We start from the raw sequence: 127,677 nt of genomic DNA, 5'->3' as shown, positions 1-127,677 counted from the left end.
CAAACAGCGCTCAACGAGCGCGCGCGCTCCTTCGGTGTTTACCGCTCGCCGAAACGGAGAGGAAGATACGTCAGAATGACATAGACTTGCTATAGGTAGAGGAGAGGGAAACTACCACTCAGTTATCTAGTGGAGTGCAGTGTGTAGGCCTATTCTCAGTAACTGTTTCACGTTGCTTACCTACTGCTACAGTACAGTATGGAGGAATCTAAAAGACGGAACATAACATTTAACATTTAACGATTTAAAACTCGAACTTATTGATCTCCAATGGAAGATCGTTTGAATAATACTACTAGCCTGGTTGAGTTTTACAAGACTAAACATTAGCAATAATATCCACGACTACACAGGCTGGCTGTGAAAATGATTGCTGTGTTTGGCTCAACATTTATATTTGTGAGCAACTGTTTTCTATAATCAACTTTAATAAAGGCAGACATCGAACATCTGTAACTGATGTTTCATTATGATCAGTAGGCTACTGTTCCTTTCATCTGCCAACAGTATAAAACCTCGTTTTAATGTACTGTTAAAAGTATAACAAAATGATATTGTACTTTTAAGTACCGGTAGCTATAGAATTTCTATTACTTCTGTAAAATAAATATTTATTTATTAATTAATAATAGTCCAAGATAGTTTTCCAAACACTGAACGGGAATTCATTTCATAAACACTCGTAATAGTACTACTTCCTTTTGTGTACATTTTGTACGACATCACCCCTTCTTCCAGTCCACCCTTATACAGAGCGCAGCTAATATCTGCATTCCGCTCATGAGCTGTGAGCCGGCTCAGAGAGCGCAAACCTTGTGCAGGCCTGGTTTAGGCCCACTGTACGGTCTATATGCTATGACTAAGTCCGACAGATGGTCCGAGTAACATTTGTGAGTCCGACGCTGAAGACCACCTCTCCTCGGCCCTGCAGGTAAGTTCTCATCAGACTCTGACAAGCTGGAAGCATCAGGCCCTTAGAACCTACATTTATCATCAGCATCGGAAACCCAGACTTAAACTCAGCCTATTTTTACGATTACAGATAATACATGAAATGAGGGGAATAAAGTAATATGCGGTGGAAAAATACAAGTAAGATTCATCCAATGTTGTATGAGGGTTTACGGACTTTCGTCACAGTTAACTTCGTCACTGGTATGACTTCGGAAGACTGAACTAGTTCTTTTTCAAGCTTTGTTCTTGCGAACCTTTCTTCGCCACTCACGATTTAGCAGATTTCCATAACTATGACTACGTACTACTACAATGAAATCATGAGTTATCGTCACAATTGTAGAGTGGAAATTCTAAATCGGCTAAGTGTCTTAATGGAAGAAAAATTGTTATGGCCATCAAAATGATGTATGTGCTTACTGTTCCTCAAAAAGCTCTTTTATGCCAAGGCGATTTGAAGTAGGGATTATGTGTAATATTTCGTTCGCTGGACCATTATAGCTCTTGCTGTTTTGCTTGTAGTTTATGTTTTATGTGCTAATTAGTACATTTTTTCGTAATCAGCAATGTTGATACAGTTGATAACACCAAGACCACAAAAGCAGACAATCAAAATGTTCTGATTTAAAACTTCACAGACTCTGTAGAGAACTTCTTGGAAAATATATACCTACAAATAATCAGGTTAAATACTTTTTCCCCGCCAAGTTTTTCTATCGTGATTTCCCTGAGCTATCGTTAGAAATCTTCGTGTAGACTGTAGACATAAACAAAGGTAAGCATAAACATGAAACAGCTTCAAAAGTCAACTGGAGCTACATCTTACGGCTTGAATCTTTCAGAATATGAAAAATGAAATGTTTCGTGCAAAATTCTTTTAATGTCCGTGACATAGCAGCTGTTGAGTTGTAATTGCTCTCTGATGATGATGATGATGATGATGATGATGATTAACTCATTCAAAGCTAAAAAAGAAAGACTGTTTTCTGTGATTATTACATTTTTACTATTTTTGATCAATAAAACGGTATGGAACGACGTGTTTCAACCAATCATGGCTCTTATCCTATAATTTTTATCACCTTACTAGCATTTGTTTCTTTGTTTGCCGACATTGTACTTTCAATAATTGCACCTTTTAAAATGATCCATGTTTATTTCATTATCCTTAATAAAAACGTTTCTATCATTTGTCTTGTTAATATTATTTAGGTTATGTTACAGCTTCTACTGTATGAGATTATGGATAGAGATTGTTTAATATAAATACTGAAAATTGAAGTGGAATGCAACTGTTTTAATAAAAATGAAACTGAATCAACAAAGCTTTCTTGACTGGTAATCGTCCATAGAGTTCAATGAGGATTGTATAGTTGGCACAACTGCTGACAAGAGAACAGCTCATCATAACACACTACTGCCATCTAGTGGGACATTTGTAACGATAAGATGGTACAATAATACATTTTCAAGACAGTTTAGTATTTTAGTAAGTCAATTAATGTTTTATTGTATTAGAGGACTTTATTTCTTCTAATCTTTATATACTTTCTTCTAATCGTGTAATAGTCAATTAAATCCCACTCGAGTTTTGATTTTCTCTAGATAAATGAAAATCTCTAGTGAAATTACTGTAGATAAATTTCATTAATGAGAAGAATAGAGATTCTACTCAGTTTCTGTAAATAGGAATGTGTCTATGGCACTTAGCCCATTTCTGTTTTTTCCTAACAAATTATTTTTTACATATATTTTGAATATGTTCATACAAATAATTTTCATACATTATACTGACAACTTGAACGTGTATCCAGAAGTTTTAGTGTAATACATTATGCCACAAATTACGGAAGGTATGCAATTTTACTTGATAATCTTAAAATAACAATTTTGGCACTTACTCCATTTAGAATTTCCACTTTACAATTATCCCATTTCCTTGTCTTATGGTTTCCTACTTTCTATCTGTGTGACGATTTGTTTAGTTGTGAACAGTCATTAATACAATATGTGACGGGTGAGGGTGATGACCTGTCGGTAATGTGTGACGCATTAGGGTGGTGACGAGTATTCCATGTGACCAATATTTCGGATCCTCACACCGTTATCTGAGATTCAGAACTGTGACCATCTGCTTGATCTCCAATGAACTCCCAAACAACTATGCCACAGTGATTCATTCAATAGAAGTATGACGTCGGAAAGAAATAATGAACCTAGTGACAAAAACATATTTCACGAGATGACGCCCACAATTTAGGGTTAAAATAGAGCTCCGCATCAATTTTCTAAATAATTGTATCTCTAACAAAGACGTGCGCACGTTAAAATAAATGTTGGTAAAGTCCGCGTCACTGTTTTTGGCGTGTGAAATAAGTAATGGGAACGTTAAATACGAGTGTTTTACATTTTCCGCAGTCAGTCTGACAACCGTGTTTGACAAATGGCTGGTGTGACGTGTATAGGAAGTGGTATTATTCTCAACTACACTAGAACATGCTCAAAAACTGGGCACTGTATATCTAGGACACACGCCAAAAACGCTGGCGCCAGCTGTAAGAATATAGGCCTATCTCTTGGGTTTTTTTTAACGAAATAAACAATACTGTATGTGCATAAGAATGTTCATAAAATATACAGCGCTAACACAAATGATTTAAGTGATTTCATTGTCATATATTATGAAAAGTATGAAGCCTGCAGTATTGAAACATATACTAATGAAAAGAGACACTCTTCAAGTTTCGTTTAAAGTTTCGTGGAAGTATCTCAATACACTGTGTGACCGCTAGGCAGCTAGGTATGACAAATGGCGGTGACTCTGATACTGTCCTATCTTATCTGGACATGCTGACGCAGTTGTTGATGCCTCAGTTACTTGAAGCCTTTTGAGGTTAACAACTTTTGTCAGGTTTACTACGCTGCCATCTAGTTGTTACATAAGGAGTCACGTCATAATAGAGATATCTTATCCGAAGTTTTACCGTCAGATGGCAGGAGCGTTCCATGCGGCGCAACATGTTGTAGGGCTATGTTTTGTCATATGCTACATTTGATTACGTTTTCCCGCTTGTTGGTTTTCTGTGCGTGTCAAAATTATATTTACAGTTATTTTGTATAACCTAGTATAATTTAATATAATTCAATATTTTCTTACCTAATAATTTAATTTAATTTACAATAAATAATAACGTAAACCTGTATACTATTGAGCGATTCCCCGAGATGAGTGGGGAAATCTGCAGTATGCAGAATATAAATACGAGTAAATTGAATGTTCATGAACTTAAACGAGAACTTTGAGAACAATATGCACGAATACAAAATAGGAAATATGTCGAAAGTGAATATTGCCCTCTTTAATAATAATTAGTATTTAAGAACCGTACGCTAAAACAGGATATGCAGCCACCAATGTGTTTTTTTATAGGGAAGAGACTATCGAGATTGAATTCCTTGCATTTTTTCTGTAGTTGCAGAAAGATCAAATGCAATTTTTAATATGATGATATAATAATTATGATCGAAATAATATAACGATTAGTAGTGTGTTTTTAAGGACACGCAGTTTTGAATACTGTGTGGGATGATTTTGAAACTTTGAACTTAAAACATGGCTTTAATAATTAGGATACAGTACATTAAAAACATTATTCACGAAATGGATTTCACTAGGGATCGTCCTGGATAATAAACATTCCAGTTTATCGAGAGTTTACTACAGGCGTAAACTTCGGAGACTCCTACAACTACTGCATATAATCTAAGCTAACATAGCTCGCTGTCGAGGTTGCATATGTTTTTATTAATTTTTCATTTTCCTCTTCCAAAATGAAACTGTAGTCAACAATTCCTTACTTGAAGTAGTTACTTTTATTTAATAGCTAGCACTTTCGAGGCCCAATTTTATTACTTATATTTTTTAAGATTTAAAGCATATTCAGAATATTTCGGGACCTGATTGAAGACAAAAAGCTTTCCCTGGTTTTTACATATAGGAACATAACAAAAATTGGCAATTTTTAGTTGTTTTTAAGAGTATTTTATATACTTATACACTACGTATATCCTCAATGTTTATATACCGAAAAACAAATACACACGCAAAGCGCATCCCTCATAGTACATGTGCGCTATCTATTGGTGCTAGTTCAGGATATCCCTATTGCATTACGAACTGTACTGTCATATCGTGTTCGTTTACGGTGGACGGGTGGCGATCCTGCGGTTGTTCTCTTCAAAGTGCTGCCGATTTTAACACAGCGATGAGTTATCTGCTACATAATATTTATATGATCTAGGTTTGAAGATAAACAAGGGTTTTAATTCCAACAACACGGGACTTCACCACATTTCCACCTTCAAGTGACACCGTTACTGGCCTATCTTATCTGGACATGCTGAAGCAGTTGTTGATGTCTCAGATGCTTGAAGATAAACAAGAGTTTTATTTCAACAAGACGGGACTTCACCATGTTTCCATCTTCAAGTGCGCCATTATCTTAATCAGCGACTCCCTCAAAGTTAGGTCGGACGGGCCTCTACTAACGATCGGTGTTTTATTCTCTGGCCTCTCCGGTCGCCTGATCTCACCCCATGTGATTTCTTTCTATGGGGTTTTGTCAAAGATCAAGTTTATGTACCACCCTTGCCAGTTAATCTAGATGACCTGAAGAATCTGATCCTTGCGGCTGTGGCTGGTATTGACCGCGATATGTTCCGGCGTGTGTGGATGAAGTTGGAACACCGTGTCGATGTTTGTCGCGTGACGCGAGGAGTACACATCGAGCACTTGTAGCAGTTGTAGCTTCAAAACTTGTTGAGTATCTCTTGTCATTGGTATATGTTCCAATACTATAGGCTTCATACTTTTCATAATACATGGCAATGAAATCGTTTAAATTATTTGTGCTAGCCCTGTATAATAATAGTAAATTATGCAACGAGCCTATAATGATAGTAATTAAGAAGCGAGTATGTTTGTTTATGAAACGAGCGCAAGCGAGTTTCATAATTTTCATAAGAGCGTCTTAATTACCATTATAGGCAGTTTCATACGACTTTTTATGCTCGACCATATTTCTAACTTGAAATTATTCAGAAGTATTCATTTTATTCGCATCTGACTGAAGAGGGGTAGTGACCTTGTGCATAGCTCGTAAATTGTGAGATATGTGCAGACGCGAAAGTATTGATTTTTTTCCGAGGAACAATAATGTCATTGACCTTGATGTAATGCAGAGAACGTATAACCTGGAAATTGATTTAGAATTGAAAAACGAGATGACAAATTGAATTTATTTGAATATTATTTAAAATTAACGCTAATTATTATAGTAACAGAACATAACCTTCTGCGACAGTATTGGATTTCCAGCCTCCGTGACGTTTCCCTCTTTGTCTTTCGATTGCATATCCGAGAATAATCGAAAACCTGAACTTTAATGACATGCATGGTCGAGCATAAAATATATTTTTCTTATTATTTCTTATTATTAGGGGGCGGATGTTGATGACCTAAAAATCTACTTAAAATGATCATTAAAATGCCCTTAAACTAATGGAAAAACGACATGAAATTAAAAGCAAATGACATTTAAATATTATTCACCGCACTCGCACCACAACTTCTTGAAAATTAGTCACCTTGTTTCAATGACTGCCCTGCAAATCTCGGAAAAAAGGAGGCAACTTCCTGGAATTTAGCTAAAATAAAGGAAAAGAACATGAAACAAAATGAAGGTTTTAAGGGAAAACTACAGATTTTAATGAGAGTTTACAATGTGTTTCAATCAGGGCTGGTCCATGTTAGTGCCTTCATTCTCCATCTCCTCCTCCTTCCGCGCTTCACTTTTGTTACCAGATCTTCCAGATGAGGGAGTGTGAATGACAAAACAAATTGTGGGCGCAGCGTGCATTCTTGCAATCTTTATGTTGAAAATACTGTCTACTACAGTAGACATCCCTTCCTAACCATGTTGAGGACACAACGCCCTGTCCAGGACATGGTGAAAGTTTCCCCCCTTCCAAACATAAGTTCTAAAGATACCTTCGTACCGACAAAAGAACAGTAGCGGTCAAAGTCCTCGCTTAAACTAAGCTGCTGTCAAGCGTTTTAAACTACTTTCTTTTGTGAAGGATGGAATTTAGAGTCTGTTTCAAACTATAAAACTCAAACTTCAACGTTATTCACTTATTCAGCAGGTAATTACTACCGACCTATTTAGTTAGAAAATGATTTAACACACCTATCGGTAAAGAAGAAAGTAAAATGCATTCCAAATGATCTAAAATTTTTCAAAGTATTAAAAATGAGCAAAAAATGCCAAAAAATTTAAAATGAACTATTAGTTCAAAAACGTCAAAAAATGCAAAAAATGCGATATAAGAAATTACTGTTTTACGTTGATATAAACATAGAAAGGATTTCTATATTAATAGGCATCGTCATAATGTGAAAAATAAGAAGATGACTTTTCATCAACATTCGACCCCTACTTATTATACATATTACTTCTTAAGATGACTTTTTTGGTGTATACGTATTATTTTATAAGGGGGGGGTGATGGGTGAAATTTCTATTTTCTATATTTTTCAAGCTACGGCCTTGACTTTTGTACCCATAATCACAGTGTGATAAATAATGATATGATGATGTTTAATTTCTGTGAGTCAATTAGTTTCTGAGTTATTAAAAAAAGTTTTGAAAAAAATTCATATTTTAAAATCGAATAGGTCGCTCAATTTTTCAGTATTTTTTTGCAAGACCAGTAGCATATTCAGTAAAACATCACGTATTAGTTTTCCTTTATCTTTACTACAAAAGGAGGAAAACGTTTCTACTACCACGGAATACTTAAAAATAGAATTTTTCCATTGCCACTATTTTTTATTTCAAAAAGTATTCATTTAATCATATAACCCATGCGCTATTTTGTTAACCACAGTATATGGAACATGCAGTAAAAATGTCATGTTCATAGTATCGAAATTGTAAGAGCCTTTACAATTCGAACCTGACGAAATGTACTGAAAAATAAAGTATGAGAAAACAGCTTGTAAAATTTGAATGGAATTGAAGTTCAAGGGTGCAGCTAATTATATACTGCGTAATTTTTATGCTTTCGAGCGCCACAGAGCATTCAAACTTGCTCAACATATAAATAAGAGATTGCTGATTCATTTTTCACAAGAAAACGAAAATGCTACTTTTCATTGAAAATTACCAAAATTTCATCCGTCTCCCCTCTTACTTTTAAACAATGTATCGCTTACTGCTCTGGTCGAAACGATGCGGAGCATTGTCAACAAACGTAAGTATAGTCCAGGTCTTCTTACTTTATACCCTATGGGTGAAACCTATAGTCCTGTCGCTCTAATTTCCGGCAGCCAATCGCGTTGCAGGTCGGTTAAACGTGTGCGTCTTGTGATTCGCTGATTTATTTCTTAAGGCTCGATAAATACTTAATATAATCTCAGCCATTTTAGCTCTTTTTTTTTGCGTTCGCAGAAAGCACACGAAGACGTTATTTGCCGCTCAATTATTTGCTGAATTACATTGCGTTTGATTTATTATCATAGGAGCTACGACATGATAATGTTTAACGGTGTGGCAAATAGATTCCTCGTATGGTAGCTCGGCAATGTGAGAACAAAAATGGCGAACGATACTACCTACCTACTACTACTAGTAGACTTTATAGAGCCTTTACTTTCTAAGACGTAAGCAAAGGGGCGGAGTCACGCCGGAAATAACAGCGTCGGGACTATAACCATTTCCCCCCTATTACTACGTATGCTAGTGAATTGTAGTTATTTTCTAGTTGCCAGGTTGAATTTCATTTTACCAACTTTGTTCCGAATTTCGGTACTGATACTAAAGCTCACTAGATAAATACTGTACTACAACTGGCAGCTAGTTTCCAACTGTTATGTTGATAACATCGTTTCTCTATGAATAAGCTGCCAACATTCATGAATGAATGTTACTAGTGAGTGCTACTTGAAATTTGCAACCAATTAATTTGTAATTAATAATAGTAATGTTAACAAGTAATGCAGTAACACTTAATGCATGAACAGTATAATACATTTTAAAGTACTATTCGGTTCACTGAGTTCGTAGTCTACTAATAACTTCATGTGGTCAAACAATATTTTTCAGGTTTGTCTCATAAATAATGAAAAGTTCTATGCATAGACATTTCGTTAGCCCACGTTACGAGCGTGCTAAACTAGCCCCGGCCATCGACTGGTTATTTGTGCAGGATCCATATCATATCATACCGCTAACATTGGTTTATGAATACGAAAAACTTTAGTTCGCTGAAAATCCACCGGAAGCCCGCGCTAAGAATGTCTATGAATACGGCCCGAAATATTTAATCACAGACAAAATGCAATTTTATTAATATATCATAAATAAATTATTAATATACTATTATCATTACCACGAGTCTTCAAGCTTCATCTTTGTAAAAAGGAAGTAACGCTTTGGTCTTATTTATTTGATTTATTTAGTAGATTTATTTCTACTGACAGAGTTAAGGCCATAAAGCCTTCTCTTCAACTCAGCCAGTATAGGAACAATTGCAAATATAAAAATGGCAGAAATACAACAACAACATACAATTAATAATTATAATAATAATAATAATAATAATAATATTAATAATAACAATGATAATAATAATAACAATAATAATAATAATAATAATAATAATAATAATAATAAGAGCAACATGAAAACAAGTATACTTATTGTACATGTAATTCTAAGAATCAAACAGTTACAGTAATGTGAATCGAAGTAATTGTTAAAATACTTACAAATGGCTTTTAAGGAACCCGAAAGTTCATTCCTGCCCTCACATAAGCCCGCCATCGGTCCCTATCCTGTGCAAGATTAATCCACTCTCTATCATCATATCCCATCTCCCTCAAATCCATTTTAATATTATCCTCCCATCTACGTCTCGGCCTCCCTAAAGGTCTTTTCGCCTCCGGCCTCCCAACTAACACTCTATATGCATTTCTGGCTTCGCCCATATGTGCTACATGCCCTGCCCATCTCAAAGGTCTCGATTTAATGTTCCTATTTATGTCAGGTGAAGAATACAATGCGTGAAGTTCTGCGTTGTGTAACTTTCTCCATTCTCCTGTAACTTCATCTCTCTTAGACCCAAATATTTTCCTAAGAAACTTATTCTCAAACACCCTTAATCTCTGTTCCTCTCTCAAAGCAAGAGTCCAAGTTTCACAACCATACAGAACAATCTGTAATGTAACTGTTTTATAAATTCTAACTTTCAAATTTTTGGACAGCAGACCGGATGACAAAAGCTTCTCAACCGAATAATAGGCTAACACGCATTTCCCATATTTATTCTGCGTTTAATTTCCTCCCTAGTGTCATTTATATTTGTTACTGTTGCTCCAAGATATTTGAATTTTTCCACCTTTTCGAAGGATAAATCTCCAATTTTTATATTTCCATTTCGTACAATATTCTGGTCACGAAACATAATCATATACGTTGTCTTTTCGGGATTTACTTCCAAACCTATCGCTTTACTTGCTTCAAGTAAAATTTCCGTGTTTTCTCTAATCGTTTGTGGATTTTTCTCCTAACATATTCACGTCATCCGCATAGACAAGACAAACCCGTTCAATTCCAAGCCCTGTCTGTTATCCTAAACTTTCCTAATGGCATATTCTAGAGCGAAGTTGAAAAGTAAAGGTGATAGTGCATCTCCTTGCTTTAGCCCATAGTGAATTGGAAAAGCATCCGATAGAAACTGGCCTATACTAACTGTGCTGTACGTCTCACTGAGACACATTTTAATTATTCGAACTAATTTCTTGGGGATACCAAATTCAACGAGAGTATCATATAATACTTCTCTCTTAACCGAGTCATATGCCTTTTTGAAATCTGTGAATAACTAATGTACTGTACCCTTATACTACCATTTTTTCTCCAATATCTGTCGAATACAAAAAATCTTATCAATAGTCGATATATTACGCCTAAAACCACACTGATGATCCCCAATAGGCCTAATTTCATCTACCTACGGAGTTAATCTTCTCAAAAGAATATTGGACAATATTTTGTACGATGTCAAGAAAAGTGATATTCCTGGAAAGTTACCACAGTTAGTCTTGTCCCCGTTTTTAATTATGGACTCTTTCCATTGTTCTGGTACAATTTCCTTTTCTCTAATAGCAAGTACACGTTTATAAATTTCGCTAGATAATGCCCTTCCATCCTCTTGTATTAATTCTGTTGGAATTTTATCGATACCTGGAGACTTGTACTTTTTTCAGATTTTCTATCGCAATTTCGACTTCTGAAAGTGTGGGTTCTGGTATAAATGGCTCAGCAGTTTGTATTTGAATTTCGTCCCGATCATTTCTATTTTGTTTATGTACATTTAGTAGGCCTAGTTGCCCAAAATAGTAATTGTTAAAATAACAAAGAAAAATTACGTATTAAAAATAAAAATCATATATTATAAAAAAATTATATTTTAGGAAAGCTCACAGTCTAAGCAGTCTAGCTAAAAACAGGGTTTTGAATTTTAGTACATGTCTGATAGCCCTTAAGGTATGAGCTAGGGAGTTCCAATATTCATTCATTCATTCTTGGTCATATTTAACCCCGCGCGCCCTTGAACCAGTGACAAGTGTCGCGAACACGAAGAAGACATTAAGCACTCATAAAAATTATAGATCTCCGTCTGCTTTTTGGGAACGGAATACAGATTCTTTACATTTAATAACCGTGTACGGAACAAAGGACTTCAATTTACTATATTTAAAATAAGCAGTTATATAATTACATGACGTTGGAGGGTCCCCTAGATGACGTCAAAATTATGATGCATACACAACTGATATGACAGTTTCCTGGAATATGCGATAGGAAGGAAGAACATGATCGCATATGATAACTTTTATCATTAGATTGGCAAAATTGATCCGTTCATAAATACGTACAGTGTAACTACAGTTCTTCCCAGAGACCGGCTGTGAATACGGGAGTTCGAATCTTTCTCGCTGCGATGTCGATGAAGAGTGTTATAGGCCTGTACGTGCTGTTTGTGGTAGGCAGTCACTGCGTCATGTCAGCGAAAGGTAAGACAAAACTCTGCGCTCCTAAAAGGGGATATTTGAATTCTCTCAGATATTTTAAATTCGTATTTGAGGTCTTATATCCAGAGCTGGGTATCTGTGGAGATATCGATAATCATGAAATGTTAGATATACATTTGGTTTTATTAATATTAAGAAATTAAGAGGTTGTAATTAATAAAATCTGTACATACAAATAATAAATACTAATAAAACTACCTATATTACATTTTCTTTAACAAAGAAAAGTTTACCTCCACCTATGAATAATTATCACTAAATACATAATACAGTATTTAAAGTAATGAATTATTATGTTTCCCATATTATTTTCAATTGTCACATGACTATATAGAAGATATAACACTATTGCTTATTTATAAATCAATTATATTTTATATTTTTAACTTTTCTAGTCAAAGAAAGACGTTTACAAAGTATCACAATTTAAGATATCTTCCATTTTTCCATTTGTCACTTTTTAATTTTTGAAATATAACTAAACAAGATACTGATTACAATTGTCTTCATTTTGCAGTCGTTGTAATTAGTCACTGAAGATGGAGAAGCATCTCCGAGAACGTGTCTGACTAACATCTTCAACAATTTTATTGTACTTATTAGTGTTAATACAACTGAAACATATCACCTTTAATGTATTTTATCAAATCAATGAACACTGTATTATTGACCTAACATGTGTGTTTTATCTTTAAATATGAAAACTACCTGTATTACATTTTCTTTAACAACGAAAAGTTTACCTCCACCTATGAATAATTAACACATAATACATAATACTTCATGTAATGAATTAACAAATAATCATTGTAATTGCCCACATCTAACACTTTTCACACAAGTTAAATATTTTGGAATTATTATAGATCAGTATTTACGTTGGGATAAACAAATTGACTACATGTGTACAAATATAAGAAACACAATTTATAAATTCATAATATTTCGAAATTTTATCACTAAGGAGGCATTGGGAATAATATTTTTAGCTTTAGCACAATCATTAATACAGTACGGCATAATAAATTGGGGTGGAGTAGCATCATCTGTATTTAATCTATTAAGTTTATTACAACACAGAAGATTAATAAAAATTTGTCCGACCAAAAATATGGATTGCCCAACAAATTTAATTTATGCAGATTTTAAAGTATTAATTATTGAAGTATAAATATAGTTTACTAACTTACTACCCCAGAAATCAAATAAAACATAAATCTAATCGACATGAATATCGTACTCGAAGACAAAAGTCTACTTTCCCATTAATTGAGCCTAAATGTCATACAAGTGCAGCTCTTGAACATGGTGCTAGTTTCGACTCAAGACTTTATAATAAAATTACAAATAATTTTCCAAATTTGAAACATTTTAAAATTGAACCTTTTCAAAAAAAATTATAAAATTATCCATGATATATGATAATAACAAATTCTGTATTTTTGCCTTTTTTATTTCTGTTGACTATATTCATGTTTTTATAGAATGTCACTGGCTTCTGTCAGTTTGTCAATTTATATTAAATATGTTGTTTCTTTTTTCTCTTGTGTGTTAGTTTCGGTCTGAATTAAGTTAATTAGTGTATTTAGTAAACTTTCTTTGTAAATTTCATATTATATTATAGTCTAAGACCACACCATACACGAGCCTGGTTCTTACGGTAGTGGCTAGAAACATTTTTTGTTGAATACTTTCGAATTTGTACTCACTCTGCTTACTAGCTAAATAAAATAGAGTAAATATAACAATCGCGATAAATTGCGAAATGGGATCGTAGTAGCGAAATATAAACATAAACGCCAATTATCACCAATGTATCGTTTTGTAACGATTTTCAAATTTTGATTTTTTTATTATTCCGGCTATTGATTAACTGTTGCTTATGTGAATTTATTACATCCAGAAACATTCGTTGGATGAAGCAAGCATTGCAGTATTTAATGCAGATTCTGAAAAGTTTTCTTTTTTTCTAAGGTACAATTTGATTGTAACAGACAGGAGCTTTGAAATGATTTCATAATTATAACTGTACGTAAATTATTATCATTAATCCGGCCCAAAAATTTGGATTTGCTTTGAGACACAGAACAGCTAACAATGAAATTTGAAATGAAAAATTATATGAACAGGTTTCAAACAAAAGAGATCAACCCATTTCAAAAATGATGCCTAGTTTCTTGTACCAGAACAATGGAAGGAGTCCATAATCGTACCTATCTTTAAGAAGGGGGACAACACTAACTGTAATAACTTTCGAGGAATATCACTTTTGTTGACGTCGTACAACATTTTGTCCAATATTCTTTTGAGAAGATTAACTCCGTACGTAGATGAAATTATTGGGGATCATCAGTGTGGTTTTAGGCGTAATAGATCAACTGTTGACCAGATATTTTGTATTCGACAGATGATGGAGAAAAAATGGGAGTATAAGGGTACAGTGCATCAGTTATTCATAGATTTCAAAAAGGCATATGACTCGGTTAAGAGAGAAGTTTTATATGATATTCTTATTGAATTTGGTATTCACAAGAAACTAGTTCGATTAATTAAAATGTGTCTCAGTGAAACGTGCAGCAGAGTTCGTATAGGTCAGTTTCTGTTAGATGCGTTTCCAATTCACTGTAGGCTAAAGCTAGGAGATGCACTATCACCTTTACTTTTTAACCTTGCTCTAGAGTATGCCATTAGGAAAGTCCAGGATAACAGAGAGGGTTTGGAATTGAACGGGTTACATCAGCTTCTTGTCTATGCGAATGACGTGAATATGTTAGGAGAAAATCCACAAACGATTAGGGAAAACACGGGAATTTTACTGGAAGCAAGTAAAGAGATAGGTTTGGAAGTAAATCCCGAAAAGACAAATTTATATGATTATGTCTCGTGACGAGAATATTGTACGAAATGGAAATATAAAAATTGGAAATTTAGCTTTTAAAGAGGTGGAGAAGTTCAAATATCGTGGAGCAACAGCAACAAATATAAATGATATTCGGGAGGAAATTAAACACGGGGTAAATATGGGAAATGCGTGTTATTATTCGGTTGAGAAGCTTTTATCATCCAATCTGCTGTCCAAAAATCTGAAAGTTAGAATTTATAAAACAGTTATATTACCGGTTGTTCGTTATGGTTGTGAAACTTCGACTCTCACTTTGAGAGAGGATCATGAGTTAAGGGTGTTTGAGAATAAGGTTCTTAGGAAAATATCTGGGGCTAAGAGGGATGAAGTTACAGGAGAATGGAGAAAGTTACACAACACAGAACTGCACGCAATGTATTCTTCACCTAACATAATTAGGAACATTAAATCCAGACATCTGAGATGGGCAGGGCATGTAGCACGTATGGGCGAATCCAGAAATGCATATAGAATGTTAGTTGGGAGGCCAGAGGGAAAAAGACCTTTAGGGAGGCCGAGACATAGATGGGAAGATAATATTAAAATGGATTTGAGGAAGGTGGGATATGGTGATAGAGAATGGATTAATCTTGCTCAGGATAGGGACCAATGGCGGGCTTATGTGAGGGCGGCAATGAACCTCCAGTTCTTTAAAAGCCAATAAGTAAGTAAGTAAGTAAGTAAGTAAGTAAGTAAGTAAGTAAGTAAGTAAGTAAGTAAGTAAGTAAGTAAGTAAGTACAATTTAAATTGAGTGTATTCCATAAAGATGCCGAGAAATATCGCTACAGAAACTATCATTATGGTGGTGACGATGGCATCTTGAATTTCTCTCTTCAGCTTGTATTGATTACACTCTAATATATAATTTTAAGTAACGGTTATTTGTCAACGCTGTTATCGAAATGTAAAAGTGTGCTTCACCTTAAAACCGCAGATCGTAGAGCGTATCATCACAGTCTAGTATATACAGTCGCGAAGCTCAATACGTAGTAAATATGCAAACATTAAATAGTTGCTCACCACTAGGATCGCTAATATCGCCTCATTACAGGCAATGCAAAATAGTACCGTCACAGTCTATTGTTTCTAGTACTCTCAAAACTCAAGCTTCGTGACTGTATATAGTAGACTGTGGTATCATGAAGCAGACAGTGTTTTTTTTTTTTGCATTTTTTCCCCTCACTGTCGATGAAACGGGAATGTTCTTATACGCTAGCAAGTGCTACTGAATTTACTACGATGTTACAATTATTTACAGAAGCAAAGTCGATTTATCACTACATAACAAAACAATAAATGAATAAAAATAACGCCACACTGTACACAAATGTGCATGAATAGTTTGCATTGATAAGTTTTTCACAGTCTTTTGTTTCAGAGACAGTTCTTCCTATGAGTTACCACTTCAGTATCATGGGAGAAAAAATTCTATTGTTAAAGATCGATGGGACAGAACTTTTGTTGCTAATGATCGATTGAGTGTAAATTACAGAATTTTTTAATAACATCAAGGGGTTATTGTATAATTTATTGTTCATGAGGAGGGCTAGGACTTTGATGACCTATTAAACCATGAAAAAATGTCCTAAAAGCAATGCATTTATGACCTAAAATCTTTCAAAAATGCCCTTAAAATGCCCTAAAAATTGATCTTACATAATTGGCTTGGTAGAAAAAGAGTTTTTATACTAAGTTACTTAATATTTAGACTAGTAATTAAATTAAATTTTACATAATTTTTTCTAAGTAGTACACTTTAATTATTTTAACTGATGTAGTTTCCATGTATGATCGTTCACCTCTGTTTCGGCATGTGGACGTGAGGTCAGCAGTCAGCTGGTCGGTCTTGGCCCTTCATGAGCTGTAGCGCCATGGATTTACTTTACTTTTAGTTTCCATGTAGTCTACCACAAGGCCACTCTTATCCGGAATTAGCAGGTATAGAGGAGTCTATATTGAAGGGGTGGTTGCACCGATCCATTACATGGGGTGTACTACGTAAAAATGGCAATATTTGTGTAGAAAAACGATTAAAATATTATACAAAATAATGGACAAAATCTGTAAAGAAAATATCAAAGGAAATAAACATTATGGTTTACATTAATAATGGGGATTTATGGCCAAAATTAAATGAAAATACCTAAAAAATGACTGAATAAAACAAAAGATGCTCTTATGAGTTGAAACAGGCAACAAATGCAAAAAAAAAATGCCCTAACAAATATGTCTTAAAACACTCAGTTTATCACGTAACATATAAATACTAAAGCAGCTATGTTTCTGGCTTACTAGAAAAAAAGATGCAATTTCATTAAAATCCTAGCCGTACTCATGAGAGTGAATTTGCGAACATACTAAGTTTTAAAGATTGATTTAAAAACATCCAATGCACTGAACCGTAGAAAAATTATTCACAAAGAGCGAAAAACTGCAGCCACAAAACGTGTAATAAGAATCGACAATTTCTCAGGAAAAGGCGGAAATAGTAATATACGTTACAAGAGCGGTATATTGAAGTTTTCATGTTCGAGGAGAAGTTTGAAAAAGCGAAACGTAGTTGAGCTTTTTTAATTTCCGAGAATTGAAAGAAAACATACCGCTCGTGTATCGTACATTATTTTGTGCGAAGATCGTTTATTACATACCTGAAAGAGGAATTTCTCATTTAGTTGCAATGAAATCTCCATCTTGGTTTCTGTTCAATGACGGCAAATTTGCAAAACAAAAAGACCTATCTTCAACATCGTTCCTTTAAAATGTTTTCTGTGTTTACTATACTTCAGCAGGCCGTGATATACGTCTGTCTTTTTTTCCCCCCAGTGTATGATGAGTCTGGAATCTTGTTGATTTTTTTACGGCTTCCTTAATGTTACTTGCATCACGATTGCAGTAACTTTAGTGGAGTTGTAGAGTTTACTTAATTTTTGCAAATACTTAAAAACAACAATTAACAGTGCAATTTAGGTGAAATTGCAGTAGTAAGTTTCCAATTTATAATTATTACTATATTGAAAGTCTCTAAAAATAATATGTTAAAAGCCTAAAGCAGTAAAATCAATATGTCACTTAAGCGGTAAGAAGAAGGAAATTGTTATATGTGTTAGGTTGGGAATACTGAATGTGGAATTTTAGACTTTCCGCGGATTGATTTTGTGCGGAAACCAAGCAAATACGCACGATCTCGCACAAAATAATATGTAGATCTGTCAACAACTACTTTGAGAAAATAGATCTTAAAAGAAACTATAATAAGTCGTCAAAGCGAATCAGAATATAAAAGTGACTCATAAAATCATAAAATTCATAAAATCTCTTGGACGTCTTTATTTTTGAGAGCTTACTCAATGTTTAGATTAGATAAGGATGGACTGAAGGATTAAATAAATAATCTCTCAGGGAAGATGAGTACACTTCACCAGATAATTAGATAATGGAGGGAAATGGACCATGTGGGATGACGCACTACAATGGAAGGGAAATAAGAGTAGAAATTATTAAAAGGCACGCTATCACGCTTATGAAGTTCTGGTCTATACTGAAGTCGTGCAGTGTTTGGCCATGAGAAGGGATATCAAGATATTACAAACTTCGGCCTGCTCTAAAAGGCATCCAACAATACCTAGAAGTGAAGCATTTAAACTAAACCGAACTCGTTAAAAACCGGTAAGAGGCTTATGTTCGGTTCATATTTGCCAAGTCTCTGTATAGCCGAAGCTCGCTTTGCCTTTGTTCAATCTTTCCCAAGACGGTGTCCTGCTCTCCTTAGTGTAGAAACATGTTGGAGTTGTTCATTTCGCCTCTCCGAGTAGCGCACCTCGCCATTCACTCGCCGTGCATCTCTCATCTCGCCTCAGCAGAACATAGTGAAGCAATTCACCTCGCCATGATTCTCGCCGTTACGCGGACAATGAGTACAGATGTGAGGTTCTCCATGAACACAACGTGGTAAATACTAATACATTTATTGGTCGTACCTATTAGTACTTAAAAAATGTTTACAAATTCCGACAGTGATAGCGATTTATCTACGAGTACTGCAATGAAGTGGTGGTTACTTTCCAACAGAAGAAGAAACTACAGCGTGCATCCAATGAATAAGGAACGCACTAAACTTGGTGAATTCTATAAATTATATCAGCAGCTTAAGGCATTTCCAGATAGATTTTACGAATATTTAAGAATGTCTTAGTCAACGTTCAATTACATCTTGATCCTAATAGAACCTAAAATCCAAAAAGTGTACACTAACATACATAAACAACCAATCAGTGCTGAAGAGGGGTTGGTAGTGACTCTCAGGAAATTAATAATTAGACAGTATATAATAATGTACTATTATCAAAATTTATTACTTATTATTAGCAAAAATCTTTCACTGTCAATCACAATAAGAAACACATATTCTTTCAAAATATTGTACAAAAGTTTGACGTCGGTATAAACACTTTTTGTTCTGAAAACGAAATGAATAATAATAATAACAATAATAATAATAATAATAATAATAATAATAATAATAATAATGATAATGGCTTTGAAAATGAACATACTGTAATAAAATAAGCAATTAAGAACTGCAAGATTTAAAAAAAAAATAAGAAAAGAAACTGCCCAACAAATTAACAGAAAATGAACTAATTACTGCCACTGAAAGTCTTTATTTATCTCATTTACATTAACAGTTGTCAAGTTTTGGTACGACTTATTTCCTTCCAATATTATGCCTTGTGAGGACAGATGGAGAGAATCATGACGTTCCGTTGCGACAACCGACCAATCAGAACGCTAGTTTCAGGCAGCTGCATTTTGAAAATCAAACCAGTTTGATTCCCGCTGAACGGCGAGATGTGCTGCGAGATGCGTAGCGAGATGAACTACTCCAACATGTTTTTACCCTTAGTTCCTCGCGCCTGTATGCTTTAGTTGCATAAGGATGTCAGGCATCTCTTAACCCATTCAGAAACTTCCTCCCGCCAGAATTAAAACAGACTTTAGTGCAAACCCTCGTATTACCACTGTTTGACTATTGAAACGTATAATACTTACAGACTTGACCTTTCGAACAAGCTGCAGCGTGTGCACAATATGTGTGTCAGATTCATCAGCAATGCTCACAAATTTGACCACATTACACCCTCATTCAGATCTTTATCCTGGCTGCAACTAATAACCGTAGAACACTTCATTCGCTCTCTCTTCTGTTTCGAGTTCTCCACACTTCTACTCCAAATTATCTTCGTTCCCGGTTTAACTACTTATCCTCCAATCACAATCTAAACACCAGGTCACAGGAGGGCCAAATCCTAGCCCATAGAACATCCCACTATTCATCCTCTTTTACTGTCTCAGTCCCCCGTGAATGGAATTCTCTACCTCAGAAGATTAGGGGCTGCCAGACAATAACCACTTTCAAGAAAAGGCTGAACGATTTCTTACGGGCGCAGTCAAATTGAAGTTATAATTGTGATCGAGTTTAATAATTTAATTTAATTTAGGTATGACTATCATTACTATTATTATTATTATTATTATTATTATTATTATTATTATTATTACATAATTATTTTATTGGTGTTGTGAAGATGAAAAGAATTGTCATTGTATTATATTAATTATGTATTATATTGTCTTGTATTGTAGTTTTGTATTGCTTTGAACTGTATTGTATTTTATTGTATTAATTATGTTATATTCATAGCATTGTAGTAATTTTCTATCATACTGGTTGAGTGGAAGAGAAGGCCGAATGGCCTTTAACTCTGCCAATTAAAATAAACCATTATTATTATTATTATTATTATTATTATTATTATTATTATTATTATTATTATATTTAGAAGTTACGCAATAGTAATAAGTACAGGTAACTTTTGTTGTTATTAATGTGTTGCACTTTTCCATGGACATTAATCTCGTATAATTAATTGTAACAATGAAAATTATTGCATTTCTTCGATTGTTGCCGTCTTTTGTTTCCTGCAGGGCCTCAAACTTACAGACGAAAAATTTTGAGAGTTTTATTTTCATTTGGCACCAATACTGCATTTCTACCTCTATTCTTAAAGAATATATATATTCCTCTGAAATTCCACCATGACTTTAGGGACACAGTGTATTATAACTGAATGTCTTGTAATTTTTAAATTCCGAATACGTTACACGAAATGTACATTAAAAGGCAATCATAACTACGTAAACTTAGATTATATTAACATATTAACACAAAACTGTACAGTTATACAGAAAAACTCGCCAAGTTTTTTGACATGTTACAGGTGCTCGATATGTTACCCTCTAGTAGTAACTTGTACACATCATCTCTTTAATGAAGTTCGTCCCACACACTACTGTATATAGCATGATTCTGTCACTGCAAAGGCTTTAATGATGCAAGCCCAGAATTCTGGCAGATTACCCGATAATAGTGCTACAAACACTGAATCCTTCACATACCTCCACACAAAAAAGTAACAAGGGACTAAGTCGGGAGAGCGTGGAGGCCACGATAGTTCGCGATTACTATTCCCGATAGATCAGTCCATTGGTTTCGAGCCTGGTGTTCAAGAAGACACGAACGTGAACTCGAAACTGACTCCTATGCGCTCAACTATTTCTTTAGGCACAGGAGGACCAGCTGATTTCCCTTTACCGATGCATATAGTATACATTTTTGTCAAGAAAGTTTTTGTCACCATAGTTACGAATTACGATAATGCGCCTACGTTGTATACGTTGGCTAAGAAAAAGGTCCCAGATGACTAAAAGATAACACAGGATAAATAATAATAATAATAATAATAATAATAATAATAATAATAATAATAATAATAATAATAATGATTTATTTAACCTGGCAGAGTTAAGGTCATACGGCCTTCTCTAACACTCAACCAGGAGTAAAGACTGCATTACAAAAACACTACAAATTTACAGAGTACACTACAATTTTACACACAAAACTGAATAAGATAATAATAATAAAATGTAAACAACAAGTAAGAAGAAATCAGACATAATATATAACACACAGAAAGAAAGAAAAAGCATAATAAAATGTGAACAGCAGGTCAAAATAAATGAGGCATACAAAATATAAAAAATAAGACAATTATTCATAATAATAATAATAATAATAATAATAATAGTAATAATAATAATAATGATAAAAATAAGAATAGTATTAACGATAATAATAATAATAATAATAATAATAATAATAGTAATAATACTAATAGTAGTAATAAAATAGTGCAGTACAAAGCATACAGTGAATACAATATTATTAAGTACACACAGTAAGGAAAATTATGATTATATATAGCTCAACTTATCACATTAGAGATATACCATTATCGGAAAATATGAAAACAAAAATATAAAATAAGTTGAATATCACTAGAACGTAAAAAAAAATGTGAATACGTGGAAACATGCAATACAACACTTGTCATAATAGTAAGTTAGTTTGGCAACCCGTCATAAGATAATTTTCTAACTTAAGTGGATTCACCAAGTCTCTATCGAAGAGATTGAGAGATCAGATATTTTAGATTGAAAAGATAATACAATCCACGTGTTTCATTTCCTCTCCGCTAATCAGCACTTAAGGCTTAAGCAGTTGTGTTATGGATTAAGCCTACGTCAATGCGCCTACGCTGTATACGTTGGCGAAGAACAGGGTTCGAAATAACAAAGGACAACACAGGACAAATTCAAGACGAGGACTCACCAAATTTCTACAGAAGAAAGTTAAGTTTCCTCCTAAGTGTGACAGTCCGTGACAATTTCTTTGTGATGTTCGTGCGAATGAATGTTTCTTGGTTTACTATACAACAGTGAGAGTTTGTGTTTTCCATCTATTCACTAACTCTGACAGAAGTGCAAGCACAGATATATAGATAATAGATCGGCAGTGCTCTATGTAACATCATTGCCTCTCGTGAAGGCGAGTGAGTGCCGTGTTGTTGCGCGGTCAGCCATATTGCTTCACTATGCTAGTTCATGTGAATAGATACTATTTACTGATTTCCTTTTTTATACATAGGTTGGATAAAAAGTAATAGCAACACTGCTGTCACGTGACGATAGTGCGTTCGAGAGTTGCCAGCTGTATGGACATGAACAAGGACTGTTAGATGAGTTAGTGTAGCCAGCGGCGATAGTACTCTGTCAATCTACTGCAGTGTGTAGAACGTTGACTTTCATAGGGATAGTGCGAGCGCCCTAAGACCACGTTTAAAAAACTAGAGCAACGTTCCTGGATCAAAATTGAAGTGACACAAGGTCGTAGTGCACAAGAATGTTTTCAGGGACTGCATGAAGCATATGTCAATGCAGCGTTGCCATATCGCACAGTGGCACGATGGGTTAAAGCGTTCCGGGAAGGCAGGGATGTGGAAGTGATGTTCATTGTGGCGTATGACATTGATGGGGTAATACTGCACCACGCTGTACCTCCAAGGCAGTCGGTAAACGCGGACTACTACTGCAGGTTCCTGCAGCACCACCTTCGTCCAGCCCTCAGGAGAAAACGACGACACTTGGGGGTACAGAACCCCATCATTCTTCATGATAATGCAAGGAGTCACACCGCTACTGCTGTCAAGGACCTCTTGCGCCGCTGGCAATGAGAGATTCTGGAACATCCTTCGTACTCACCCGATATGATCCATGCGATTACGATCTTTTCACCAAAGTGAAAGAACCACTGCGAGGGACCCGGTACAATACCAGAGATGAACTTATCCGTGCTTTAGGGCGGTCAATACGGAACATCAACAAAGATGGACGCGCTGATGGTGTACGACGCCTTCCAAACATTTGGCAAAAGTAATAAGAAAGGGGGGCGACTATATTTAAGATACGTAAATGTTGTACCCTTGTGAATAAAGCCATGCCAGAAATATCGAACTGTTGCCATTACTTTTTATCCAACCCATGTATATAAGGTGTAAATCTAATTGGAGTCTGGATTATTAATAATACAACCTAATTTTTGACATGTAATAGACGTCACACTTGAGCATAAATAGTAAGTTTCCTTAAATAATAATTCTGGTTTCCGTATATTTTATCAATGGATAGGAAATTTACAACAAGAAATTGTGACATTTGTCCTTTTTCGAAGTCTCGTAAGATTTTCTCATTGATTTACATGCAGTTCACGAGTGTGGCATAGTGAAGCAAGACGGCGGCTGGGCGCAAGGTTAAACTTCAATAGCAAGAGCAGCATCGCCGGCCTGTGAGTGCAAGCAAGATTTCCTGGGAATTTTCCAGCTATCAAAGTTCTTAGTCTCCCTACAGGGGGATAACCTTGTTAGGAAAATTGAATACAGTATACTGGACGTGTACAATACAAAAAACTATAGAAATGATTACATTTTCGTGAAAATAAATAGGCCTACACTTGCGTCACTATACTTTGTTTTCATGCATCTTAAGGATTGTATTTAATTATGGACCAACATGGACTATAGCGCGAAGCGGCAAGTCTTGGGCGATGGCAAATTTTTGGGACTAGCATTTTTGTACCATACTCTAGCTGTGGAAATTTGAGAAATATTATACACGTGCGCATTATGGCATAAGCATTATACATTAATTTTTTAATATACGAACAATATATAACTAACTGCTACGTACAGGTTTTCTTCTGTGCGTAAAAACAATCTTATGCAAATAAATAGTACATTATGCAACGAGCCTGTAATGATAATAATTAAGACGCGAGTATGTTTGTTTATGAAACGAGCGTAAGAGAGTTTCATAATTTTCATACGAGCGTCTTAATTACCATTATAGGCAAGTTTCATACGACTTTTTATGCTCTACCATATTTCTAACTTGAAATTATTCATAAGTATTCATTTTATTCTAATGTGACTGGAGAGCGAACTGATCTTGTGCAATCTCATAAATTGTGAGATGTGCGTAGACGCGAAAGTATTAGATTTTTTCCGGGAAACGAATGTCGACGACCTCGATATAACCTAGAGAGTAAACTTGATATAACCTTGAAATTGAATTCGACATTGAAAAACGAGATGACAAATTGAATTTATTTGAATATTATTTACAATTAACGCTAATTATTATAGTAACAGAACATAACCTTCTGCGACAGTATTGGATTTCCAGCCTGCGTGACGTTTTGCTAGTTGTCTTTCGATTGCATATCCGAGAATAATCGAAAACCTGAACTTGAATGAATAGGTGTACTTTAATGGCATGCATTAAAGGACTGCTACCAGGTGTATAATTACTATATTTCGGCATGGTCGAGCATAAATGTTATTTCTACATCACATGAAATAAGGGGACAAAACTTATAATCCAGTAACACGATAGAATTAACATCCACATCACTATCGCATCCTTGAAGCACTTTGCTGATTTCCCTCATCTTCTTCGGACTACCATTCTTTATTTCAGCTGACGGTGCGCTTTCTTGACAAAAAGTAATCAGAACTCTTAGGTTTGACTTGACGAATACGTACAAACTACTGTACTGAAACTGACCGGAAAACACTGTTATTTTTTTAAAAAAAGAACCACTCACCTGCTACTGCATATGAAGCAGAAAATAAAAATTTCGAACACCATAGAAGAAATAATGCAGTTGAATTCTATGATCAGAAAAGGCCGTCTTCAACATAAACTCAATATTTGTTTACTTCAAAGGTACCCTCATCGAACCCACTCTAACCTTGACAAAATCCTCGGCCACATCTGACTCACTGTCACATTCCTCGATCTCACGTCATTTAGGTATTCACTCATCTAACCTAACCTAACCTAACCTAACCTAACCTAAACTAACATAACCTAACCTTTAACTAGCAATATTTGCGGAAATAATACGTCGGTGAAGGGTAAAACAGTGAAACGCGATTTCTATGATCAGCTACTACCACTAATATGCGTCAAATAGTTAAACATGTTTTTACCAAAGTCCAAAAAACTATAAAAGTGTTCTTGGTAAAAAAGAAATTAAAAGATCCATGAAATATGATGTGTATATGTTATATTTAGAAACTAAATTCTAAGAAGTATGTACCAAGAGTTTCATATAGGTTTATATCTTTGTTCTTACAAAGTTTAACTAATGATCTTCCAATCCTCAGCATAATACATAATTCTTATTTTTTTTTTTTTTCCAGTTGTTGGAGGAGCTTGTTCAACTGATACAGATTGCTCGGATGTTCAAAATTCACTCTGTGACTCATCATCTAAGACTTGTAAATGCCTAAGCGATTACATAGCTGTTGAAGAAAACGCAAAATGTTTTCCAGGTAAGTTTTCACCATTAAAATACCTGTTTTATATAAAACAATATTCTGACAATCTAAAACTAGATACAGCTATAAGAATCGTGAAAAATTAAACAAGGCAATTAACAGTCATAGTACATAAATTTACATTTGGGCATAAATACAGTTTTATGGTAACATAATTTGTTCTAAATTTTAAATGTAAGAAATATATACGGGGAGTTATGACTGAAATTTGACAGGTATTGCAAAAAAATCGATTTTTTTTTTCCCACGAGAAAAAAGTTCAATTCTCCTTCTTTCAGATAATGTTATCACCTTATCTGTTTCACCATTTTAAGCCATCAACAGACATTTTTCAAAGGGACGCGCACTGTATTTGAAGTTCCGTACCACGCCAATTACTCGCTTGTGTTTAAAATGTTCCTTGCAGAACACTATTTGTCAGAATGGGTTGAACTTGGTCAGCATTTTATGATATGTAGCCTACAAAAAACGAAATTCTTATTGGGATTTGATATGTAGTGATATTTATGACTTTAGACCTTCTAATTAGGTAAATAACATTTATTTTTTAAATCATAAAAATTAAAGATTCAAACAATTTTATTTGCCAAAATATTAACTACACATAAAAGTCAAATATTACTCTAGTTTCTACAGATTGTAGTGCACTTAAAAAATTTCAGATTTATCAGGTAAAGATTAATATGCACGGGTCTTAAAGAGACTTATTCATTTAACAATATAATCTGCAAAATCTTGAACATTAAGGGCCGTATTCATAGACATTCTTAGCGCTGGCTTCCGGTGGATGATCAGCGAACTAAAGTTTTTCGTATTCATAAACCAGTAATTTGATATGATATGATATATGATATGATATGATATGGTATGATATGATATGATATGATATGATATGATATGATATGATATGATATGATATGATATGATATGATATGATATGATATGATATGATTAATGATATGATATGATATGATATGATATGATATGATATGATATGATATATGATACGATATATGATACGATACGATACGATACGATATGATATGATATGATGTGATGTGATATGATATATGAATCCTGTACAAGTAACCAGTCGATATCCGGGGCTAGTTAAGCACGCTCGTAGCGTAGGGTCTATGAATAGCACCGTTTGTGATCTAGACAACTGAAACTTAGTACGTCATACTATGAGTACGGTATAAGTGTGTTCCCAAAATATAATAAAAATCAGCTGAAAAATGTAGTTGATAAGTTCAGTCATAACTCCTCTTAAAAAAGAGGAAATATGACGGCGGCAGGGAGTGTTTCTCAATTACTTTTAGACATAATAAACACTCATCTATAACTACTAAAATCGGTTAAGTGTATAAGTTCTTTTTCGACGTTCGAATATATGTAACAGCTTTATAACATATCATTTTCTTTTATTAAAGATGGGAGGGAACAGAAAATATTAAAGATTATGTTCAAAAGTAGATGGTGTTTTGTGAGACCCTAATAAACAAGTTCCTAATTTAACATGGAATGGACTTGGAATGGAATGAAATTTACGAGAGGGGGCACTATGGCCCAGAACTGCGACCTATTACGATCTACTACGCTAACCCTCAGACTAGGCGCATTCCCAAACCCACACCGGCTGACTAAACTAAGGTTCGCTGCCTACCCAGATTTTGAGCAGGTAACCCCCCCCCTCGTCCCTAGGCCAGCCCCCTCCGTGGGCGTCAGCCGGCGATCGGGGAATGCTATGGAATGATGACGAAATGATGTAGATGCCTAATATAGAAGAAAACGGGAGAACCGCCGCCTGCGTGACCACTCAGCCACCGCAGGGCTCTTGTTTTAACATTGTAGCATAGTTAAGAATTTTCTCAAGAACTGTTTTCGTTTTCTGCTGCACTTTTTCTGTGAAAGGTCCAGGAGCTGCTCTATCAGTTTCTGAGAAAGTTCTTCTGTAAGTATCAGACATCTGAATATATTATGTTGTTTCTAAGGTTTGGCCACATCTGTAAATTTGTTTTTAATGAAATAATAAATGTATATACATATAGTTTGCTTCAAACAAGCGATTGTGTAGATCTTGTGGTAGAGCTGTCTTCTGTATTACAGCGATATTTTCACAATCCCTAATTTGCAATGACATTTTGTTTTTAAAATTTCTCCAATGACGTATTTAATGTGGTAGTACGTATGCTTATAATATTACTGAAGATCACGCAGCCGAAGGAAAGATATAAACACGGAGCGACCACAACACAACGTTAACCCAGCGAATAGGGATTATAAAGAATGGACACTGAGCGAATTTTCCTGTGTTTTATTTCTCTGTGCGCCAGCGGCTAGTTCCACTTTCAAGCGCTAGAGGTAGTGTAATCGAGCATACGCTAAGATAATAACTGAGAATAGAATTATGGCACAGGAGCCAAACATCGTCTACCTTATTGCATAATCCAGTAACGCTTTGCTTCAAATAAATTCAAGTTAACAGCTTTTCCTTATTTCTCAGTGACAAACTAGTTGCAATAATAATATTTTATATTTCAGATACCATAAATTATATTATAAAATAATATAATACACATTAAAATTAAGTATCGAATTCGTTTAATATTTGTATATAATATAATATATGTATATGGTTTTACTTCTCGTAAGAGTTTTGTTTTTCCATTTTCAGCGCTATCAAATCATTCCATATTTTAATTGTTGTTGGGATCAACGTCTGAACTCTCATTATAAAGGAACTCTAGAGTCTAGACATTACAGTTAATGAAGGATTTATTATTTTATGGATCCAATTTATTTTATTTGAGTACATAATGTACCTAGATGTATTAATTGTATGTGTTATATTTCCGCTGTGTCGACTGCTAGCTGGTGTGATGTCAGCGCCAACTCTAGGGAGAAAGCAGAATCTGACGCTCTAGCTGGCTTGAAGGTCATTGAAATCGGTCCGGCTACATCAAAGGTACCGACTCGAAGTGTCCATTCTTTATAATCCCTATTCGCTGGTTAACCTGTCCGTACTGCTATCGTACTCTACAGTCTACCCTACAGCCTCGACACAGTTTATGACGTACGAATGATTTCACGCATGAACGCCGCACAGTGATTCTTTTTCGCTATCTAGCCGCGCAAAATAAAAAAAATTGAGTATCACATATTTTCATGTTTTATGGAGATATAATTACTATAATATCCAAGGATACGAGATTTGTTATAGTTACGCTTATATGTGCAGCTCGTGTAGTAAACGAAGTCAGAAATATGGTGTTTCTTATCGCATCCCCGGCCTGAAGAAGAGGTCATAATTTATGTTCGATAACTGTGCTTGAAACGACATACTTTTTCGATGATATTCATCGGTTACTTGTGGATACGTAGACTGAGAGTTAATATAACCGACACAGTATCGGAACTTAATAATTTATGTAAAGCAACATCTAACAAGCAAACATTCTGATTGGGGCAGATAAAAAAGTTATTTTTTTTTTCTTTCACCGTGTTAATAATTTCAAAAGAAGTGCTTATACAAATTTTGGCCATTCGACCGCAATTACGAGGGCCGTAAAAAATTAATTCGCCAGGTGCCGTTAACAGGAAGAAAACACAATTTCATTTGGAAAATTTATTGGAACAGATACAGCAATTGTTGAACTATTTTTCAAAATATTTCCCACCGGAATTGAGGCATTTGTCATATCATGCGATCGACAGAGATGTGCAGACAGCTTTCAAACGCTGATTCCGAACACAGGCGTCTCACTTCTACGACACAAGGATACAAAAATTGATCCCACGGTATGACAAATGTCTCAGTTCCAGTGGGGATATGTTGACAAATAGCATAATTCCTGTATCTGTTTCAATAAATATTTGCATGCTATTATGCTTTTCTCTACGACCTCGTAACTGTGGTCGAGTGGCCAAAATTTGTATAAGCACTTGTTTTGACATTATTAACACGGTGAAAGAAAAAATTTAACTTTTTCATCTACTCCCATCAGAATGTTTGTTAGTAAGACATCGGGATGTAATCTGCCGTTCTATGGATTTTGTACTGGGTGTTCATTTCAAAGTGTGTCATGACGTCACTGTTGTCGATTTGAAGCGAGTTTCAGCTTATATGTTAGAGAAGTTGCCTATTATTTAAGGCGTTCTTCAATCTGAACTTGAGAACGTGTACGGTATAACTTGAACCCTAGATCATATATGTAACAGATATGTCGGGCTTATAGGCTTTGAGGTTAACAACTTTTGTCAGGTTTACTACACTACCATCTAGTTGTTACATAAGGAGTCACGTCATCATTCCCATTTTAATTGCATTGGCGAATGCGCTGCCATCTCGTGTTCGTTTACGGCGGACGGGTTGTTATCTTCAAAGTGCTGCCAATTTTAACGTAGCGAGGAGTTATCTGTTACATATATGATCTAGGCTTGAACGTCGTAGCAACAGATGGCGGTCTGTGCGGTCTGTGTGCTACCATAACCTCTTTCGAACTGTGTTTTGCGCCGGGAAGTCGTACGCAGGGTATTTGTTATCATCGGTTGCGTACGGTAACATTCCACAACACAAATCAAATGCTCCGTGTCCATGTTGACCGTCGAAGTTAATGTCAACAAATACGTAAGTAATCGTCTCCCCATATCCCGACAGTACGTACAGTATTTCCAAACAGTCCACATTCCTGCCACTACCGGCGTTACCGTACGTATCGGTACGTACTCTTCAGAATGAACGCCGTACTTGCTAGGCAACTTCTCTGCCTCTTAGGTTATACACCTCTGCGGAAGTGTAGGAAGATTGAATTCTCTAGGCTCATCGGCTAGCCACATGACGGCATACAGCGAGCCATGACACATTTTGAACTGAACACCCAGTATAAGTTACCAGGAAAGTAAAATCTGTATACTCCTGCCATCTGTTGACATGTTGGAAAGCTATCTATTGCATTGCTCATAGAATTGCAATCTAAATAATGACTTTAATGCAAGAGTGCATAAAATTTCTCTTATTCATTGCTGATATTTTACTCACTCCAAGAAATGCATTTAAAATGTAAAAAAAAAAAAATACTACACTAAACATACAATAAAACCAAAACACTAGGAACATAGTAATGCTGAAATTAAAATAACATTTACTATCCTGGTCGGGGCAAGTTACCCGGTTGAGGTTTTTTTCCGGGGTTTTCCCTCAATCCAATATGAGTAAATGCTGGGTAACTTTCGGTACTGGACCCCGGATTCATTTCACCGGCATTATCACCTTCATTTCATTCAGACGCTAAATAACCTTAGATGTTGATACAGCGTCGTAAAATAATCCAATAAAATAAAAAAATAAAATTTACTATAACAACTATAACTAACATAAAGAGTCCATAAATAATTGGAGATTTTTGCGAAACTCACGTGGACACAGACGCTTTGGCGACATTAGGGACTTCATCGGAAGAAAACGTCTTCTTTACACATTTTGCTTCCGAAGAACAAAAATTTTAAATATATGTATCCTGTATCCAACGTGATTGACAATGTTCCTTTCACTGCAATTTGTTCAATCCTAGCGAACTGCACATAATATTTAGTTGAACTAACCGCGGACAACAGTTGACTTACGTCTCTTGTCACATAAATTACTATTTTGCCCAGACATCTGTTACTCAATACGATAAAGACAAGGGAAATGGAAGAAACTCATACACTTAACAATTTGTATTTTATTTTGCATTTTATCGGGCATTAAAAACTTCACTAATTTACTTAACATGCATCTAAACATGAAATTACAACTTATTTCAACAGCATTCGGGCGCATTTCACATTTATCGTGGTTGCGAAAATCTACCATCTATACTAATAATAAATCTGTAGCCGAAATTTTTCTGGTAATTTTCGATTTTCCAAAAATAATTGGTCCTAACATATATAATTAACCACCCTGAAACCGAAAATCGCTTTTTTGAAATTTTTGTTTGTATGTTTGTTACCTTTTCACGCGATAATGGATGAACGGATTTCGATGAAAATTGGAATATAAATTATTTTCGTTGTAACTTAGATTTTAGGCTATATTGCATTCAAACTACATTATTTAAAAGGGAGGTTATAAGAGGGCCTGAATTAAATAAATCGAAATATCTCGCTTATTATTGATTTTTGTGAAAAATGTTACATTACAAAGGTTTCTTTAAAAATGATTTCTGATAAGGTTTATTCTTAACAAAATTTTGATAGGACTGATATTTAATGAGATAAATGAGTTTTAAAATTAAAATAACTGCCATATAGGGCCGTATAATGAAATAAAAAACAAATGACTTCGTCTATAAGGGGCCTTGGACAGCAACAATCGAAAGCTATGAAAGATAGCCTACAGAGAATGTTTCTGTATTTGTATGAAGTAATATCGGAAGCTAAATTAACCGATTTGTATAATTAATTATTATTTCACCATTGGGAAGTGTAGTTTCTCTAGATGTACATAATGCTATAATGTTATTACAGTAACTTCTGATATATAATATAATATAATATAATATAATATAATATAATATAATATAATATAATATAATATAATATAATATAATATAATATAATATAATATAATATAATATAATATAATATAATACCCGTATAATATAATATAATATAATATAATATAATATAATATAATATAATATAATATAATATAATATAATATAATATGTAATATTATATAATATAATTTAAGTTATTTGAAAGGTTCAGAACCATAGTGGGCCAAGCGCCATTTACTGAATACGTAGAAAACAAGGGTTAAAATTAAGTTATTACCATAATTCAATGGAAACCTATAACAAGTAAAATAAAGTATACACATTAAATCTAAGTGATGTCAATGTTAAGTAAACTATGGTTGCATGTAATTAAAATTAGAAACATGTTAAAAGGATTGTCATTGCACCAATGAGTGGTCTCTGGACCAAAATGATCGCATTTTAATTATTTGGATGCAATTTAAATTGAGTAACATATTAAACGATTTATCCTTCTATCAAACACGAATGTTCCCTGGATAAAATGTCCTATTTTAATTATGTAATTACTTTATATTTATTTCTAACGGGTGCAGCGGAGCGCACGAGTACGGCTAGTCACTAATAAAAGTAATGCAAGTTTATTCTTGTCATATATTAAACCAAACACACATAATGTGATAAGTCAAGACAATTGATGAATTTTGAAGCTGTTTCGTTTCTTGCTTTATACATTAATTTTACCCCTATGAAGGAAATATTTTGACTTTATATTTTACATTTTTATAATTACTTTCGTAAATTGGCAGTGTCAGATTTCCGCCTTAATTTGATAGAATGATCCATATGCTCCTCTATGGTTCGCTTTGAGAAAATTTTCCAGTTGCAGTCACTGTTTTATCATGAATATCCCTCCACAGATACATGTTTCCATAGGGATTGGTTGCAATTACTTCTTGTATTACTATTAAGTCATCATTGTTGCTGAAACGTAGCTTTTCTTGCGCCATTCTGTTCACGATAAAGTTTCGAGATAAACGAATGGAATTATCTTGTCATCGTATCAGGATTTCTGGTAACGATTATGTGACGCATGCGTAGAACATCGATCATGTGATTACCTAAATCGAAACCCAGTGTGGCAAAATTTTCTATTAAAGTTTACGGTAACAAAAAAACACATGATGGAAGAAAAACTCTCTACTGTCAAACCCCATGGTAACGACCCCTAAGTATGCAATCACCTAATTAATGTATTCACTGCGAGCTTGAAAGGAAATTGTAGAGAGCGAGAAAATCATATAATTTATTTATTTATTTATTTAAATTCAAATATACAGAATAAAGAAATATAATTACAAAACAAACAAAGAGAAATACAAATAAAATAATACAAGCAATATAAAAGGAAGATACAGTAGTATTAACAAAATTTGAGACCGAATGAGCAGCGCTCGTGCTCGGTCGCAGTTCAGATATAATATTTAAATAAATATATATATATATAATAATAATAATATAAATAAATAAGTAAAATAAAATAGGAGCTAAAATATAATTACAGCGGCAATGGAATTATATAATATAATATTAACACTAGAGAAGAATAATATCGCACGTGAAAAGTAGGACTAATATATGTCAAAATTATAGAATACAAATATAATATAGGTTGATTAATTCATACACATAGACTATAAATTTATTTAATCAAATTGAAGATATTAACACGTTTCTAATTTTCTTGTTATATGTTAGTGGGTTACATGTTAGAAGTTCTGGGTGTAATTTAGTTAAAGCATTGTACAACCGAGGGCCAAAATTTATGCTATGCTTTAGACCAGCAGATGTGAGACATTTAGGTTCTATTAATGTTGAATTAATATTTCGTCTTGTGTCATAATTATGTGTCTGTAATACAAACTTATTACGATTTTTATGATAAAATTTTAACAGCGTATACTTATAAATTTGTTCAATATTAAATACATTAAATTCAGAATAAATTAATTTAGTTGGATAATCGAAACGTTTCTTCAAACAAATTTTAATTATTCGTTTTTGTAGTAAATTTAACGGACTAAGATTAATTTTTGTACTTCCACTACTACTACTACTTAATTTAAAAAAATACAAACTATGAAGTGGTACTCCTTGGCGCTACATGAAAGTACGATAATTTTGTCTCAAATATTCTTCTAGCACTCGAATTACAATTTTATATTGCTTAAAAAAATTATACACACCAGGCTTGCAAAAATCTTGTAGTTCTGGGGGGGGGGGATAATTTCTGTTTTAATTGTCTTACCACACAAAGAATTGTTTACTTTTTCAAAAGTAAATATAGTGTCGTCTATCTGACCACTCCAGGAATCCAGAAGTAGTAGTGTCTTTTTCTTAATATCCGCGAGAAATATATCTCTTAACCATCTTCTCGCGTGATCTTTTTCAGTTTACCGGAACAATTTGCATCGATCACGACACTCAATATCTTATAATTGTCTACACATTGTTTTACTTCATAGCATGTACAGTCATGTTTCTAGTCTTCCAGCCTCATAAAGTAGCCACGTTCAATTAGTAGGCTAGCGGTGTCAAAGAGGACGGAAGCTTTGTAGTTTCAATAATTTTAATTATGTTGCTGTCCATTGTCGTCAAGTCTTTTGAAGGCCGCTTCAATACTCCACGCGGAGTGTAAGAAACCAGAGTTGCAAATTTTAGCATTGTGTCTTGTTCTAGTTCACAGTGAAAATTAATTATATTACAGTTCAGTGTATAATAAAATGTGGAGGCCGTGGGAAGCGAGTGAAGTGTCGGAACCGATACCCATGAACGTCAATAACGACGATGGTAATAATAATAATAATAATAATAATAATAATAATAATAATAATAATAATAATAATAATAATATATCAGAGTTAAATAACAATTCAAATTCAAAACCTAGACCAAAATTATGTAAGCAGTGTCAAACGTTTCTGTGCAATGCTCACACGTACGTTCTAAAAAACAATTTAGGTCAAGGAAAAATTTCGGAGACATCTAAAATTCTCAAATTTAATAATAATACTGTAAGTAAAATTGTAAAAAAGGGACCTAAGACACCTAAAAAGCGTGGACACAAAGTCACAAAATTTAATAAAGTAGATGGTTTTACGTGTGATTAGATTCGCCGTGAAATATATAGTTCTTACAATAAGGGCCAATCCTTAACAATAAAAGAATTATTACAAAAAGTCAAACTTTCCGGTTTTCCTCATGGAGTAACATTGAATTATTTCTTTAAATAATTAATGTAAAATAAATAATCTAAATAATATAAATAATCTTCAAATTAACTCATGCTTTGAGCAATTAAGCCTAGCCCATATCCATGTTATATTAATATATAGCAGCAACAAACAAGACGTGACAACGTCGCATTTTCATTTTATTATCGGTGCATGCACTAAAGACCTACAAGTCTTAAAAGGAATGCCGCTGCCTAATAATTCAACGAGGCAACTTTACCTATGGATTTCGACGGTGTAGAATGATTTCAAGATGCCATGGATTGCACTACTACTGCATTAATGTGACCTAAGAGAAAACAAATTGACTAGAGCATTAATGCCAGAGCTGTGATACGGTGTCGCGGAGCTATGAGGATCCGAGTGCGCGCAAGAAGCGGTATAAGTAACAGCGATTTGCAAGTCAGTATATTTCGAAAACGAGGAAAAAGAGAAACGAACGACTATCACCACGTTTCTTAAAGAACGAAAATTACCTTAAATATACATTTTCATTAAACTCAAGCTACATGACCTGGGACGGTTCCCTTGTTAGTGTTGTGTACGAACAGAGAGTGGAGTGAGATTGCATGGCGTTCCCCTTCATTATGAACTCCTGACCACTGCTTTAGAGTATGATTTGCCGGATGACATCTTTTCCCAGTGAGAACATGACAAAGTTTCCATAGTTAAAAAGAATCTGATTGATTAAATTCTACTTTTTCTTCAAACGAATCTTGTCTAATGCTAATTAATATTTTTTTTTATTTCCTTCAGAATACGAATTAGATTTGTTTTGTCTTCTTAAAATTTATATTTCTGCCATATGCGTTTTTTTAGTTGGTTATTTAACGACGCTGTATCAACTACGAGGTTATTTAGCGTCGATGAGATTGGTGATAGCGAGATGGTATTTGGCGAGATGGGGCCGAGGATTCGCCATAGATTACCTAGCATTCACCTTACGGTTGGGGAAAACCTCGGAAAAACCCAACCAGGTAATCAGCCCAAGCGGATATCGAACTCGCGCCCGAGCGCAACTTCAGACCGGCAGGCAAGCGCCTTAACCGACTGAGCCACGCCGGTGGCGCCATCTGGGTCTCAGAGCTCTTTTACGTTGAAAGAATTGTTCTAGTTCTTGCATTTTGTACTTTATGTGTACTGGATACTAGTAGTGGGTACCTGTTCTGAAAGCGCCTTGTAAAGTATCATTGAAAGATAGTTATTGCAATTTCTATTATCATTTTATCGGGATTCAATCCGCCGTTCTATGGATTATGTTACCGCGAAACTAAAATCTGTATACTCCTGCCATCTGTTGAGATGTTGGAAAGATAACTACTGCATTGCTCTAGATCTGTTGTATTCAGAATTTAAATCATTTGAATTCCATCAAATTTATAACAATGTGTTATTGAATTTCGTACATAAAAACCGAAATATATTTAATTTATATTCACATAAATATAAAACCAAAAGATCAGATAGCATTGACAGAACCTAAATGTACCTCAACTGCAGCATATAATCACAGTAGCAACATCGATGCAAGGCTTCAAAACAAGATAACAGTTAAATTCCCAAACATACAATTTGCTAATCATTGTTATTTTAAAAAATCAATTAAAAATTCGCAGTTTAGAGAGGAAATTTAAGATCAATTGTTTCATAATTTTGTCAATCAGTAATGTGCTGTCTCTTAAATGTTTGTGTGTATGCTTCGCTTGGACTGAGGATTAAAATAACTGGCGTATGATCGTAATTTAAATAATTCATATAAAACAACATGTAAAACATCGGGATGTATCTGCCGCTGTATGGATACTAATGTAAATTACCAGGAAAGTAAAATCTGTATACTCCTGCCATCTGTTGAGTTGTTGAAAAATAACTACTACATTGGTCTTAGAACTGCTGTATTCAGAATTTAAAGTATTTGCCTTCCATCAAATTTATAACAATGTTTTATTCAATTTCGTACATAAAAACCGAAATTTATTTTATTTATATTCACATAAAACCAAAACATCAGACAACATTGACAGAAACTAAATATACAGCAACTCTAGCATATAATTACAATAGCAACTTCGATCCAAGGCTTTATAACAAGGTAATAGTTGAATTCCGAAACATACAATTTGCTAATGCATCTTATTTAAAAAAGATCAATTAAAAATTCGCTGTTCAGAGAGAAAATTTAAGTTTAATTGCTTCATGATTTTGTCAATTAGTGATGTGCTGTTTATTAAATGTTTGTGTGTGTGTGCTTCCCTTGGACTGAGAATTAATACATCTGGCGTATGATCGCAATTCAAATAATTCATATAAAACAACATGTAAAACATTGGGATGTAATCTTCCGTTGTATGCATACTATGTAAATTAGCCTACCAGTAAAGTAAAATCAGTATACTTCTGCCATCTGTTGAGTTGTTGAAAACTAACTACTACATTGCTCTTAGAACTGTTAACAAAACCTATTTATATTTCAATTTATAAAATCATATTTTTGTAAAAGGCAGGGGTCGAAGAGACCTGGTACTTTTAATAAAAACATCTTTAAAAAAATAGAACTGTTGTATTCAGAATCTAAAGTATTTGCCTTCCATCAAAATTATAACAATGTTTTATTGAATTTCGAACATAAACACCGAACTTTATTTAATTTATATTCACATAAATATAAAACCAAAAGCTCAGATAACATTGACAGAAACTAAATGTACCTCAACTATAGCATATAGGCCTAATCACAGGAGCAACTTCGGTGCAAGGCTTTAAAACAAGATAACAGTTAAATTCCCAAACATACAATTTGCTAATCATTCTTATTTCTAAAAAAATCAATTAAAATTCGCAGTTTAGAGAGGAAATTTAAGTTCAATTGTTTCATAATTTTGTCAATCAGTAATGTGCTGTCTCTCAAATGTTTGTGTATGCTTCGCTTGGACTGAGGATTAATACATCTGGCGTATGATCGTAATGAATTGATATAAAAGAACATGTAAAACATTAGGATGTAATTTGCCGCTGTATGGATACTATGTAAATTAGCCTACCAGGAAAGTAAAATCTGTATACTCCTGCCATCTGTTGAGCTGTTGAAAACTAACTACTACATTGCTCTTAGAACTGTTGTATTCAGAATTTAAAGTATTTGCCTTCCATCAAATTTATAACGTTTTATTGAATTTCGTATATAAAAACCGAAATTTATTTAATTTATATTCACATAAATATAAAACCAAACCTTCAGACAACACTGACTAATGTACAACAACTGTGGCATATAATCACAATAGCAACTTTGATCTAAGGCTTTATAACAACGTAATACTTAAATTCCGAAACATACAATTTGCTAATGCATCTCATTTAAAAAAAAAATCAATTAAAAATTCGCTGTTTAGAGAGAAAATTTGAGTTCAATTGTTTCATAATTTTGTCAATTAGTAATGTGCTGTCTCTTAAATGTTGTGTGTATGCTTCCCTTGGACTGAGGATTAATACATCAGGGGTATGATCGTAATTTAAATAATTCATATAAAACAACATGTAAAACATCGGGATGTAATCTGCCGCTGTATGGATACCATGATGGATACTATGTAAATGAACAGGAAACTAAAATCTGTATGCTCCTGCCATCTGTTGAGTTGTTGAAAACTAACTACTATATTGCTCTCAGAACTGTTGTATTCAGAATTTAAAGTATTTGCCTTCCATCAAATTTATAACAATATTTTATTGAATTTCGAACATAAAAACCGAAATTTATTTAATGTATATTCACATAAATATAAAACCAAAACATCAGACAACATTGACAGAAACTAAATATACAACAACTGTAGTATATAATCACAATAGCAACTTTGATCTAAGGCTTTATAATAACGTAATACTTAAATGCCGAAACATACAATTTGCTAATGCATCTCATTAAAAAAAATCAATTAAAAATTCGCTGTTTAGAAAGAAAATTTAAGTTCAATTGTTTCATAATTTTGTCAATCAGTAATGTGCTGTGTTTTAAATGTTTGTGTGTATGCTTCGCTTGCATTGAGGATTAATACATCTGGCGTATGATCGTAATTTAAATAATTCATATAAAACAACATGTAAAACATTAGGATGTTATTTGCCGAGTTATGGATACTATGTAAATTAGCCTGCCGGGAAAGTAAAATCTGTATACTCCTGCCATCTGTTGAGCTGGTGAAAACTAACTACTACATTGCTCTTAGAACTTGTATTCAGAATTTAAAGTATTTGCCTTCCATCCAATTTATAACAATGTTTTATTGCATTTCGTACATAAAAACCGAAATTTATTTAATTTATATTCACATAAATATAAAACCAAAACATCAGATAACATTCACAGAAACTAAATATACAACAATTTTAGCATATAATTGTATTCAGAATTTAAAATATTTGCCTTCCATCAAATTTATAACAATGTTTTATTGAATTTCGTACATAAAAACCGAAATTTATTTTATTTATATTCACATAAATATAAAACCAAAACATCACACAACATTGACAGAAACTAAATATACAACAATTTTAGCATAAATCACAATAGCAACTTCGATCCAAGGCTTTATGACAAGGTAATAGTTAAATTCGCAAACATACAATTTGCTAATGCATTTTATTTAAAAAAAAAATCAATTAAAAATTCGCTGTACAGAGAGAAAATTTAAGTTTAATTGCTTCATAATTTTGTCAATTAGTAATGTGCTGTCTCTTAAACGTTTGTGTGTATGCTTCCTTTGGACTGAAGAATTAATACCTCTGGCATATGATCGTAATTTAAATAATTCATATAAAACAACATGTAAAACATTGGGATGTAATCTGCCGTTGTATAGATACTATGTAAATTACCAGGAAACTAAAATCTGTATGCTCCTGCCATCTATTGAGTTGTTGAAAACTAACTACTACATTGCTCTTAGAACTGTTGTTTTCAGAATTTAAAATATTTGCCTTCCATCAAAATTATAACAATGTTTTATTGAATTTCGAACATAAACACCGAACTTTATTTAATTTATATTCATATAAATATAAAACCAAAACATCAGACAACACTGACAGAAACTAATGTACAACAATTGCAGCATATAATCACAATAGCAACTTCGATCCAAGGCTTTATAACACGTTAACAGTTAAATTCCAAAACATACAATTTGCTAATGCATCTTATTGAAAAAAAAAAATCAATTAAAAATTCGCTGTTTAGAGAGAAAATTTAAGTTCAATTGTTTCATAATTTTGTCAATTAGTAATGTGCTGTTTCTTAAATGTTTGTGTGTATGCTTCCCTTGGACTGAGGGCTAATACATCTGGCGTATGATCGCAATTCAAATAATTCATATAAAACAACATGTAAAACATTCAGATGTAATCTGCCGCTATATGGATACTATGTAAATTACCAGGAAACTAAAATCTGTATGCTCCTGCCATCTATTGAGTTGTTGAAAACTAACTACTACAATGCTCTTAGAACTGTTGTATTCAGAATTTAAAGTATTTGTCTTCCATAATATTTATAACAATGTTTTATTGAATTTCGTATGTAAAAGCCGAAATTTAATTTATTTATACTTGCATAGATACAAAACCAAAAGATCAGACAACATTGACAGAACCTAAATGTACCACAACTGTAGCATATAATCACAGTACCTACTTCGGGGCAAGGCTTTATAACATGGTAATAGCTAAATTCCGAAACATACAATTTGCTAATGCTCCTTATTTTAAAAATCAATTAAAATTTCCTGTTTTAAGAGAAAATTTATGTTCAATTATTATGATACATCTGTTTCTCTCCCTCTTTTTTTTAAATTTTATCTGTTATTTAATAAAATGTCTTAACAGTAAGTGGAATGCCCCCTGAACACAAGTATGTAACTTAACTCTTTTTAGGGATGCAAGAGTGTTTTATATAAAAAAACAATATGTATATTTGTTCTGGGAAGAATGTATTATTATTATTATTATTATTATTATTATTATTATTATTATTATTATTATTACACGCAGGATGTAAGATACAGGTATACACTACAGATCTCATTGTTGAATAATAAATCACCGAGTCTCTCAAATATCAACTCACAATTTTAAAAACACTGCCGCAAGGAGCCTGTTTAGTGACGTCAATATAAAATACATTTTTAAATATATCATTTCAAAACTATTAGCCCCTCTTGGCACCAAATTTTCTAAAGATGATAGAATTATTATTGTATACGTATTTACGTAGTTTAAAATTAATAAATTTTGATTGAAAATTTTCGATTTTGTACCTTACATTGCAACAAATTGCCTACTACATTGTAAATGCATTGATTTCAAACGGTGTTAATGAAGAGAACTTTGCAAAATGTGGAAATCATATGACGTTGTTGAAGTTACTCTCAAAAAGAATCTTATATAGTGAAGCTAACTTGGTAAATAAGCGTCAAGATGCCAAAATAAATAATCTTGATTATTGTTTTTTTTTTCCTTTCCAAGTAATCAATACAAAGTAAGCAATGTAACTTTGAGGTTACCTTGAAAGAGGCATAAGCTGATATCTTCAGAAGGCTGGGTGTATCAGCTTTAAAGCTAAAACTATCAGGGTCTTGGATATCTCTAAAAAAAAAAAAAAAGGAGCCATCTGTAGGGTACAGTACGATTATTTAGTCCTGACAGTCGCCGGAGATGTGCGCCTGAGTCAGGCGAGTCCATTTAGCTACGCCAAGGGGTGCTTAGTTTAGTCACTCGCTTGTCTTTGAAGCGATCGGATGTCATGCGTTCGGCAGAGCGGTATGTTTCCTGTAAAATTAAGCTGTACTGCATTCCTTTACCTACTACTCGCCCTTATCTCTACTCCGGTAGCTCTCCTCACTACTCCTATTACTTCCCCTATTTCGCGTGGGTGAGCTGTCAGGACTAAATAATCCTTTTTTTTTTTGTACATCTACCATTTCGTTTTTTCTACGTCTATTATGTTAGGTCTAATAATCAAAAATATTATAGATATTACAAATATAAGAACTGGTAAAATAAATCGATTAATATTTATATCCCCTTCTATATAATCACCACTATATAAGATAACCAAAGAAGAAATAAAAAAAAAAACAAAACCCTATAAATATTAAAGATATTCAATCAAATAAAAACGTTATAACAACACATCCAGAATTAAATCTAATAATTTCCCATTCAATAAAATAAATTATATCATTAATAATAAAATAAAACCCTATAAAAACTAAAATAATTCTAAATATAAATAAAAAAATAAATCTAATAAAACAAATTGATATATATATATATATATCACAACCTAAGATAAATAAATTATATCACTGACACCACAAATCAATATTTTATATTAAACTACCCAAGTAAATAATTATATTCAAAATGCGGCAACATCACTACTTAAAATTAATAAATTCAAAGGAAATCAATGCAAAAATAACAATAAATATTCACGTGAATAACCTAAAGAACAGGAATAAATACCGGAATAATATATTCCATGCTGGCTATAAGAATAAAGGTATAATGTATAAGCAGCTCTAAAAAAAGACAAAATAATTAAAGTAAGTATAGTTAATCATGATCAACCAATTAAACTATTCAATAATCTGATATGACCTAATAAATTTAATGAAGGTGGGGCAGCTATATTACAAGATCTTAATAAAAATCATCATATAGCTATTCTAGGTATAAATCCTAAACTTAAAAAGAAAAACTCAGTATAAATTGTAAATACTCTTTAATACCCGACAGCAAGACTTAAATCGCATACACCACGTTGTAGGTAACTTGACTTCTTCGGTGGATATAATATGTCCTAGCCCTAATCATTACTTTCAGCCGGTTATTTAGCGTAGATGGTTTGGTGATAGGGATATGATACATGACAAGATAAGGCCGGAAATTCACCATGAATTACCTTACTTTCCTCTTAAATTCGGAGAAAACCTCGGAAACATTCCAACAGGTAACCAGAGTCCAGGTTGAAATCAACCCCACGAGCGAGTGCAGTTCCGGATCCGCAGGCAAACGCGATACCGTATTAGCTACGGCAGTGGCATACTAAATCTCGTTTTCTTTTATCATGAATATAAGATGATATTGATGTGTTTTCTTAAAATACAAAATAAACACAGTAAAATTAGATGGTTCTTTTTCAATTTAGCAAAATATGGTTACGTGGAAAGAAATACAAGTTCAAGATAATTTCATTATCCGTAACAAAATGTAAATTACACTCATCATCATCATCATCATCATCATCATCATCATCGTCATTATGTGATTCATGTAGCTGTTAAGTAATGATTATATTCCGAGTAAAATGAATCGCTTTGCAGAATGATTTCTTCATATTAACATAAGCCTTAAATAATGTTGGATCTTCAACCTTTGTACTCAAACTGTTATGTATTAATGTGTCTTTTTTTAGTTCCTGAAGCTCTCACAAACATACATTCTGATGGGGGCAAATAAAAAAGTTAAATTTTTTCTTCCATCATTGCTCTTTCGAATTCTGCACACTTCAACACCAAATTACCTTTCGTCTCGTTTCTCTTATCTATACTCTAACCACGACGTAAATACCAGATCACTTATCTGTGGTGCGTTAAGTATACCTCTTCATAGAACATCTCGTTATTCATCATCTTTTACAGTATCCACCTCGCGACAATGGAATTCCCTGTCACAAAGTATTAGGGGCTGCAAGACAATAAACACTTTTAAAAACAGCTTAAAAGATAACCTTCCTAGCATTTCACTCCAATCATACTGACTTAAACTATCACTGTCTGCATTGTTACTCCTTCCTTTAGACATGCATCCTGATAGTGCTGTATTTTCAAAATTGTCTCATAATAATCTCTTTCTATTATCTAACATTATTTGAAATATATTAACATTCTATGTATTTTAACTTAATTCTGCTACATAGTTTGTATTTCAGTGTTTAATTAATAGTTCATAGTATTTTGTTGTTTAATTCGTAAGTAACTCTTGTATACATGCAGCTCTTATCTAAATCAAATTGTTTAATTCTTTGTAAGTTGATACATACCTATGTATGTATACTTTTTGCTGGTTGAGTGGAAGAGAAGGCCTTACGGCCTTAACTCTGCCAGCTAAAACAAATTATTATTATTATTATTATTATTATTATTATTATTATTATCTCAAAAGAAGTGCTTATACAAATTTTGGTCACTCGACCGCAATTAAGGGCCGTAAAAAATAAGTTCTCCAGGAGCCGTTAATAGAAAGAAAACAATTTCATTGGAAAAAATTACTGGAACAGACACAACAAATGTTGAGCTAATTTTTAACACATTCCCCATCGGAATTGAGACATTTGTCGTATCATGTGATCGACAGAGAGGTGCAGTACTTCTAAGCCACAAGGATAAAAAAATTGATTTCATAGTATGACAAATGTCTCAATTTTATAGTGGGGGATATGTTGATAAATAGCACAACAATTGTGCTTTTTTCTGTAAACGGCCCCAGGAAACATCACTTTCTGCACGCCTCGTAATTGCGGTCGAGTGGCCAAAATTTGTATAAGCACTTCTTTTAACATTATTAAACATGGTGGAAGAAAAAATTTAACTTTTTTTTATCTGCCGCCATTACAATTTTGCTTGTCAGTGTTAACTGAACTCTTCTCCCTGCACGGACTTTTTATGTTACAGTTGCCAATACTCTAAGTGCTGGCTGTGAATACAACGAACAGTGTACACAGAAACTGGGAACGGCAGAGTGCAAGGACTACCAATGCCACTGTGCACCTGAAGCAGTTTTAAACGCGGATGGAAAAGGCTGCTGTAAGTATAGGATATGAAATAAAATAAACGAATACCGGTATATAAATAAAGTCATATGATTGAGGTTCTGGCTGATATGTACAGTTTCCCTGGAAAAAGAATGAGACGACTGAATATTCCTAAGTCTCAGATGTAAAACACTGCACATGATCAGACACCAGAGCACTGATACACAAGATAACGAATATTGAGTTACTTAGATTCAGGCTATTTGGTTTGTTACTAGCATCGATCCAAAATTCACTTCAAAAACTACAAAAAATATGATAATATTACGTAAATAAAAGATAAATATATACATAAATCGTGTAGTTAAAGCGACAATGGACCTTCATGACTAGATAGACACTCCGCACAGAAAAAAAAAAGCTTTCGTGTCGCTGCAATAGCTCAGATACTAAGATCTCTGCGTGTTGTGTAGAAGAGAGCGAGTTCGATTCTTAGTTTACATCAACGATTTTTTTGTCTAAATAACATTGAAATAGAGTTTTACAAAGTCCTCAGATTAAGTGTTAATGATCACAGACAATACAAAATTACAAGTTATAATATTATAAACGTTAATCTAATGAATGCAGTGGAGAGTCCTTAGGCTATGACATTTGTAGAGTAATTATTACAATATTTTATTAGTGGCTTTCCCATATGTGTAATAAATGCACTCGCACAAAACAATTTTTGTTAAAAGTGTGGCTTTGGATTATTTCATTCTCACCCCTTCAGTTAATTTTAACTATTTTATCTACGTGTTTGCAATAGTGTTTAATTTAATGTGCATTCAATTTCATTCATGTTATGATTGAATGAAAAAGCACTGTTGCAGTTATTGACTAATTACATATATTAATACTAATTATTAAATGCATCTGTTAAGTAACTAATTGCAGTATCTTTTGCAAAATCTTGAATGTTTAAGTTGTCAATAACATTTCTGTACTATATACTATAAGCCGTTAAAAGAATATGCAATAAATTTGGGATCCTCTACTTTATAATCACTGGCCTATGCCCACCGACGCCCTCGAAATCGAGACGAATAAAATTGTGGGATCAAGTTGTTGACACCTGGGAAGATCTCGCTCGGGATTAGAATTTATTCCACAATCTCGTGACATCCATGCCGGACCGACTTAGAGCTGTAATAGAAGCTGATGGCATGTGGACAAGATTTTAAGTTAACAGGTCTCTTTTTGTTTCCTATGATTTTTGTTTGAGGAAGAATACTTTTAACTTCCAAGTGAGATTTATTTTTTTGACGAGGTTCAGCCTACTTGTAAGACCCAGAAATTGGGCGTAAATTATTCATATTTTTTCGACAAATTAGACAGTCGAGGAACTCATGAAGAAATTAATTACATCTCAATAAAAAAAAGTTTTACTTGGGATCGAACACGAGACGTTTCGGCTAAGCACTGGAACCGACAAGCTACTATATGAGCTACCGAGACAAGACAGTGACAGCAGCAGTCCAGAATGTAGATCCCATAGCAGGCATTTGCCATTCGGTAACGAGAAGCAATGATATTTTGTGACCCGAGCTATGTTGTGAAATCGTGGCCTTAAATGACAGTCTTCTTCGTGATCCTTATTCTGGTCCTTGTTCTTGTTGTGGTCCTTCCAACAATTCTTGTTGTATTTGTCATGTTACGTATCGTTACGTCGATATCGAGTGAACCGCGCTGTAGAACTTTAACTTCCGACGACCAAGAGTCGTCTCATTACTTTTAAGGGTAACTGTACATCTATTATCAGGCAGTACATCTCACTTGGCGATATGTGTCAGAGGAAGAAGAATTGAGGAGCTCTCCTGTCCACCTATTAACGACAATGAGCTTCCTGTGTTCATGCATTCTTCAGTTATAACTTCACTTATAACTGTCATAATTTGGCTTCAGAACGCCCTCTAAACCATTAAAATTTTGCATTAAAAAGTGACTATTGGAATCAAACTTACTCTTGTAAACAGCAAAAATTGCAGCAAAATACACTATCTATCAAAAAGTAATTGGGCACTGTTTTTGTCCCTTTAGAAGCTCGTGGTAACACCTCTTGCTGCTGTAACAGCAGCCACCCTGTCAGGCATGCTCTCCACTAGTTTGTGTAGGATATCCACTGGAATGCGTCGCCATTCCTCTTGCAATATGACACTCAGTTGGACAATGGAAGTTGGGCGCATCTCCCGAGACCTCAATCTTCGGTCCAATTCTTCCCAAAAGTGCTCAATGGGATTGAGGTCTGGACTCTGTGCAGGCCAGTCCAACCAGCATTATTTTCTGCATACCACTGCATAGTAGCCGCGGAAACATGGGGCCAACTTCCATTGTCCAACTGAGTGCCACGTTGCAAGAGGAATGGCGACGCATTCCAGCGGATATCCTACACAAACTAGTGGAGAGCATGCCTGACAGGGTGGCTGCTGTTATAGCAACAAGAGGTGGTACCACGAGGTTCTAAAGGGGCAAAAACAGTGCCCAATTACTTTTTGGTAGATAGTGTATTAGTTCCAGCTTTGGAATCAAAGAGTCTCATGTTCCCATTTGATTCTAAATGCATACAACCTCTTTGGTTTCATGTTTCTTGCCTAGCTGGTAAGAAATATTAGGCCTAAACACATTTTTCGTGATTTCACACAAAGTTATGGGAATGGACAAGGATAGTTTTTAAAATAAGTTCTTCAATTGTTTGTATAGGCCTACACCTGAAGTTTGATTAGTGTTAATGTAGCTATTTGGCGATGTATGCAATGGAGAGGGGAAAGGAACTGGCCTATTCCATTATCTCCTGGCTTAGTTACCTCATAAGTGGTGCTCTGTTGGTATCACTTATGAGGTTCAGACCTGTTTTCGGACAGTTGACTAAACAATAACAACAAATAAACAAAAATAATAAAATAAATATAATTAACAATAATTAATAAATAATTTATTAATATTATTAAAATAAAACAACATAAAAATATAATATCAATATTAATAACTGCTAAATAGGCCTAATTATTTAATAACTAATTCATGCTGTGGGTAGCACAAATGAATCAGTTATTTAAATTTATTTCACATTTGACAACAGTGAAATCAAGACAAAAGTAAACATTGAAACAAAAGGTATAATTTACATATTATTTTGTGCACCAGCATTGTAAACAGTCTTTATTATTAATATTTATTATTATTATATTATTATTATTATTATTATCATCATCATCATCATTATTGTTCGAATCCCGGTCGAGGCAAGTTACCTGCTTGAGGGTTTTTCCGGGGTTTTCCCTCAACCCAATACGAGCAAATGCTGGGTAACTTTCGGTGCTGGACCTCGGACTCATTTCACCGGCATTATCACCTTCATTTCATTCAGACGCTAAATAACCTAGATGTTGATACAGCGTCGTAAAATAACCCAATAAAATAAATAAAAATTATTATTATTATTATTATTACTATTATTATTATTTTACTGTATAACTGCACATATACCACGATATGATTTGTGTTATAAAATGCACATTGTGTAAAATCATTGTGTTAATATTGTAATCTCTCATTGTTTCAGCCTCCTCAGCGGTCCAGAATGTAGTATCGGTGGCCAGCTTAGTTGTGTTATATTTGCTCAAGTTCCTATAACACTTCAGTGCTTCCGTCAAGTTTGGATGACAAGGAAGTTAACATTCAAGACTAAGTTCTTCCACAGTCTAGTATATACAGTCGCGAAGCTTAATACGTAGTAAATATGCAAACATTAGATAGTTGCTCACCACTAGGATCGCTAATATTGCCTCATTACAGGCAATGCAAAATAGTACCGTCACAGTCTATTGTTTCTAGCACCCTCAGAACTCAGGCTTCGTGACTGTATATAGTAGACTGTGGTTCTTCGAAGTTCCACGTGTAAATTTTATACTTTTGTAAAACTTTGTCCTAACAATTTAGAATAAATACAACAAAAAATAGATTATATAGATTATTCTATTATTGTTATAAAATTAAGACAATTAGAAGCATAAAACTTATGCATCACCATCATAATCATCATTATCTTGAAGCGTAGAGTTGCCAACTATGAATACTAAAATTACCGGCTAATACCTACTCTAAATAATTTGCCTGGCCTCAATGTCAAATCCAAATTAAACGTATGTAATGAATATGTGTGTTTGAGCGTGTGTTGCGAATTGATAGGCCTACTAACCTAAGTTTAGACTCTGCTACGTGTTTGTTTGCAAAACAAAAACAAAAAGGTGGAACTAAATTTTTATAATTATTTTGTTATAGACCTAATATAAATCTATTGTACAGTAATCATAACGTAAAAAATATGTTACATATTTCAACTTTGAAAAATTACATTTTATGCCATCTTAGCATTATACACAGGTTATTACTACATCGAAAATCGTGCGTAATTACCTTATTATAGCACGCGTGCCGATAAAACCAATGACAATTTTCTATGACGTAATACCGGAACGCTTGCTATCATGGTATTGCATCTAAGCGCGACGTAACAAGAAATTAAATGCAGGGCAGAAGGTAACGTATAATTTATTTGCAATCTTTAACAATTTTGTTTCACTTTTGTAATATCACATAAAACAGTTCTGTAGTTCAGAGAAAGTATATTAACAAAATAAAGGAACATTTGTAACATAACCTCAAGGTCATCCATTACTCTTTACTCAATGCCAAGGCAGGTGCAACTAATCGATACGAACATATGAAGACAATTTGTCAACTATGGATCCCGAATTGAATTTCTTTCATATTTCTTTTCTACAATTTATAATGCTAAGATGCCATAAAGTGTTGTACGCAACTAGTGGATAATCTTATTATGATACTCGTGAAATTTGTCGCACGAACGTTCTCATGCCATGATCATCAAGATTATCCACTTGTTGCATAAATAACTATTACCTCAATTTGTTGACACTGTTTTAATTTTCTTTTCAATAAAGCTGTAAATTTCTTCATATTTAATTTCAAAGTTTTTCCTTGTGCTAAATTGAGCTTTAATTAAATTATAAATCAACTCAAAAGATTCTTTCTTTACATATAGAATAGGTTATTCATTAAACTGAACATATGTTTCACAGGTCTACTAGAAGAAGCGACGGAAACCTAACATTATTACTTTGTATTGGGATTATTTCTCTAATATAGCATTCGCCTGCAACAGTTACACCATTTCTCAACAGTTATTAAATTTTAATCTTCCATGTGTCGTAAGAGCAGGCTCTGTTTCTTTTAGCCTAATAGGGTTCGTTAAAGAAGGTACATTCAATCAGACTGATTCCTAGCTTCAAGAATGAAAACTGTTGAAATGAAAATCGAACAATGTTTCAAGGTATTTTATAAATTTAACCCCTGCAATGGCTGAGTGATCAGACGTTCAGACGGTGTGGGTTAGAGTCCCGGTTAGACCTGGGATTTTTCATTTGAAAAATTCGTATTGGCAGTTGGATTTTTCTCGGGATTCTCCTCTTTCTCCACGTTAGGCATCAAAATCATATCGTCAATATTTCTCCATTCGGTCATCATTCCAGTATTCCTCGAACATCGGAGGCAACGCACGGAGTGGCTGGCCTAGGGACGAGTGGGGTTGCCTGCTCGATATCTGAGTATGCAGCGAACCTTAGTGTAGTCAGCCGGTGTGGATTTAGGAATATGTCTAGCTTGAGGATAAGCGCAACAAATCTTCTGGGTCGCAGTGCTGGGTCGTAGTGACTCCCTCCCAAATACAATACAAATCCTATATCCTTATACAGGGACATCATTTTATTTTTACTAACATTTTTAATATTAACCTGTCTATAACTTTAGAGAACCGGAAACACCGCTTGCTCCCCCCTCCAAGACTGGAGTTCGATGATACTGGCGTAAAACACAAATCACTCTACTAGGTATAGGAAGGAAGAAAAGTAGTTCATCCATTTACGTAAACTAGAAAATATCGCGATTTTGAGTTTGATAATTTCCATTAGGTTTTTCTTTAATCTAAGTACAGTACTGTATTAAGAATAAGTGTTTTTACTCACGAAGTGAGTTATCCATGCGAACGTATTCATTATGCAGTGTATATTATACTGTCTACAGCACATTAGCGTACAATATAGAGAAAGAAGTTAAATTGAAAAATAATCATAATATGAATATTTAAACACAATTTTGAAAATGGTGGCCGTTCATTTCGATACAGGCTTCAGTTCTTTTGTGCATATTATCGCACTATAGACTATTGCATCTAATTCCAATTGCCAGTTTCGTCCTTCGTACTAGTAACTCATGTTGAAATAATTCTGTACCTACTCTACGTACTGTAAATTCAATCTTCACTTCTGCCCGACCCGAAAATATAAAATTACTCAGACATGCTATCTACTGTCCGTCCAAGTGGTTATGCCGCAGGATTGTAGAAAGGGAGGAAATCACGTGACAGTTAATTACTTAACGAGGCCCTTTTATTTAAGTTAAATTAAACAGCTGTATAATATTACGTAAACTTCCAAATTCCTAAGAGAAATTAATATTTTCAGAAAAGAGCTAAGACAGCCCAGCTATTACAGAGGGGCGAGCAGAAGCAGGTGGGGGATATCGGGATGCGACGTAGGCAAACGGACAGTACCTGTGCGAAAATATGATTCAATATTGAAAGCTCTTTTGTCACTGGAAAACGCGAACATATTTCTGGAACGTACTATACTCAGTAACTCAGTACTATCTGCGGTCTTGGTTTTGTGTGGAGTTGGAACTTCCTTAGTAGAAGGGGTAGGAGTGAAGTACATTCAAAAACTCAGGTACAATATAAATTGAAGTAAAAATAAAATGATGTCCCTGTATAAATATCAGATTTTTTTTTATTTTAGAAGATTATTGCTTGTCTGAGTTACCTTCGTCTAAAAAATTAATCTTATCTATTTTAAGGAGTTGCTTAGTACAGTAGCAATCAGAGAGACAAAGACTTTAATATGCATAAACTTCAGACTTTCTAAGCACTAATTAGTTTTCTAGAATAAATAAAATATGATTTGAGAATAAGTAAATGCAGCATTCAGCCAAAGCTGGCTTAAACTCAAGCTGAGACCTTCAATCTGATCCCTAATAAACTGTCAAACAACTCTATGGCATTTAAAAAAAAAAAAAAAAAAAAAAAAAAAAAAAAAAAAAAAAAAAAAAAAAAAAAAAAAAGATAGATCACGTTTCTTGACATGCATGACCAATTACATTCAATATTTTCAATTTCAAAGATACTCTATAAAAACTATGGAGTATATATCAACAAAAACTGAAGATAGTAGCAAGCACAGTTCACAACATGTCGCTGAAGTAAAACTCCGCATGAAAAGAAGATGATGCTTGTGTTTAGTTGCAGTAATATGATAGTAATATTAATACGAAATATATTACAGTTTTTATATGAATACTGATGTAGTTTATCTGATATTTATTTATAATAAATTACATAAAAGTTATAATTAAAGTGATTAAAAAAAGTTAATTAAATAGCTTATACGGAGGTGATTCTGTGAGTGCAAGGGATGAAATATGGAGGGTTGAAGAGAAGAAAAAGGAAGGCGAGTATATAAAAGTGAGGAATGAAGTTGATGATTCAGATCCAGCGACGGTTAAGGATATAGATCATTCTGTAAGGATAATAGAGAAAAAATTAGGAGAGTGTAGTAGAAAGTTAAGTGATACGATATAGGGACGAGGAAAATGGGCGAAAAAGAAAGTAAGTGAGATAAGAAAATATGAATCGCGCAAGAAACAATCATAATAATGAACCTATTGGATAATGGCGTAGTAAGAATTAGTAAAAAGTATTATTAGTAAACAGAGTATGTTCGATATACTGTAATTGAACTGGAAATCAAGAAAGGAATAGTAAAAGTGTCAATCAATTTTGAATGAATTAAGTCATTAGGGTTTGAAGAAGAGGGGCAGAAGTAAGAGACTATAGAACATATTGAAGAGAAAAAATGTTATATGTGTGTAATGGAAAGAGTAGGATACAATAATGAGGGAACGTAAGTAACAGGTATAACCAAAGCCACCGTTTCTGGCGCGTGAAGTAAGTAATGGGAACGTTGAGAGCATCTTATCTTTGATGCAGTCAATGAACAATAAGACTGACAACTGTGATTGGCAGATTATTGACGTCACATCTGTTTAGGAGGTGGTATCCTCTCAGCCGAAGTGGCAACAGTTGCCACTGACTGGACAGGATACATCCCAGAAACGCAAAGTGCGAGCGTATTGCCTTTGACGCAGTCAGTGGACAATAAGATGACAACTATGATTGGCAGATTGCTGACGTGACGTGTTGGGTGGTACCGTTCTCAGCTGCACTGGCAACACTGACTGGCTCTTTACTCAAGGACACGCTCCAAAAACGCTGGCACTGGCTGTATTTACCTGAATTATAAGAGCGTCCATAAAAATATGTAATTGTAATTGATGTTATAGTGATACTGGATAAATTGTGAGGTGCACATTACACGGATATAATTTTTGACATGAAATATATCATAAAATCATATTATATCACAAAAGATTTATAAACAATCAGGAATACCCACCCATATGAGCAAAGATCGTGTCTGGGTGTAGTTCCACCTACATGCAAAAAATAAATAAATAAAAGTTACTTACTTACAAATGGCTTTTAAGGAACCCGAAGGTTCATTGCCGCCCTCACATAAGCCCGCCAGCGCTCCCTATCATGTGCAAGATTAATCCAGTCTCTATCATCATACCCCACCTCCCTCAAATCCATTTTAATATTATCCTCCCATCTACGTCTCGGCCTCCCTAAAGATCTTTTTCCCTCCGGTCTCCCAACTAACACTCTATATGCATTTCTGGATTCGCCCATACGTGCTACATACCCTGCCCATCTCAAACGTCTCGATTTTATGTTCCTAATTATGTCAGGTGAAGAATACAATGCGTGCAGTTCTGTGTTGTGTAACTTTCTCCATTCTCCTGTAACTTCATCCCGCTTAGCCCCAAATATTTTCCTTAGCACCTTATTCTCAAACACCCTGAACCTATGTTCCTCTCTCAGAGTGAGAGTCCAAGTTTCACAACCATACAGAAAAACCGGTAATATAACTGTTTTATAAATTCTAACTTTCAGATTTTTGGACAGCAGACTGGATGATAAGAGCTTCTCAACCGAATAATAACACGCATTTCCCATATTTATTCTGCGTTTAATTTCCTCCCGAGTGTCATTTATATTTGTTACTGTTGCTCCAAGATATTTGAATTTTTCCACCTCTTCGAAGGATAAATCTCCAATTTTTATATTTCCATTTCGTACAATATTCTGGTCACGAGACATAATCATATACTTTGTCTTTTCGGGATTTACTTCCAAACCGATCGCTCTACTTGCTTCAAGTAAAATTTCCGTGTTTTCCCTAATCGTTTGTGTATTTTCTCCTAACATATTCACGTCATCCGCATAGACAAGAAGCTGATGTAACCGTTCAATTCCAAACCCTGCCTGTTATCCTGAACTTTCCTAATGGCATATTCTAGAGCGAAGTTAAAAAGTAAAGGTGATAGTGCATCTCCCTGCTTTAGCCCGCAGTGAATTGGAAAAGCATCAGATAGAAACTGACCTATACGGACTCTGCTGTATGTTTCACTGAGACACAATTTAATTAATCGAACTAGTTTCTTGGGAATACCAAATTCAATAAGAATATCATATAATACTTCCCTCTTAACCGAGTCATAAGCCTTTTTCAAATCTATGAATAACTGATGTACTGTACCCTTATACTCCCATTTTTTCTCCATTATCTGTTGAATACAAAAAATCTGATCAATAGTCGATCTATTACGCCGAAAACCGCACTGATGATCCCCAATAATTTCATCTAGGTACGGAGTTAATCTTCTCAAAAGAATATTGGACAAAATTTTGTACGACGTCAACAAAAGTGATATTCCTCGAAAGTTACCACAGTTGGTTTTGTCCCCCTTTTTAAAAATAGGTACAATTATGGACTCCTTCCATTGTTCTGGTACAATTTCCTTTTCCCAAATAGCAAGTACAAGTTTATAAATTTCACTATATAATGCACTCCCACCCTCTTGTATTAATTCTGCTGGAATTTGATCGATACCTGGAGACTTGTACTTTTTCAGATTTTCTATCGCAATTTCGACTTCTGAAAGCGTGGGTTCGGGTATAAATGGCTCAGCAGTTTGTATTTCAATTTCGTCCCGATCATTTCTATTTGGCCTATGTACATTTAGTAGTTGCGCAAAATAGTTTTTCCATCTGTTTAGGATTGATGGAGAGTCTGCAAGCAAGTCACCATTCTCATCCTTGATCACGTTTACCCTTGGCTGACATCCGTTCTTAAATTCCTTTATACCCTTATATAAATCTCGAATGTTTTTATTCTTACTATTTGTTTCTACCTCATTCAGTTTTTCCTTCAAGTAACCTCTCTTTTTATTCCTAAGTGTACGACTTGCTTCCCGTCTTTCATTGAAATAATTATCTCTCTTCTCCTCAACTGGATCCTGTAAGAATTTCAATTTTGCCTGTTTCCTTCTTTCTACTACCATGCAACAATCTTCATCAAACCACGGCTTCTTTTTCTTCGTTTCATAATAACCTATGCTCTGCTCAGCTGCAATTTTGATACTATCTCTGATATTTTCCCACACGCTATTAACATCTAATTCTTTCTCAACTTCGTCGGAACTTTCTAAAGTGGCAAACCTATTCGAAATTTCGACCTGATAATTTTGCTTAGCTTCCTCGTCCTTTAATTTCAAAATATTGAATTTAGTAATATTAACTTGTTGCTCTACTCGCTTGGCTACTGATAATCTTTCTCTTAATTCTCCAATCATCAAATAATGGTCAGAATTACAGTCTGCACCCCTGAAAGTTCGAATATCTACTATACTAGTATGTCTCCGTTTATCTATCAAGATGTGATCTATTTGGTTGTGTGTCAATCCATCTGGAGAAGTCCAAGTATATTTATGTATATCCTTATGGGGGAATGTTGTACTTTTGACAATTAAATTTTTCGATGTGGCAAAGTTGACTAATCTAACTCCATTGTCACTACTAATTGCGTGTAGGCTCTCTTTTCCAATAGTTGGTCTAAAAATATCCTCCCGTCCTACTTTAGCATTGAAATCCCCCAATAAAATTTTCATGTGATATCTAGGGAACTGATCAAAAGTATGTTCCAATTCCTCATAGAAGCTATTCTTTATATGGTCGTCTTTCTCTTCTGTAGGGGCGTGAGCATTTATAACTATGATGTCGCACCATCTACCCTTAAGTACTAAATATGATAACCTGTCACTGATAAATTCGACCTTTTTTACTGCTGATTTTATTATTTTATGAACAAAGAATCCTGTTCCTAATTGGTGATTATTGTTTCCTTCCCCATAATACAACAAGTAATCTCCTATTTGTGATATGCCATTCCCATCTAACCTAACCTCTTGTACTCCTACGAAGTCTATTCTATATCTAGCTAGTTCTTTTGCTACTAATGTTACCCCTCCTGTTCTATAAAGACTAGTTACGTTCCAAGTGCCAAATCTCAAATCCTTATTCCTTTGCTGTGGTCGTGCCAGAGAATCAGTCCTATTCCGAGGCTTATTATAGGGATACGTAACAAGCAGTTTTTTTACGGTGATGGGTTGTTAGCCCTTCGCCCAACCCCCAAGCTGGAGAACCACCCCTAAAAGTTAGTACACATAAATATAAAAATAAAAGACAAAAATATTAACACAAAATAATTTACACAAAGAATCAATTTAAAAATAAGTTATAAGCAGATGTTTAATTTTTTTAATTGAACTTAATAACGGAATATGTTGAAAATTTTGGGTGTATTCTGATTATGGAGTTATATGATCTTGGTCCTATGCTTTGTTCCGTAATGTCTGACAGGAGATGTAAATATTGCCGGCAGAGGAGAAGAGAAGTATAACTGCTATTCAACCAATGACAGAGGCATCATTCTACGTTTGAATTGAAGTTCTATGCCCACCCAACTTCAAGTCAAGCGTGGAATCTGTCATTGGTTGAATAGCAATTATACTTCTCTCCTCTCTGCCGGCAATGTTTACTCCTTTAAGACATTATGGAACGAAGTATAGGCTAATACTCTGTTTTAAACTGCCGTTGTGAAAAATGTTGCTCTCTTAATTGTAAATTAACTGACTTTCCGTCTAGTGTTGTAAATATAAGAAAATGGTAAGTATATAGCCTTTGTGATTTTTGTGATAATAATTCAATAATGCATATTTGTGTAGTTGTTTAATCTTAGATTTTAAATTCAGAAAAGTAATCGAGATGGGTGCATCACACTTGGAAATCTCGTCAGCAGTAGCGGCTGAAACCTGCATTGCAGCCAACTGTTGGAGAGCGAGACCGTTCATGGCTTAAATGCTAAAATAGCACATTAGAAACCAACAACCAAACAAATTCAGAAAAGATGAGTTATAAATGTAATTAATAGAGTTTTTAAAGCAGATTCTGATTTTTCTTTGTAAAGATATGAAGAAAGTTTTGAAGTTCCACTCTACGCAATAATATTGGATTGGTAGACTAAAAAGTGCTAAATAAACTGTATATGTATGTATGTATTTATTAATGTATGTATGTATGTATTTATTAACACTACAATTGGGTATACACCCGGTGGTAGTGCATGAAATATTCATGGTAAAATACGACAAAGACTGACAAATTTTTTAATTGTTTTACGTAATGTGCTGCATATTGTAGATAAGAAACATGAATAATGGTGCCCAGATATTTCAAAACTACAGCTTCTTTCAAATAAAGACGTTTGCAATAAAAAATAGAAGACCTACAATATTATGTATTACCCTAGATCATATATGTAACAGATAACTCCTCGCTACGTTAAAATCGGCAGCACTTTGAAGAGAACAACCGCCAGGATCGCCACCCGTCCGCCGTTAACGAACATGAGATGGCAGCGCAGTCGCTAATGCAATTCAAATGATAATGATGACGTGACTCCTTATGTAACAACTACTGGGTGTTCAATTCAAAGTGTGTCATGACGTCACTGTTGTTGGGTCACCGATTTGAAGCGAGTTTCAGCTTATATGTTAGAGAAGTTGCCTATTATTTAAGGCGTTCTTCAATCTGAACTTGAGAACGTGTACGGTATAACTTGAACGTCGTAGCAACAGATGGCGGTCTGTACGGTCTGTGTGCTATCATAACCTCTTTCGAACTGTGTTTTGCGCCGGCAAGTCGTACGCGGGGTATTTTTTATCATCGGTTGCGTACGGTAACATTCCACAACACAAATCAAATGCTCCGTGTCCATGTTGACCGTCGAAGTTAATGTCAACAAATACGTAAGTAATCGTCTTAACCCTCTCCCCATATCCCGACAGTACGTATTTCCAAACAGTTCACATTCGTGCCACTACCGGCGTTACCGTACGTATCGGTACGTACTCTTCAAATTGAACGCCGTACTTGCTAGCCATCTTCTCTGCCTCTTAGGTTATACACCTGAGCTGCGGAAGTGTAGGAAGATTGAATTCTCTAGGCTCATCAGCTAGCCACATGACGGCATACAGCGAGCCATGACACATTTTGAACTGAACACCCAGTAGATGGCAGCGTAGTAAACCTGACAAAAGTTGTTAACCTTAAAGCCTGTAAGCCCGACATATCTGTTACATATATGATCTAGGGTATTACTAAACTTAAATTACTACGATTATTCAAAGATCATTGACTAATAGATGTTAAAGAGGAAGGGATTAATGTTGTGTTCTAATATTTAACGTCCAGAGCCGTGGCGTCGTGGTCTAAGGCATCTTGCCTAGGACTCGCGTTACGGAATGCGCGCTGGTTCGAGTCCTCATGGAGGAAGAAATTTTCTCATGAAATTTATGCCAGTGTATAGGACCGGTGCCCACCCAGAATCGTGATGCACTTGGGGAGCTACGATAGGTAGCGAAATCCAGTTGCGAATGCCAGCTATAACGGCTGGGGGGATCATCGTGCTAACCACACGATACCTACATTCTGGTTGGATGATCGTCCACCTCTGCTTCGGCATGTGGCCGTGAGGCCAGTAGCCGGCTCGTCGGTCTAGGCCCTTCACGGGCTGTAACGCCATGAATTATTCTTATTTAATATTTGACAAAAAGAAATTAAAATCAAGCCAATTTTGACTATAGTTATTTATACCGACAATCAGCCCAAACTGAATTCGAACCCACAACCAAACGCAGTCTCAGATCTCGAATCCACCTCGTTGCCGTCTGTTCTAGGTGAGAAATATAGTACTTATTTTTCAGTTCCACTGTGCATGGTAGTGGGGTGCCCTTGAATGGAAAAAATATGGGTTACATTACATTTTATTTAACGAAAATGTGCAGATAAGGAACACATGGGTAGGGAGAAAGACTGTGGTCCAATTGTAATATTTCTACATGTTTTAACTAAAGTATTCATCAGTGTGGTTTTAGCCGTAATAGATCAACTACTGACCAGATATTTTGTATTCGACAGATAATGGAGAAAAAATGGGAGTATAAGGCTACAGTACATCAGTTATTCATAGATTTCAAAAAGGCATATGACTCGGTTAAGAGAAAAGTTTTATATGATATTCTTATTGAATTTGGTGTACCCAAGAAACTAGTTCGATTAATTAAAATGTGTCTCAGTCAAACGTACAGCAGAATTCGTATAGGTCAGTTTTTGTCAGATGCTTTTCCAATTCACTGTGGGCTAAAGCAAGGAGATGCACTATCACTTTTACTTTTTAACTTTGCTCTAGAGTAGGCCATTAGGAAAGTTCAGGATAACAGAGAGGGTTTGGAATTGAATGGGTTACATCAGCTGCTTGTCTATGCGGATGACGTGAATATGTTAGGAGAAAATCCACAAACGTTTAGGGAAAATACGGGAATTTTACTGGAAGCAAGTAAAGGGATAGGTTTGGAAGTAAATCCCGAAAAGACAAAGTATATGATTATGTCTCGTGACCAGAATATTGAACGAAGTGGAAATATAAGAATTGGTAATTTATCTTTTGAAGAGGTGGAGAAGTTCAAATATCTTGGAGCAGCAGTAACAAATATAAATGATACTCGGGAGGAAATTAAACACAGAATAAATATGGGAAATGCCTGTTATTATTCGGTTGAAAAGCTTTTATCATCCAGTCTGCTGTCAAAAAATCTGAAAATTAGAATTTATAAAACAGTTATATTACCGGTTGTTCTGTATGGTTGTGAAACTTGGACTCTCACTTTGAGAGAGGAACATAGGTTAAGAGTGTTTGAGAATAAGGTGCTTAGGAAAATATTTGGGGCTAAGAGGGATGACGTTACAGGAGAATGAAGAAAGTTACACAACACAGAACTGCACGCATTGTATTCTTCACCTGACGTAATTAGAAACATTAAATCCAGACGTTTGAGATGGGCAGGGTATGTAGCACGTATGGGCGAATCCAGAAATGCATATAGAGTGTTAGTTGGGAGGCCGGAGGGAAAAAGACCTTTAGGGAGGCCGAGACGTAGATGGGAAGATAATATTAAAATGGATTTGAGGGAGGTGGAATATGATGATAGAGAATGTATTAATCTTGCTCAGGATAGGGACCGATGGCGGGCTTATGTGAGGGCGGCAATGAACCTCCGGGTTCCTTAAAAGCCAGTAAGTAAGTAAATAAGTAAGTAAGTAAGTAAGTAAGTAAGTAAGTAAGTATTCGCTAATGTACAGGCAGACGCGAAACGATCCCTGAAAGATATGCTACGCCACTGGTAGGCCAACTTACCTTATAATATATTAATTCGACGAATCGGGATGTTTACTTACAGAACACACCTCAACAAACGAAAAAAAAAAAAAAAAAAAAGGAAGCGACAGCTTGGTGTATGTAAAGAACGCAGTGATTCGAACTATATTTGTCAGTTACTAGGAGTGTAAGTATCTTATCTAATCTAACTTACGCAGTGGCTGCTCTTGCATATTTCTTAAGAGGAGGAAAGACATTAACAGCACAAAATGACACCTTCTTGAATGAATCATGTCTACATGGATACATGGAAGACCAGATAATGTTGGGGTTGGCCTTCCCTTTCGTATAGCAATAAACTGTTGTTGTAAACTGAGTTTCCTAAAGTTTTAACTTCCACTCATTGTTGGATAATTGCACAAATTAATAATTACAAGGAAATTCACAACCTCGCAGCATTTTTCGCGCACATTACAACAGAGACTAGCTACTAACATGTAACAGGAACTGTTTTACGGAAGTGGGAATGGGAAGTAATCTGTTAGGAAAGCGAAAACACTGTACCCACCCACGTGGTCTGTGATGTCACATGTACATTTTACAAGTTTAGTATCACATGCTTATGAAGAATGTGAGTTCTTGTAAAGTCGTACTACCATTATTGTTAAAATATAGGAGCCAAAAAGATCTGTAATACTAATGCAGAACGACTTCTTCTTTGTTTTATATAAACCCGACTTTAACTTTCAAATATCCTCGAAAGTTTCAAACCATAAACAGTAGCCTGTATAATGTGCAATGAATAATATTTTATTCATAATTTTTAAAAAGTTTATATCGTGTCTTTAATGGCTATGCGTTAAAACTGTTTTTATTGTGCCGCCTCCTATGTGTTATAGTTTGGTTGAATGCAACATCGCTAGATGGCAGCGGTAGCGAGCTTGCTGCACGACCACTCGGTTTCTGTCTGCAACACTACTGGGTGTTCATTTCAAAGTGTGTCATGACGTCACTGTTGTTGGGTCACCGATTTGAAGCGAGTTTCAGCTTATATGTTAGAGAAGTTGCCTATTATTTAAGGCGTTCTACAATCTGAACTTGAGAACGTGTACGGTATAACTTGAACGTCGTAGCAACAGATGGCGGTCTGTACGGTCTGTGTGCTACCATAACCTCTTTCGAACTGTGTTTTGCGCCGGCAAGTCGTACGCGGGGTATTTGTTATCATCGGTTGCGTACGGTAACATTCCACAACACAAATCAAATGCTCCGTGTCCATGTTGACCGTCGAAGTTAATGTCAACAAATACGTAAGTAATCGTCTTAACCCTCTCCCCATATCCCGACAGTACGTATTTCCAAACAGTTCACATTCCTGCCACTACCGGCGTTACCGTACGTATCGGTACGTACTCTTCAGAATGAACGCCGTACTTGCTAGGCAACTTCTCTGGCTCTTAGGTTATACACCTCTGCGGAAGTGTAGGAAGATTGAATTCTCTAGGCTCATCAGCGAGCCATGACACATTTTGAACTGAACACCCACTATTTCCCGCACATGTGCAGAGTCCGAGGAGGATCTCCTCCCTATCCGTTCATTTACTTGCTTTAAAACTCTGCCTCTTTCTCTGGCCGCTAGTGCGCTGTTGTCTATGTGTTTATAACTATAGTAAAAGGAGGAAAAGATTGACTTTCGTCCTCACAAACAATCTCGCATCCTTCTCAAAGTTTTCGCGCAGCACATGAGAGAGCGTCATTTAAAACTCGATCAACCGAGATTTTCATATAGCTATGAACTTAAAAATTATCTAATCTTCCTCGAATTTCAAGGCACATATTTTATTTGGTATTTACTTTCAAAATAAGAAAAATGTGAGGGGGACGTTCCTTCCTTCCCTTCCCCGATGAACCGTCACTGAACTTACGCCATTCTTAAGCCAAACAAAATTATCGACATTCTTGTAAAGTACATGGAGCGGAAACTAACGTACAAGCTAGAGGTGAGCTTTGTAAATAGGACCACACAGTTTGACCAACTTCACAATATATCATGCCTGAAAAGAGCTGTGTGACGAAGGTGACATTTCCTATTTACGCTTTTGACGTATTTCACAAGACTGTTCAGCTTTAACATTCCTGTTAGTAGTTTCCGTTTCATCTATAATCACTGGTCAATAATGATTTTGTTAAATGCACAATTTCTGCTGTTTCTTATGTAATGTGATATGCTGATTCCAAAAATGAAGTCAGAATTTTTCTACCACCCATCATTTTTTGTAATTTTAGAAAAATTGGTTTATTTTTATTGTTATATACAGTCCTTAACATGCTAATGGAAAGAAAATGTTCCAAATATTTCATTTTATTGTTTTAACAGTTGACCTTTAACTTTAGATCACTGTTGCCTGTGAAGTCAAAATTTATAAAATTGAATTTTATCCCTCACAAGACTGTGAGAGTTTAGTATTAATTCTCAGTTGAGTTGGAACTTACAATTATGAAACAAGTTTCATAATCCATCTTTGCCCTAATAAGTGTGGTAGAGGTATCTTATGAAGTAAAACATACCTCGAAATACAGGGCAAATCACAAACAATTTTTGTTATGTTTGTTGTTAATTAACTTTGAAAGCACGCAGGTGAATTTTACTACACTAGTTAAAATAGCTTGCGAGTGTTCTTTTGATTGCTAAATAGATGAAGACAAGAGCTGAGCCTCTGAAATCTGTTGTGCTTCATGTAATTATATTAACTGATTGGCTAAAAAATCCCGTCATATGCCTTTTCAATTCCAATGACATGCCAGGAACCTAAGAATCATTCAAGAGGCTGTTACTTTTTAGGAAGTACAGATCAGAAGATTACAGAGAACTTGTCAGCGAGCTGATTCAGAACTATAAAGTGATGGTGTGTGTTTTATCTCTCATAATAACTTCTTTGATTCTCCTCTATTTTTTATTTCCTCAAAACCTTCGGGTATTTAGTATTTATTTATTTATTTAACCTGGTACATATAAGGCCGTCAGGCCTTCTCTGCCCCTCTACCAGGGGATGACAACTATAATATTATGAAGAATAAAATTACAATTAATATTAAATTTACAATTACAATTACAAATAAAATTACAATTAGTATTCAATTTACAATTACAATTACCATAAAAATCAAAGTACGAAAAGATTACCTGACTAATTAAAGCTTGATAATTTATCATAGAAAACAAAGAATATTTTATATTTACTGAATTACAAATTAAACCTAGAATAACAAACTTGTATAGTGATGAAATTACTGGATATTGAAATATTTTGTGATAGATTAAGGAAACTATTTACAAGAAATCAATTACTGACCAAGTGCCTAGTAAGTTTGCGTTTGAATTCAATTTTATTTCGACAGTCCCTGATGCTAGCAGGTAGCGAATTCCAGAGTCTTGGCAGGGCTATTGTGAAAGAGGATGAGTATGAGGAGGTGCGATGGGATGGTATTGTTAGTATTGTTTCATGATGAGAGCGTGTGTTCAGATTATGGTGGGAAGGTAAGTGAAGCGAGACGACAGGTACGAAGGAATAGAAGAGTTCAAGATTTCGAAGAGAAAGAGGAGTGAATGTAAATTTCTTTTCTTATCTAGTTTAAGCCAACCTATTGCTTCCAGGGATGGGGGTAATATGATCATATTTACAAAACGTACACACAAATTATGAGCACGTTGAAGTTTCGTTTTGTTGTCGCTGGAGAGGTCAGTCAGTAAAATGTCAGCATAGTCAAAATAGAGAAATACAAGTGCCTGCACAAGGGACTTTTTTTAAGCAAGAGGGGAGATGAACATTTATCCTTTTTAGCACATGGATAATAGAATATACTTTTCTGCAGGTTTCTGAGGTTTGCAGGTCCCAGTAGTGAGTAACGAACATGAGGAGCATTTTCATCAGAATTTTTCTGAACTGGAAAGGCGCTACCAGGGAAAATGGAGCCCAAATATTGTCAGACTACTGCTGGACACCCAAAAAGATGTTTCTCAAGCGAAGTATAGCCTAAAATCTATTTCACATACATTTTAGGTAAATAAATATGATTTAAGGAAAATTTTACAAGGTATCAATACTAGAAAATTCTGAAGTACATTTCATATAATTACTCAAAAGCCCTGGGTGATACAAAAATTTTGAAAACAGATCTGAAATCAGCAAGAAAAATGCTATAAAGATCACCCATTCTTTATCTATTAACAAAAAATAAGTTTAATTTTGTTGACCAGTGAATTAGAATGTATATAATATGGCTATATTAATTTACCCTGCAGCCAAATAAGAAAAGAAAAAGAAAAAACCTTCGTTTAACGCAGTACACAAAAATTACACTTTTATATCCCTGAAAAATGATACATCTGATTTAATTTGCCTTTAAAAGTAAAGACCATGCAACTAATTCTGTAGAAATTCACATCCCAAAATATTAATGTTACTTACATCACTTTACAAAAGTAATTAATACAAAAATCAGTACCTAACTCAAGCCTCAAGTGTTAAGATGCTGTATTAGCTACTCTAGTGCTGTGCAATGAGCTATTGCGGAAAACTGATTTAACTCATTCTCCGCTTTGGACACTAATGGGCCTAGTTTTTAAACGGACTGCGTTCGACCAAATAAAACATTGGTACCCAACCCAAATTCAGTTCTAGCGGCGTTAAGATGCGCTGGACAGTCTCAAGGCTGCGTCCGGATTGATTCCTCTGCTTGCTCATCCGAAAATGCTTCTTATCATTGAAATCACAAACTAAATGCAATGTAGCACTTACATAAAGCTTCGGAGCAACGAAAATACCGATCTTAAACACACGTATGTTGGAAGTTTTTTAATTGTATAACATGATTTTATTGACAAATTTCACACATTTTTAACCATTTTTTTAAGAGGGAGGGAACATTCCACGCACTACGACCTGAGGTCTATTGTACACCCTCCCGATACGGAATGAGTTGCGTGCCCACCGATCCTCTACGCCAGTGGTTGCCAAACACCACGAAATTGTGACGTAATAGAAATATAACCCGCATACCACTAACGCAGGGTGAGGGGTGGAGTGGGTATCTCTTCAGGTAATACAGAGAATAACAGTGTAGAGACGGACTGTGATCAAAAAACAAAAGCAATATAATATTCTTCTACTTATTAACTATACACACTTTTTTCCATGTTATTTTTTATTCTCCTATTCATTATTTTTGTATTATTAATAAAATAAAATAAATTTATTTTCTTATTTACCATAAATAGAAAGTGTACTTTACATCAGCAGATATTTGAAATTAGAAAAACGTACCAGGCTGGTCACGAAGTTGTAAATTACACTACATACTAAAAAAAACGTGGAAGTATTTTACTCCAATTAAGACATAGAAGCCGATACATTTTATTGTTTATTTATTAATGAAATATTCAAATTACACTACATACGTCAAAAAACGTGGAAGTATTTTACACCGATTAAGACATAGAAGCCGATACTTTTTATTATCCGTTTGTTAATAAAATATTCAAGTTACAGGTAAGGGCGTGGTAGTCTTTATATCAAGAAGAATAATGACAACGTACATTGTTCTTTTATACTTCACTTAAAATTTTATAAGAAATTAAGTATCTCATATTTTCGCCATCTGCACAAAATAAATACTTTTCCTCCCATGCTCCTTAACATTAAGTTTTTACTTACTATCTGTTTTCGAAAAGACATCGAAACATATTATCCTACACACTTGTAACATTACATGTGTACGTCCGCTGTTGACAAATGTCTTTACTTACATATATCGAAGTGATGGCTGTAAACGGAGGGTGGGGTATGATGCCATGGCTACGCTTGAGTGGAGGCAGGGGCATGTGTCGCGACACAGCTTTTGGCGATCACTGCTCTACGGCAGCCGTGGCGTGATCGTGCGCCGAGCCACTGTGTAACCTGCAACGTGCATAGCAAATATGAAGGGAGGCGGACACCCGAAGGAGAAGTTAAGCAACTGTCTGACTTATTAACGGATTTTCATTTTCCTCACATCAAGCACTTAAATATAATTTTATACAGTACAAGGCTAGGCAACAAACTAATGTTTAGTACGTGTAACGAAGAAAGAAATGAACAGGAAAACATAGGACACATTATCACAACCTGAAATTAACAGTCTTTAGAATGACTCTGCGACAGAGTTTCAAAATCAGGAATTATGTCACTTACTGCCAGTCGTAGTTGATCACGAAGGTATTTGTCTGTCAGTCGTGATCTAAATTTGGTTTTTACTATTTTCATTGTTGAAAATAATTTTTCACAAACGTAAGTTGCAGTGAACATAGTTTCAACAGAGCAAGCGAAAGAACGAAGCTTCGGATATTTATTTTTTGGCAAATATTTGAAAAGTTCAACATTTGTCAAGTCCTTACATCTAGCTTTCATTTAACATCACTGTGAGTTTAAATTGAAGACCTAACCGCATTATCCAGACAGTACATCTGCTGAAAAAGGATCGACATATAGAGATGATGATGATGGTGATGATGATGATGATGATAATAATAATAATAATAATAATAATAATAATAATAATAATAATAATAACACCACTTAACCTTTTAATGTTTCATGAGTGACATATATTACAATGCCGTTTTATGTCATACTACAATTTTTATCGTAATACTTGTGAACAAATCATACATACTCATCATATTGGCAGCAAAAAATGCGTCCTCCCATCCTACTTGAAACTTTTGTTTTTGTAGAGGTACATGGTTTCGAGAGAGACATTGAGACGATACGCCACTCGCAGGTCAGAGACAAATACAAATGGAGCAGAGTTTGACTCCAGTGAGTGAGAGAGTGGGGGTTGGAGGAGGTAGGAAGCAAGAGAAATGCACAGCTATCATTGCGAGCCACAATGTGCTCGTGAGTCACATTTTCGCCACGCCTGATCTACCCGCACCGACCTAACAACTTGATCCTCTTAACGACCAGTCCCTACAGCCAACAGAGTCCATGTACCACTCCTGCTTCGGCAACCTCCCCAAGGCTCCCTTAACGGTCCGAGACAGAAGACTGCATTCAACTTCTTGCGATTGAAGGATGTAACTTCTGTCACGCTGAAAACCGTTCATTAAACTGCACGATTCAACTTCGAATTTTAGGACGTGATTCTACTGTGTATATCGTAATGTAGTGACGAGTCATTCACCCGCAGTTTTGGGTATACTGTGAGTTGTTTATATGAACAGACGTAATATAATCTGGATCGAACATTAGAATGTTAAACATATTAAATACAAATTGAAATAATATCTCTTAGCTACGTCCTCACTTAGTACAGTGAGTAAATTCATCACTAACGAATCTTTATATTTTTCAGCATGGAACACATCATAATGCAGCTTTAAATTATATTTTCTGCATCTGACATGTTTTACAAATAAGACACTGTCCATCTTCTTACTCTGATCTTTAAAAACAAATAACAAGTTCCAGTCATTATCAAACTCAGTTCCAGGTTTCTGCTTTGAGACATCCATGGAGATATGTAGTACATACTTCACACCTGATCTACTAACTCCCTTCACCGCTACCTTAGAGACGGGTAGCACTCCTTCCCGCGATGGAACAAAACTGTTTTCATTTGCCCGTACGGGTAAAACGCTCAACGGGAAGCCAATTTCCAGGCCTGCTATAAATTATTACGAACTCCCTACCCTCCCTTCACCGCTACCTTAGAGAGGGGTAGCACTCCTTCCCGCGAGAGAAGAAACCTGATTTCATTTGCCCGTACGGAAAACGCTCACACAGGAAGCCAAAAGTCAGCCCTGCGATAAATTATCACGAACTCCCTACTCTCCCCTTCACCGCTACCTTAGAGACGGGTAGCACTCCTTCCCGCGAGAGAAAAAACCTGTTTTCATTTGCCCGTACGGGTAAAACGCTCATACAGGAAGCCAATTTCTAGGCCTGCTATAAATTATCACGAACTCCCTACTCTCCCCTTCACCGCTACCTTAGAGACGGGTAGCACTCCTTCCCGCGAGAGAACAAACCTGTTTTCATTTGCCCGTACGGGTAAAACGCTCAACGGGAAGCCAATTACTACGAACTCCCTACCCTCCCTTCACCGCTACCTTAGAGACGGGTAACACTCCTTCTAGCGAGAGAACAAACCTGATTTCATTTGCCCGTATGGGTAAAACGCTCAACGGGAAGCCAATTGCCAGCCCTGCGATAAATTATTACGAACTACCTACCCTCCCTTCACCGCTACCTTAGAGAGGGGTAGCACTCCTTCCCGCGAGGGAAGAAACCTGATTTCATTTGCCCGTACGGGTAAAACGCTCACACAGGAAGCCAAAAGCAAGCCCTGCGATAAATTACCACGAACTCCCTACTCTCCCCTTCACCGCTACCTTAGAGACGGGTAGCATTCCTTCCCGCGAGGGAACAAACCTGTTTTCATTTGCCCGTACGGGTAAAACCCACATACGGGAAGCCAATTACCAGGCCTGCTATAAATTATTACGAACATCCTACTCTCCCCTTCACCGCTACCTTAGAGAGGGGTAGCACTCCTTCCCGCGAGAGAACAAACCTGTTTTCATTTTCCCCTACGGGTAAAACGCTCATACGGGAAGCCAATTGCCAGCCCTGCGATAAATTATTACGAACTCCCTACTCCCCCCTTCACCGCTACCTTAGAGACGGGTAGCATTCCTTCCCGCGAGGGAACAAACCTGTTTTCATTTGCCCGTACGGGTAAAACGCTCATACGGGAAACCAATTGCCAGCCCTGCGATAAATTATCACGAACTCCCTACTCTCCCCTTCACCGCTACCTTAGAGACGGGTAGCACTCCTTCCCGCCAGAGAACAAACCTGATTTATTTGCCCGTACGGGTAAAACGCACATACGGGATGCCAATTACCAGGCCTGCTATAAATTATTACGAACATCCTACTCTCCCCTTCACCGCTACCTTAGAGACGGGTAGTACTCCTTCCCGCGAGAGAACAAACCGGATTTCATTTGCCCGTACGGGTAAAACGCTAATACGGGCAGCCAATTGCCAGCCCTGCGATAAATTATTTGGTGGGCCGGGGCCCCAAGAGTTCATATAAGTTTGCGCCACTGCAAGTACTAGTGTATGAAGTATGTATTATCAGTTCCTTTTTAAATAAAAATATAGCGGGAACGGACAGGTAGATAGTCATATTTTTTCATCTCTTCATAGGGGGCTGCATAAACAATCTTAAAAAAATAATAATTTTGTACTGAAATACAGGCTGTGCAGTGTCAGAAAATTAAATTTAAAATTAATATAATTAAAATAGTCTTTATATTACTAATACACGAAAAAAAATGATTTTCTACTTCAAGTAAATTAGTACAATTTATGTAAAAACGTAACTAGTAAATTACCTTGCCAATCCCCGTCACAGTCAAGGATTCTACACTTCTGCCTTTACCCGACACTTCCTTATAAAATACGTTAACACGGAAAAATAACCGATAATTTTCTCAGAGGTTGGCAAGAACTCCTCGCTTACGAGTCAACCTCAGCATATTCACAGCAGCTCTCCGCTGCGTAGGATGTGAGTACGGAGGCCCTGCTGTTTGTAATGCGGCGATGTCAGTGCAGTGTGTTGTGTATGTGATGGCTGTTATAAGCGGTCACTGCGTCTTGTCATGGCAAGGTGAGGCACGATACGTGACGGTAACTTCATTTTAACAGTTACTACTGTATAACGTTATCGATCAGCTTTGCACAAGTGGATGTGAATAAATTTGCAAGTGATAATTCCTTTATCAATAGGCTTTCCGATTCGCTCTTATAAATAAATCGCTAAAAGCTTGGGGTTCCCAGAAACAAATACGGGACACTCAGCACTGATTTTAAAAATTGAGATTTGGTGTATATTTTCCATCACACTTATTCCTGCTGTCTTCAAACAGATTAAAACACAACAACTGAATCAAATCAAGTATTATTATTATTAAAAATAAAGTACAGTATTAAAAAAAAATTGAAGAAAATCAATTCAAAATGCGGCTATAAAATAGGTTCACGTGAGAGTACACTGTTATAAATCACAGTCCTCGTACATACAATACTTTTCTGACGAACGAATTTCTTGTAACAGTTGTTTGTTCTGTGCAGTTTGTTCTGTTTTAACTGTACAGTTCCATAAAAAAGTGGCCCGAGTCTTGATGGGACGCCACCTGCATGTACGCAACAAGTTTCGCACAGCTGTTCATATATACAGAGTGGAATTAAAATATCCTGCAGATTTTCAGAGCGAATAGCTCATGTTTGCGTGAAAATTTAATTTAGAATCTACTAATTTCAAGCCACTGAACGTTGCGAAAAAGATTGCAACTCTCCAGTCATAGAGACAGAGCGCAATCTTGTCAAGGTCAGTAGTACCAGAGAGTACCATTATTATTATTATTATTATTATTATTATTATTATTATTATTATTAGAGGAGGATTCACCTTATTTCATTCCTTTCCATTTTGAATCTTGCGTACACTACTTTTAATACTTGAATATAATTAATTGATTAACTAGTGGACTTACTAGTGTAATTATGTAAGATTTGTCCGGCTTACAGCTGTTTCAGTGCTTCACGCACCATCCTCAGAGCCTACTAGATCACGGCGTCATCTCGAACTTCTCTGCCTGTTATGTGGGTGTGTTTGATTGTTGAAAGGTGTTGAAGTGTGGAGTCAAATAGTGTGTGTGTATTGAAATTGATCTGTGTGTTGAGAATTTGATTGGGGTGTGTTTTAGTGTGTTTGTTTATTTCGTATTGTTCTTGCGTGTTGAGTTTTTGGTTCTTGGGTTGTATGTGTAGGATTTCCATGTCCGTATTTATGTTAGGCCTATTGTATGTATGGTTAGCATTGGTTATGTGATCGGCGTATGTAGATGTATTGTGTCCTCTGGTTATTGCTTTAATGTGTTCTTTGTAGCGTGTTTGGAATGATCTGCCTGTCTATCCTATGTAGAACACACTACAAAGACATCTCAACGCACAAAAAACACAAACAAATAAATACGACTACACAGGTGTATACAAACTCCCATTAATCTCCCTAATTACTTTAAATTAATCAACTAATTACATCTCTCCCCCTCTTCGTAATTGAGCCATCATATAGCCAAATGGCTTGTCTCAAAATTGAGACGATTCAACAAGGCTCATGACAACAATCACCTCCTACATAATAGCCAAATTGGCTAGTCTCTTATACATGAGACAACTCATCTTGCCTAAGGTATTCCGTGGTTTTCCTCAGGCGTAAGACAAATGTCGGGATGAGCCCTGTAAGAAATGGGCCACGGACCTATATGCCCTTCCCCATATATATTCCACCCTTATTATAAACGATGTATGCCCTAGTTCAGATAATATAAATAGTCTATTAAATATACGAGGTCACTCAATAAGTCGCAAATTGAAAGGACAGGGACCTCTCAAATTGCAGATTAGATTTCACGGCGCTTCTTCCGACGGCCTTCACATGCTTTGTCATCGAACAACAGATGACGGCGTCTTGCCATTCTAACGGCAAACACCAGCCAACTCCTCCTCGCCCCGTTCCATGATCATTTGATCAATGTCAGCCCCCCTCGCGTATGTGGTACCTAAGAGGTTACGTCCAATTTCGGCTTCCCCTTCAAAATTTTCTAGAGCTCCTTCAGGGGAGCAGCGTAACCCGGAGTGAGACTAGTGGCCAACAGGCTTGGAGCTCACATATTTAGTTTTGTACAGCCCCCAACCCACTTGCAAGGACGCGTTTTGCGTACCTTTTAAATTTTCCTCCCAATTCTCCTTCGATTTTTCGATTTTTTCGTATACAAACTCACATGTAATAGTTGCGATAAGTTCTAAGTCTTCATGTATGGAGTCATGTATACATCTCGTCCCCACATAAATTTCAACATTTTCAATTGGTTCCAAGCAATCAAACACAATTTCCCTTGTAAGGATGCTTGTTCGCGTACCTTTTAATCGCTTCTCCTAATTGTCATTTATTTCATTCACTTTTCTCACTTCACCCTCCAAGCAATAAAATTATTTGACATAGTGTATTTCGACTACTGGAGTTCATAATTTGACAGGTAAACATTATAAACTTTAACTGGGAATTTTCTGACATAAATATAATAATAATAATAATAATAACAATAATAATAATAATGATTTATTTAACCTGGCAGAGTTAAGGCCATACGGCCTTCTCTAACACTCAACCAGGAGTAAAAACTGCATTATAGAAACACTACAAATTTACAAAGTACACACAAAACTGAATAAGATAATAATAATAATAAAATGTAAACAACAAGTAAGAAGAAATCAGACATAATATATAACATACAGAAAGAAAGAAAAAAGCATAATAAAATGTGAACAGCAGGTAAAAAATAAATGAGGCCTACAAAGTATAAAAAAATAAGACAATTATTGATAATAATAATAATAATAATAATAATAATAATAATAAATAAGAATAGTAATGATAATAATAATAATGATAATAATAATAATAAAATAATAACAGGCCTAATAGTAATAATAATAGCCTACTAATAGTAGTAATACAATAGTGCAGTACAAAGCATACAATGAATACAATATTTTTAAGTATACACAGTAAGGAAAATTATGTTTATATATAGCTCAACTTATCACATTAGAGATATACCATTATCGGAAAATATGAAAACAAAAATATGAAATAAGTTAAATATCACTAGAACATAAAAAAAATGTGAATACGTGGAAACATGCAATACAACACTTGTCATAATAGTAAGTTAGTTTGGCAACTCGTCATAAGATAATTTTCTAACTTGGATTTGAAAGATTTCAATGTTCGGCAGCCCTTGACTTCAGGCGGCAGAGAGTTCCAGTGACGAGAGGTAGCAACAGTGAAAGATGAGGAATACAGAGATGACGTGTGAAGTGGAATTTCTAGCGTGTTATCGCGTTGTGATCGAGTATTAATATTATGATAGCGAGAGAGAGTATGAAAACGAGCGAATAAATAATAGGGAGATGAAGTGTGCATAATTCGATATAGGAGAGAAAGTGAGTGCAGATTTCTCCTCTCATGTAACCTAAGCCATGATAACTTCTCGAAAGAAGGTGAGATATGATCATAGTATCGAACATTACAAATGAAGCGGACGCACGCGTTATGAACACGCTGTAGTTTCTGGGCGGAATCAATCCTGAGATCACTGAACAAAACGTCGCAATAATCGAAGTGAGGTAGAATGAGTGTCTGTACCAGCGTCTGTTTTAATTTAGATGGATAATGATACAATCTTTTTAGTGAATGGAGAATAGAGAATGCCTTCTTACATGTATATTTAATATGCGTATCCCAACTATAAACCTAGCGAAGGATCGCTATACCTAAAAAGTAATGTTAATACAAGGCGTAATTACATAACATTCTACACAAACAAGGTTCGACAGTGAATTTTTTCTTTTATAATCTTTCAGGTATTGGAAGAGATTGTGAAAATGATGCAGATTGCTCCAATATTGAAAATTCATTTTGTAATCCTTCGATGTATGACATGTGCGACTGCAAAGGAGGTTACGTCGTTGATGTCACATATACAAAATGTTTGAAAGGTAAGTTGTCGCCAGATATGGAAAAGTAACGAAATGTCTATTTATTACGAGAGAACGTTGTTATTATCTGGAAGTACATAATACATGTCAATGTGTATTGACATTATTTTGTGTTAACATTAATATTTGAGACTGGAAATTACAATAGAGGAGAATAATGATTCTCAAATAACAAAGAGAATAATATGGATCGAATTGAACGAGCTAGTCTGAACAGAATTTTATAGGATAAACTAATGTTTAAATAAATCAAAATACATACCTATTTATTAACCAACATTAAGAAATATCGTGCAGAAGTATGGAATATGGACTCAACATTAAAATAATTCGAAGTGTAGTAAGCGGAAATTAATTTTTTACATCGCAATGCTCTAAACTGGATAGAATTGGAAATGATACGATACGAAAAATTAACTTTAAAAATTACAGGTTGAAATTAAAAAAATACAACGGTTTGGATATGTGAAAAAGATGGTAGCAAATACAGGGTGAAAATGGTATGATTGTGCAAATTTTAACAGCTTATTCCTTAGGTAGAATACACATGAAAGTGCAAATAACATTTTGGTGAGGGAGACAATATTATAAAAAGTTTTTTGCCTTAAATGTTCAAGGCTCCTTTACTCGGTAAGTATTATACGTACAATTCTAATTTGTAGTGAAATAATTAAAGAAATAAATTAGGAATGGATTGTTGCTTTGCAGTTTTGTAATAAAATTGATGCTATACGTGTAAAATTTACATACAATCATTAACACTTTTTGTATTTCTGACAGCGACGTTTGTCAAAGTCGAGCCACGGTCATAGTACAGATAAGCCGCGAGTTTTGGGTTCAGTACTCAGTCTTTATTATTATTATTATTATTATTATTATTATTATTATTATTATTATTAGTAGTAGTATTATCATTATCATTATTACAAGTATTATTATCATTATTATTACTATTATTATACGGAATGGAAGTAATTTTATCGTTTAGATTGAAAGGAACGATAGGTACACTTAAATGAATAGGAAACCTATATTAAATTTGTGATTAAATCCACGGTTAATTAGAAAATTGAATTGGAAGTTTCAGCAGTCTGACAACATCGCCGCTAACACATCCCTCTTGCTTCTTTCCGTAATACAGATGTACGAGGTCAACGAATTCAGGTCTGTTTTCAGGCATGTCAAAGTGAGCATTTTTCATAGAAGTGGTTCGTCTTTTCTACAGTGGCCAAATGATTGACACCTCAGTTGAGAGTTCCATTGCTCGAAGTTAAGTTGCTGGTCTCTTGTCATAGCAAATATACTAAAAGCATAAGTTGTATTTTATTGCTTTTTGTTTCACTATTCATTAACGATCTTACTAATAAAAACTCTATATACAGACGTTTAACTCTCTTATATTTATACAATGAGTAGCTCGTTTATAAGTCGTGTGCAAATTCCTTACTAATAATCACTACATACGTCGTGTATAACAGTATAACTGTTACACAGCTACGTCATAGATTCGTCATTACTTCATTACGAAAGGTAATAGAATATCTGAGATTCTCTATTGTATCCGGTAGAGCGCTCTAGTGTGCCGTGTTAAGAATCGATAGTACAACTGGCTCTGATCGATTACCACACTATATTTAGGTCAAAGAGTACAAGCTACAGCAATAATATTCTACTTATTCTGTGCTCTTTGGTATGTTCTTCTGTGGTTACAAGGCATCCATCATCATAAAATGACAGTCGATACGAACAGCTGTTAGAGGGGCGGCCATTTTTTCTCTATATACAACGCTTAAACAAGGGGTTTCGTATATATAACTACTGCAAAGCAATTCCCATTGTATAGTTACAGATTGTTTATACATCCATCGCTTATGCATGGTTTATTAGTAACGTTTTCTGTCTCAACGCTGCATAAGTCTCGTACAAAAACTATACACGGTTTATTAGTAAGACTGTAAATGTACTTTTTCAAGGTATATCATTATCGTAAAATTACAATAAGTTTTCTAGTGAAAGCAAAAGGACAACCTTGATAATTTGTGAATAACGAACGATCTTTTTGAGTATAATACTTAAGAATGAAGTAGAAATTTTCTTGTGCGATATTTGAAGTGTGAGATGATTCAATTTCAGTGATTTCAAAAATCGAATGTTTATGAACCTGTTTTTCATACTTAGGAATATTAAAAATAGCAAAAGTTTAGAAAAATATATTACGTAATTAACGAAATAAATATTTTTATAAGTATGTTTAATATTACAGTTTCGGAGTAAAACTCTTGTATGAATCTGTTTCAGTACGAACATATTGTACACAGAGTTCTGGATTTTACGTATACTAACATAAATATAACATTTAACGTAAGAATGTTGTAATATCTATAAGTATCGCTAGGTTGTAGTTCGTAGTAGATTATTTTTACAGGAGACAGCTGCTACTATTGCCACACGAGCCACAACCCTCACGTAGTGGCGACCTTGACAAGACGGCCCTCGGTGAACCTCTCCTTCTCTGGCAATGTTGCAATCTGTTCGCATCATTCAGTGGCTTAAAATTAGTGGTTTTTATATTAATTTTACACGAAAACCGTTCACGCTATGGAAATACGACAAAGGAATGAAAGATTCTTTATTATATTTTCTATCGATATGGACAAAATTGACGATCCTACTCGCAATAGTCAAACGAATAAATGGGTGTTAAACATTTGGGATAAACTTTTTTTTTTCTGAGAATACTATGACCTATCCACCAATATGATATTACACTTTTCTGTTATAAACAACATGAGGTATTCGCTCTGAAAATCTGCAGGATTACTTCACTTCCACCTCGTAATTATTATTATTATTATTATTATTATTATTAGGCCTATTATTATTATTATTATTATTATTATTATTATTATTCACTGTTATTATTACCACTATTATTTATACAATTGCAATTATAATTATATTATTATTACCGCTAGTACTTATATTATTATATTATTATTATTATTATTATTATTATTATTATTATTATTATTATTATTATTATTATTAGAAGAAGAAGAAGAAGAAGACGAAGAAGAAGAAGAAGAAGAAGAAAAGAATTAACTTTATTCATACCTTATTTCATTCCTTTCATTGGACTCACTTAATCTTACAGGAAATTGCACCTGTATATTTATGAGGAATGAACCGTAAGTAATATAGTTAATTTCAGGGGGTTATTCTTCTATTGTACATACAGACCAGTTAGTCACTCATAACGAGTGCACCTGTGCACATGTATGAACACTGTGCCACTGTCGTACATCTATGACGCAGTACATGAGAGTAGGCCACTATAGGGAACCCAAGATGTGGAAACTGAACTGAGAGGATTCAATCTGACATCGGGAAGGGAATCCGGTGTGGCTTAGTGGATAGAGCGTCAGCACGTAGAGCTGAAAACCCGGGTTCAAATCCCGGTGCCGGAGAGAATTTTTCTCGGTTCCACTCATCCTTTATCATATGATGACGCAGAATTTCTGCACGGAAATATCATATGTACTTCGACACATCGTAATAATATATTATAATACAGTGAGAGCCTCCTGGAACTTCAAAAAGAGGGATTGGTGTAAATTTACATATTATTTAGAAAAGGAGTTATCCGAAACTAATATTCATTTTTCACAACATCCTAGCATACTAGGTATATATTTATATATTTGTAAACAAATAATCATATCTGCAAAATACTTCATCCCAAGAGGTAAAGTTGGGCATTTCAAATGTTTCTGGAATAGTAGTCTTAAAAATCTAAAACAAGTCCGCGAGGCCCAAAGAAAATTAGTTGAGGCTACTAAGCCAGGAACATATAGGCTAATGAAATGGAGACAAGCAGCAGCAAAGCTCAAGTGGGCAATATCTGAAGCCAAGAGACAAGCATTTCATAAATGTTTTACAAGCACTAACTTTCAAGACAATAATGGTTATATTCATAGATTCTTCAACAAAATTCAAAATAAGACATCAGTCCCGATAAAGCAACCAATTAATCATATAAATAAAGTTCTCACCTCTTATTGAGGCATGGTAACTGCATTTGTAAAACATTATTCTAATAGTCAAAAGAAGAGTGAGTACGCGGGAAAGGTGCCAAAAGATATCAAGAAACAAATAACACAGACTAAAAAGGAATTAAATGATTTCAAAAGTACAAGTTCCAAAGCGGTCTCTGTTGGTGATTTTTCTTACCAGGAACTCTCATCTGCTATAAAAGATTAAAAAAAAAAAAAAAAAAACGAAGAAAGTACCCTGGTGAAGGTGGAATTCATAGTGAGTTCATGGGCTTCGAATTTTAACAGGAGGAGTTAAAACAACATGTAAGGATATAATGCTGATTCTGACATGAGAAAACAGAAGAGAGAGCTCTTCTTCTTCATTAAAAACTTGTTAAGAGTTCAGATGAATTTTGGAGCAGTTATAAAACAAATGAAAGACATCTAAAATCCAAGTAGGCTTTTTCCAGTCAGTAAGCAAGCTGAAATCAAACCTCCATCTAAAAATAACCAGCCAACTACTACTAAATCTGCAAAACCCACTGAAATTACCACTGTTAGATCCTCAATAGATCTTGAGGAAGTTTTTACTAAAAGTCAGACTGACAAGGAAAGGTTCACAGCTCCTGAGACCATCCACACCAGATACTCAGGATCCAATTGGCTACATATTTACACTGATGGATCTAAAATAGCTGGACACTTGAATGCGGGAGCTGAAATCTATAGTAGCCTGTTTTCGTTTTATATCTTTGTAGGCCAGAATACATTAGTCTTTGATGAGAAAGTCCAAGCAATTAGAGTGGCATTACAACAACCCACAGCCCACTAAGGTAAATTCAGTAACGCCGTTATCCTCTCTGACTCTACGACGGCCATCCAATCAATTAGTCAGTCTTTACGGACCGGTTCAATAGGAATAAAAGACTGTCAAGATATGCTGAAAGAACTTGCAGCAAACAATAAAACAGTTGCGCTACAGTAGATATCTGGTCACTGCTCAGTCTATGGAAATTATCAAGCAGATTCATTGGCTAAGAAGGAAGCTCAGCTCCCACTAATCTACGCAACACCCATGTCATGCCAGTCTATGAAAATAGCTACAAAAGAGCAATTCAAGACACAACATCTGCAATATCTGGCCTCAAGAACATCTGAGAAGCACTGGACAGAGTCAATTCTGAAAATACCAATTCACTCAAGAAAAAGTGCAGTCGTAGTATTTCGTCTAACAACAGTGCATGATTTACTGCAGAAACACCTGTTTCGTTTTGGGATAATGGAGTCACCATCCTGCAAATTGTGTAACTCTAATACAAAGATGGAACGTCATCACCTTTCAGTATGTCCTGGCCTACAGTGACTCACAGAAATGGAAGGCTATTGGGAAGCCAGGAAGATGTTGCCTCTATAAAATTGTTTCTTAATGTTTGTTCACTTGTTGTTTTCTTTGAAATTTAATAATTCTATAATCAATTCACCAGTCATTAAATAAATAAATACATAAATAATTAAATTCTTGTTACACACTGCTTAAACGTAGGTATAACATTTCATTATTTTATTACTTGAAAAGTATTGTTGAAATTTACACTCAGTTTGCTTCCACGGGTAAGATAACTCAAAATGATTTCTGTATTTACATGACGGGAGTGTACATCGCATGCGCAAACTACGTCGTACGTGGAAATAGCCAATTAGCGTCAGTAAACATGTGGACTCCACAGCAAAAGGAATTCTGTGTGCTTTCTCTTGCGGAGTTGAAATCTGTTACGCAGGTACAACGTCGATTTCGGAGTGAATATCAACTGCGACCAACTGAAGATGTTCCAACGTACGTAACAATCATGAAATGGGACAGATACCTTCGTGAAACTGGGAGTTTGGTTTCTAAGTCAGGCCACCACACCAAGCACGCTGTTCCAATGGCTGATGTTGAATTAATCCGTATGTCTTTCCAGCGGAGCCCCCGTAAATCAATCCGACGAGCAAAGGGGGAGCTAAATTTACCTCGTTCGACAGTACACGATGTCGTTCATAAAAGGTTGCGGCTAAGGGCGTACAAACTTCAGATTCGTCATCAAATCAAACCTGAAGACAAGCCGCGACGGAGGGCATTCGCGGAGACAATTCTGGTAAAAATTAATGAAAATGAGGCATTCCTCGATACGGTTTGTTTCTCGGACGAGGCTACATTCCACACTTCCGGAAAGGTCAACAAACACAATTGCACATATGGGGGACAGAACATTCCCACACAATGGAAGAGTACGAAAGAAACACCCGAAACTCAATGTGTTGGAGGACAGAATCATAGGCCCATTGTTTTTCAGGAAGTCTACCTCGACACATTGCAGTTGTACGTTGTGTCGCAAATGTTACGCCTGCAATGTTGCAAAACACATAGAGAGAGGTGGAATAGAGATTGGACGTCTGCCGCGCTACTAATGTGCGCATATCCAGGTGTATTAGGTACCTAAAAACATTTTTAATATCCCACCCGTAGAAGCAAACCGAGTGTAAGTATCACCAATACTTTTCAAGAAATAAAATAATAAAATATTATACTTTCACGCCGGACACACTGTAGTTCAGGCAATGAATTATTATTGGATGTCACCTCATCTTCATCTTGTACTACTTGTCTTGCCTTGTTCTCCCTGTATGTCTCATGTTCTTCTTACATTTCCTTTGTACTCCTTCAATTCACCTTATCTTCCTCTTGTTCTACTTGTCTTGCCTTGTTCTCCTTGTATTTCTCATGTTCTTACATTTACTTTGTACTCCTTCAATTCACCTTATCTTCCTCTTGTACTACTTGTCTTGCCTTGTTCTCCTTGTATATCTCATGTTCTTCTTACATTTCCTTTGTACTCCTTCAATTCACCTTATCTTCCTCTTGTTCTACTTGTCTTGCCTTGTTCTCCTTGTATTTCTCATGTTCTTCTTACATTTCCTTTGTACTCCTTCAATTCACCTTATCTTCCTCTTGTTCTACTTGTCTTGCCTTGTTCTCCTTGTATTTCTCATGTTCTTACATTCCCTTTGTACTCCTTCAATTCACCTTATCTTCCTCTTGTTCTACTTGTCTTGCCTTGTTCTCCTTGTATTTCTCATGTTCTTACATTTCCTTTGTACTTCTTCAATTCACCTTATCTTCCTCTTGTTCTACTTGTCTTGCCTTGTTCTCCTTGTATTTCTCATGTTCTTACATTTCCTTTGTACTCCTTCAATTCACCTTATCTTCCTCTTGTTCTACTTGTCTTGCCTTGTTCTCCTTGTATTTCTCATGTTCTTACATTTCCTTTGTACTTCTTCAATTCACCTTATCTTCCTCTTGTTCTACTTGTCTTGCCTTGTTCTCCTCGTATTTCTCATGTTCTTACATTTCCTTTGTACTTCTTCAATTCACCTTATCTTCCTCTTGTTCTACTTGTCTTGCCTTGATCTCCTTGTATTTCTCATGTTCTTACATTTCCTTTGTACTTCTTCAATTCACCTTATCTTCCTCTTGTTCTACTTGTCTTCGCCTTGTTCTCCTTGTATTTCTCATGTTCTTCTTACATTTCCTTTGTACTCCTTCAATTCACCTTATCTTCCTCTTGTTCTACTTGTCTTGCCTTGTTCTCCTTGTATTTCTCATGTTCGTTTTACATTCCCTTTGTCCTACTTGTATTCTCCTTACTTTCCTTGTCTCCTATTTGTTCTCCTTGAATCACCTTTCTTCTCCCTACTGTCCTATTTTTTCCTTTGCATAACCCTAGATGTCCTTCTATTCTCCTTATATTCTTCTTGTTTTCCATTTATCCCCTTGTTCTTCTTGTATTCCCCTAATTTTGCATGTATTTATCTTGTTATCATTGTATTCTACTTGTTCCCCTTTTCTTAGGCTTCTTCCAGTTGTCTTTCCCTTGATGTCCTTGTTTTCCCTTATTTCCTTTTGTTTTCATGTTCTCCTTGCTTTTCCCTTCTTCTTTTCCATTATTCTCCTTGTCTTTCGCATGTTTTCTTTCTTCCCCTTCTTTTCCTTTTATTGTCATGAGTCTCCTTGTATTTCCCTTATTCACATTTTATTCTTCTATTTCACTGTATTCCTTAAATATTCCCTTCTTCATTGCATGCCCCTTATTCTCGTTGTAATTAAACGTAATGAAAAACAATAAAGTTATGCACCTGTGTGTGTGTGTGTGTGTGTTTTTTTTTTTTTTTTTTTTTTTACTTTCGGTATTATAGATATTCTGTTTTTTTTTTTTTTCAGGTTTGGGAAGCACATGTTCAGGTGAGAGCGACTGTAAAGCAATCAGTCAAGCAACATGCGTAAGTGGCATCTGTGCTTGCCCTGCAAATTTTGTAGCAGGTTCCTTCGATAATAAATGTCTTAGAAGTAAGTATATTTTTAAAACGCTAATAACAATCTAAACTTATGCACCAAAGCGTCATCATAAGTAGTATGCAGAATGACCAATTTTCTTTACTTTATGCTTCAGGCAAATCCTGATTATGGCCGTATTTCTTTGGATTTTTCTTAAGAAGGGTCTTAATTTTTTCGGAGATTTTTTTTTCAGTTATTTCTTTGTAGGCTGGAAACAGTAAGTACCAAAACGTTTCTTTTCTTCTTAATTATTACAATTTTTTACTAATTGACGGGTATAGGAAAATTCCTCTGATAAATTCATCAGAGTATATATTAAGAAATTCTAACCAATAAATCATTCTGCAGTTATGCCTACATATAAGTATAAAATTGTTTAATCACTTGAGCTAGTAAAAGATCTTAAAATATTTTATGCTCGACCATGCCGAAATGTAGTAATTATACACCTGGTAGCAGACCTTTAATGCATGTCATTAAAGTACACCTACTCATTAAAGATCAGGTCTTTCAGCCAATGACGACTCAGGTTACAACTGTTCAGCCAATGACAGGTCAGCTTTCTACCGTTATAAAACCGCAAGTATCGATTATTCTCGGATATGCAATCGAAAGAGAATTAGCGAAAAGTCACGGAGGCTGGAAATCCAATACTGTCGCAGAAGGTTATGTTCTGTTACTATAATAATTAGCGTTAATTGTAAATAATATTCAAATAAATTCAATTTGTCATCTCGCTTTTCAATGTCTAATTTAATTTCAATGCTATTTCTGTAGGTTCTTATGGCCTAGCAAGGTCAATGTGGACATCTGTTCCTCGGAAAAAATCAATACTTACGCGTCTATGCACATCTCACAACATACGGAACATTGCTCCAGGTCAGATACAATAAAATTAATAATATCGAGTTAGAAATATGGTCGAGCATAAAAAGTCGTATGAAACTCGCCTATAATGGTAATTAAGAAGCTCGTATGAAAATTATGAAACTCGCTTGCGCTCGTTTGATAAATATCCATACTCACTTCTTAATTACCTTCATTATAGGCTCGTTGCATAATGTACTATTTAAGACTCCTAATGCAAAAAGTAGGCCCTTTAACAGTACGCGATTATGTTAAAATATACTGTTATTGGGAAATGTGTTAAAGCGTAGGTCTAACTACATTCTTAATAGTAGGCCATGAATTGTTTGGCTACTGAAAGTTCTTTGACATTAGGTAATACAAAACAAGAAAACGCTTTGCTTTGTAGGTTAACTTATCAATAGAAAGAATAAAGTGACGTAAACCTTAGAACACCAACAGATCTGTTCATATAGCAACAAATATAAGAGTCACTGACAATTATTCAGATATAAAACGAACACGTGCATGTTTCCACACAGTTTCTTTCGAGATATCTAGCGTAGATTTTATTTTACGGAGAGAAGAATGTGATTTCCCTTTGAACATTAGGAAAACTTCAAGATTCATTTCATTAGTGGATGGTCAACCAGATCCTCTTATGAATCTGAATTTCGCTTCTATTCTACTCACAGTTGGCTGAGAGATAGGTGGCCGAATAGGATAAGTTTTATTTTAAGATTGTGCATATCTTTAGTTGTATAGGATCTACGTCTTCTGTCACCCAATGCCATTTTTTGTTAATAACATCTTGTTTTATATTGATTTTACCAATCAATTTCCTTTCATAACACAAGGACTAAGAAATTGTATCAACAATAACATTTTTACTATGGTAACAATAGCCATACTGTTTCTATCTATACTAATAATAAATCTGTAGCCGAAATTTTTATGGTAATTTTCGATTTTCCAAAAATAATTGGTCCTAACATATATAATTAACCACCCTGAAACAGAAAATCGCATTTTTGAGATTTTTGTTTGTATGTCTGTCTGGATGTTTGTTACCTTTTCACGCGATAATGGCTGAACCGATTTATATGCAAATTGGAATATAAATTAAGTTCGTTGTAACTTAGATTTTAGGCTATATGGCATTCAAAATACTTTATTTAAAAGGGGGGTTATAAGGGGGCCTGAATTAAATAAATCGAAATATTTCGCTTATTATTGATTTTTGTGAAAAAGTTACATAACAAAGGTTTCTTTAAAAATGATTTCCGATAAGTTTTATTCTTTACAAAATTTTGATAGGACTGATATTTAATGAGATAAATGAGTTTTAAAATTAAAATAACGCCATCTAAGACGGTGCAATGAATTAAGAACTTATTATAGACTTCGTTGGACAACAACAATCGAAACAGGGGCTTTGGACATCAACAATCGAAAGCTATTAAACATAGCCTACAGAGAATGTTTCTGTGTTTGTATGAAGTAATATCAGAAGCTAAATTAACCGATTTGTATAATTAATTATTATTTCACCATTCGAAAGTGTAATTTCTCTAGATGGACATAATGCTATAATGTTATTACAGTAACGTCTGAGTAAATCGAGGACAGGTAAGATTAAAATAGCTTCTTATGCACAGAAAATTTGATAGGCTATTTTGTACATTCGTTTTCTGTATTTCTTGAAATAATATTTATGTACACTCATTTTAATCTCAGAGAATTAACGAACAACGAGAGTGTATTGATTTAGTATGCAGTAACAGTACGTTAGCTTAGCAATCCATTAATTTATAATTCAAATTTTAACTATGCTCAATTGAATCGTGTTAAAATACATAAAATATATATGCAATAAATGCAATGCAAAAAAAATTGGGTAATGAGCGAAGCAGATTATCTTGCGCTGTTGTAAAAGTTGTTCCCTGGATCAAACGTCCTATTTTAATTATGTAATTACTTTATATTTATTTCTAACAGGTGCAGCGGAGCGCACGGGTACGGCTAGTATAGAAATAAAGCATTACAAAAATTTGCTTTTTGATTAAACAAACTATAGATTTCATTCAAAACTTTTCTCAATGACGTCATATTTCGGACAACAATTGTCGCAAAACTATTTTATTTTCACAAAAATATTCCTGATTACACTAAAGATTTTATGTCTCAGCTTTTTGTACTAAAATCTCTCATTCACTTTTAACATTTGAGTGTTCGCGCTTATTATAATCCCGTTATTCCTCGCGTGGGCTACTATTGTAGCCCATTAGGATTTTGACTCTATTTTAATCTGTTATAATTTGTATTTGAGTTTTTAATTATTCATTTCCCTACTTTACTTTTATTAACCAATATTTCTTAATTTTATATAATATATTTTCATTTTTATTCTTCTTCTTTCTTCTTCTTTTGTGGGCTCTTCCACTCTTCAGCGGTTGCCCTGAATTCCCTTCCGCCATCCTTCTCGATCCCGCCAATCCTCCTCCAGCATATGTCGGTCCTTCATCATTTGCATGACACCGGCTTTCCATGTTTTTCTTGGTCTCGCACGCTTCCTCCTTTTCCGAGGTGACCATTCCAGAATAATCTTGGCCATCTTCCTTCTTTCATCCTTTTTACGTGGCCATACCATTGAAGAGTTCGTTTTTCGATTCTTTCAATTACCGACTCTTCCATCTCCATCATTTGCCTCACATCCTCATTCCTTCTCCTTTCCAATCTGGATACTCTAGCAGCTCTCCTTATTCCCTCCATCTCCGTCGCTTGTATCTTACACTTCTGACGTTCAACAAGTGCCCATCCCTCTGCCCCGTATGTTAGTATAGATTCAACTATAGATTGTAGAATTCTTTTCTTCATTTGTTTGGAAATGGATCTACTCCACAGTACCCCATTCAGCATCTTTATTGCCCTTCTTGCTTGCTGCACTCCGTGATCTACATCTGCTTCACAGCTCCCAGACTCTTGGATAATAGACCCCAAATACTTAAAATGTCTCACAGATTTAATTGTTCCTTGCGGTAGGATAATATCTCTTCCACTATTGCCCACAGCGAGGTATTCAGTTTTATTCATATTAATGCAAAGACCTCCTATATCAAAGGCTTCCATCAACTTCCTCAACATGAACATAGCATCTTCACGACACTGAGCAATTAATACCTGGTCGTCTGCAAATAGGAGAGAATGTATTGTTTCATGTCCAATTGGAACTCCCATACCTTTACACGATCGATTCCATCTCTCTAAGACTTGCTTCATTTTTATTATAAATTAATAAGAAGTTGCTTCTAAAATAAAGTTACGGTTTTACTCGCGTGGGCTACAACTGCAGCCCAAGGAAAAACAATCACTCTCACTGTGAACATCTGGTCAAGTCAGAAACTATAACACCACTGATGCAGCGTTACAAGTGTACGGCAAAGGTATACGAAAGGAAAATGTCGCCGCTTTATTTTCGAAGACGTCATAGCATACAAAAAAGAGTGGGCTGCAACAGTAGCCCATGCGAGCATTGAAATGTTAATTGCAATTATTCGTTACTTTTGACAACCCCCGTACAGCGAATTATATGACGCTGAAATGTTAATTTTTAGTATGGCAATGTAACAGCTTGACATCTTTATTTCCACAGAGGTCGAGCACGGTGGAGTCTGCGAAGAATCTATTCAGTGTTACTACTCTAAACGAACCCGGTGCTTGAACGGAAGATGCGTATGTAAGACGGGTTACAACTACACTGGACAGAAATGTGTTGGGACATCAGGTATGTAATTGTTGATACAAATTAATACACACTAGGTCAGTAATTGCCAATAGGCAAAGCTTTTCTCCGGCCCACACAGAAAACATCAATGATCAGAAAAAGAAGTCGAATAAGACGATGTACTCGTAGTTATACGAAAGGAAATTGTTTAAAAAATATGAGAGAGGTAGAAAACGTCAGATTTTTTTTTTCAATTACATTTTATCGGCAATTGACTTGGGAAACATTCTAATGTCCTCGCATATAAGTAATACTTCTGAAGTAAAAGCAATGTTACTGAGATAAACTAATATAGTGTATAATTTGAAATTATGACACTCGTGGCTCAAAATAACGCAATAGTAATATGCGTTACAAGAGCGGTATGTTGAAGTTTTCATTTTCGAGGAAAAGTTTGAAAAAGCGAACCGTAGTCGAGCTTTTTTAATTTCCGACAATTGAAAGAAAACATACCACTCGTGTATCGTACAATATTTTGTGCGAAGATCGTTTATTACATACCTGAAAGAGGAATTTCTAATTAGTTGCAACGAAATCTCCATCTTGGTTTCTGTTCAATGACGGCAAATTTGCAAAACAAAAATATCTATCTTCAACATTGTTGCTTTAAAATGTTTTCTGTGTTTACTATACTCCAGCAGGCCGTGATATACGTCTGTCTTTTTCTTCGTTAAAAGTAGCCGCAATGTCGTGTCTGGAATCTTGTTTATTTTTTCACGGCTTCCTTAATATTACTTGCATCACGAATGCAGTAACTTTAGTGGAGTTGTAGAGTTTACTTAATTTTTGCAAATATTTAAAAACAATAATTAACGGTGCAATTTAGGTGAAATTGCAGTAGTAAGTTTCCAATTTATAATTATTACTATATTGAACGTCTCTAAAAATAATATGTTAAAAGCCTAAAGCAGTAAAATCAATATGTCACTTAAGCGGTAAGAAGAGGGAAATTGTTATGTGTGTTAGGTTGGGAATACTGAATGTGGAATTTTAGACTATCCGCGGATTGGTTTTGTGCGGAAACAAAGCAAATACGCACGATCTCGCACAAAGATAGTTTAATTGTATTAGTGTTTTTGGACAAACTATGTGAATAGTTTTTCAGATTCCAAGAAACTTGCATTGTACGTTTTGTCAATATCTTGGTCAACATACACGTGTGTTAATTAAGCTTCTTCGACTTAAGTCAGCGATGTATAAGAAATAGCGCGTGAACGACCTTACATTCTTTCACATGCTATCTGGCTACAGTAATATAGATCAGTCATGTCAATTGATGCCCATAAGCGCAAGCGCGCGCTTTAGAGCTCAGGAGAGCCTGAGCGCTTTACAACGGAAAGGAAGGAGACAAAAGAACTTATTAAAACTGTATCCATGTTAATTTTTAGATTTGTCTGAAAAGTATAAGTGTATTATAAGAATATGAGTTCTAATTTTATTACTCATTTTTCACAAATTTGCTTTTCTATTCAAAAGGAATATTTTTTCAACTTTTGTTTTATTGAAAAGTGAAATTTTCAGGTATAGGTTGTTGTAAAGTTCACATAAATGCCTGCGTGTTCCTTCAGAAGACGAGAGCTGGTGCGATTGTCCCCTAGTATTACGGGCCGGATGTCCACTCACACCCCGCCCCTAGTAACTCCCTCCCGGTGCCGACAGGTCTCCTCACCACATGGCCCGGCCCGGCCCGGAGAGAGATGGTCTCGCTGGAAGACACATTCCTTCAGAAAACGGGTCTCGCTATTTTTTTTTCTCCCCTCGTATTAGGAGCCAGATGTCCACCCACACCCCTGCCTCTAGCAACTTGCTCACGGCGCCGAGGGGTCCCCCGACCACGCGAACAAGCCAAGAGGGAGAAGAGTCCCACTAAAGGCCACAATGTTGTGGCGGGAATTTGTGACGTCACATAGCGTCATAACCATCCAAGCCACGCCAAGGAGGAGAGAAATGGCGCGAAGCCCGAGGTGTATATAAGGCGGGCCCAAAATGGCATACAGCGTATTCCGAATCTCACCGGTGAGCAATCCGATGGCATCACGGTGTTCCAAATTCCACCGATGACGTCATTGATGCTCCACCGGTGTCGCACCGGTGCCATCAACTTGCAGAGGTGGTGGCAGTCTCCATCAGCCGCCATCAGTGAATCTGATTGGTTCTTGTATAGGGCGGGAATTAGCAGACGAATAACATCGTGCACTGTTGTGTCATGGCGGTGTGTTCTGCTTTAGTTCTGCTGTATTGTTTGTAATGAGCACAACGTAAAAACAATATGCTAATGGATTATGAGCGAACATGTCAACGGACCCATTATTACTACCGGTTCAAGAAATAAATTGTTTATGCTATCTTTTCTTTGAACGAGATGGGAGTACGAAAATTTCGCAAAATTTTGGTAGCGTAGCACAGACAACAACTTGTACAGTCGCCATGACAGCCATCGATCCTTCCAGCAGTTTTGTTCCTTATTTCGCTGCAACGTGACGTCATTGATGCCACCGGACCGGTGAGATTCGGAATACGCTGATAGGGACATTCGTCGCCGGCTAGGGGGGGCAGCCACTATGCTCCCTCTGCCACCGACAACATTTCTTTCTCTGATCCAGCGTGCTGTACTTCGTCGGATCGGGTTTTCACGGCCGACACTTACACCCGGAACAGAAACGCATCGCCGGCTCTGTCTCCGCCTCCCCGCTCCGATCTCCCTAACCAAGCTATCCTAGTATTGCTCTTCTCGACTACCTCCCCCCCCCTTATCACCTTGTCTGGATTCCACGTGCTCTAACCCTTTTAAAAAACATAGTCTTTTCTATCTTCGACTTCCCTCTCTGTGGACGCCCATCGCCGGCCATTTGTCAGCGGAGCTCGTTAGCAGAGAGTAACCCCTCCATCTCTCGTCGGTCGTCGAATCGCGGACCCTTTGGGGGCAGAGCTTCGATAGGCGAGAACCTCCAGCACCCCTGCTTCCCGTCTCTCGGTTCTCCTACCCACCGTATTCGCACCCCTGTTTCGAGCAAACTCTCTCTTCAGTTTTCCCCAGGCACTCCCGTTTCTGCTCTCTACTCCTTTCTACGTTGCTAGCCCGTTCCCTTCATACCAGCTCCTCGCTACTCTCTCTCCCTTGTCTTATCTTCGTCTCTCCCCAGGCACTCCCGTTACCCCTCTCCACTATTCTCAGTCATGACAACAGCACGCCTTCAAGTTAGCTTCAGCCAGAGTCACAGGGACAAAAACGGCAATATTTTAGAGTTTCTCAAAGACACTCCCGTTTCCCCTGCCCACGAATAGGAGGCGGACACTGTTTATTTCAAATAAACTACTATATCTGTATCAACGTATTTTCTTCCTACATCATCGTATAACCCCCCTCCCCACGAAGTTCGTCACCACCTGTCCTTTACTCCCGTTTCCCCTCTCATCAACTGGGACCACAGCAGGAGAACGTCTAAGCAGATCAAAGTACAACACTTATACCGTAACGTCACCCTTCCCCACACACTTCAGCTCCCCTTGTCACGTCACTCCCGTTTCCCTTCTCAACACCTAGGACAGCAGTCTTCAGCAGAGGGACGTCTACGGAGGCCGGCGCATGACAAGGTCTATTTATTTAGTAGCCTTATAGGTACTGAAACAATGTTTTCGTAAATCTAAAATACGTATTACTGAAGATAGTGTATTACAAATTTTGAAAACATTCGCATGGAAAATTAATGTTTGTGAGGAAATGAATTAACAAAGCAACTACAGTTACATCATAAGCAAAAGAAATATGTCCATGCGTTTTAAAAATGTCAGCTTCAGCAGGTTTCCAGAAAATAATTTAATATTTGATGATAGGAAATTGCGCACCAATATCACCTTAAAAGCATAATGTGATAAGAGTTTTGTTATGGAATATTAGTTACACTTAACTAGGTAACTTTGCTTTGTACTATAATATTGTTTTGATTAGTTCATTGTTTACTTTTATAAAGCTAAATATACCACCAAGATCAATTCCAACTTATCATGTCATACTCAATCTCTTTTTCTTTATGAATGATGTGTTTCATTCACTTAATACAGTACAGTTGTCCGGACTATGGAATTTATGTGAATATTCCATCTTAACTCTTTATTATGTTATTAACGTTTAAAACACAACTGCAATACTAAGAAATTGGTGTAAATGCTTTTGTTTTACAGACAATATAGATAATATCAAATAGAAAGAAGCCATATAAAAATAACGATTTAAAATTTCAGTTTCTGTTTGAAGCTTGTGCACAACTGTTTTTTTTTAATCCAACAGGCTGCTTATTCCTCCTTCCATACGTTGCCCTTGATGCCCGCGCACAACGTCAAGGTCAGAAAAATGCGCTTGCTTTGACATCACTGATATAGACTATGTTGTATGAATAGGAGTAACAAACGACAAGGTTGAACAAAATTAACATTATGAAGTCGAGATGCAGTTACTCTTTATACTTTTGTTTATATATTTTAATGCAATATAATTATTTCAAAGGATAAGATGTTATGTATCTACTATTTCGAATAATTAACAAATTTTCATTGTACCTTAAAATACGGTTGAATAATTTAAATATAACTGCGAAAAATTTCGCCAGAATCTCTTCTACGATTTCCTCTTCACACCAGCCTCATTAGGCTTCGCAAAAAGTTATTAAAAGAAGCAAACTAAGCATAGGGCGCTTAACATGATCCAATGGATTGATCTTTCATCTTGTCCGTGAAAACCTATCGCTACGTATGTGCTACTGAAAAGAGTAATAGATTAATGTTAAGGAATTGTGAAAGCTGAACAAGTCCTTGTCATTATACGTACATTTAAGCAGTGCAGTTTGTGAAAAATCAATTAATTTTAGCTGCAATTATAGACGAAAATGTCCTGAATTTTCGGAATATCGACGACAGAAGATCTGAAATTTGTGCTGCCTCGCTTCCATTTAGCGTTTCTGAACACTGCATTTCTAATCAATACACGTTTTCCACACATTAAGGACAGTGTAATTCTTCCTTGTTCTATACATCGCCGCTCTACTTAACGTATGCATGGACAACCTTTGCACCTCTACCCCTCTATCATTGCGTCATTGTATGGGAAGGAAGTTAACCAGCGCGCGCAGAGCAATCTGGCCGTCGCGTGCTTCAGCTCGCACGGATTTAAATATGCATTGCTGTCGTAAGTAATATAGAAAATTGTTACAGAAATAGATTGTCAAACAGTCTCTTCGCAGATGTTTCAAGATCATTCACCATCTCTCACATTCAACTTCGCTAAAATCACCTATCAATATCGTATTAAACAGGGGCGTATATTGCGGTTGTTCAAGGTGTGCGCTGGTCACCCTGTAAATTCGGTAATCTCATTTTTTATTTTAAGTTGTTTTATATAATACAGCAATAATTTTAATTTATCACAATTTAAATGCGTGGTAATCTCATTGGAAGTTGACTTATATAGTTCAACACTAATTTCAATTTATTACCATTTAAATATTTTAAATGCCTGCTGGTTTAATGTGCACACCATCCCCAGAACGGCTTTCATTTCATAACGTAGGCTACGCTCTGCCTGACGAAGTGGGATGAGGTCTGGTCTGGTTGTCCAGCCCGGACTAAAGAACATCCCCTGCTGAGAGTTACTGCTACAATTCTCTGCGCGCGCACGGTGGCATGCTGGAATTACTCGCTTCTCTCAAGCTCGCAGGTCGTCCTGTATACAGGCAGCTCAACTTGTCAATTGCAGCGTTACAAAACATTGTGTTTGACGTGTGTGTTTACTGTTTGTGTGAGTGAATTTACTGTGTTTAGGTTTTACTAGGGTTCATAGCTGTGTGCCAGCGCAGGTGAACAATTTAAGTTACTTATTTAATGATAATAGCACTTGGAAATGTACACTGTAAAAGATCTTTTGCAAAAGCCATTTTCTTCTCGTCCACTAGGAGAGAAATTGCATAGGGGAGAGTCGGGTAGTATTGGACATCGGGTAGTATCGGACAGTGCGTTTCTTTCATCTACCACCATATGGTAGTACCTGAATGACATGGTTACATTTCTCTATGCGACATCACAAAAGCGTAACCATGTCAATCAGGTACTATCATAGTGTGGTAGATGAAAGAAACTCGCTGTCCGATATTACCCGATGTCCGATAATACCCGACTCTCCCCTATAATGAATAAGGGTAGACCTACCCCGCCAATTCCAGATTTAGTGCAACAATATAAAACAAAAAGCGAACAATACACTAGACATTTTTCTATTTCACAATATGGAAATGTAGAATAGTTAGCGGGTTGTGGAACTTCAAACAGGTTATTTTGCTGGCCATGCTTATTGTTTGATCATAAATAATGCAATTTTGAATAACGTTATTTGTAGTTGCCTCCTTTCTCCGGCATTTGCAGGGCAAACATTGAAACAAGGTGATTAATTTTTAAGAAGTTGTGGTGCGAGTACTTTGAAATATTTTAATGTCATTTTATTTTAATTTTATGTCATTTTCCCATTAGTTTAAGGGCATTTTAATGATCATTTTAAGTAGATTTTTAGGTCATCAACATCCGCCCCATAGTTATTAAATATAAATAATACTAAATTATATATTAAAAATGGCAGTTAATGTTGACCCGATATTTCACTTAGGCCTATAATAATTGTGCGAGATAGACCAACTACTGTATATATTTTTAACAGAACACCCAAACTCCAGGTTCAGCATACGCCACTGGTATTAAGATGGTATTCAATCAAATATATATAAAATAGGTGTAAAAATGTTTGCTGACGAAGTTATGTATTTCAATACATTTTTTATTTAAGTTTTAACAATCTCATTAAAACGTAAATAAAAAATGTATTGCAATATCTTATCTAATTAATATCATATCGAACCGGAAAGGACAATATCCATATCTTACGAGACGCAACGGAAAGCTGTCTGAAATTCGAGGATCAGAACGAGCGCCGTTGCGGTCCAATCCATTTTGAGCCCTGGTCAAAGGGTGTATTGACACTTGTGATAATATTAACATTTTAGAGTTTAAATTACAATAGAAGGAAACAATGATTCTGAAATCACAAAGGTAACAATTAAGGATCGATCAGGATTAGCAATTCCGAACAGAATTTTATGGGATAAACAAATGTTTAAATGAACAAAAGGACATATTTGTAAATCAATGGTCAGAAGTGTAGTGCAGAAGTATGAAATATTGATACTTACTTACTTACAAGTAAGTATCAATATTTACTTACAAATGGCTTTTAAGGAACCCGAAGGTTCATTGCCGCCCTCACATAAGCCCGCCATCGGTCCCTATCCTGTGCAAGATTAATCCAGTCTCTATCATCATACCCCACCTCCCTCAAATCCATTTTAATATTATCCTCCCATCTACGTCGCGGCCTCCCCAAAGGTCTTTTTCCCTCCGGTCTCCCAACTAACACTCTATATGCATTTCTGGATTCGCCCATACGTGCTACATGCCCTGCCCATCTCAAACGTCTGGATTTTAAGTTCCTAATTATGTCAGGTGAAGAATACAATGCGTGCAGTTCTGTGTTGTGTAACTTTCTCCATTCTCCTGTAACTTCATCCCGCTTAGCCCCAAATATTTTCCTAAGCACCTTATTCTCAAACACCCTTAATCTATGTTCCTCTCTCAGAGTGAGAGTCCAAGTTTCACAACCACACAGAAGAACCGGTAATATAACAGTTTTATAAATTCTAACTTTCAGATTTTTGGACAGCAGACTGGATGATAAGAGCTTCTCAACCGAATAATAACACGCATTTCCCATATTTATTCTGCGTTTAATTTCCTCCCGAGTGTCATTTATATTTGTTACTGTTGCTCCAAGATATTTGAATTTTTCCACCTCTTCGAAGGATAAATCTCCAATTTTTATATTTCCAATGAAATATTGATGCAAAATTAAAATATAAATTACAGCCAACAGAAACTGAATTTTTAAGCAAGGTCAATACGATGCTAAAACCTGGACAGAATTGGAAATGATACGATAAGTGAAGAATAAAGCATAGAGATTCTATTATACAGCTTGAAGAAACTAAGAAAAATACAACGGTTTGGATATGTAAACGCGATAGATGCAAATATGTTATCTAAGAGCTTTTGATGTGTCCCAACTGGGGAGGAAATAAGTGAAAGACTCAAGAAAACATGGCAGGAGAGTACTATTGACGTGATGGAAGAGAGAGGATTACAGGATAGTGATTAGGAAGACAGAAATTAATGGAAGAAGAAAATTTCAATTGTAAACAAATGGTATAGCAACTTGTATTTACATTTCAAACCTGTATGCTATGCTACATTGTTATAATAATAATAATAATAATAATAATAATAATAATAATAATAATAATATTATTATTATTATTATTATTATTACTAGCCGTACCCGTGCGCTCCGCTGCACCCGTTAGAAATAAATATAAAGTAATTTCATAATTAAAATAGGACATTTGATCCAGGGAACATTAGTGTTTGATAGAAGGATAAATCGTTTAATATGTTACTTAATTTAAATTGCATCCAAATAATTAAAATGCGATCATTTTGCTCCAGAGACACTCATTTGGTGCAATGACAATTCCTTTAACATGTTTCTTAATTTTTATTACATGTAACCATAGTTTAATGAAGACTGACATCATTTAGATTTAATGTGTATATTTTATTTTACTTGTTATTGGTTTCCATTGAATATGTTAATAACTTAATTTTAACCCTTGTTTTCTACGTATTCAGTAAATGGCGCTTGGCCCTCTATGGTTGTGAACCCTTCAAATAACTTAAATTATATTATATAATATTACATATTATATTGTATTATATTATATTATATTATGTTATATTATATTATATTATATTATATTATATTATATTATATTATATTATATTATATTATATCAGAAGTTACTGTAATAACATTATAGCATTATGTCCATCTAGAGAAACTACACTTTCCAATGGTGAAATAATAATTAATTATAACTTATAAATCGGTTAGTTTAGCTTCCGTTATTACTTCATACAAACACAGAAACATTCTCTGTAGGCTATCTTTCATAGCTTTCGATTGTTGCTGTCCAAGGCCCCTTATAGACGAAGTCATTTGTTTTTTAATTCATTACACGGCCTTAGATGGCAGTTATTTTAATTTTAAAACTCATTTATCTCATTAAATATCAGTCCTATCAAAATTTTTCAAGGAATAAAACTTATCGCAAATTATTTTTAAAGAAACTTTTGTTATGTAACATTTTTCACAAAAATCAATAATAAGCGAGATATTTCGATTTATTTAATTCAGACCCCCTTATAACCCCCCTTTTACATAATGTATTTTGAATGCCATGTACCTTAAAATGTAAGTTACAACGAACATAATTTATATTCCAATTTTCATATAAATCGGTTCAGCCATTATCGCGTGAAAAGGTAAAAAAACATACAGACAGACATACAAACAAAAATTTCAAAAAAGCGATTTTCGGTTTCAGGGTGGTTAATTATATATGTTAGGACCAATTATTTTTGGAAAATCGAAAATTACCAGAATAATTTCGGCTACAGATTTATTATTAGTATAGATTATTATTATTATTATTATTATTATTATTATTATTATTATTACTCTATTATTATTGTTATTATTATTATTATTATTATTATTATTACTATTATTATTATTATTATCATTGAGACTTTAACATAAATTATTATTTGAACTTGCTTATAGGTCTAGGAGAGCCATGTACGGACGATGTAGACTGTATTGTTCCTGGTGATCCAAATCAGGACACTGTGAGGTGCTTTAACTACCAATGCGATTGCAAGAGAGGATATAAGAGATCCGGAGATCGTTGTGGTAATAATGAAACACAAATAATATAAATATCTCTAACAATTTATTTTTATGTCCGTGAGTGCAAATGTGAACATGCCACAAACCCAAAATATTAAATAAAACAGCAAAACGCCTAAGCATAACCTTAAGGAGACATGTTACTGAGTTCTTGTAATTACTATAATTCTCTTTGCAGCTTGAGTATTTTACATTTGCTAGATATTGTTAAAATACACACGCACAATTTTTCTCAACTTGTTTTGCTTTGCCCAAAAAATGTTCATTCCAACCTATTTTTTTATTTACAAATAATTTAATTTCTAGTCTACATTTATCTGGGTCTGACATAAAAATAATCAATTTCATAAAAGTTTAAAATGAAGTTAAGACTCCCTATAATGAAATGCTGCATTGCTTTTTCCTGGTCAACATACTCAGTAAACAAATACTTTGAACATTCGATTCTTCCTGGCTTTTCAAATTCGCTGTCCCACATAAAAAATCACAGCTCTCTTAACCCAGATAAGACTGACGTCCTATATATAGGACCCGAACGTTTTATTTTTTTAACATTGCGTGTAAGATTTTCATAGTCGGCAATCATGATACCATAATCCTTATGTGTTATAAATTGCCTCCAATTTTTTTTTCTTATATTTAGTCTGTCATAGTCAATGTTATTATCATATTTGTGTGAAACGTCCGGTGTCCTATATGTAGGACGTCAGTCTTATCTGGGTTAATAATAACAATACGTATACTTGAATGCATTAATTCATACAAAGACATGTCGTGAATGTGTGCGTAAAGTTTTACTACTGTCGATGTAGTCATTCAGAAGACATCATTTTCCTAATACGTAAAAAAAAAAAAAAAATCTCATTTGCGGTAAAATGACTTAAAGTTTGTTACATTGTGCATTCTGAATAAAGGACTAGTATAATTTATGTGAGATAAACTGAATTTCTAATTTAAAATAAAGACATAGGAATGAAATCTTCACTAGATTATTCCTCAACAAACAGTACATTTTTGGCACCATATTTAAGAAAATAAACAGTAACTTCATACTCGCAATTTCTTTCAAAATCATCGATCAATTGAAAAGAGCTTGTCAGACGAAATATAAAGAATTTACTTTACTAAACATCGATCATTCTCGGTAGAAGCAGTCGATCGACATTTTCGTTTCAGCGTCATACTCGCAACAGTAATGGTGGATTGTTTCTTCATGCCTTAATTCAAGTATTAAATCGGTTAATTTAGCTTCCGATATTACTTCATACACACACAGAAACATTCTCTGTAGGCTATGTTTAATAGCTTTCGATTGTTGCTGTCCAAGGCCCCTTTTTCGATTGTTGTTGTCCAAGGCCCCTCATAGACGAAGTCATTTGTTATTTCATTGCACAGTCTTAGATGGCGTTATTTTAATTTTAAAACTCATTTATCTCATTAAATATCAGTCCTATCAAAATTTTGTAAAGAATAAAACTTAACGGAAATCATTTGTTAAGAAACTATCGTTATGTAACATTTTTTACAAAAATCAATAATAAGCGAGATCTTTCGATTTCTTTAATTCAGGCCACCTTATAACCCCCTTTTAAATAAAGTATTTTGAATGCCATATAGCCTAAAACCTAAGTTACAACGAACTTAATTTATATTACAAATTTTCATATAAATCGGTTCAGCCATTATCGCGTGAAAAGGTAACAAACATCCAGACAGATACACAAACAAAAATTTCAAAAATGCGATTTTCGGTTTCAGGGTGATTAATTATATATGTTAGGACCAATTACTTTTGGAAAATCGAAAATTACCACAAAAATTTCGGCTACAAATGTTTTTATTAGTATAGATATCCGGTGTGCTATGTTCACAATTAATCACTGGCATGTAGTAATGTGAATCATCTGAAGGAATACTTTGTGCCACTGCAATGTAATACGACGGAATATAAGATGAAAATTAATCTTCAAACCATTACTTTTCGCACGCATTTCGAAATGATATAACCTTGCAAGTTTAGAAAAATACTAATATCTGTATTAAAATAAAAACAGAAAAATAATGAAAAGAGATCAAAATCCGAACTTCATGCACTGCCTATAGAAAAATGACGAGAAGAGATCAAACTCCGAACTTCATGCACTGCCTATAGAAAAATAACGAGAAGAGATGAAAAACCGAACTTCATGCACTGCCTATAGAAAAATGACGAGAAGAGATCAAAATCCGAACTTCATGCACTGCCTATAGAAAAATGACGAGAAGAGATCAAAATCCGAACTTCATGCACTGCCTATAGAAAAATGATGACAAGAGATCAAAATCCGAACTTCATGCACTGCCTATAGAAAAATGACAAGAGATCAAAATCCGAACTTCATGCACTGCTTATAGAAAAATGATGACAAGAGATCAAAATCCGAACTTGATGCACTTCCTATAGAAAAATGACGATAAGACATCAAAATCCGAACTTCATGCACGTCCTATAGAAAAATGACAATAAGACATCTAAATCCGAACTTCATGCACTGCCTATAGAAAAATGATGATGACAGGAGATCAAAATCCGAACTTCATGCACTGCCTATAGAAAAATGATGACAAGAGATCAAAATCCGAACTTCATGCACTCCCTACACTCGAGTTCAACGCGCTTCCGCCTGAGCCTCACGATTTTTTGCTTCAGCAAGTAACAGTGATGCGACAGTCATTTGACTCGTAAATTTTCAGTTTCTTTCTCTTTAACCTGGTTTCTAGCGAAAAAGCTTATACATGTGTCTTGTGGATTTGGTTATTTTTTCACCCAAAATTTTCCCGACCGAATCTTGACATCGCACGCATACTTGTCTTCTTGTGACAGAACAATAAATTGAACTGGACGTGTTTGGGGACACCTAATGTTTTTCCATCAGGTTCATCAGTGGTTTTTGTAAGTTCGGTTCTGAGTGCGCTCGTGTAAATATGGGGATAAGAGAAGGGCTGTAATCTGTAGTTTGCTTCCTGCTTCATCTGCACTATCTGACAAGCAGAAAAAAAGAAAGCGAAAAATATAGAGTAAGATGTCTTAATCAAGCAGAGGGGGCGCACGGACGCAGCTGAGACAGCGACAGAGATGCGAAGTAGGATGACGAATACGCAGCACAGACAATACCGTTACAGTTCAATGAATGAAGGTTTACTACAAAATCAAAATTAATTTCTCTGTATATTTATTATTCATTAATTCATAGTTTTCCCTGCAAGGATAGGTATTTCACTGAAAATCCTGCATTCTACAATCTTTCTTATTTTCAATCCTCCTCTTTGTCTCCGCATATGATCCATATCTTAATGTCGTCTATCATCCGATATCTTTTTATGACCAGAACTTTTCTCCCGTTCAACATTGCTTCCAGTAAGTCTTTCAGTTTGTAGTCTCTTCTTAGACACTGACCTAGCCAATTCCTTTTTATCTTCCTTATCAGTTTCAGCTACATTGTTTCTTCACCCACTCTTTCCAACACAGATTCATTTCTTATTCTGTCCATCCATTTAATATGCTTCATTCTACACCATATCCACATTTCAAATGCTGCAAGTCACTTCTCTTCACTTCGTTGTAATATCCATGTTTCTGCCTCCATACAATGCCAGCACACAAAGCACTTCTCTAGTCTTCCTCACTACTACTACTGCGAGTCCTACTCCTCCTATTCCCACTTCTGCGCCGGCGCTGCCCCTACCATTATCGCTACATCTACCACTACCATTGCAACTACCATTACCATTATTTTGAGACCTATTAATTCGAGGTCCCTGGCGGCCGCTGGGTTTTGCCAATGCTTTAAAGCGCCACTCAATAAAAGAGAGTAGGGTAGAAACCTGTGTGAACTGCACAGTTGATCGTCACAAAAGTATCTCTACTAGCGCAAATCTGAGGTCTCCGTTATTAACGGTGCGAACTGCATAGCTAACGCAGTTAATCTGCTAGAGTCTGTGTGATGTATCTTGTCTCACTGTGAAAAGAGAGAGAAAGGAGATATGTCTTACTTCGTCTGTATTGTTATGGTGATGGGGGAATGGAACGATGCCGTCCATCCATCCAGTGGCGAAAGGGACCAGTTGATACATTCTGTAGCGCAAAATAAAATTACAAAATATCTCTCTTCGTACTGTGTAGTTCCGTCACTGAGTTTGTCTTTCAAGAAACTGAGTTCCGGCAGCCTGTACAATAACAAGGTTTTGAAAGGAATCTTGAAAATTTATAACCATCCTATAATCTCCACCCTCATTTGAAGGGACTTGGTTTTATTGCTACTGAGACAAGATAAACCTTACCAGGTATAGGTATGATGTAACACATGTTAAACTGCACAGTTTAACTCCGCATGATGGGGCCCTTAAGAAATTCCTTCACGTTTAAACCTCAGCTCTTATGGAATTAACCTAAGTTCACCGGATGGTATTTAACGTATGGCAGTAGGCCATTTTTTGGCTAAGATTGTACATATCAGCCAAATCCTCATTCAGAGATACAAATACCTTTAATAACCAATATTATATTTTATTCTAAATACAATAATTGTCCGTTTACTTTTACATTAACAAACAAATAGCCTATCTGTAATTTCTATGTAAGTTTTATGTGTAACATTCCAGGTGACTCACGGTTTTGCCACACGGTTTGTCTCACTCCATTATCTATAATTTGTGTGCCCGTCCATTTTTGGCATTCAATCTACAATATTTCCTAGAGTTTATTCCGTGGAACAGCAAGAGTCGGGGTGCGACAAGAGGCGCATAGGCTTGGAGCTCAAATATTCAATCTCTCTCTACACCGAACTCCCTTGCAAGGACGCGTTTTCGCCTACCATTGTGTTCCGTGGTCTTCCTAAAGCTCAAAACAAATGTCGGCATGAGCCCCCTAATAAATAAGTCACTGACCTTTCGTTAAAATAAATGCCCCATGGATCTAATCTTCATTCTATAGAAGAAGACTCCACATGTTAACAAATGCACGTGTCTGAAGCCCTTCCTATTCGTTGCAGGACTAAGAACTTCTTTATGGCGTCTAGAACTCGACGTTAAGTAGTTCCCTGTCTCAAAGTTCGCCTATTATAGATATTCTAAGTTTTAATTGCAAACTTGCTGTTTTTCTAAACGCGAGAAGGAAATAGGATTTTTGAAGCACTTGGAAAATTAATTAAGGCTGTCACAAATGAATGTGATTGGTAGGTGGAGTCGATAGCAGAGAGTTGCAAAAATAAACATAACAAACAGCTTGTGTAATGGTGCATCACCATTCAAAACACTAACCTAAACACAGAGATAGAAGTGTTGGTCGGTCAATCAGTTTCTGTTACTACTGTTTGCTCCTTGCACTGTATTATAACACTGAGTAGATGCTGTGTTAAATTGAAAATAAAATTGTTATATTCCTGCGACATTATGTACAGTAATAGTGGAAATTATAATGGCTAGCCAGTTTCAGGTAATTTTTAGTAGGTTATTTTACGACGCTTTATCAACAGCTTAGGTTATTTAGCGCCTGGATGAGATGAAGGTGATAATGCCGGTGAAATGAGTCCGGAGTCCAGCACCGAAAGTTACCCAGCATTTGCTCATATTGGGTTGAATGAAAACCCCGGAAAAAACCTCAACCAGATAACTTGCCCCGACCGGGAATCGAACCCGGGCCACCTGGTTTCGCGGCCAGAAGTGCTAGCCGTTACTCCACAGGTGTGGACAGTTTCAGGTAATTCAGGCATAAAAATTCGTATCTTCATAAGGGAAAATCCTTTAGAAACAACCCGATAAGTGTCCTCGAGGCTTCATGATGCTGTGGTAACATGCCGCATTTATTCGAATCTAAATGTTAGGCTGTTAGCTTAAAATAATTACAGTATCTGTTACGTCACGTAAACTGTTTTTGCTCCATACGTGTCGATGCATACCTCATTCTCAGGCGCCAACATAGGACCATTCAGCTCTTGGGGCGCGGAAGGATTTTGCAATGTTTGCTGATATGCGAAGTCTTCATGTATGGAGTGATGTGTCGGCATTTTCAAATTGATTCCAAGCAATCAGCCCCAATTTCCCTTGCAAGGACGCTTGTTCGCGTACCTTTTAATCGCTTCTCCTAATTCCCATTTATTTCATTCATTATTCTCACTTCATCCTCCAAGTAATAAAATTATTTGACATGGTGTATTTGGACTACTGGAGTTCATACATTATACACTTTAAGTGGGAATTTTTTGACATAAATAGGATAGAGTAGCATAAATCGCACCGCTTCCTAAATGGCACCACTGCTAGTTTAAAACAAGTTACTGTAGTAGTGTGGCATCTAGTGGTATTGTTACAATCTACCATATGAACTTCCACCATGTCACTTGACTCCTGCCACTTCTTTGTGCTAGCAATGTAGTGATAGAGTATCTAATATAATCGCTCAGTTGGATGTAAATTTAGCTAACATTTTGTAACTAAATAACGGATTTGTATGCAAAGCAATCCATAATCTTAAGATGTTATTGGTTAAAAGAAATATTAAAGAACATTTAACTTAGTACGATTTTCGAACATGTGGTGATTATAGGCTAGAATGAAGGAAATAATAGCTTATGACGTAGTTTCTTAATTCGCACCTCTTTGTAGGTGCCTAATTCCCACCGGTGCGATATGAGCAACTGTAGCAATTCTAGCTGTACAAAAGAAGGCCCAAAAATTTTAACTGAACGAGGAATGCTCAGGTGGGTGGAATATCAAGTGGTGAAAAGGGCGTTAATACAACAAGTGTGTGTTGTACAAGCGCACCAGAAATTTTTAAACATCAAACAGTGCATCCTGCATTATTAGCTGGTGTTCTTCCAGGATCGTTATTTGTTTGCTCTGTGTCAGGTTACATCAACAGTGAACTGTTTGTCGAATAGCTCAAACATTTTATTTGCCACTCAAACCTGCCTTAGAAAAAAGTTCTGCTTCTGTATTTCCACCTAAACGAACAATTCCAAAAATTTAGAAGCTAGATTATCTCGGGAAAATGATGTGCTCCTATTTCAGCTTCCTCGTCATAATACTCAGAGGCCCAACCTTTAGATGTTTCTATCTTCAAAACATTTCAGACAGATAAATCATGAAGCAGTTCTTAGGTGGTTTCGAGATAATCGTGGAGAAAAGGTGACGCAGTTTACAGTTTGAATTGCCTGGTGAAGCACATGGCAAATGTGTAACAATAAAAAACGCATTTAGGAAGTTTAAATGTTAGGTAATTTATGCTCTATTTTTTCAATTTCATTTGAAGATGCGTTACTCTCTTTCATTAATTTCAATAAACTTGTAATTTGCATTTATTACATTATTCATATTAAATATTCTTCAATATGTTCAATATTAAAAGCTTTCCTTCATCCTGTTCCCTACAGTTAAAGAGGTGCGATTTAAGAAACCGCAGGTGCTATTTAGGAAACTAGTTGCCTAAATGGCACCACTGACAAGTGTTTCGAAAATGTCATTCTACTTCAGAAATATTAATACAAATTCAAGGATTAAGTGTTCGCGTATTCTTCCGCGGCTGGTGTACATGGTGTGTGGATAAGCTTCAGGGTTTCTACCGCGTTGTCTTGGTGTTATTGGCTGACGTTTCGACCGCTGTGTTGTGGTCATCTTCAGAGCAGTTGTTGGATAAGGAAATAGTCTGCCACCTCGTATATATATATATATATATATATATATATATATATATATATATATATATATATATATAGTAGTCTCGATGGTGGGACTCCAACCCGATTGGACCACGTAGGACCAAGCAGATGCCAGAAGGAGAACCTACAACCTATACTTAGGAACGAGAAACCAGGCCTCCACATGTACGCGGCGTCCCCCCCCCCCTTCATCCGGACATCGGGCACGGTATCAAGGTCACTCTTTCGGACCTTATGAGGGCCAGTATTTAATATGAATACTCCCCTTCATACAGACCTCAACCGGATTGGACAACGTAGGACCAATCAGATGCCAGAAGGAGAACCTACGACCTATCACCGCAAGTACTCCCCCCATCGAGACTACTATATATATAATAGCTGGCAGACTATTTCCTTATCCAACAACTGCTCTGAAGATGACCACAACACAGCGGTCGAAACGTCAGCCAATAACACCAAGACAACGCGGTAGAAGCCCTGAAGCTTATCCACACACAAAATTCAAGGATTCTTTTTTACATGAAAGGTAAATTTTCTGGGAATGTATTTCTGTAAAGAAATGCAGAAAATAAAAATTGTATTGTTCAATAAAAATTATAAACGCTAAAGTGGCGCGATATACGCAACCTTACCCTATGTCTATATCGAAGGATCGCTATACCTAAAAAGTAATTTTAATACAAGACGTAATTACATAAAATTCTACACAAACAAGGTTCGACAGTCAATTTTTTCTTTTATAATTTTTCAGGTATTGGAGGAGATTGTAGAAATAATGCAGATTGCTCCGATATTGAAAATTCATTTTGTATGCCGTCGTGGTATTATAGCTGCAGATGCAAAGCAGGCTTCGTCGCTGATGTCACATATACAAAATGTTTGAAAGGTAAGTTGTCGCTAGATATGGAAAGGTAAGGAAATGTCCATTTATTACGAGAGAACGTTGTTACTATCCGGAAGTACATAATACATGTTACTGTGTATTGACATCATTTTGTGTTAACATTAATATTTGAGACTGGAAATTAGAGGAAGAAATAGAGGGGAAGATATCGGAAGATCAGGCAGGCTTTACTACAGGAAGGAGTTGTATGGATAATATATTTAATTTGAGACAGATAAGTGAAAAAATGTATGCTAAAGGAAAGGAAACACATTTAGTATTCATTGACTTAGAGAAAGCATACGACTCGGTTCCCATAAAGCAGTTGTGGGAAGAAATAAAGGTATTGGTGTTAGTTTACCCCTAATAGCGTTAATTCAGAGCCTATATAAAGATTGTCAAACTGCTGTTAAGATAGGAAAAAGGTTATCAGCTGCCTTCTATACAACCAAAGGCTTGAGACAAGGCTGTAGCATATCCCCTACCTTGTTTAAAATATATATCCAGCAGATACTGAAGCAGTGGAATAATTCATGTCGAGGAATGGGAATTCCAGCTGGAAATGAGACAGTGCACTCGCTGCTATTTGCAGACGATCAGGTGATAATTGCGCAATGTCGAGAAGATGCAAAATTTATGGTAAGAAAACTCCTTGAAGCATTTGAAGCAGGGGGACTGAAAGTTAATATGAGTAAAACCGAATACCTGGTGATAGGTGGAGATGGACGAAATATAAAGTTGCCCCAAGGAATAATTAAAATAGTGAAGGAGTTTAAATATTTGGGGTCGGTTTTGCATGAGACTGGAAATTATAAAGCGGATGGAAAGTATATTCACATATGGGGCTGAAGGTTGGAGTCTATCGGAAGGCCAAAAAAGTAAGATGAACTGTAATTCAATACCTGTACGTACTCTCCCTGGTAGAACTCTTGACTCAACCCATTGCAGAAGATGCGACGAGCAAGAAGCGCTTCCTCACGTCTTGGGTTTCTGCCATCATGGAGAATTGCTCCGAATCAACAGACATAATACGGTTCGTTCTCTCATCGCATCTTCAGTCCGTCAGAGATTTATGAGGAGGTTGATTGCGTCTCTTCTGATGGCTCTATTAGACATGCTGATATCATCATAATTGATAGATACAGGCAGTTGAAATGGACGGCATAAGGAGAGGTGCTAGAATATCCAGGCTGGAAAAGAGAAGAAACGAGGATGTTAGAAGGATAATGAACATGACGAATCGGTGATTGCAAGAATTGGGAATAGACAACTTCAGTGGTATGGTCATATAAGGAGAATGGATGAAGGGAGGTGGCCAAACGTGCTACTCCAGTGGTCTCCAGCTGGTAGAAGGAAACGAGAAAGGCCTAGAAATTCATGGAGGGCTGGAATATTGAGGATGATGAATGATAGGGGACTAAATGAGCAGGATTGGAATGACAGACGCTGATGGAAAATGGGAATAAAGGGTAACCACTGAAAAGTGGAGAGGCCCTCAAAAGTAAAAGTAAGTAAGAAATTACAATAGAGGGGAATAATTATTCTGAAATAACAAAGAGAATAATAAGGATCGAATTGAACGAGCTAGTCTCAACAGAATTTTATAGCATAAAACTAATGTTTAAATAAATCAAAATACATACCTATTTATAAACCAACATTAAGAAATATCGTGCAGAAGTATGGAATGTGGATTCAAAATTAAAATAATTAAAAGTATAGTAAACGGACATTGATTTTTTACACCACGATGCTCTGAACTGGATAGAATTGGAAATGATACGATAACAAAATTTAACTTTAAAAATTATATTATAACTTACAGTGTATTGAAATTAAAAAAAATACAACAGTTTGGATATGTGAGAATAATGGAAGCAAATACGGGGTGAAAGTGGTATAATTGTGCAAATTTTAACAGCTTATTCCTTAGGTAGAATACAAACGAAAATGCAAATGACATTTCGGTGAGCGGCACAATATTAAAAAAAATGTTTTTGCCTTAAATGTTGAAGCCTGCTTTACTCGGTAAGTATTATACGTACTATTTTAATTTATACTGAAATAATTGAAGAAATAAATTAGGAATGGTTTGTTGCTTTGCAGTTTTGTAAAAAAAATTAATGGTATTCGTGTAAAATTTACATACAATCATTAACGCTTTTTGTAATTCACGTCGCATAGTACAGATAAGCCACGAGTTTTGGGTTCAGTGCTCAGCCTTTATTATTATTATTATTATTATTATTATTATTATTATTATTATTATTATTATTACTATTACTCTTATTACTGCTATCATTAGGCCTAGTACTACTATTATTATTATCATTATTATTACCGGTATTATTATTACTATTATTATAAAGAAAGGAAGTGATATTACCCTGAAGACTGAAAAGGACGATAGAGTACACTTAAATGAGTAGAAAACCTATATAACGTTTTATGATTAAATGCACGATTAATTAGAAAATTAAATTGGAAGGTTCAGCAGTCTGACAACGTCGCCTCTAACACATCCCTTTTCCTTCTTTCCGTAATACAGATGTAAAGCCTTGGTTTTCGTGAACTGACGCATGCGACGTGCGAGGTGCGAGGCCCGCCTCGCACAAATCCAGACTACACGAGAGATAGCGAGTGGTTTCTATGGCTGCGAAGTGCGCAGACCTCGCATCTCGCAGTTACAGAAACCACTCGCTATCTCTCGTGTAGTCCGGATTTGTGCGAGGCGGGCCTCGCACCTCGCACGTCGCATGCGTCGGTTCAGAAAAACCAAGGCTTAAGGGGACAGACACTCAACTTAAAAATTGGAGAAAAAATGTCATAGAAATGAAAAATTAAATTTCTACACTAATTTACGTGACAGAACTAAATCAATATGCAGAATTCTTCTCCTATTCATTGAGAAGTCACAGTCAAATGCACAAAGCCAAAAAATAAAACATGATCATTAAAAGTGATATTTCAATTAATGATTGATTAAAAATTGAAATATTTTTATTTTGAAAAGTATTGGATCCAATGAGCTGAGATTTTGCATGTTACTTTCCATGTGTATATTAAACTTTTTCTCCAAATTTGAAAAAGAATTGGTCAAACAGGAAAAAAGTTCCAAAATATAGTTGAGTGTCCCCTTAAGAGGTCAACGAATTCAGGTCTGTTTTCAGGCATGTCAAAGTGAGCCATAGACGGCATTTTTCACAGCCGTGGTTCGTCTTTTCTACAGTGGCCAGATGATTGACAGCTCAGTTGAGAGTTCCATTGCTCGAAGTTAAATAGTCTCTTGTCATAGCAAATATACTAAAAGCATAAGTTGTATTTTCTTGTTTTCTGTTTCACTATTGATTAAATTTACTTTCTCAAGGTGTATCATTATTGTAAAATTATAATAAGTTTTCTAATGAAAGCAAAAAGACAACCTTGATAATTTGTGAATATCGAAATATCTTTTTCAGTACAATACCGTACTTAAGAATGAAGTAGAAATTTTCTTGTGTGATATTTTAAGTGTGAGATGATTCTATTTCAGTGATTTCAAAAATCGAATGTTTATGAACCTGTTTTCCATACTTAGGAATATTAAGAATAGCAATGGTTCAGAAAAATATATCACGTAATTAACGAAATAATTATTTTTATAAGCATGTTTAATATAACAGTTTCGGAGTAAACCGCTTGTATGAATCTGTTTCAGTACGAACACATTGTACAGAGATAATTCTGGATTTTACGTATCTATACTAATAATAAATCTGTAGCCGAAATTTTTCTGGTAATTTTCGACTTTCCAAAAATAATTGGTCCTAACATATGTAATTAACCACCCTGAAACCGAAAATCGCTTTCCTGAAATTTTTGATTGTATGTCTGTCTGTCTGTCTGTCTGTCTGTCTGTCTGGATGTTTGTTACCTTTTCACGCGATAATGGCTGAACGGATTTCGATGAAAATTGGAATATAAATTAAGTTCGTTGTAACTTAGATTTTAGGCTATATGGCATTCAAAATATATTATTTAAAAGGAGGGTTATAAGGGGGCTTGAATTAAATAAATCGAAATATCTCGCTTATTATTGATTTTTATGAAAAATGTTACATAGCATAAGTTTCTTTAAAAATCATTTCCGATAAGTTTTATACTTTGAAAAATTTTGATAGGACTGATATTTAATGAGATAAATGAGTTTTAAAATTAAAATAACTGCCATCTAAGGCCGTGTAATGAAATAAAAAACAAATGACTTCGTCTATAAGGGGCCTTCGACAACAACAATCGAAAGCTATGAAAGATAGCCTACAGAGAATGTTTCTGTGTTTGTATGAAGTAATATCGGAAGCACGAATGTTCCCTGGATCAAATGTCCTATTTTAATTATGTAATTACTTTATATTTATTTCTAACGGGTGCAGCGGAGCGCACGGGTACGGCTAGTAATAACATAAATTTAAAATTTAACGTAAGAACGTTGTAACATCTGTAAGTATCGCAAGGTTGTAGTTCGTAGTAGATTATTTTTACAGGAGACAGCTGCTACAATTGCCACACGAGCCACAGCCCTCTCGTTGTGGCGACCTTGACAAGACGGCCCTCGGTGAACCTCTCCTTCTCTGGCAATGTTGCAATCTGTTCGCATCATTCGGTGGCTTAAAATTATTGGTTTTTAAGTTAAATTTACATGAAAACCATTCACGCTATGGAAATACGACAAACAAATGAATGGTTCTTTATTATATTTTCTATCGATGTGAATAAAAATTACAATCCTATTCGCAATAGTTATTCTTATTACCGAATAAGAGGGTGTTAAATATTTGGATAAAACATATTTTCTGAGAAAACTATGAATTTTCCACCAATATGGTTTTACACTTTTCTGTTACATACAACACGAGCTATTCGGTCTGAAAATCTGCAGGTTTACTTCACTTCCACCCTGTAATTATATTATTATTGTTTTGTCATTATTATTCAGTGTTATTATCACCACTATTATTTATATCATTATAATTATAGTTTTATTATTATTATTATTACTATTATTATTATTATTATTATTATTATTATTATTATTATTATTATTATTATTATTATTATTATTATTGGAGGAGGAAAAGGACTGACTTTATTCATGCCTTATTTCATTCCTTTCATTGGACTCACTTACTCTTACAGGAAATTGCACAAAATGAACTGAAGTAATATAGTTAATTTCAGGGGGTTATTCTTGTATTATACAGTTGTCAAAAAAAATGTGACCTCACTCGTGAACAAGCGAATATTTTCTAAGTCCACTTCGGGTCACGGCGATGTTACACGATAAATGTGCTTTTAGAAGCAGTTCCGGAACTATGGAATCATTCCATATCTGGGTCTCGTAGACCAGAGGTAGAGTGCTCGCTTAATGATTCGAAGGTTGTGAATTCGGGCCTTGTTCAAGTCTTCATTTTATTTTTTAATCCTTCTTTAGCGATATAAATACTGTTATTTTAAGACTTACGTAGAGACTAATTCTCTGAGGAAACTATTACGCCATTTCTGCCTGCGACTTTGACTGACATGGCTCCATAAAGAGGTGCAGGAACAAAAGAAAGTATAATACGGGCTGTGATTCATCTTGGTTTTTCGGCATCCGAGGCAGGTAGGCGTTTCAACGTTTCAGAAAGGACAGCCCGGAGATGGGAGAAAAATTATCAACGCTCGGCAATTTTTGGCCGAAAAGCAGTTGTTAATTTCCCTGGTCACGAACAGACCGTGAGAAATAGTTTAAGGGCCGCCAATTTGAGATCTCGACGTGCCATTCCTAGGGAAGTTCATAAGAGCATATAGAGGAGCTTTAGTCTTTGCAGTGGGAAATGGTGATCGGGATTGGAAAAGGGTAATCTTTTCTGATGAAGTCACCTTTCCTACTACAAAGGAAGGACCCACTCTTGTATATCGTCCTCCTGGTACCCGACTCAACCACAGATATGCTGCCATGCATGCCCGCAGTGGTGGAGTATCTATGTCGTGTTGGGGGTGGATTTCTTATCGTGGAGTGGGCACAATCCATCGTATTCGCGGGAAATTTAAACAGCACAAATATCAACGGTTGCTGGAACGCTATATGGTCCTTCATGCTAGGTTTTTATATCCTGCTGGAATTCTTCAATTTCAGCAGGATAATCATCCAGTCCACACATCTCGATTCGGGACTGGTTTGCGAAGAGACAGGATATCGAATTGATAGACTGGCCTCGTCGCTCTCCGGACTTGAACCCTTTGGAGAATATCTGGGCACAAATAAAGAAGCATATGCGGAAAAATTGGCCCAATCCCCCTCCAAGACGCCCTGATGATTTGTGGAAGCTCGTCCAGGATGCCTGGGATGCCGTGGCTGAGAACAGTCGGTATTTGAAAACACTAGTCGATTCCAAGCCCACTCGACTGCCCATTCGATGGATTAAATATTGAATCGTGGCTTTTTGTTTTTGTTTTTTTGAACTTTTAATTGTTTTAATTTTTAAGGCAGACGCCTGTAAGTTTGTTTTGTTTATGCCACGAAAGATATTTTTGTTGAGAATATAATCTTTCTTTCCATTTGCAACCACAATGTCATAATAAATAATGACAAAGTCATGGCATAATACATTCATGAACCTGATGTTAATTAGTAAAACAGACATAAAAGAAACAGGAGCAATTATATTTTCTCTCGTCAGAGAATGAGGCATGCATCGACACGTATGGAGCAATCACGCGAACATAAGACCAATTAATCCCTTCTCGTCTTATTTCCCATTTATTTCATTCACTTATCTTGCTCCATTCTCTAACTAATAAAATTATTTGGCACGATATATTTGGACTACTGGAGTTCATAATGTGACAGTTAAACATTAGAAACTTTAATTGGAAATTTCTTGGCATAAATACGTCTATATCGATATATCGCTCTATCTAAAAGTAATTTTACTACAAGAAGTAATTACGTATAATTCTAGGCAAACAAGATTCAACTCTCAATTCTTTCTGTTTTATAATCTTTCAGTTATTGGAGGAGAATGCCTAACTGATGAAGATTGTTCCAGTGTTGCAAATTCATTTTGTGACACACAGTCGCAAAATCGGTACAGCTGCAAATGCAGAGAAGACCACGTCGCTGTTGCTAATTCTACAAAATGTTTGAAAGGTAAGTTGTCGCGAGATTTGGAATGCTAAGAAAATATCCATTTATTACGACAGAACGTTTTTACAGTCTGTAAGGACATAATACATGTCACTGTGTATTGGCATTTCTGATAACATTAATGTTTGAGAGTTGAAATTACAATGGAAACAATGATTCTGAAATAACAAAGAGAATAATAATTAGAATTAGCAATTCTACACGGAATTTCATGGGATAAACAAATATTTAAATAAACATACACCCATTTATAAACCAACATTGAGAAATGTGGTGCAGAGGTATGGAATATGGATTAAAATTAAAAGTACAGTCAAGAGAAATAGATTTTTTAAAGGTAAGCACGATGCTCTGAACAGAAGAGAATTGGAAATGATACGACAAAATATAAATTAAATTTAAAAAGTATATTATACAGTTTGTGGAAGTTAAAAAAAATTGCAGAGGTTTGGATATGTCAAAATGATGGACAATACAATCCGCCTGTTTTATTTCCCTACCGCTAATCAGCACTTAAGACTTAAGCCAGTGGTTGCCAAACACTACGAAATTGTGACGTAATAGAAATGCAGCCCGCACACCATATCGCAGGGAGAGGGGTGGAGTGGGTATCTCCTCAGGTAATGCAGTGAATAACAGTGCAGAGACGGACTGTGACCAAAAAACGAAAGCAATATAATATTCTTCTACTTATTAACTATAAATACTTTTTTCCATGTTAATTTTTTATCCCTCTATTAATTATTTTTGTATTATTAATAAAATAAAATAAATTTATTTTCTTATTTACCATAGAAAGAGCGTGTACTTTACATCAGCAGATATTTGAAACTAGAAAAACGTACCAGACTGGTCACGAAGTTATAAATTACAATACATACTAAAAAAAAAAGTTGAAGTATTTTACTCCGATTTAAGACATAGAGTCCACACCTGTGGAGAGCGGTTAGAGCGTCTAGCCGAGAAACCAGGTGGCCCGGGTTCGATTCCCGGTCGGGGAAAGTTACCTGGTTGAGGTTTTTTCCAGGGTTTTCCCTCAACCCAATAGGAGCAAATGCTGGGTAACTTTCGGTGTTTGACCCCGGATTCATTTCATCGGCATTATCACCTTCATCTCATTCAGACGCTAAATAACCTAAGCTGTTGATAAAGCATCGTAAAATAACCTAATTAAAAAAAAAAGAAAAGACATGGAAGCCGATATTTTTATTGTTTATTTATTAATGAAATATTCAAATTACACTCATACGTAGAAAAAAAAACGTGGAAGTATTTTACACCGATTAAAACACAGAAGCCACTACTTTTTATTGTTTATTTATTAATGAAATATTCAAATTACACTACATACGTCGAAAAAAGTCGATGTATTTTACCCCGATTAAGACATAGAAGCCGTTATTTTTTATTGTTCGTTTGTTATTCAAGTTACAGGTAAGGGTGTGGTAGTCTTCATAACAAGAAAAATAATGACAACGTACATTGTTCTTTTATACTTCATTTAAAATTTTACAACAAATTAAGTATCTCATATTTTGCCATCTCCACAAAATAAATACTTTTCCTTCCATGCTCCTTAACATTAAGTTTTTACTTACTATCTGTTTTCGAAAAGACATCGAAACATATTATCCTACACACTTATAATATTACATGCGTACGTCCGCTGATGATAAATGTCTTTACTTATATCGAAGTGATAGCTGTAAACAAAGGGTGGGGATATGATGCCATGGTTACGCTTGAGTGGAGGCAGGGGCATGTGTCGCGACACAGCTTTTGGCGATCACTGCAGTTGTGTTATGGATTAGTCTACCTTAATGCGCTACTTTATATACGTTGCCTAAGAAGAAGGTCCAAGGTAACAGAAGAAAACACAGGACAAACAGAAGACAAAAGGACTCCCAAGTTTCTATAGGAGGGAGTTAAGTTCCCTCCTAATGGCGAAGTGTATCAACATCGGTTAAAAACGTAGTAATCATAGATTACGAAACGACGGTTAAACAGTAACAGTGGTTAAAATGTAATTTCTGTGCACCATTCACAATTACCGATTACTTAAACGTGGCTACCTGACACCTCATTTAACCAGACTAATGTCTATGATGGTACATTGTTTCTACAAAATTACTAAAGGAAAGGATCCATACCGCTGCAAAGATAATAGTCAACGTCTAAAAACGGCTGCGCTCAGTCCGTTCTACATCGAAATGAACGTGTCCTACATTTTCGTTTTGCATTTGTTTGCCTTTGGGCGCTGTTATATTTGCGAGTTGCATTTCCTTGCTTTTCAGTGCTGTTATGTTAAAATCGTACAAAATAGAAAATTGAATGCAAAAATGATTATATTGCAATGTGCTGTTGAAGTATCGATAGACTCAATTACTAGATTTAAATATTATATATATATATATATATATATATATATATATATATATAAAGATGGAATATCTATAAAGGAAAAGGATGCAGAAGATTAGTAGGAATGTGTATACGATCCAGGACCCCATTTACACTAGGGAACTGTTCATTATCCCAAGATCCATCCATAACCTCTCTTTGTTCAGCCAGTGACATAGAGAAAGAGATATTCGAGTATTCCCCCTTTTAGTACAGAAAATAACAGTTACATAGAATCGTAATATAAGCAACCGATCCATAGGAGAAATATGACTTTTTGTGTTATTTCAAGTGATCCATTTGTACATTTTGGTAAACGAAATAGCTCCTGAAATTTTCTGTCACCTAATTCCTCGTAAGAATTCTCTCTTTCCACTAAAGAAACTTCACGTTCATGCTCTATCCAAGAAATTCAAGTAGGCTACTGTGCGATAATAATTGTCTTCGAAACAAACATCTGTGGCTCTGGCCGCCATTTTGCTTTACTTGCTCTACTAATCACTGGTTATCTCTTTTAACCGCTCGAATGTGGCCGGTTAGAGATTACTGTGGTTAACCTCCTATTTAAGTCGTAACCGAGGTCGATCCACTGTAAAAATGCTTAACCAGCGGTTAGGTGTCAATTTTAACCGGTGATTACACTAACCGACGTTGATGCACGTGGGCATAAGTGTGGCAGTTGGAAAGAGTAACATTTTCTTCTCTAATGATTGTGGGAATGGATGTTTCTCGGTTTACTATACAACAGTGAGCGTTTATATTTCTCATCTATTTCTGACAAAGAACAAACCTAATTTTCCAGATATCGAAGTTCTTAGTCTTCATACAGAGGATAATCTTGTTTGGAAAATTGAATGCAGCATACTGGAAGTTGTCATAACTTTTAAATACTACTTCCTGTAATAATATAAAGGTCGATGTATGTAATATTGTTAAGTAATTGACTGAAGAACTTACACTATTTGAATGATACTATACTTATCGGACCCAACATGCCTTTAAAAAAAAGTTTAACTAGCTTCTCAGCATAATACATAATTCTTTTTATTTCAGTTATCGGAGGAGCTTGTTCAACTTATACAGATTGCTCGCATATTGAAAACTCATTTTGTGACGCAACATCTTCGATTTGTAAATGCACAGGTGGTTACATAGCTGTTGAAAACAACGCAAAATATTTTCCAGGTAAGTTTTCACCATTAAAAAATTTGTTTTATACAAAACAATATTCTGACAATCTAAAACTAGATACAGCTATAAGAATCGTGAAAAATTAAGCAAGCCAATTAATTAACTTTCATAGTGCCTATTTTTGATCATAAATACCGTCTTATTATGAACTGTGGTATTATTAATGTATTCCAAAATAATTAATTATAAATTTTAAATGTAAGAAGAATTTAAGGGGAGTTATGACTGAAATTTGACAGATTTTGGCAAAAAAATCGAGGCTTTGTTTTTCCACGAGAGAAAAGTTAAATTATCCATTTTTCAGATAATGTTACCACCTTATCTGTTCCACATTTTTTAAGCTATCAACAAACGTTTTTCAAAGGGACACGCACTGTATTTAAAGTTACGTACCACGCCATTTACTTGCTTGTGTTTAAAATTCTCCTTGCAGAATACTATTTGCCAGAATGGGTTGAAACTTGTGAGTAAGTTGTGATAGGTATGTAGTGTACAAAAAAGGAAATTCGTATTGGGATTTGATATGTGGCGATTTATAACCATCTAATTAGGTAAATAACATTTATTTTTTAATAATAAAAAATAAAGTTTCAAAAATTTGAATTTAGCACAATATTAACAACTACACATAAAAGTCCAATATTACTCTGGTGTCTTGAGTATATTAAAAAATGTCAGGTTTATCTAGTTAGGAATCTGCAATTACTTGAAAATTAAGTGACCTACACAACTGAAACTTGATACGCCATACTATGAGTACGGTACAAGTGCGTTTCCAAAATAATCATAAAAATCGGTTCAAAAATGTACAAGTTCAAAGTTCAGTCATAACTGCCTTTAAAAACGAGGAAATATGATAGCGGCAAGGAGTGTTTGTGTATTACTTTTAGACATGATATACACGCAAAGATATGGACTAAAATCGGTTTATTATTAAGTTCTTTTCTGAGGTTTGAATATACGTAACATTTTTATAACACAGCCTTTTACAAAAAGATATGTGATGGGAGCGAACAGAAAACAATGGAGACCATGTTCAAAAGTAGATGGTGTTTTATGAGACTCTAGTAAAAAAGTTGTTATTTTAACATGGAATGGAATGGAATTTACGAGAGGGAGGCACTACGGCCCAGCACTGCGACTTGTCACTATCTATTGCGGTGAGGCGTGATGTACTTGAGCAAGAGCGCGGTCGTTCGGCTACCCAATCATTCACAGAATAGGAGTGGTAAGCACAATAAGCCTCAGAAAACCTTGCATTATTAACAGGGATTCGGCATTGTTCGCTTAGTGGCTCGGCAGTACGTTTCGAGGGTATTAAATAGATTATTTTCACACGCCTGGACTTGAACGGCGCAGTACAGCACGCACTGGCCGAGAGCTGAAGATAAGCAAGCGTTGGTGTCATTTTACTCCTGTGTTTATGGAAACTTGTGATAAAACTAGCCCAGCTATGCACCTACTAGACGAAACATCACGTGTTTGTCTCCTGGCCTTGCTTGTCTCGGCTAAATCCTGCCTCACAGTCAGCTGGTTACTTCACGCGCGTACTATTTAATTTATTTGTTTGATATTTTCCATACTTTCTTATCAACGGTGCACCAGTAAAAAATATGTGTTTATTTGTACTTTCAATGCGGAATCAAACCATATATTTTAAAAATATTTTTTCGTGGACAAAGGCGTCTTAATGAAGAAAAATCTAAATTTCTCCATTTTCATAAAAAGTACGAAAAACTGTTTACATGTCAATATAAACTTTAACGTTTCAGCTTCAAAATAAACCATGATTTTGATCATTGGGTGAAAGGGTTTCGGAGCCACAACAGTTTAAAATTGCTAATTTTATGAAAATACGATAAATTTAAATATTTTTAATTTAAACACTATGAAGTTCTGATGCCTCAAACTTTGCACAAAGCATTGTATCACAGTTGTCTACGGATAGAAAAAGTTTCATTGCATTTAAAAATTGCAAGGTCAATTTTCTCTATATTTCGGTCGATTTGAGATGGAATAGCCCATATAGTTTGCTTCAAACAAGCGATTGTATAGAGGTGTCTTCAGTTTTACAGTATTGCTTTAACGATATTCGTTTAGAATCCCTAATTTGCAGTGAAATTTTATCTTTAAAATTTCTCCAATGACGTATTTAATGTGGCAGCACGTGACGCTTATAATATTATCGAACTTCACGCAACAGTAGAAAAGAGTATAAACGCGGAGCGACCACAACGCAACGTTAACCTGTCCTCACTGCTATCGTACCAGACACTACACAGCCCCGACTCAGTTTGTGACGTATGACTTCATGCATAATATCAGTGTCGTAGGTAATTTGATTTTTTCTTCAGTGGATACATGTCCTAACTCTAATCATTACTTTCAACCGGTTATTTAACGACGCAGTATCAACTATTAGGTTATATAGCGTAGATGGGGTTGATGATAGGGAGATGATATATGACAAGATAAGGTCGGAGATTCACAATGAATTACATGACATTCACTTTGCATTTCGAGAAAACGTCGGAAACATTCCTAATATGTAACCAATGAGCCTAAGTTGGAACCAACCCTCAGTCCGAGTGCAGCTCAGGATCAGCAGGCAAACCCACTGCAGCTTAGCTCCCCCGGTGGCTAGTGCCTATAAAGGCTGGTTCACAATAAACCGGGAACGAGAACCAGAATGAAAACGAGAAGCAGAGGACGTGAATATGAAAATTTTTGATTCACAATAAACCGAGAACGTAGACGACTATGCATATCGATATGCATGTCAATAATGATATGTAAAGTCGATATTACGCTTTCTGACGTTATTTGTATATAATTGACCAATGGCGTTCTCTCATGAGTACAAGGCAGCCAACATAAACACAGGTTAACCAACTTCGAAATTTCAACTGAAACATTTCATTAGGTACGGTACTATAAATATGCCCATGCATCTTTATTATCACAACCTATTTTAAGTCTACCATAAAGTAAAATAATTAGAGACGAAATATTTATAATAGAACAAAGATGAACACAACAGTAGTTCTTGAATTGAAGCATGAATATGTAGTGTGTAATACAACCAATACAGTAATAAAATATGATTCACTTACGCTCGGTGTTCAAAGATGCAGCTATTGAAAGCTCCTTCATTTTCTCATCTATATACGAGGCGCGCCGCTTAGCGTAAACGTGAGGATTTCCCTCAACACTCAATATTAGAATCTCATCAAATAAAACTCGCTCCATGGTGCACAGCACAGAACAAAATAATGCATAGGTTATGTCACGGCTACAAAATATACGACGACAAAATAGCTTTTAGATGGCAATAGAATGAATCTAGTGGGCTGTGATCAGAAACGTGAACGCCAAAGTTGAAACTTGGCCAACTCTCCGTTCCCGATCTTGGGCACCGAGAAGCTTTTCGTTAATTGTGAATGCTCACATTTAAATGTACACATTTTAACAATTTTACCATTTTCGTTTTCGTTCCGATTCAGGTTTCCGGGTCATTGTGAACCAGCCTTAATACTTAAAGTCGTTATCAGTTATCATGAATATAAAACGATATTGATGTGTTTTCTTAAAATATAAAATGAACACACAAATATTATGTTTCTTTTTCAATTTAGAAAAATATGGTATACATGCAAAAAAATTACGGTAATTTCATTATCCGTAACTAAATATGTGTAAATTACATTCATCATCATCATCATCAAGATCATCATCATCATCATCATCACCATCGTCTTCATCTGATTCATGTAGCTGTTAAATAGTGATTACATCCGAGTAAAATGAATCACTTTGCAGAATGATTTCTTCATATTAACATAAACCTTAAATAATGTTGGATCTCCAAACCTTTGAGTCAAACTCTTATCTATTAACGTCGTTTTTTTTTTTTTTTTTTTTAGCTTCCTGAAGTTCTCAGTGTTAACTGAACCCTTCTCCCTCCACGCACTCTCTGTTACACTTGCCACTACTCTAAGTGAATCGTTTAGTAAATGCCTCACAAGTGTAAACAATTGACAAGAGAGACAAAAACCGTTGTACATTTGAAATATACACTATCTACCAAAAAGTAACTAGCACTGCTTCTGCCCCTTTAGAACCTCGTGGCACCACCTCTTGTTGCTATAACAGCAGCCATCCTGTCAGGCATGCTCTCCACCAGTTTGTGTAGGATATCCACTGGAATGCGTCGCCATTCCTCTTGCAACACGGCACTCAGTTGGACAATGGAAGTTGGCCGCATCTCCCGAGACCTTAATCGTCGGTCCAATTCTCCCCAAAGGTGCTCAATGGGATTGAGATCAGGCCTCCGTGCAGGCCAGTCCAACCGGTGAACATTATTGTCTGCATACCACTGCATAGTAACCGCCGAACCATGGTGCCAACTTCCATCGTCCAACTGAGTGCCATGTTGCAAGAGGAATGGCGACGCATTCCAGTGGATATCCTACACAAACTAGTGGAGAGCATGCCTGACAGGGTTGCTGCTGTTATAGCAACAAGAGATGGTACCACGAAGTTCTAAAGGGGCAGAAACAGAGCCCAATTACTTTTTGGTAGATAGTGTATTTTGATAATCTAATGTCCTTTCACTAATGTAATCCATTAATGAAATCTTGTTAAAACTGTGTTTTGTAGAATTTACATTTGACTTGTATAAGCGTATGGGATGAAAGTATACTTCATCACTTGGGATTTTTTACAACAAACCGTCATTGACTACTTAAGCATTTAATTAGGTCAACATGAAGAAATGTGCATTTTAAACAATATACTGTATTAAAAGATAAATCCACAGAAATGTACAAAATATATTGAATTTTTCTTATACTGAATTATTTCCAGTCTTATGATTCTTCAACATCTGTTAAGACATCTTATTCTGTTCTTGGCCAGGATACTATTTCTGTATAACAGTTGCTGAATTCATCAGGACGATACTGAAGAATTTTCTGTAGATCACAGTTTTTGGCGTTGTGGGAGCCTTGGATTTATAGGCAGTCTCTGTGGGCATGGAGAGCCACCTGACTGGGTGAGTGCTTTTTTTCTGGACTCTGTATTGTGAAGCTATCTGGGAGCATTAAGCCTCAGATACTGGTTTTACAAAACACCTTTCCTCTTTTCTCTCCAGTGTGTATAAATTCAGCAAATTGTGACATTTTGAAATGCACTTCGTTCTTTCTCGCTATATTTGCACCATAAAATGCTGCTAGACAAATTAGATTATTATGGAATTAAGGGAAGACTCCACTGAAAATCATGAAAATTTTTTCCAAATTTTTTTAGCTATTTCACTTATTCAGAATTTATATTTTCATGCCCCAAATGGATTCAGCTCAATTCTGATTACAAATACTCGTATGTTTATACTTTTTAAATTAAGGCTGGAAGGGGGCGTGGAATTCAAAGAGTTGTCAAAATTATTTTTCATCGAAGAATTCTTTTTTAAAATTTCTGATTACAAATGTAGTAACTTTTTGTTGGCTTCCTGAAGTTACTAGATGAATGTAGCGGAGGAGAATATTAATTTACATAAATATTCATTTTATTTTCAAATCTATTTTTCTGTGTTCATTTTTGTTGATTCAACACCAACTTTCTTATGCCAAATATTAATCAATCTGGATGAAATTTTTACTGCAAGTATTTATGAGGTAGCTGCATGTTTCTATGCATTTATTTTGTGAGAAATGTTGCTAGTTCATTTTATTAATATTTTTCTTAATGCTGCTAGTTTATTTTATTAATATATACATGAATAACTGATGTACTGTATGTACACTTATACTCGAAAACAAAAAATCTGATCAATAGTCGATCTATTACGCCTAAAATCGCAATGATGATCCCCAAAAATTTCATCTACATTTGGAGTTAATCTTCTCAAAAGAATATTGGACAACATTTTACACGACGTCAGCAAAAGTAATATTCCTCGAAAGTTACTACAGTTAGTCTTTTCCCCCTTATTAAAGATAGGTACAATTATGGACTCCTTCCATTGTTCTGGTATAATTTTCTTTTCCCAAATATCAAGTACAAGCTTATAAATTTCGCCAGATAATGCGCTTCCACCCCCTTGTATTAATTTGATCGATACCTGAGACTTGTACTTTTTCAGCTTTTCTATTCCAATTTCGACTTCAGGAAGTGTGGGTTCGGGTGTAAATGGCTCAGCAGTTTGTATTTGAATTTCTTCCCGATGATTTCTATTTGGCCTATGTACATTTAGTAGTTGCCCAAAATAGTTTTTCCATCTGTTCAGGATTGAAAGAGAGTTTGCAAGCGAGTCACTATTCTCATCCTTGAGCACGTTTACCCTTGCCTGATATTCGTTCTTAAATTCCTTCATGCCCTTATATAAATCTCCAATGTTTTAATTCCTACTATTTGTTTTTAGGCCATTCACTTTTTCTCTTAAGTAATCTCCCTTTTTATTCCTAAGTGTACGACTTGCTTTAAAAATATCCTCCCGTCCTACTTTAGCATTGAAATCCCCCAATAAAATTTCCATGTGATATCTAGATAACTGATTAAAAGTTTGTTCCAATTCCTTATAGAAACTATCCTTTATATGGTCGTCTTTTCCTTCTGTAGGGGCGTGAGCATTTACAACTACGATATCGGATCATCTACCCTTAAGTACGAAATACGAAAACCTGTCACTGATAAATTTTATGTTTTTTACTGCTGATTTTATTCTATGAATAAAGAATCCTTTTCCTAATTGGTGATTACAACAAGTAATCTCGCATTTGTGATATACCATTTCCATCTAACCTAACCTCCTGTACTCCCACAAAGTCTTTTCTATATCTAGCTAGTTCTTTTGCTACTAATGTTACTCCTCCTGTTCTATAGAGACTTGTAACATTCCAAGTACCAAATCTCATAACCTTATTCCTTTGCTGTGGTCATGCCAGAGAATCAGTCTCATTCCGAAGCTTATTTGGTGGTTTCGTAAAAAGCTGTTTTTTTACGGTGATGGGTTAAGCCCTGAGGGCATGCCATGCAGTGGTGATAGGAACCCACAACACATAGATTATTATTATTATTATTATTATTATTATTATTATTATTATTATTATTATTATTATTATTATTATATAATTCCACATATACCATGATATTTTTGTTATAAAATGCACACTGTGTAGAATCTTTGTGTTAATATAATCTCTCACTGTTTCAGCCTCCTGAGCGTTCCAATAGTGTCAGTGGTCAGCTAGGTTGTGTTATGTTTTCTCAAGTTCCTATAACATTTCAGTGTTTCCGTCAAGTTTGGATGGCAAGGAAGTTAACATTCAAGACTCAATTCTTCGTACTTACACGTGTAAATTTTATACTTTTGCAAAAAATTTGTCCTAACAATACACAATACAGCACAAAATAGATTATTCTATTATTGACAATTAATATTTGAGAAGAAAAATTCGCTCCGGCGCCGGGGATCGAACCCGGGTCCTTCGTTCTACGTACCAAGCGCTCTGACCACTGAGCTACGCCGAATTCAATCCACAGCACCGGACCGAACCTTCCTCCTTCAACGTTTCCCTTTGTGACCTGACTCCAAGTTAGGCATATATGTTGACGTATATGTCCAATGTCAACTGCCATTATATTAGGGGCCGATTGTATAAACCATTTAATCTTAGATCAGAGGTTAAATTGATCCTTGTTTCAGCTGAACTTGGAATTTTGTGTTGTATAAAGTCTAATCTGAGATTAATTTGTCTCAAACTAAAGTCAACTTTGACTGAAGAAATTTCTCCGATTAAGTTAGATGATCTAAGTTCAGTTATTTCGTTTCTATTTGAAATATACGAGTGACAGATTGTGCAAATAAAATATCCATTATTATTAATATTAATAGATATGTTAGGTACGTTTATATATATTTCTTGCCTTAATACACAAGCATTCTTATATTTTATAAGGCTCTATCGTGTTCAGCAGTATCAAATAACATAACCTATAATTATATTATGTTTATAACAACCATTAATTGTTAATGGATATGATAGGTACATTCATAAATGTTCAAATAACTGTATTACTAAACGAAAATTGTCGTTTTATAAAGCTTTATTATGTTTAGCAGTATCAAACACCATAACATGATAACAACTTGGAGAACAGTCAACCTCTTCTTATTGTCCGCCATTATTTACATTGCACAAATAAACCAGTGTCTCCAACAGAGTGTTATACGGAAAGTCGCCAAAAAGTAGTTGTAAAGTCGCTAGATTTCTCATTATCAACAAAGAAAGATTAAATTTTGTCACTATGGGGTGATAAATCCCTATTTAAGCAATATAAAAGTTAAAAAAAATTGTTGTTGAACAAGAGTTAAAGTCGCTAGACTGGCAACACTGAACAAACCTGTATAACATGGTCCGCGCATCACTTATTTCACCTGTTTATGCGATGTTGCCAAATCCTTTTCACGTGAACTTAGATTGCATTTGAACCAAGGTAATTTGATCGCAGAAAAGTTTTATACAGTAGAAGAAGTGTCTGAACTCGGTTCACTTTTCGATCTTCGATCAAAGTTGATCTTTAGTCAGAGAGTTTTATACAATTGGGCCTAGGAGGCACTCAGTTGAGTGACTTGTTTGGGCGGGATTCCCCAGTTAGGTGCACAGTAATCTGTACAGACATATGCACTGCAGCTATGAGAATATTATAGATTTATTAATTTGTCCTACAGCATAATATCTGTAATATTGACAATTAATATTTGAGGAGAAAAATTCGCTCCGGCGCCGGGAATCGAACCCGGGTCCTTGGTTCTACGTACCAAGCGCTCAGTGGTCAATCATACTGACTTAAACTATCACTGTCTACATTGTTACTCCTTCCTTTAGACATCATCCTGATAGTGCTGTATTTTCAAAATTGTCTCATAATAATCTCTTTCTATTATCTAATATTATTTGAAATATATTAACATTCTATGTATTTTAGCTTAATTCTGCTACACAGTTTATTTCAGTGTTTAATTAATAGTTCATAGTATTTTGTTGTTTAATTCGTAAATAACTCTTGTATACATGTAACTCTCATCTAAATCAAATTGTTGAATTCTTTGTAAGTTCATGCATATGTATATATATATATATACTTTTTGCTGGTTGAGTGGAAGAGAAGGCCTTACGGCCTTAACTCTGCCAGCTAAAATGAATCATTATTATTATTATTATTATTATTATTATTATTATTATTATTATTATTATTATTATTATTATTATTATTATATTTGTATAATTGTTTAATCTTACATATTTTAAATTCGGAGAAGATGAGTTTAGAAAGTTAATCAATAGATGTTTAAGCAGATTTGTATTATCCCCCCTTTTTATTTCTGGAAAAAATTTAGAGAATCTAAAGAAATATTTGAAGTTCCGCCCTACGCAATAATATTGGATTGGTGGACTAAAAAGGTGCTAAATAAACTGTAATGAAATATTGATGGGTAAAATACGACAAAGAATGGCAAATTTACAAATTGTTTTACGTAATCTGTCGCAGAGATAAGAAACATGAAAATACAATTTCAGATGCTGATCAACAATGATGCCCAGATATTTCACAACTGCAGCTTCTTTCAAACGAAGACATTTACAATTAAAAATAGAAGAACTACAATTATGTATTACTAAACTTAAATCACTATGATGATTCGAAGATTGTTGACCAATAGATGTTAAAAAGAAAGGTACTGTTTCTATTTTAATATATAACAAAAAATAAATAAAATCAAGCCAATATTTGACTATATTTATATCTACAATTAGCTCAAACGGGATTTGAAACCAACTAGGGTTACCATCCGTCCGGCAAAAGGAGGACATGTCCACTTTTTTAATCATTTTATCATGTCCAGCAGGCATTTAAAAAAAATT

The 127,677-nt window shown here is 35.2% G+C and overlaps 2 protein-coding genes across 2 annotated transcripts; both read left to right on the top strand.

Annotated features, from left to right (window-relative positions):
• Nucleotides 1-11,934: 11,934 nt before the first annotated feature.
• On the top strand, nucleotides 11,935-50,972 carry LOC138703050 (uncharacterized). Its single transcript, XM_069830587.1, has 4 exons — nucleotides 11,935-12,094; nucleotides 26,178-26,309; nucleotides 45,870-46,001; nucleotides 49,554-50,972. Exons 1-4 carry the CDS (start codon nucleotides 12,022-12,024, stop codon nucleotides 49,622-49,624), a joined length of 408 nt encoding a protein of 135 aa, XP_069686688.1. The 5' UTR covers nucleotides 11,935-12,021; the 3' UTR covers nucleotides 49,625-50,972.
• A 20,386-nt stretch (nucleotides 50,973-71,358) lies between these two features.
• Nucleotides 71,359-125,166, top strand: LOC138703048 (multiple epidermal growth factor-like domains protein 10). Its single transcript, XM_069830585.1, has 10 exons — nucleotides 71,359-71,516; nucleotides 75,344-75,478; nucleotides 83,771-83,896; nucleotides 88,383-88,514; nucleotides 98,287-98,415; nucleotides 106,861-106,995; nucleotides 114,023-114,163; nucleotides 117,614-117,745; nucleotides 122,669-122,804; nucleotides 124,965-125,166. Exons 1-9 carry the CDS (start codon nucleotides 71,450-71,452, stop codon nucleotides 122,728-122,730), a joined length of 1,059 nt encoding a protein of 352 aa, XP_069686686.1. The 5' UTR covers nucleotides 71,359-71,449; the 3' UTR covers nucleotides 122,731-122,804; nucleotides 124,965-125,166.
• Nucleotides 125,167-127,677: the final 2,511 nt, after the last annotated feature.

Source organism: Periplaneta americana, chromosome 7, assembly GCF_040183065.1.
Source record: "Periplaneta americana isolate PAMFEO1 chromosome 7, P.americana_PAMFEO1_priV1, whole genome shotgun sequence".
NCBI classification, from domain to species: Eukaryota; Metazoa; Arthropoda; class Insecta; order Blattodea; family Blattidae; genus Periplaneta; species Periplaneta americana.
The sequence above is the reverse complement of the archived record's forward strand: the minus strand, read 5'-3'. Positions and strand labels throughout refer to the sequence as shown.

Bases quoted from the DNA above. Each gene is read 5' to 3' on its own strand.
- LOC138703050 (XM_069830587.1), top strand. From the start codon at position 12,022: ATGTCGATGAAGAGTGTTATAGGCCTGTACGTGCTGTTTGTGGTAGGC. The intron at 12,095-26,177 runs GTAAGACAAAAC...TTTTTTTTCCAG, and splicing joins CTGCGTCATGTCAGCGAAAG to TTGTTGGAGGAGCTTGTTCA. The intron at 26,310-45,869 runs GTAAGTTTTCAC...TTTATGTTACAG, and splicing joins AAACGCAAAATGTTTTCCAG to TTGCCAATACTCTAAGTGCT.
- LOC138703048 (XM_069830585.1), top strand. From the start codon at position 71,450: ATGTCAGTGCAGTGTGTTGTGTATGTGATGGCTGTTATAAGCGGTCAC. The intron at 71,517-75,343 runs GTGAGGCACGAT...ATAATCTTTCAG, and splicing joins CTGCGTCTTGTCATGGCAAG to GTATTGGAAGAGATTGTGAA. The intron at 88,515-98,286 runs GTATGTAATTGT...ACTTGCTTATAG, and splicing joins GAAATGTGTTGGGACATCAG to GTCTAGGAGAGCCATGTACG.